Below are 144,179 nucleotides of genomic sequence, written 5' to 3'. Positions count from 1 at the left end.
TCTGCATGCCTATATTACATATATGGCAGTCCAATCAGGGCTCTGGTGATGATTTCAATAAAGGCTAAATGAGATGAGTAATTTTCAAACTTTTTATTTGTGAAATTGCACATATTCCCATTTGTTATTTAATTTTGTGCCATTTGGATACATTTTTTTGTGTATTTTGTTGGTGGCTTGGGCCATATGGACATGTTCTATTTGTGTAATAAGCACATCTTCATGATTTCTTAACATTTGCATTATGGAAACTGCATCCTATGCTTCAATTTTACTTAAAGCCGTCAATGATGCATTTATAAAGGTTAGTAATTGTATTATAACTCACAATAAGTATTTATAATGCAGCACAACACAACTATCAAGAACAATATAAAATAATTCACTTATTGGACATAGGAATAAATTTGCATTACTAATAAGTCATTAGAACTATAATATAATAAAATTACTAATTAAGACGTATAAATTGGTGTATAATGCATTATGAACATGGGCATTGAAGAAGTAAGTGTATCACTTATAAGTAATTATAACAATAATATAAATGTAGCTATAACTGTTATTGTAACAAAGTACAGGTCTTTATGTGTCGATATAAATGTGTCTATAGAGCAGTAATACTTGCTTATAAATAATTATAAATGGGGCTGTAATTCATTATAAGTATGGGCTTCATAGAAAGTGTTACTGACAATTTTTCACAGCCTTCTTTGCTCGTATTTCCCAAGGGTGCCAATATTAGTGGAGGGCATTGTATGTAATTATTCTTGCCATTTTTAAGCTTTATATTTATTATCACGTCTCTTGTACCCAGTGTATTGTATTTATTTACTTAATGGTTTCTTTGTTTTTTCCATATGTTGCATGTCGATCTTCACCAGAGCAAAACAAAAAGTATTTCTCTATACTGTGCATTAACACAGTTATGTCTCATATGTGCACACCTTCCTCATGTACTGCATATTTCTCTAAGAAAGATACTAAATGCTGAATAACATCTACATTTAAATTAAATTTATAATAGCAGAAATTGCAACTACAGTAATATTTATATCCATACTTTGGTTGATAGACACATTTATTATGTTTCATATTACAAATATTATTGTATTGGTATTCAGCTAGATGAAATGTATGCTAGAAAAAATATACTTAAAATAACACATAGACCTCTCCTATAAACTTGTGGGATCTAAATGAAATTGCTTGGATAGCGATCATCATATAACAAAGTTTAGGTAGAGCTTTTTATTGCAATTCTCATGTTAATTAGGCGTTCATCTTTATTTGTCCTCATTAAATCTAATATTTCAGTGTGCATATGTAAAATGATGTAACAATTTTTTTTTATTATTGTTTTTTTTTTTTGTTTTTTTTTTTTTACAAATTGCTCTGTGTATATAGTCACAATTCTCCATGAACACAGATGTGAATTTACACATTTCAAAGATAACAGGTGCATTATAATCTATAATACTTTATTTATTTTTCAGATAACATGGCAATCATGCTTTTTATACAACACCATCTAAAGACATTTAATATATATTTTTTTACATATAATATCTTACATTAGGTGCATGAAACAGTTAGAAATATACAAAACAATATTCTCTGACTAGACATATCATCTATAGTTTATTATATTCTTCTGCTTTTGTTATTGATATTCTTTTTTTTTTTTTACATTTCAGAAATACTATGTGCTTTAGTTTCTGAGAGTATTATTGCAGAAAACAGTAAATAATAAGAGTCTTTAACATTTAGACAAAACCTCAGTGGTCATATGGACATTCACAGATACTTTTACACAGTACAGGTTTACAGAGAGAAATCTGCTGAATGAGAACTTTGTACAAAACGTACGCAACGCAAACTGATTGCACGATTTTAGTTCGATATCTTTGCTGAGTCGTTTATCCACGTCCCTGTCACATGTAGCTGCCATAGAAGCAAACTAACTCTGTCCCTTTTTGAAAAACAAACGCTGGAGCTTGTGGTTTTAAAGCTTTGTGCTTTTAACCGGTGGAATTATAACAACAGGGGTTAAACCAGTCATACAGATAAAAGCATTCACATACACTTTATCTAATTACTTATTGCCAAGGCAGTTCTCCAAAAAAGACCAAATATGCAGACTATATAGCCTAGATATTTCAACATTTTAACTGACTACAACTAGGCTGTGATTTTTGCTGGTTTCTTTAAAGGTGCCTTTCCCAAAATGGCCTCACAAACTCTGGAGACACAATACGGCTTCTGCTCACAGTCTGATTATTTGCTGAAGGCCATTCACAGCTCTAATCCATTTGATTCGGGTAAGGAGGGAAAAAGAGTTAAATTTGGTCACTTCCACCATTGTTCCTGAGGAGTGGCATGCAAATGAACAGGATTGAACAGTGGAATCAGAGGCTATTACTGCCAAACATTATGCATTTTGTGTCTTTTTTATACCCTGCACTTTCTAGGACACAGTGTGACGCGAAACACTTTCATATGTAAATTATTTCCATGTGAAAGCGATTTTGGTCCTTCTCATGCTTACATAAAAAAACAGACTAAAAATGATTGAAAAAACATACAAAGTTATTTAGTTCTTAGAAAATAAAAAACTAACAGTCTCTCTTATGTGTAAGATGAATCTGCTTGTGTGACAGATAATTCATCGCTGTTTGTGACGTTTGTAAACTCAAATCCATACTGGTTTGTGCTTATTTTGGGACTGAAGGGTTACAGGGGTGTTGTAAACCCTTAAGCCCTATTATAGCTGGATATGTTTTACCTGTCATGTTTTTTTTTGTTTGTTTGTTTGTTTGTTTTTTGAGCAATTTGACTGGATTTGTACAAGAATTTCTATAATGTAGAGAATTTGTCACTTATGTAAACATCAGTATTGTGTAACATTGTATGCCTTGTCTTTTCCGTTAAAAGAGGTGTTACTGACTATTACCAGGTTTTGTTATTACATTACCATGAGTTCAGAAAGGACTACTTTCACAGAGAGAGCGCCATGTTTGCTGAAACATTTAAGCCTTTCTTGCTTCTGGAATTGTCATACGAGGAAAAAATGGATTTAGACTGAAATCAGATCATGGATCTTATTGGCATCATTTAAAAGCATTGTCAGCGATTTTGGTGGAAGCTGGCTAGAGCCAGCTGTTTCAAATCAAAATCCAAACAAGAAGAGTTATTTAAGATTTATCGCCAAAGCCACGCACCTACAACACATGCTAGAGTGCCTGAATGCACATGAAAGTGAGGGAGCTTTCGGACAACATGACTGACAGGAATGTAGAAACACCTCCTATCCTGATTGGCTGAATATTAATGGATACATTATCCTCCCCCTCCCCCCCCCCCCCCCCGTTTACAGATCAATGATAGCTGCTGGAATGTGACAAGAACTTTACCCAATATGACAAGTGTTCGGGTGTAAAAATCACTGACCACACCTTTAATTTACAGTACCCACCCAGGTAAAACTAATCCAGCTTGATTAGGCGTTTGGGATAATAAAAACAGTAGGAGTCTCTTTTCATAACCTTTTACACAGGCCATGAGGACCAGCTATATGCTCCCATAATGGCCACTGCTCGAAACTGGACATGATGCAGTTCATCATATTTGTCATATTTTTGCCAACTAACTTCATTCATTTTTTTTATATGTCTTCAAATACAATCAAATACAATTTGATTCTATTCTAAGATCTTTATACAATATCTTAACATAATTACATAAGGTAAATATATATCGAATTAGCACAGTAGTGTTCAATCACATTGGGATCCAAACAGTAATTGTTACAATGTTACATTTTGGAAAGACTAATATATTGCATATGCAATACGAACTAGCACTAGATCATCGCTGGATTGTTGTTGTTTTTTTTTTTTTTCATACACACATTAAAATTTTCAAACAGTTGTAATCTGGTTGGTTACATTTTTCCCCTGGAGGTAGGTGATTATATTTTAGACATAGAAGTCCCTGCTAGCGTTCAACCTTGATTACTTGGTTTCATTTTTGTTCCGTAGGGCCTGCAATGTCCAGGGTTTTAGATGTATGCCTCGTCGTTGACTGCGTTCACACTCTCGGGTTGCTGCTCAGGCCCATTCTCTTGGCTTTTGACCAGAACCGTAGGCTGAAGCATTATCCGGAGACGCTGGGAAATTCAAAGAAGTGGGGAAAAAGAAAATCATTTTTTTTTTCCTCCCTGCTGTGCAAATGCAGTTGTCAAAGGGGGAGGCTCAAAGCAGCAAAACTACAAAATCAACATGCTGATTGATTAGCCAATCAAGCTGTAATTGAAGCTAACTCCTGACTTTTCACCTCCCTGTGGTGATTTGCTGATTCAAGTGTGCCTATCTCACATGCTGCCACTATAAGCTCAGACCTGAACGCTTTGTTCATAATTGCTAGTTTTGAATGCCTATTTCCAGAAGCGTCTCGTTGCAAAAGCATGCAAAGCACCGCTTTGGTTTTCTTTGTGTAGACGCTTCATCTGAAATGTCTAATTTATCCAATCAGCCCTGCATTCACTGAGCGGAATGCAAATTATCTGTACTAGATCAGATTCCAGAAGAAAGCCAGCATTCTCATTTTCTCCAAATGTATGTCATGCGTACAGTTATCTACAGCTCACTTGCTGTATCTGCTGAGTAAATACACAACCATTTTAACCTTACCTCTTTGTAGGAGCCTTTTAACGTTAAGAACATGTAGCCCATGTAGCCAGGAATGAGGACCATAGAAGACAAGGCCATGCACCAGCCTACACCCTGTCCCCACTTTGGGAACACGTAATTATTCATGGTCAGGGGAACCATCTGGATCGCGCTGAACAGGAACACTCCCTAGAAATGCAAAAAGATAACAGCAGCAATAATTTACTTTTAAGCTAGGAAGGATTATCCATATTATTAGCATGTATTTTTGCTTTAACTACTTACAGCCACAATCAAAGGTGTAAACACCACCCAACACAATTTCCACCAAATGCAAGGTTTGTATCCAATCATCTCTTCAAGATTTCCATAGAACTTATTGACACCTTATAGATAGACAGAAAAAAGGTAGAGCGTTAGACCACAGTGTGCAATGGTGCATCACTTAGGATTACTGTTGTGCATACAATTGGGATGTCAGCCTATGCAAATAGCAAATAATGCAGCAGTTTGCATAATCAAGCCTACTATGCAAAACAATTAAGAAGGCACAGATTCATATGTAATGCTTTCAAATGTAGAAGTGAATCTGGCAGTGAGATTAGCATGAATTAAATGGATATTCTAGCGTAATGAGATGTGTCGTGTGAGGATTCTAAGATCACGGTGGACAATGAACTGAACCTGTCTACTGAGTTTTCATTATAAATTGTACGTAATAAAATCACAACTGCAATGTAAAAATATAGTTAGCATTTTCCTCAAAAATAAAAAATATACTCCAATTATCTATGCACATCGATTTCTCACCAGGTAACTGTTTCGGATTTTAATCCTGTTCTCCAAATACAAGCTATTCTAGACAATAAATTAACCAGAACTATATGATGCAAGATACACCATCAACCAATACCATACATCATCAAAAGGAAATTATTAAAATAAAAATACTACAAGGTGCAAATGATTAGAAATCTCTGAAGTTGCATAGTACTATAACATCCAGTTAGAACGGTGTTGGACGAGCAACAAAATGGATTTTATATGATAGAGAATTACCTAACTTCAGTGGTGCTGTACATATGTTTATAGTGTAATTATTCGGTCTTAAATGGACACTGTAGAATTTTTCAGCATTTCAGCAGGCTTATCATAAATAAGGAATTCTTGTAGATATATTTTATTTTCTGATAAGGTTCTATGACCTTTATGCATGCTCCTGTTGTGATATGTTTTATATTGTATTATATTAGCATAAAAGAGGTTTAATGTTCATTAAAAGAGGCAAAGCTGCTTTCATGCCCATAAAGGTGTTAACGCTCTGTGCTTGTGAATTGTGAATATATATATAAAAGTCCATGGCAAATTGATAACTATAAATCACTTTATTATGACATAAAGAGATGTTTACCGTAGAACCAGGATATGGAGATGCACTCAAAGAACACCAGGAAGAGCAGGCACATTCCACTGGCAGAGTAGTAATCAAAAAGCTTGAACACATAGAGGCCACCCTGTCATAAAAGAAAGACGGGTCTAAAATGTGGCTGAGAAAACATTCATATAAAACATAAACAGTACTGTGCAAAAGTCTTAGGCAAACTATTATTTTCAGTACAAACTTACAGGTATAGATTTTTATTTGATGATTTTTACATTATCGAGTCATACAACAACATTTGAGATTTCTCAACATTAATTTTCCAGCCCAAAAAAATAAAGTTACAGAAAAATGCTTGTAAAGAAAGCAGCATGTTATGTATGTTGCTGGGTTTTGCTGCAAAAATAAGAAACAAGTGCGACAGTCTAAAGGTGTGTTCGACTTCGGCTGCGGCTGGATGTAACCGATTGGTGAGAGTTGCCGCTTGCAGTCGGGGGAGGAGCTTAAAACAGCCGTCAATTCGGACACTTTCGACTTCCAGTAGTGACACTCGTGCGGTGTTTGCTTTCTTTATCGCAGATGAAGTGGATTAGATGTAATATTTCTCAGATAAACAGATGTATGCATTTTACATGTAGCAACCAGAAAACCTTTTCACTGAATAGGTTAAGTTAATACAGTGCCTGTATGTACAAGAAGAAAGTTCAACATACGCCTGTATTATTTACAAACCAATAAAGTGGGGTCTATTTTTTTTTTTTATCCGTTTTATTTTGATAAACGTGACACGATATAACATTAAGGTTGCATGAAAAGGGTTTTACTGTTATAAAACGTCGGATTTGTGAGCCTAAGCGGAACTGAATATGTCAGAATAAACATGAAAAGGATGTCATCGTTGTTGTCGGTGAGTCTGGCCAATCGTGAATAATAGCTGTGTCGTCATCAGAGCTTGTGCAGCCACTCTGGAGAAAGGGAGCCAGTTGCTCTCGTATTGATATTGAGGTACTTTGATGCCACTGACATATGTCTGTGTGTCGGACAAAAATTCTAACCGGCATGCACTGCTTCAAGTCAGCCACCGATCGGTCTGCGCAGCGCCGCATGAAGTCGAACACACCCACAGTCTCCAGAAGAACCGTGTCTGGTTCTGCTCAGTAAAACCTACAGCTCATTTCCTTATAAAACTGCACACACTGTACCTGAAACTACTATGTTTTTAAGCAAAGGGTCGACACACTAAATATTTACTTTGTTTTATTTATTACTGTTTACTCATTTTTATAGTATTTTTTTTTTTTTAATATAGAAACATTCATTTCATTATTTTTGAAGGCATGTTTACATGTTACAGCATTTCTTTGCATGCGCCTAAGACTTTTGCACAGTACTGTATATCACTATATGCTTTACCTGACGTACATGAGTTAGTGGTTTATACTAGAGATGCACTGATGTATCGTCCGATACCGATGAAGGCTATTATTCACGCTATCGACTGATTTAAAAACATCCGATGATCAGGGCCGATTATATCCTGTCAATCAAAAGAGGGCGGGAAAACACATGGATTTCGTGCTGTGTGTAAAGAAGATGTCTCTTGTGTGGAATGACGACAAAACTGCAGTTTGTAATCTCTGTCATCTCTGCACTGATAAAATTTTACACCGGACGCTGCAGCAGTGAAGCGGGAGTTTTGGCGTCGATTCAATTTTTTTTTTTGCCACGCTGCTCGAGCTGAATGAAAGCTCTGGTACACCGTTGAAAGATTTAAATGAAGACGAGTTGACAAAAAAGTATATATATTGCACAGAAAAATATATTTGTAGAGTAGTATATTTCACATCCAGTTAATGTTAATACATAAAAAAGTTGATATTATATATGACCAGTTTGATGTTTAATGATGAAGTAGAAATGCTTTTGTTTGTGGTGAGTGAATGTGAAGACTAACAGGAGTTTATTTTTTATATATATATATATATATATATATATATATATATATATATATATATATATATATATATATATATATATATAATTCAGTCAATTAATTCTGTTAATATGAATTAATAACATTCAATAAGTTAAGAAATCTTACTTTAATCTTCAGAATTGAGTTCATGTGTTCATGTTAATTAGAGTAATGTGTTTTGTGTTTATGAGACCAGTTACTGTGAAACAACGTGTTGAAATGGAGAGAATAAAGTTTTATTTGCATTTCTTTCAGAATTGTGGAATTAATTATTATTCATTTAAAAGAAGGTATAAAAGGCAGAACTGTCGGTATCGGTTATTGGACGATATCACTCTGAATAATCGGTTGTCGGTATCAACTGAGAAATTTAGCATCGGTGCATCTCTAGTTTATACTACTACAAATCACTAGTTAAAATATGGACAGTTATCTTGTGTAATATTCATTAATGGAGTCTGTGCAGTTTAATTTTAATTTGCTAAAAGAAGTAGGGGCTGAAGGAAGATCACATGCTGGAAGTGAAGTGTATCCAGTGCATGGACAGGAGCTATGCAATACATAATAGTCATTCAATATACAAGTATACAAGTACATTTTCTGGACAATAAGTCATTCAAACGTATATGACACACTCCCTAAATTCTGACTCTTCAGAGAATGTTAATGTTAATTATCGGATAGTGAATAGCAAATGGACAAACAACTTATTCTCCAGAAAACATGGTAAATGTGATTTATGGACAAGTGCTGTATATCAAATAAGAAGTTGAACCTTGGGAACTCATTAGTTCACCACTTCCTTTCAGACTTTCCTGTAAAACACAGATACTTGTGCTTGTTGGAAGTGATTACATCCTATTAACAGCAGTGTGATTTACTCACGAGGTATGCTATGGACCTTGGCAAACACATACAGTACACTCAACAATCAATGAGACAGCGACATACATCGCTAAACTGTGACTGTGTTTTCACAGTTTTATCATTTAGTCTTTCTGCACCTTCCTTTAGAGCCAGAAACATAACTGTTGATTATGTGAACTATGAATTAACAGCATACAATTTGCCTTCCCAAAAACTCAAAACAAAGACAATGAAATGAGCAATTTTTATTTCCTTAGTTTGATTTGAAGTATGCTTTGGTCACTGTATAGTAGCACACTGACTGGGTAGAGCACTATTTATTTAATTGACAGACGAGATGCGCATAGACAAGATCATTTATTCATTACTATGATGAACCAATTAATAGACCAATGGACTGACTCAGTTCCAGACTGAACGAAGCATGGTTTAAGCATGATGCAACTATTGTACAGCAAAGTGAATGTCTAATAAGTTCATAAAGATTAGAACAGAGCTTTACTGAACTGACAGGTAAGGAGGGTGTTAGTCATAGATGGCCATGGGTAGCTCTGAAGGCACTGGACTGATCCATAGTGCAAATGGAAGAAGTGTTCACAGGACAACCAGAGCCCAGACACCCCACAAATCTGGGCTTTATGAAATAGTGGCAAGTCATATGAAATCCTGTTTGGAGCTTGCCAAAGACATATTGGAGCCAATATGTAGAAAAAGGTTCTTTGGTCTGATGAGACCAAAATTGGCAGAAAGTGCTATGTTTGGCAGAGCTTTAGGTTTACCCAATTTGAAAACAACTAACTACTGTCTTTTTCATTCCATGTGACATTGTGAGCTACAATGATTACCAGGCTAGCTTACTATCTTGCAGGGGAAAATATTTCCTAGTGGTAGGATACAGACAATGAATCAAAATTAATATCTAAAATTGTTGTGCCTGCAATCCAGTCCTTTTAAATTCCTGCTCTTTTATTTGTGCATAGAGGAATATTCTTGCTAGCTATGAAGAGTAATGAGCCATGGTTCTCAACATTATTTTGTTCATAAAAAAAGAAATGCAACATTTATTTAAAGTTTTATGGGTTTTTTTTTTTTTTTTTTAAATCAAGTACACCGTAAAATATAACATACATAAAGCATACTTTCTTCATAAGTACCCAACAAACCAACATGCTAACTAGAGATCTGCAAATGATATTTAAGCCACCTACATATTCAGCCTTTTCTAGTCACACACCTTTATGTAATAGCTTGAGCATACTGTAATGTTGAACTGATAACACTACAAAGCCATTAGCTCTCTCAGGGAAAATATTCGCTTGAGATGTTTATGTCCTCCAAAGCACTTAACGCACAGTGATCCTACTTAATGCAGCCTCAAGGGCTTTCAATCTGCCTGTGAGGTATTTTTGCCTGGCATATGTTCAGCGGTATCATCCCAATCATCCTTCTGCCTTTATATAGAACATAATCCATAGGATGAGTGAAAAGAGCTACTATTCAGATAATTGGCAAATTCGCTGTGCACTTACCTGCGTGATGTTTGACAGTCCGATGATATAAGACACAACGCAGACGACAGCAATGAAAATTTCTCGTCGTCCTCGCAATAAGCGGGGAAACTCGTCCACCAACGCAGTGATGAAACCCTCTACTGTACAGAACTGTGGGAGTGAAATTCCATTATTAATCCTGTATGATTAGGAAAATAAAATGTCACTTCAAATTATCAGAACTGTCAGCATCATGGATATGCACAGCATGCAGTATAGCAGTTAATTAATGGAAAATGGATTATCCCAGATGTGCAGTCTAATATTTCTTAACTGACTTCACCTGACTGTCAATTCCAAGCATAAGCAGCATGGAAAAGAACAGAATTGCCCAAAGTGGTGAAACGGGCAGCTGAGTAACAGCCTCTGGGTAAGCTAAAAATGCCAAGCCTGGACCTGAAAGAGGAAAAACATACTGTTTTATTAATAAAAAAATAACTAGATGGAAAACATAGAAACCCGATAAATATTGGAACAAAATATTGTGAACAAAGCATCCCAATATTAAAAATGAACGGAGGAAATGGAAGTGAAAAGCATGGTGAGACCAAGCAGAGTGCATCATTTTCTGTTATTTGGGGTGCTTTGTTGGGCATTATCCTCATAAACCATGGATAAACAAAACACGAGAGTTTTTGAGATGCTGTATATGATTTTTTTTTTATTCATACCTGAATCATTTTTATTTCCTGTAACGTTCCAGACACCGTGCTCTTCACCAAGACGACTACCACTATATAATGGGTTGTTTATAATGATTGTTCTCTCCTTTATACATTCATTCCATCTCTGTCTTTAGAGCATCACTGATTCTTTGTTTTATTTAGAAGCATAAAACCTTAGACAGTTATTGACTGTGGTAGGTAAACAATGTTTTGAAGTGTTTAAAAAGTGGCACTAAGTATGGATCTGTGATTCTAAAGTCTGTCTGCACCTGACGCACAAGGTACTAAGCTGTAATCACTGGCTTATGAGGTTATAACATAGGCTCGATTTATAGACTCCTTCCTGTAGCCTATAAATCTTTTTTTTTTTTTTTTTTTTTTTGCTGCTTAAATCCATGTAATTCCTTTTTCTTTTTTGTCTAACATGACAGCAAAGCACTGTCTAACTCAAAGTATTATTTAGGCTAGTTATCATAGTTACAGTACACGAGGAACACTCTTTTAGAAGTTATCATATTTTATTGATCATATATTTTTGTGTAATCAACATTAGAGCATCATAATTTAAGAAAATAGCAAACACCTGTCAGCTAATCAGAAGCAGCTATTTATCATAGCCATGGTATAGTTCTTATTATTACATACTGAGTTAGATTATGCTATATAAGCCTTGCTTATATGCTAATTACTATCTAGTTGTCATCCAGCGTGACTGATTTTTGACCTCGTGCCAAATCCAAAGGCTAATTTAATTTCTGAAAATAATCCCCAGCACATGTGAGCAACCGATATAAATCCCAGTTACCTGATGCAGCTACATCGGCAATAGACCTCTTTGTGATATGAGCCATGAAGCCCACAATAGAGAAAATGACAAATCCAGCAAACATGCTGGTGAAGGAGTTGATGCAGCATACAATGATGGCGTCCCTGTAGAATACACAAAAGGATATTATCTAGGGTTATTATATTGATCTCTCATCCAAAAAACATTGACGAGTACTCATGCAGTCCATACTGTAAGTGCCAGTGGTGTTTCTGATCTGAAGGGTCAACCTCAAACATTGATGGTTATATTGCTTTATAGAGAAGGCTTTTTTTTTCTACTGAAAGGTCTGACAATTGAATGCCTGTTGTTAAGTCATGTAATTGCTCCATACTTGTAAACGTTGTTGTTGAAGGGGTTGTAGCTCCCAAGCGCGATCAGAGACCCGAGGCCGAGTCCGTAAGAGAAGAAAATCTGAGTGGCAGCATCAAGCCACACCTGAGAATCATGAGTGAGACACAGAAAAGTGTAAAATTATATTCTTGTCAGTATGCGTGTCTGTGTCAGTCCAGTATTATATGTGTAGCTTTTTTTTTATATTTAGAAACATTATTAAATGAATTTCCTTTGGCCTTGTGAATTTCTCTATCACTCTCTCCCTCTCTGATCTGTCAATCACTTTGAAGGAGCCATGCCCTCAGTGACTGTCAGTTTCTGTATGTCAGTCTGTCTGAAAGAGGTGTGGCCTCTGCATCTGTCATTCACTGAGGAGGTGTGGCCTCTGAATCTGTCAGTCACTCTGAAGGGGACATGACCTCTGTATCTGTTAGTCATTGTGAAGGGGGTACGGCCTCTGCATCTTTCTGTCACTGTGATAGAGGTGTGGCCTCAGAGCTCGTCAGTCCCAGTGTGGGGGCGTGGCCTCTGCATCTGTCCATCTCTGTGAAGCAGATGTGGCCTCAGCACTTGTCAGTCCCTATCAAGGAGACATGACCTCTTACTCCTCAAAGCTAACTATGTAATAAAAAAATCTATCTATCTATCCATCTATCTATCTATCTCTTTATTTGTCTGTCTATCTATCTATCTATCTATCTATCTATTCAAATTGCATGGGACATACTTCTGACTCCTTCAGCTTTTCAAAGTTAGGTGTGACATAGAACTGAATGCCCTCTCTAGCTCCAGGCAGTGTAACTCCACGGAAGAACAGGATAAGCAGCATGAAGTAAGGGTATGTGGCTGAAAAATAGACCACCTAAAAACAGACATACAGGGCATTAGAGAGGTTAAGAGCTACTTCTTTTTCAAGAGCTAGTTGTTTGTTGTCTGAGTGTTAATCAATAGCAAGCAGACAGAAGATGTTCATAACACAGATCAACATATTTCTAACATCCCAGAAATACTCACACATAAACCCCGTACTGACAAGATTCAAAAAATTGTTGTATTCTTACCTTTCCTGTCCAACCCACACCTTTCCAGATACAAAAGTAGACCAGGACCCATGCGATGGCCAGTGTTATTGCCAGTGGCACTCTGATCTCCCCTGGTTTTTCCAGACCATCCGTAAGCTGATGCACATTCCGTCTAAGGGCCACAGGAAAACATTATTACTGTTGAAAGCATCTGACCTCAGACAAACTGTTATTGATAGAAGCTATTCCACTTAGTCAAAACACTGCCTTCATTCTTGATGCCCGTCATGTCAGCAAGAGCTGTCCGACGGCCAAACGGACACAATTGTTGCATTTTTGTGCAAATAACACTGGTCCTTTTTAGAAAGCCGGGGACAAAAGGATGGCGTTTTAGCATGCAAACGAGAGTCCTGAATGCCAAAACAGCTCCAGTGAGTGCATGCCCTTACTCCCAAAACTCCACGACGGCGCTGGTCATGTTAGACGTGTTTGCCAAGCTGTAGTTGGAAAAGCATTGCTCTGTATTCCAGGGGTTGTTGCAGGATTTCCATGGGAGCTCCTGAAATAGGGCAATGTTTTATTTAATGAGCTAAGATTTCAGAAATATTAGGATGGCTGTCAATTTATTTCTATTATACATATTACACTATAAATAGATCATTGCATAATTTGAGGACATTTAATCAATAACAGGACTATAATTATAATCTGGATTTGTTTTCTTAATATTTCAGTTATTTAGTCAATAAGACTAAATAACATGGTTTTATTACACTTTATCATTTTAACACTTTATAAAAACATAAAACAGCTTTTTATTCAATACTGTACACTATAAGCCTATGTTCATTCAAATGGATAACATGTCAAAGTAAAATAACGTTGTTCTTCTGACACATTTAAATGCCAAATGAAAAAAACAACAACTATATAATAAACAAATAGATGTAACAAGATATTAACCAGTCTACTCTGTGTAGTGATCTTTAGCTTTGCCAGTGAAGCCAAATAATCTTAATTTTAAACAATGTTAAAACATTAATGATGATTTAGTGATTTTAATGCACCAGAGTCAATAAACATCTCACATTACCCAATTAGCTTTTTATTAGGTATATTACTAATTGAGCCCAAATGTCATGTACATTGTATGTAGTCTCTTGTTTGTACACAAGACTAAGTACAATATAGTTATTTGTTTGCTTTGGGGTTTTTTTTTGTGTAATGTCTCCATTGTATATTGATTTGCACCTGGGCTAGCTAAAACATTTCATTATACTGTACACCTGTGTATATTACACCTGTGTACGTCTAATGACGCAAATGTTGATTCATTGCGATATAATTATGCTACAGAACATCTGTGCTTACTGTAGTGAAGGAGTTGTATAGATAGTAAATGGCCCAGGAAATGATGACAATATAGTAGATGTTAAGCCAGAAGGATAGAACTGCTGCCGCCAGGCCGACACCTGTGAGCACAAACCAGAAATGTGGTATAATAAAAATATGAATTATAAATCTGCCGTCTAGCAGCACTCTGACTGTTACATTCTTTCCATGCTAAAATGGCAGGAATTTACTAATATTCTGTACAAACCAACAAACAAACAAAATGCTTCATTGATTTAGACAATGGGAGTTGATGAGGGTTTAGATCCGGCTTGTAGATTTGTCTCGTCATGATTACCTTTGAACATGGGAGCCAGTTTCCACACTCCAAGGCCACCGATGGAGGTGTACTGACCGAGAGAACACTCAAGGAGAAACAAGGGCATACCAGCGAATATGAGTGTCAAAAAATATGGAATCAAGAAGGCTCCTAAAGAAAACAATTTTAAAAAGATTAGAAATTTTTTTTCAATTACATTCTAAAATTACAAGGATATATTAATTAATCAAACTACTGATAAATAAATTAGATTAACCGTTAAAGGGCATCATTCAGATTAACTCATTATTCTGAACTGAAATTATTAAATTATTTAAATTTTTTAACCGATTTTTATATATATATATATATATATATATATATATATATATATATATATATATATATATATATAAAATCTTGATTAATAAGAAAAAAATACAATAAAAAAGAAAAAATACAAAAAGTACACAAAAAATGAGTGACAGTCTAATTATTAAATACACAATTAATCTATAAACATTGCTTACTTATTAATCATAAATATACAGAAAATAATTAAATAAAAAATTATAAACATAAAAACCAAAAAAGTCACAAATTAATCACGATTCAACCATTATTATTATTATTATTATTATTGTTGTTGTTGTTGTTGTTAAAGAGGTTAAAATGAGTGACAGTGACACACATTTCTTTAATCTATATACATTAGTGTAGTTATTATTAATAATAACAATTTTAAAAAGTCACAAATAATTCCAAAATTATACTTCTACTCGGCTACTACTACTACTAATAACAACAACAACAACAACAACAACAACAATAATAATTCTAATAATAATTTTTTTTTATTATGAAAAACTATAATAATAATAATAACAACAACAACAACAACAATAACAACAATAATAATAATAATAATATTGATAATAATAATTCTAATAATATTTTATGGAAAACTATCATAATAATAATAACAACAACAACAACAACAATAATAATAATATTGATAATAATAATTCTAATAATATTTTTTATGGAAAACTATAATAACAACAACAACAATATTAATAATAATAATTCTAATTATTTTTTATTATTTTTTATTTTTTATTATGAAAAACTATAATAATAATAATAATAATAATAATAATAATAATAATAATAATGATGATTGTTCTTGTTTTTCTTATTAAGACAGCTGCGGTGTTTACCTCCTCCGTTTTTGCCGCACAGATAAGGGAACCTCCAGACATTTCCGAGCCCGATGGCGTAACCGACGCACGAGAGCAGAAAGTCGAACTTGCCGCCCCATGTTTCCCGTTCCGGAAGCTCTTTTTTCTTCTGCACTTTGACCACCAGAGTCTTGGGCTTGTCGTTGGCCGCGGGCGCCGCGTTGACCTCTGTTAGGACGTGTCCGTCTGAGGCTTTCGCGCCGTTCGTGGCCATGTCGCGCGGCTTGGCGGAGCTCCTGGCGCCCGGACGCGAGACTTCGGCACCGCTCCACGCGGACAGCAGCTTCGCGGCTCCGTGCCCCCAAAAACAAACTAGACTCGGGCGGCGGAAATCTAGGACCAACACAATTTAATCAGCGACCCAATTTCTGAATACTGGAATTCATCTAAAGCTTCTATCTCCAAATAAACATCTCAAGTGCCTCATTAACGCGATTCCTTCCCGCCGCGCGCACTCGCCTGACGCTCGAGCGAGTGTGACGCGACGCCGTGTACTGTAGGTCCAGAGATACGCGGGCTGCGTGTCAAACGGGACTACTTTAATAGGCTAGTGGGTGAAATGTCTTACTAATCTGCCATAATGTGGAAACTTATAGCCTAGTCTCGTGTTATTTTGACACTATTTAGTAGCCTAGGGAAGAGCACGATTTGGGACGCAGCCTGGGATCCGCGCGCACTTTTACGGCACCTAGGTTTCAAGCGCACGCGCCACAAATGAGGCATGAACATACATGAACACTGGAAGAATTATGAAGAAAAAAAAATAGTTATGATAGGGTCCGATTTTTATAAGCATTGAATTTAATATTCCAGTAAAAGTGAAATGATAAATTCAGGTTAGTAAGATAAAGTATACGCACATAAAAGCAGAGTCATAAATGCAATTAAATTTTTTGCCATTTCTGGTTTAGCTTTAAAAGCTTTAAAATTAACTGGAGGTCATGATAATAAAAAATGCTGTCGCTCAAACCGTTTGTCTCGTTATAATAAATAAAATAATAATCCCTTATGGAAGTTGAATGGGAAAAGTTATAATAAAAACATGCATGCACCATTTTCTTATTTCCCCCCCTTAAATTCCTTTCATTATATTACTCACTACATGACAACTCAGGTTGCTCCGATTGCCTAAACAGTCCATAAATGAAGAGCTGAAGTAAAATCTGCTTACATTTAACCGGATTGTCCTTCCAGACCTTCCGTCAGATTATTCCTACTGAAGGTAAGCAAAGCCAAGTGTTTCCATAAAGCAAGAAGATCAAAAATGTGTTTATCCTGATGTACAAAATGAGAAAAAGCCCAGGCAGAGACGAATCCTGGAGCAGCAGCAACACCAACTAAAGCATCAGGCAGCAGAGAGGAGGAAGATGATGGTGATGCTGATCCTCCACCTTCATCCGCTGAGCTCCAATGAAAAAGTGAGGGTGAAATCTCGCCAAGTCCAACATCTCCAGCGCTGACATCATACTGGAGCATCTTCACAGTCCCCGGCTTTTTATACAGGCTGAAGATTGTGTGTGTGTGTGTGTGTGTGTGTGTGTGTGTGTCTATGTGTGTGTGGGGGGGGTTGTATAAAATGTGTGTTTGTTTTTTGCCATCAGTTGAAAGAGGGCCATTTGTTTCTATTCATCTGTTTCCTCTATTTTTATGAACACCTCAATGTTCAAGTGCAACAGTTTAACATTGGCTTAGTTATGTTGCTAAAGACAGAGAATTACCCACTTTAGATTACCTAACAGCCAGTTCAGTGTGTCAGAACAATTACTTTTCCCGGCTTGACATTATGCCCATCATTGTTTGTGCCAGCGCTTGTCTTTGCCCTCCCCCCAAACCAAAACTTGATAGCACAGTGCTTGCTAAAAAAAAAAACCCCGAATTTATTCTGGCTGAACCAACAAATGCCAAAGTGGCAGATTCGGAAGATGACGGCAATCGTGTGGCGGATTCTGCAAAGCAGTGATAAGGGGACAAGTCAATAAAAGTGAAGTCTGGGGGTGTGAGATAAACCAAAGACTAGGTTTATAATCTTCTTAGCTGGCTGCCTTCCAAAAATAAAATTCCCATTTGGAGAGAACCAAAAGAATATTTGCTCTCCAGTCTTCACCCCCCCACACTGTAAAATATTAGCGGTTTCCCGAGAAAGCACGGATGACGGATGAACAGCAAGCAACTGTATTGCTCTACAAATCGATGTGTTTATGACCTTCCATTATGCAGCATATGCAGAAATGTCCATATTAGAAGTTGGTTTCGTATGTTGTTATAACACACACATCAGTGGCCAACAGCAGTTATAGTTGTGTGCTAGTGGCCAGAATCCCATGCCAAACACTGAGTATCCTTAATCCTCAAAATCCTCATAGGTAATCTCATTTAACATTTTTCATTGTATTTCATATGTAATATGTCATAATTAAAGCTAGAAGTGCAGAAGCCCACATATCGCTACTTAGAAATACGACAGCTACCAACATTTGACAGTGAAGAGTAAGGCATGATTGCTCTAAGTGGCACAAAGCCAGCCATTGCATCATGACACTGATGTTCATGCAACATCAATGAAGAACTGGAACCTCATATTGCTCATGGCCCTCCCTGTATACATGAGCTATAGCATTTGCCTGCAAATGACTAGTGTTGCTCTGATTCTTTTCACCCATAAGGCTGGGTATTTACTTTGTCCTGGACTCACAGCCATTGACTCAAACTGACAATTTCGAAAACAATAGTATGAAACCTAGACAGTTGTACCACTTGGGAGATCTATGACACTTTTTTTTTTTATATACAAATTGGCATGTTTTCTTAAAAAATGGGATGGCAAGTGTGAATTCTGGGATAAAATCCATCCATCTACCGCTTACTCCTTTTCAGGGTCACAGGGAACCTGGAGCCTATCCCAGGGAGCATCGGGCACGAGGCGGGGTACACCCTGGACAGGGTGTCAGTTGGGATAAAATCATTGGGGAAAATAAATTCTCATGTCAATGGTTTCTCAGTGTTAGATGAAGATTCTTTGCATTGTGATTAATTATGCTTAACATTTTTAAGTCTTTAAACAAGCTTCAAGGTTCAGTGAGGTGCTTCCAGGAAAGCGTAGTACCATGGCCTGCCATGTCATTTTCAGGACAGCTCACCTGCCATTGGTCTCCACCTGGCACCAATTTCTCACCTTTGGCTCCAAGAAACTGTAGCATGCACAGTGGCCACACCCGGGCACACTGTTTTGGCAGGTGGGCTAAGCCAGGTGAGGGTAGCCAGCGGGTCTCAAACCTTTGAGGAGTATATGATATGCCTACCCCAGCATGCAAAGTCAGATCGTGGCACAATGGGTGAATGAGATTGACTGGTGATCCAACAGCCAGAGAGGCGGTCCTGCAACACTATGTGGGAAGCGCAAGGCACATAAGGTGTCAAGGTCATCCACTGCAAGTTTTCAGTTGTGACTAGTCTCTGTACCACTGGGATTATACTTTCAAGGCAAAGAGAGTGGAATTGCCCTGGTGCATTGGTTCTCCTACTTTAAATTCCATCACCTACAGGTAGCTGCACAGACACGTCATTCTAGAAACTTGAGAGACCACCATACATACTTTACTCTAGAAGTATACTGTGCCGAAGTTTTTTAAAAAGAAATGAATTTTTGTGAAATAATTTATTTCAGATTACAGTAAAGATGATAGTTATTACTTTTGGGTTACTTTTGAGTTACTGAGTTATTTCATTCCAGGTATGTTTTCACACTTAATTGCAATGAAATTCCATACACATATACCTGCACTGAGAGTGGAGGGAACAACCATTCAACCTATGAAAAAAACCACATTGTATTCTTCTGTAGACATGTTTATATGATATAATACAACATGGCAGTTGGAGCATCAACCTTGAAAAAGTACACGAGGGGTTGGATTATGAAAAGGCATTTGTTAAAAATCATTTGTTAGTTTATTAAAGTAAGTAGTTTTTATCAATTCATGCAAGATAAACATTAATCTTACACTCTTAACAGTTAGTGTCATGCCCACGCCTAAATCGGCGTCCAACGCATAACCACCCTCCCTCCCCCACTGTGGATCTTGATGGAGAACGTCGTTCAGCCTCCCTGCTCGTCTGAAGAGGCTGCTCAGCATCCCTGTTCAGCTGAGGACGCCGCTCAGTCTCCCTGTTCAGCTTAAGACGTTGCTTCACCTCCCGGTGCGGCCAAGAGCTCTGCTTTTCTTTCCTGCTCCGCCTCGGATGTCAATATGCCAGGCTCCGCTTCGGACATCGTTCCACCTCGCTACTCCACTGAAGACGTCCCTCCGCCTTCCTGCTTGTTTGAGGACATTGCTCTGCCTTCCTGCTTGGGTGAGGACATCTCTCTGTATTCCTGCTTGGCTGAAGACGTCTCTCTGCCTTCCTGCTCGGCTGAGGACGTCGCTCTGCCTCCATGCTCTGCTGAAGATGTCACTCCTTATCTTTGCTTCGCGCTGTATGTTGCTTCCCCTTCCTGCTCCATGGAGGACATCGCTTCCCCCTCACGCTTCACAGAGAGCATCGCTACTCCCCCTGGCTTCGCGAAGAACTTCGCTCCTCCCTCTAGCCTCACGGAGAACTACGCTCCATCCTCAGACCACTCAGTGAGCGTCACTCTCCCCTCTAGCTTCATGGGAACGTCACTTCCCCCTCAGGCTCAGCCTTGAGCTTCATTCTTAATGCTGGCTGCGCAGTAGCATCACTCCAAATTCAAGCCAGGCCGGGGATATCATGTCATCTCTCTGCAGTGTGGAAGAGACCACCCCACAGCTGAACCTCATAAAGCATGCCAAGTTCCTGTCTGAGGTCAAAGAGATGACCTTTCAAGCCGAGTTCCTGTATGAGGTTAACGAGACAGCCTCTCAAGCCAAGTTCCTTGTCCGAGGTCGATGAGCCAGCCTCTCAAGGCAAGTTTCTGTCCGAGGTCCATGAGATGGCCTTCTAAGTCAAGTTCCTGCTAGAGGACAAAGTTCCTGCTAGAGGACCTCCTATGCCCAGCTCCAGTCTGAGGTCGAAGAGACGGCCTCCCAAACCCTGTTCCTGTCTGAGGTCTATGTCACAACAACGTTATGCTTGCACCTGAGTCTGCTGACATGGCCAACCAAGTTCTGCTCACACCTGAGTCTGCTGACATGGCCAACCAAGTTCTGCCATCCGGTTCCGCTGAGGACATCGCTTTGCTATCCTGCTCCACTGAGGAGATCGCTCTGCCTTCCTGCTCCACTGAGGAGGTCGCTCTGCCTTCCTGCTCCACTGAGGAGGTCGCTCTGCCTTCCTGCTCCACTGAGGAGGTCGCTCTGCCTTCCTGCTCATTTGAGGACGTTGCTCTGCCATCCTGCTCCACTGAGGGCGTTGCTCTGCCTTCCTGCTCATTTGAGGACGTTGCTCTGCCATCCTGCTCCACTGAGGGCGTTGCTCTGCCTTCCTGCTCATTTGAGGACGTCGCTCTGCCTTCCTGCTCCACTGAGGACATCGCTCTGCCTTCCTGCTCGTTTGAGGACGTCGCTATGCCGTCCTGCTCGGCTGAGGACGTCAATCTGCCATCCCAGGTTAAGTAAATTTAAAGCTTGTAATAGCTAATTTCCTAATAGCAGCTTACTTTTACCCACAAACTAACATTAATGTAGTCTAATTTTAGACTAGAACATTCCCTAATAAGTTACGCTGGGCAGTGTATATACTAATACACTGAGTAGAACATAAAAACTTTTATTTGTTTGACCACTCTGAAAGCATCTACATTTCCCTGGAATGGTTCACCTAATTTACATAAAAATCTGTATTTTTGAGATTGTATTAATTTTATTTTATTTTATTTTATAGTAACCGATAATTTTGAATAATATGTTTTAAAAGGCAAAACCTTACCCCTAAGTTTAACATAAAGAAAATACATTATCAAAAATGAAAATGTATTAAATAAATGACAAAAAAGATATACATTAATATATTAATATACTTCAAGTATTCCAAATTCATGTTTGAGCTTCCGTATTCCTCATGTTGGTCCTTTGAGCAAGACCCTTTACACTAAGATGTCTAACTTGAATTGAATCATGCCTTACCTGTAATTTCCTTTGCCTAAAAGCATCTGCCAAATGAATACATTTGAATAAATCAAGTACAACAAACAAACACATACTATGCAGAAATGCAATGTTACATTTGTGGCAAATGTGCAGTGAGCCAAACACTACAGAAAATGTGCTGAGAAAAGTATAAAAGGCTACAAGGAATCATCTTATAGCTCTTCTAATTCAGTGGAATGAAATAGCTGAAAGGATGAGTATTATGATGCCAGATGGCCAGCCAATGAGGGGTGAACCAACCTACTGGTAATACTAAGTGAAATTTAGCATTTAGAACCCCATCTGGTTGATGTGCCCTCCAGGGATGAGGTGCTCAGCTTTACCCTGCACATTTAAAGACATGCACTGAGCTTTCAGGTGTCTGGCAACTGTTACCGGCACACTTGATTACTGAACTGTGCATTCGAGCTCATAATTGCAGAAGGCATTTAATCTCCCTTTCCTGGGCACCAACTAGAGAGCAATGACACAAGAATACTGACTATAGCTGATCATACAGCAGTGGCAGCCTTTTTTCTAATGCTGAATGATTGGAGGAAGAAAGTGTGACAGTGTAATTTTTTTATGTGTCTATGTCTGGAAGAGGAAGAGCAGGGATGGGGGAGGGGGGTGGTGTAATGGTTGACAGTAATTTAAGCAGGGAAAGATTTTATGACTCTTACATTGCATTTCTGTCCTGCTTACACTGTAGCTTCTAGGATCTTCTTTTCGGGTGATAGTTTTATCTTAAGATCTCAAGATTTTGTGTCACATGTGTCAACATGTGAAGCTGTCAGCAAAGATACATAAGGAGCTGGGTTCAGCCATCCTCAAAGTGACTGTATGTACATACCAAAGATTTCAGAATGTCAAGAAAACCATAATGAAAAAAAATGGCCAAAAAAGTGGCATGCAGAGACATGGTGTCTATTTTGGCTTAACGCAAAGTGAGCAAAATTCTATCTATCTATCTGTCTATCCAAATATATATAAATACACACAAAGTCCCAATCCCATTGCAGTGACATTGTTTTGAATGAAGATCGGAGACATTCCATGAGTTATTTTTTTTTTTTTTTAACTAGTTCATGGTCTCCCAGTGACATACCACCAACTCAGTGAACAATACTGCCATGTACACGCTTTGTATATCTGTATCTATATCTATCTATCTATCTATCTATATCTATATCTATATATATATATATATATATATATATATATATATATATATATATATATATATATATATATAAATATGGTGCTGTGAAATCTTCAACAGCATGAAGTTGGTTATAAGGTCCTACCCAGTAACACACTATGCCACAGTTGAGAGAAATTCCAGAAATGATGAGGAAGAAAGGAAGGTGGTTGAAAGAAATACATCAGTCTGGGAAGGGTTACAAAGCTATTTCAGATGCTCTGGGACTCCAAAGAACCACAGTGAGAGCCATTATCTCCAAATGGAAAAACCCGGCACAGTAGTGAACCTTCCCAGAAGGGGCCGACCTTCCAGAATTCCTCCAAGAGCACAGCAACTACTCATCCAGCAAGTCACAAAAGAGCCAAACACAACATCAAAAGAACTACAGGCCTCTCTTGCATCAATATAGGTCACTGTTCATGACTCCACATGACACTGGGCAAAAATGGCATCCATGGAAGTGTGGCAAAACAAAAACAACTGCTAATCCAGAAGAACACTAAGGTTTATCTGAATTTTGCCAAAACTCACCTTGATGATCCTCAAACCATTAGGAGAATGTTCTGTGGATTGTGAAAGTGGAACTGTTTGGAAGACAGGGGCCCCATTACATCTGGTGTAAATCAAACACAGAATTCCACAAAAAGAACATCATACGGTCAAGCATGGTGGTGGAAGTGTGATGGTGTGAGGATGCTTTGCTGCTTCAGGGAATGGGCAACTTGCAATAACTGAGGGAAACATGAATTCTGCTTTCTACCAGAAACTCCTAAAGGACAATGTCCATAGTTGAAACTCACGTGCAACTGGATTCTGCAGTGAGACAATGATCCAAAGCAGAGGTCGGGAACCTTTTCAACTGGCCCAGCCATAAAAGCAAAAAAAAAATAAATAAAATAATTTAAAGAGCCAGAGGAAAGTTAACATATTTTTTGATATGTATTCCTCTTATTATATTTATTACCTTTACTATTATTGCATAATTATAAAAAGTGGTAATGTAATAAAGGTCATTTCACATTTGCACTTCGTTTTACCAACTATGATTCATCAAATGGTAACCCAATGCAAGATGCAGTATGTAAGTAAAAGTAAATGGAACACTACTTACCATTAATGTGGTTTCCAAACATGCAGATTTGTCTGTTCATTCGAACTGGAAAGAATGATACTCTTCATCGTTTTTCTTTTACCTATTTTACCTTTTATGAATTCGAACGATTTATGAATTCGACCAGGAACTTACCACTCTGCACAAAGTCCAATGAAATTTGAGATTATTGGGCCACATCACGGTTGATTGGTGTATACATGACAAACGAATGGGCATCGATTATGAATTATGTAATTGTAACAAACTTCAAAATTGAGCATGGAGGAGGTGGGAACTGGCTGAACATAAACATAATGTTTAATAATAAACCAAACTCAAACACAACAGAAAATACACAAACGGAACTCAAACAGAAAGAACCACTGGACGTGGTCCGAACAGAGGGTGAAGGCCCGTCCCAGCAGATAGTATCAGAGGGTAAAGACCGCCCATTTGATTACTAGACACTCCTTCTCTATTGTGTTGTACTTAGTCTCCTGCACAGAGAGCTTGCGGTTGATGCACAGCACAGGGTGCTCCTCCCCCTCCACCACCTGAGACAACACGGCCCCCAACCCACTGTCTGATGCATCTGTCTGTAAAATAAAAGAGATAGAGAAGTCAGGAGAATGTAGGAGTGGTCCACCACCAGTGCGGCTTTTACCTGAGTGAAAGACTGCTGGCACAGCTGATCTGGCGCCCCCTTTTTAGTGAGATCAGTCAGCGGGCTGGTGACATCCGAATAATTAGGCACAAACCTACAATAATAGGCAGCCAGCCCCAGAAACTGTCTCAGCTCCTTTTTGGTCTTGGGTCTCGGGCAGGTCACAATTTCTGCTATCTTATCAATTTGGGGATGCACCTGCCCGTGACCCAAGTGGAAGCCCAGATATCCTACTTCCACTTGTCCAATCGTACATTTCTTTGCGATGGGCCCTGCACTCCTCAGTGATCTCAGAACAGCTTTCAGGTGTTGCATGTGCCACTGCCAATCATTACTGTAGATAATAATGTCATCTAAATAGACAGTGGAGGATGGAGGATTCTGTTCATGAGCCACTGGAACATCCCAAAAGAAATGGTTACGAATTGGTGTAACCCATACAGAGTGGAAAAGGCCATTTTCATGATATAATGGAGTCAAATTTAGAGTTTTATCAATTTACGCATTGAATTTAGACACCGCATTGTCCACACAAAACCGGATCGTCCTGACGAACTTGGGAACCAAAACCACCAGGCTGCTCCGGTTACTGTAGGATACCTCGATCATTTCCATGTTGAGCAAAGCCTTGAATTCATCCCGGACTAAATTTTTTTGTGTTCAGGCAGCCGATAGGGGCATCTGCATAGCACCACCCCTGGAGTTGTCTCAATATGGGGCTCTATGTGATTAGTGAGAGATTAGAGATTAGAGAGGCGCGAACTTATCAGAAAATTCCACCTGCAATTTAGTAACATCCATGATTTGGGACAGAGAGAGGTTGTCTCCATAAGGGACTGGGGTGGATTGAACCACCATTTTTAGATTCACCTCTGGCCCTAGCTCCTCCCTCTCGAGAACGATCGTCGCCAAAGCCACATAAGCCGCCTCCCTTCTTGGTTTGAGGAGATTAAGGTGGTAAACCTGCCATGCCCCACCTCTATCCATTTGCCTTACTTCATAGTCGACGTCCCCGACTCATCATGTGACCTCAAAGGGCCCTTGCCACTTGGTGAGTAAATAAGAGCTCAACGTGCGTAGCAAAACAAGCACTTTATCTCCCGGTGTGAACTCTCGTAGCCGAGTACCTCTGTTATCCAGCAAGGATTGATGTTCTTGCGCCTGTAGCAAATTCTTCTGTGTTATGTGGCTTAAGGTGTGGAGTTTTGCTCTCAGGGCAAGAATGTACTGAATTTAGTTTTTACTGTTTGAAGGTCCCTCCTCCCAATTTTCCTGAATGACATTGAGCATGCCATGTGACTTGCGTCCGTACAATAATTTGAACGCGGAGAACCCCATAGAGGCTTGCAGGACCTCTCATACTGCTAACAACAGGGGTCTAACCACTTATCCTAATTCCGCATATCATCATGAATGAACGTAAAAATAATGCTTTTAAGTGTTTGATTAAATCGTTCGACCAGCCTATCTGTCTGCAGATGATAAATGCTGGTGCAAATCGATTTATTCCCTTAGCAATTAGCCACAAATGCCTGGCCAATAAAAGTGGGCCATGAGATGATAAGTAAGTAATGCGGAGCAGATAAGTAATGCAGAGCCAAGCCATGTAGTGCCTTGTATGTCAACATCATGATCTTAAAATCAACAACCTGACTAGAAGCCAGTGTAAGGACTCCAAAACAGGAGTAATATATTCACATTTCCTGGTCCCCATCAGGATCCTGGTGGCAGAGTTTTGAACATATTGCAATTTGTTAATTGTGGATTTAGAAACTCCGGCTAAAACGGTGTTGCAGTAATCCAGCCAAGTAACAACAAATGAGTTAATCAGCTTTTCAGCTGTTTAGCATTGGGCGCAGTCTAGCTATATTTCTGAAGTGAAAAAAGGATGCCTTCACAGTGCTCTGAACAAAAAAAATCAAATGTGAGGCTGGTATCAAAAATTACTCCAAGGTTCCTCATTTTACTTTGGGTCTCTAGAACAGAGCCATCAACAAACAGAGACAGTGGACCAGCTTTGCGAATTTGATGACGGGAGCCTATAAGCATAACTTCGGTTTTCCCACTGTTCAGGCACAGAAGGTTATTGTTCATCCATGTTTTTATCTCAGAAATACAATCAGAAAGAAAACAAACATCAAGGTTTTCACCAGATTTTGAGTGAATGTAGATTCAGGGGTGGAGTGAAGAGGGGTGGAGTGCAGCTCACCCTGCTCTCAATGTCTTCCTGACATGGAGCTTATGCCGACGGCCCTGGCACCGCCTCCCCATCCAATGCTGCTCGAAACACTCGAAACCCCAAACAATTTGTCCCAAAAATTAGTGGATGGGTGAGGCGAGGACTAACCACCACCTCCACTCTGCTTCCTGCCCCGGATATGCCACCAGGACCCACTCTGCTGTCCCTTCCGGAAGTTGGGTGACAAACAGCTCCAACACCAAAAGGTCACTCACATTCTCTGCGCTGCGTTCCTCAGCCAGCAACCACCTTCGGCAGGTGTCCCAGAGCTTCTGGGCAAATGCAAATGGGCGGCTGAGCTTGCTGAAGGTCAGTGACTGGACACTGCAGTCCAGTCTGACAGTGCTGTCCTGGGGTTCGGCCGTCCCTCTACAAAATTGCCCATTTCAGGTGCGAGTACTCCAGCATGTTGGCAACTGGTAGCTGCTTGCCCATGAGCTGGGCTTTGCCAGACATGAGAGACAACAGGCGGGCCGCCCACTGACCCTCAGGCCAGCACCACGCCACCATGGAGCGCTCACACAGCTCCAAGAAGGCCTCTGGGTCCCATCTTGGTGAGGGTGACGTGGGGTATGGCCACAGTGGCTGCTGGGGCCGTGGCTGGAATACCAGCTTGTGCACCAGGCCCTGGAGCACCTACCAGTCCTCTGCATGGGCCTTGAGCAGGTCTTTGATCCGTTGCTCTTGGTCGCAACACAGCTGGAGCAGGGCCTGATGTTGGGTCTGATGGAGGTGGTGCCAGCGGTGAGGACTCCATGACAGTGTCTTCCTCCAAAAAAACTGGTTTCAGAATCAGTGTAATATTCTCCAGTTCGGCAGAAAGGAGGAGGCGGGAACCGGTTGAACATAAACATAATGTTTAATAATAAACAAAACTCAAACAACTCTAATTTTTTTTCCCTGCCATTGAGCCATAGGCAATCACTGAAAGAGCCATATTTTAACCAAATCTCTAAATTATGTTAATTCTTTTGAATTTAAAAAATCACAGAAGATGTATTCTTGTAATTTTAGGTAAGAAATATGGTTTATTAATTTAAAAAAAAGAAATTAATCGATGTAGGCACAAAAAAGTTTACTGTCTTTGTGGAGTTGTGCATGCTCTCCCTGTGTCTATATAGGTTTCCTCAGGGTTCTCTGGTTTCCACCCACATCCCAATAACATTCTGTGGGATTAGCTACTTTAAATTGCCCCTAGATATGATGTGTGTGTGTATGGTGCACCGCAATGGACTGGAGTTCCATCTGCCTTATTCCTAGTGAGATGCCTAGGCTCCAGATTCACCATGACCCTGACCAGCTCTCCTTCAGCTCTTACTGAAGATGAATGAATGAATAAGGATTCACACATACTAAAGAAATTGGAGAAGCCTTTCATAATAAGTGCTTTGCCTCTTTCAAGGTTTAAACACAATCCAGACATGTCCAGAATGCCAAAGACGTTCGCTCTTAGTTTCATTTACAGTAAACACGTACTTTCATACTTTCATGCCAAGCAGATCATGGGTAATTTGTCTATAGTTTCATTGAGCATGGTATTGAACTTGGCTGTGGGAATATGACACAAGTAAAGAAAAAGAGAGCCAAATCGTCCCATTATACCATCCAGGCAGAATAAACAAGACTCCATCATGTCACACCCATTTATGTGTAACACTGTGGTGGCCAGAATGCGGCCACTCTTCATTGGTAAAGCAGTCAGGTAGGCATTGAGCCCTCCGTGAGAGACCCACTGCTGGGTTTCCGCTTTCTCTCAAAGCCTCAGGACACGTTGATGTGTGTGTGTTGCTGGGTGATCAACAAAAGATACTCAGAGGCCATTTCGATGGAAGCAAAAACTCAATAGGCAAGAGCGAGAGCAAAACAAACAGGTTCTGATTCTCACAAAACAGAGCAGCGGATATCAGAGTAATGGTAAACACGAGGCCATGAGCTATGTATTTACTTAGGAACTGTCATAAGAGATAAAGACACATTGCACCAGATAAATTAAAGAACATACTGGATTACGCAATTAACTATACAGATATGTAATGCTGTGCATCATAATTAAGTAATATCACACAAGCAAGAGTGCTATTGTACTGAATATCAGCACAGCTGTGATTCGACCATAGCCTCAAGGCCACAGGCCAAGTACCACAGGTCATTTTAAATAAATAAAAAATTTAAAAGTACAGTAAATCATTTTTACAAAATTCACAGGTCCTCTAAGAAGTTTGGCATTCATTTTAATATAAGTAATGCAGTTATAAGTAGTGTTTTTGAATTGGTATTGGAGAGGCATTTACTTTGAGTTTATGATTTTGCAGCATGTAATTCACTAATACTATGAATTATTACAGGAATAAAAAATTTTAAAGGTATGTAATTATAAGCAATGTACATCTTAAATCAAGATAATTTCTGACACATTAGAAATATTTTTAGCAGAGCCATAATAATTTACATTACAATGACAGACCACAAATTTACATTACAAGACTTTTGACAGACCATTCTCATATTTGTGGAAAATGCAGTGGCAGCTCAGAGGTTAAGGTTTTGTGCTAGGGACCAGAAGGTTGTGAATTTAAATCTTAGGACTGCCAGAGAGCCAGTGTTGAGCCCTCGAGCAGGGCCCAAAATAGAATTTTATTTTTATACCTCTTTTATAGTTACGATTGTCTCAACAAGCTTCACAACCCCCAGTGAGCAAGCCAAGGGCGACAATGGCGAGGAAAAATTCTCCAAGAAGAAAGCTCTGGCTCAACATGCGAGCCAATTCTCATTTGACCAGTGCTTGGAATCATGAGTTATTTTTGCTTATACCATGTCCATGAAATTTCACATTTATGATTAGTTGGCTGGTGTTCATTATTTCTTTATATCATATTTTCTGTAAAAATGTAATTACAATTCTAAATCAATATTTCTCACCACATTGAAATGTTACCGTGACAACAGGTACAATATTTACACTTCACTATCACCTTTAAGAACAATAAGGAAAATCATGGAGGAGGATTTTGAAAAAAGACAATTGGATAAGTTGCTATTTTCATATCATTCCTTTATGAGGATGCACAGCTTGAAGTCTCTGTTTTTAATAAAGATTGGTAAGTAAGAATAGCAGAAAAATATGCATTACTTAAAACATTTTGTTAAATAATATAATACAAGTTGGTCATAGTTCATAAGTCTGTCCAGCTATTTGCTAGGATTGAATTCTGCCTCGCTTGTAAGTCACTTCGGATGAAGGCATCTGCCAAATGGTTAAATGAATGCAGTATTATTAAAGGCTCAAAACAGACCGGTATGGATGTTTGTTCCAGGTGATTTCAAATGTCAATGTGACATGAATTGATAATTGTTTTTTTCCCACAGATGAGAAGGTACCGATCCGATTGGTTGACAGCGAGCTCCCCTTGGGCGAGTCTTGCTGTTTCTCTATTCACAATAATGGAAGTGGACAGAAATGGATTCACCAGGCTGGGCTTTATATCACGAATTAATGACTTTTCCTGGATCCTGAGTCACCACCTGCCTAAAGAAAACAAGTGTGCAGTGCACAAAACACATCTCCTTTTCCGCTTTTCATCCTCTCATCCACTGTAATAAAGCTTGTAGCTGCTTGCACATTGACACATATATAAAGGCAGTTTAGATTCATAATTATGGCTGTCAGTGTTTAAATCAGTGACCAAGACAGCAACATAATGTCAGAATGATAACACATTTTAAACCAGCAAATGAACATATACATTTAGAGTGTAAGTAAAAAAAATATTTGAAAAGGTAATACAATACAGTTGCAATATTTAAATATTTGTTGCTAAGCAACAGGCCCCTTGACTCATGTCTGTAGGTCTGTCCGAATCAGAAGGCAGCTACCTTGATGCCTTTCTGCATATTCTGTTACTTATGTCACTCGTCTTATAGGGCAGCAGTTCAATAGCTATAAAGATACCTTTAAGGAAGGTGTCAACACGTTGGCAGGTTATTGTCATTAACCCAAGAAATTAATTATTGAAAGTGGAATAAAGTGTCATTGGGGAAAATAGAAAGAATATTCTGTGACTAGACAAGCAATTTCTTGCTTGAAACAAAAACTTTGAAATAAATTAATTTGAAATAACTTATCCATATCCACATCAAGTTTTATTGAAAAAAACTGGCAGACAAACCCACAATCTGCTCCCTTTCCCTGGTGTCGACAAGTTGGTTGAGACACAGAATTACAGTATTTGTAGGACAAATCATCCAGAAGAAGAAGATACCTCAGAAGATGGCATTCTATGCAAACAATTCAGACATGACATAGTGCCTTTCTGAATCCGAGTACAGCCTTAACTTTTAGACACACCCTATGTGTGTGAGGCGTCCAGTGAGTATTCTTTATCATCTGCTCAAGCTGGATTCATTCCATTTTATAGAATTTTAATCAAGAGTCTAGATTAGGCTTCAGAGGTTAATTAATTTAGCTGCATACCATTGACCAATTTTTTCATTAGACAATTAAATGATATTTCAGTATTAAATGGTATAACTTTATCTTTGTGTTTCAGTTGGCATGGATAGTATTGTAAAGCCTGACACTTAGTGGCCACTTCATTGTGCGGCTACCTTGAATCTATGCTTATAGACTAGTTTATCAGGTAAACCTTTTGGGACAGGTAGACGTGTATAAACTTTATTTATTTAAATTATTATGACAACCCATTTATTCTATATAACTTTTGTCAACGTTCGAAATATAGAGTGAGATTTAGCTGTAGTATTGCCATGCAGCGGAGTTGTAGATGGATGCAATTCCAGTTGAAAGTTTTATTGAAAAAACTGGCAGACAAATCCAAAATGTAGCAATATTGTAGAAAGGGACAGATAGAAAGTCAGGTGATAAGCAAACAGTAAATATTTGTATGCTGCGGTGCAGTCTGGGAACTGGAGTTCTTGGTGGATTCTGGCATTGGCACTCTGGGAGCTGAACTCTTCCTTGGTCTACCTCTGGGGCAAGCGGCTGGCCATTCAGGGTGCTTGGCATGGAATTCTTGGCAGATCAAGGGGTTGAGAACCTTATTGTGCTAGAATACAGCACTGCTCTTCGGGGCCCTCCCACTCAATAAGATACTCCAACTTCCCATTTGTGCAATGTGAATTTAGGATGCTTTTTTTTTTTTTTTTTTACCAGGTAAGAAGGCTGTCCTTGAATGTTGAGGGGTGCTGGTGGTGTAGTGGGGGGAACTTCAGATGCTAGTTGTCCAGGGGTGACAGACTTAAGATGTGAAAAATGGAATGAGGGTGAAAGTCGACTGTGAGTTGGTAGGTCTAGCTTGTACGTGACTTTGTTGATGAGACAGAAGATCTTGTAGAGGCTGATGTATTATGCATTGAACTTTTTAATACCTTGGGTGTTTCTCAGGTCTTATATGAGTAGCCATACTTGATCACCTGACTGGAATTGCTAGGTTTCCCCATGGTGTCGATCTGCAAACTCCTTGTTACATTGGGCCACTTGTTCTAGGTGCTAGTGTGTGTTCTCCTACACTTGCTCACTCCTCTTAAACCACTTGCCTACTGTGGGTGAGTCTGTGAGATTGGCATTCCAATGAAATAACGGTGGCTGATAACCTAGTATGCATTGGAAGGGAGTCAGTTGTGTGGCAGAGAGAGTTTTGCGAATATTCAGCCCATGGAAGAAACTGAGCCCAGTCTACTTGGTTCTCTGAGCAGAACGTTCACAGAAATTTGCTAATCTCCTAGTTAGCTCATCCAACTTGTCCATTGGGATGTGGGTGACAGCCTGATGTGAGGCTTGCTGTGACACCCAGCATCTCCATAAAGTTGGCCAAACTCTAGAACTGAATTGGGTGCCCCAATCACTTACTATGTCCTCTGGGAAATCAAAATAGTGAAACAAATGGTTAAATACTAATTCTGCAGTCTTGAAGGAGGTGAACAGACTGGGTAGGGAATCAGGTGTAGAAAATCTGTCTATATTGACCATAATTACAATGTTACCATCTCACTTGGGGAGATCGGTGATGAAATCTATGGAGAAGTTGGACCTGTGGTGTTGAGGTGTGGGTAAGGGCAGGAGCTTGCCAGCAGGCAGCGTACGTAGCACTTGAGTCTGTTCACAAACTGTGCATGAGGAGATGAACCGGTGAATATCTGTGATCAATACTTTGCCTTCAGCGGTAGATTTCCAATATCATAGTTAATTTCCATTGGAGACTGTTTCTTGGAGTAAAAGACTACTGGGTGGAGTTTTGGATTGTCCTTGAACCTTTGAATAAGCAACGCTCCAAACTATAAGGCATCCACTTCCACAATAAAGGGCTTGGACGGGTCGGGGTGCTTCAGGATTGCAGCATTGGGGAAAGCAGTTTTAAGCTTCTTGAAGGCTTAATCGGCTACAACATTCCAGACTTTTTTAATATGGATATGAGGGGAGCGGCGATGGAACTGAAGCCCCTTCTAAACTTGCTGTAGAAGCTGACGATACCCAGGAAAATTTTAAACTTCTTGTCTGTGGTGGGAGCAGGTCCTTCTGTGACTGCCACCTTGGCTGGGTCCATGGAGACCCCTTCAAGGCCAATGATATATCCCAGGAATGAGATTGTGGAAGCTTGCTTTTTTACTGCTTTGTACAACTGTACAACTAATTAGTAAGGAGATGAGACAGGTCTTGCTTGATGTGCTGAACATGGGTCTCAAGGAAGGGAGAGTAGATCAGAATGTTGTCTATGTATGCAAGCCTGCACTGGAATACTGAGGAGGTGCAAGAGAGCCCATCTGGCAACATACGCTATTCAAAATGACTAGAGGTGGTGCTAAATGCAGTTTTCCACTCGTCTCCCTCTCTTATCCAGATGAGATTATATGTGCTTCGAAGGTCAAGTTTTGTGAAAATCCTGGCTGGTCTGAGCTGCTCTAGTGTGGATGGGCCCAGAGAGAGAGTGGATAACGGTACTTCTTAATCTGATCAAGCTCCCAATAGTCTATGCATATACAGAGCTCTCATCCTTTAATTTCCACAAATAAGAGTCTTGTGGAAGCCAGAGAATTGGAGGGATGGATGTAGCCTTGTTGCAGTGCCTCCTGAACATAATCTTCCATAGCTTGTTGTTCTGTCATAGAGAGGGGGTAAATATGGCTATGTGACGGTGTTTTACCTAGTAACATTTCAATGGCACAGTCATAGGGCCTGTGAGGGGGTAAACCATGTACTTTCACTTTGCTGAAGATTTCTCAAAACTCATGATACTCTGTGGGGATGTCAATAGCGGACTAGGTTTCAGGGCTTTCCACCATGGTTGAAACAAGGACAAGACACAGAAGTTGCAGGCAGTAGGAGGACCACCTCATTATCTTCTTGTCGCTCCATGATATCTGACGGTCATGAAGGTGCATCCAGAGGAAGCCGAGGATAATTGGATGTTTGATGGTGACTGTGACAAGGAAGGAAATGTGTTCCTGATGGATAATACTGACTTGAAGCAGAAGGGTTTTTGTGCATAACATCACTGTTCCGTTTCCAATGGCCCCTCCATCTATGGCATGAATCTTGAGGGGATGTTGCAGAGGTTGAGTGGGTATGTAGAGTTTCAGAAAAGTCGTGATCCATGAAATTTACAGCTGCTCCAGAGTCAGTGCTGGGAGGACAGAAACATGGTCTGAGTGCTTGATCAGTACAATTAGCATGAATTATTGCAGAAAAATTAACTGAGATGGACTCACTGAGGTGGTGGGTGGCCTCTCAGTTGAATTGGGTTGGACCAGGGTCTTTCCATGGAACAGGCATCGAGACACAAAGTGAGCAGACTGACTTTAGTAGAAAGAGAGTCTCGCTTTTCTCATTCCACAATGCTTAAACAGGTCCTTCCAAGTTGCATGGGTTCAGGGTGGTCGACCTTGGATGTGGAACTCACATCCGAGATTTGAGAGCTGACACTTTCGCTCTGCTTCCCACAGGCAGAGTGTGAAATTCTAGGGCATACTCAATGGCATTTCTGTCCCCTTGAGTAACCATTGCCGATTTCCTTGCCCTTGGGATTATGATTGAAACTCACTGAAATAATTAAATGAAGCGGTCATATGAAGATAACATCTCTCCTCCTTGTTTCCAGACTACATTAGCCTACTTGAAGGCTTTGTCCATGAGCAAGCTGATGAATATCCTGTTGCTCCAAAATCCTATCTTGACCTGAGAGGTACAGTGAACACTGTAGCAGCAAGCCTTGGCACTGGGAAGTCTCTCCCGCATACTTGTCCAGGTGAGAGATGAGTAATCTGGAGTTATCAGCCAGGGTTCTGTAGGAGACAAAAGCAGAGGAGATAGTGCTGGTGAGAATGTTTAGTTTTGCATCCAGCTTGGCCAGGTGTTGTGAGTGTATCTGACCAGCTTTCCTTGGGCTGCTATGGCATTGCACTAGTTTGATTCTAAACAATTAACAAAACCTTGGTAAGTCAGGGTTAGACCCCTGTCTTCCAGAGAGTTCCACTTGCAACTCATCAATCCACGGAACATTCTCCATAAAGGTTTGAGAATCATCAAGGTGTGTTTTGGCAAAATACAGTCAAGCCTTAATGTTCTTCTGAGTTAGAAGTGATTTTCGCCTCGCCACTCTTCCATGGATGACATTTTTGCCCAGTGTCTTTCTGATAGTGATGTCATGAACAGTGACCTTCACTGATGCAAGAGAGGCCTGTAGCTCCAGTGATGTTGTCCTTGGCTCTTTTGTGACTTGCTGAATGAGTAGTTGCTGTGCTCATGGAGGAATTTTGGAAGGTCAGTCACTTCTGGGAAGGATCAAGTTTTTCCATTTGAGATACTGGCTCTCACTGTGGTTCTTTGGAGTCCCAGAGCCTTTGAAATAGCTTTGTAACCATTCCCAGATTGATGTATTTCAATCACCTTCTTCGTCATCATTTCTGGAAAAGGTTCTATTTAAGTGTTGATTTGATTGAACAGGGCTAACAGGCCTGGTTGCATCTAGTCCAGTTGAACCCCATTATGAATGCGGTTTCATAGATTTGGGGAATTAGTAACTATGGGGGCAAATAGATTTTCACATAATCCCAGTTGTTACTGGATAATTTATTTGCTTCAGTAAAGAACATTATCATTTACAAAACTGTATTTTGTATTCACTCAGGTTTCCTTTGTTTTATGTTTTATTTCGTTTGAAGATCTAAAACTATTTCGTATGAGATATACACAAAAACAGAAGAAATCGGGATGGGGCAAATAGTTTTTCTTAGCACTGTACTTTTTAAAATTACTTTCAGAATATTTTAATTTTATTAATATACATAACTCAAAATGAGAACATAGTGTGATGTAAGAGGATGTGATGTTCTTGCACCCAAATGCCTCATCAGATCCCATGTATATGACATTGTTATGTTTTACATTCAATAGCTAATTCATCACTTTGCTAATTCAACTGGACGTGTCATTCCATGTTTTATACATATGATGCACAACAACACACTCTGCAAATGTAGGTTGTAAAATCTAACCTAGCCATGTCTGACAAATTTGAAATGTTTAATGTGTTTGGTTCATTGCAGCAGCCTCTAGCTCAAAGCCCCTTGGATAGCAGTGAACACATAAGGATTCTGCAGTCTCTTCAGATCAGTGCAAGTAGGATGAGGCTAATCTTTTACTGCAGTGTGTCACACTTCACAGTGATCAACAAATATATTCTGTGCCAGGCTTGATTTGTGAGAGTCCATAGCTTAGAGATGCATCTGATAAAAAAGGAACTAGAATTTGTCCTAATGTGACCTAATTTTCTGTTCTGTCAGTCATGATAATTTACAAAATCATGCATGTACAACATGCATCATTCATTCATCTTCATTAATTCATCTGGTCAGGGTGAATCAAGAATCAGGGTGAATTGAGTCTCTTTCTGGTTGTAGAAGCGTGCACTTTGACACCAACAGTTGCAAGACTTACTAGCAGATCTTGTGATGAAATTTTGGGCTTATTCAAGACTTCTTTTTGCATCAGACGCACTATTCTTCGGCTGAATTTGCTGGCATGGCCAGTCCTGGTCAAATTGGCAGTCATTTGAAATCTCTGTCACTAGATGATTTTCCTTAGAATTATGTATTTCAGATTATTTGAAGATCTTTTTTAAATCTCTTGCCAGAGCCATAGGCATCAACAACTTTTTTTCTGAAGGCCTTGTACATCTCTTTAGATCTTGGCATGATGATACAACACACCTCTATAACAAAGGGAACACCAGACACTGGATGTGAGAGTTTTAAATAAAACAGGTTCCACCTGCACTCCCTAAGCAGGTTCTGATCACTGATCACTGGCAGCCAATCTTGAACACCTGATTAAAATTTTATGGATTGTGTGGTGATGTGATAAATGTAGGGGCGTCAAATATGTCAAAAAATCATAAGCACATGGGGAGTACTTATATATATTTATATGTATCAAACTGACATTAGCTAATACTGTTGCCCTGAAGGGGTGTACTTGGATGCAACAATGTTTAGCTAGGTGGTACATGTCAAAGATCATCCACATGAATGGCAGGAGCCAAGTCGTCCCAGCTAAACATTGTCTGCCTAGAGCATCACACTGCTTCTGCCAGCTTGCCTTCGTCCCATGGTGCATCCTGGTGCCATCTACTCCCCAGGAGTTACATACATGCACCCGGCTGTGCACACGATCTAAAAGAAAGCTCGATTTATAAGACCAATCCACCTTCTTTTATTGATCCATGGTCCATTTCTGATGCTCACATACCCATTGCAGGCGTTTTCTGTGGTGGAAAGGGGTCACCATAGGCACTCTGACTGGTCTGTGGCTATGCAGCCCCATATACAGCAAGTTGTGATGCACTGTGTGTTCTGATACCATTCTGGCATAGCAAGCATTAACTTTTTTATTTTAGCAATTTGTGCTACAGTAGCTCTTCTGTGGGATCGGGCCAGAGAGGCTAAATTTCTCTCCTCATGCAGAGCAGTGAGCCTTGGGTGCCCATGACCCTGTCACTGGCTCACTGATTATCCTTCCTTGGACCATTTTTGGCAAGTACTAACTACTGCCTATTGGGAACACCTCACAAGATCTGCCATTTTGGAGATGCTCTGACCCAGTCATCTAGAAATCACAATTTGGCCCTTGTCAAAGTCGCTCAGGTCCTTTTGCTTGCTCATTTTTCCTGCCTCCAACACATCCATCGTTACTATGTAATCAGAAAGCTTGGTTCTGGCTGCCTGTGGTGTCAGTAGAAGTACTGCTCTCTTGTCAGAAATAAATAGGAGGGAGTTACTCAGCATCCAGTGTCTGCTGTTCTTTGCACATTCCTCAAATTTATTAAGCTGGTGTCTGTCATCTGGCATTGCTGAATATAACTGTGCACACATAACTGTGCGCCATCAGCATAAGAGTTGAAAATAATACCATGATTATGAATAATTATAAACAGAGGTAGCATATTTAGAGAAAGGAGCAATGGACATAGAACACCAAATTTTACTTTATTATACATAGAGAACTCACAAACTGTTACAAACAGTCAAATATGACCTCAGCTAGGAGAGGGTAAATGGTCTGCACTTATATAGTGCTTTTTAACCTTAGCAGTTCTACAAAGCACTTTACACTGTTTCTCATTCACCCATTCACACTCACACACCAATGGCACCAGAGCTACCATGCTTGTCATTGGGAGCGCTAGCTTGTCATTGGGAGCAACTTGGCGTTCAGTGTCTCACCCAAGGCAGAGTCATTTGGATCAGGAATTGAACTGCCAACACTATGATTAATGGACAACCTGCTTTACCACATGAGCCACAGCCACTCCAAAAATATTTTCTAGTCTATCTAGAAGAATGCCATGATCTATGGTGTCAAAAGTTGCACTAAGGTCAAGCAACACAAACAAGGAGACACATCCCTGATTGGAGGCCAATAGTAGGTCATTTACCACTTAAATATTGCTATCTCTGTTCTGTGATGAGACCTACATCCTGATTTCAAGAATGTTATTCCTGTGCAAGTATGAGCATGCTGAGCTGCTAAGCTACAACTTTTTCTAGGATCTTAAAGACTATAGTGAGGTTGGACACTTACTTGTCTGTTGTTCTATCAGCTTTGCCTAAAGAATTGTGGGAGTACTTCCATTCTGCCATTGGTCACATAAATGCAGACCAAGTGGAAGCAGCCATTCAGAGAAGTTTCATTTGGAGATTCCTTGAATCTTTTAATTATATTGTACACTGTAGAAGTGAAATGGCCAAAATTCGAACGATTTGTCTTTGTGGAACGTTGTTCTCAAAATGTTAGATTATTCGCTGACACTTTTGTTGGCAAATTGGCGAGCCGTGACCCATCCTTGCTCTTGAAGGACTAGGCCTTTTTTGGAGGCTCCCTATATACTATGATTAGACGATTGCCTCACCTGTTTCACATCACCTTCTTATTTCAACTTCTCACATCGCTGTTAGTCCTAAATTGCCCCGTCCCAACTTTTTTGGAACGTGTTGCATGCATCAATTTCAAAATAAACATTTACCTTCAAAAAAAACTTTGCAGTTGATTAGGTAAAATATCAAATACCTTGTATTCATACATTTTTTTGTTTAAAAATAAGTTAAAGTACATTTATAAATCACCCCTCTTTGTTTTTATTAGCATTTTCCATACTGTCCCAACTTTTTCAGAATTGGGGTTGTAGATCATATTGCTTTTCTCTTGACTTTATCTACATATGTGACGACGTAATCCCAAAATAATCAGATTACTTTCATATTGTGATACTTGGACTACGTTACTGATTACATTTTAATGAAGTAATTTGTAACTGTAATGGAATACATTTTTAAACTAACCCTCCCCCACCCTGGCTACAACCAGTAGTGTGACAAAAATCAGATTTTTGTTACACTCCCATTATGTCTGAAGCAACTCAGTGGATATTATATGTATAACAACATCACTTACAGTCTTGTGAATAAATAAGTACACCCTATGGAATTTAGATTTTTTTTTTTTTTTTTTTTTTACATATTTGTTCAAGCAAACATTTGATCCTCTTTGAAACAGTTCCTATTAATAAAGATGATACACTCTACCAAATGGCACATAACATTGACATTTTTATTCATTTTCACAATTTAAATGACCTAAAAACCAGATCAGTAAGGAAAACCATCTACAAGTGATGCAGATTTCAAATGACTGCCAATTTCTCCAGGACTGGCTGTCCCAGCAAATTCAGCCCAAGAGTAAAAAGAAGTCTCCAAGAACCCCAAAATTTCATCACAGGATCTGCTAGGAAGTCTTGCAGTTGTTGGTGTCAAAGTGCATGCTTCTATGATCAAAATGAGATTGCACAAATTTGACCTGCATGGGAGGTGTGCCAGGAAAAAGCCTTTGCTGTCTAAAAAGAACATTAGAGCAGGATTACAGTTTGCCAATGAGCATACAGACAAAGACCAGGCCTTTTGGAATAATGTGCTCGGCACCGACAAATCAAAAATAGAGTTGTTGGGCCACAGTAACAACATGCATGTTTGGTGATGACCAAAGACAGCTTTTCAGAAGAAGCACCTCATGCCAACTGTGAAGCACGGTGGTGGAAATGTGGTTTATGTGGAAATTATGGTTTGTGGTGGCTTCATTGCCTCAGGGACTGGACAGCTTGCATTCATTGATTCAGCTATGAATTCTGCATCATATCAAAAAGTGCTTGAAGATAATGTGAAGCCATCTGTCCGAAAGTTGAAGCTGAACCAAAACACTAGCCAATCCACCAATAAATGGCTCAAAAAAGAAGAAATGGAGGGTTATGGAATGGTCTAGTCAAAGCCTGGATTTGAATTCTATTCAATTGTTGTGGGGGGATTTGAAACGGGCAGAACATGCAAGAAAACCCTCAAATATCTTGCAACTGAAGGAATATTGCATGCGGTCAAAAATTCCAGCAAGTTTGCTGGACAATTATGCAAAATGCTTACAAGAAGTTATTTCTGCTAAAGGGGGCAATACTAGCTTCTGAGGCCTATGGTGTACTTACTTTTTCCACAGAAGAACATCACATCTATTGATAGTTCTGTTGAGTAAATGGTTGAACAATCTTTTTTCCCTTGTGGTTTTGTTCAAGTATATCACCTTCATTAATAGGCACTGTTTCAGAGATGATCAATGTTTGCTTGTCCAAATATATCTGTAACAAATCAAGTCTTGGGGCGGATGCAAATGCAGTTTAGAGTTTTATTGGGAATAGACAATCCACAGGACAAGGCAAAAAGCATAAACGAAGACAGGCAAGGGTCAGGCGATTGGCAAACAGGCATAAGGCAGGCAAGACAAAGTGCACAAAGAGAAACAAGACACAGGATAAAAAACCGGAAACAAAAACACAGGATAAAGGCTTGGAAAGGTGAAAAACACGCACAATACTTCACGACAAAAGTAGACACACGAGGGGTTTAAATCCCAAACATAGTAACGTGTGTAACACAAAACAGCTGTGATTAATAAGGACACGTGAGGGAGACATCCAGTAATGTAACGGGAGTGGAGACGGGATACTTTGCGCGAGGGGAAATCGTAACAATGTCAAAAAAGCCAATAATTTCCATAGGGTGAACTTATTTTTTCACATTACTGTAGCTAATTAAGCTAAAGAGACTGGCAAAGGAATGTGGCAACTTTCACAACATTTTTTGTCTTTATTTTTAAACCCAGGGGACCTGCAGCCACTCGAACCTGCAGCCACATAAGAGTGTTTAAAAATGAAATCAAAAGCTCACTCATGCCAAATAAAAACACTGACTATTAAAATTAGACAACTCCTTTTAACATGCTCATGGTGCAGATAAGGGGCCCTTAATGAGCAAATGAGAATATGTGACTGGAGGGCAGAATTCACTTCGTCACTCCATTCACTCCTAACATTAAAAATTTTAACTTTACATAAAAGTATACTTCTGTGATGTCTTACAAAGTCTTACATATGGCACATGATTATTCAATTTATTGTTACTCTTATCAAAACAAAATTCATGCGTCCTTCAATTCAAGTACATGTACATTTGTAATATTCATTTTAGGTCTGTGGTTTTCCTTCAGGATTGGTATGACAGCCACAGGTGGATTTTTTTATTCCTTTTGGTTTGGCTTGAGGTATTTTCATAAATTACTGTAGATTAACTACATCTCTATATTAATACACTATATTTTATTTACCTAACTTCATCCCATTCTCAACATGAGCTTTATATACGTTCATTCATTCATCTTCAGTAACCACTTTCCTGTACTGAGTGCAAGGCACTTTGTATACATTACTCAAGTAATTTATTAATAATGCTCAACTCTTTCTTCAGGTGGTCAGTGAGAAGAGCTTTATTGATTTGCAGTGACAAAGCCACTGGTTTTCCTTTAATTTGACAAACATCTGTAAATTCTGTATGCAGAAGTTTGTGACACTGGCATATTTCATCAGTGAGGCATGCTGAGATTATACTAATCAACTGTTCCAGTTTTTACAGGGTCAAATACAGCTCTCTATCACTGATTGAGAAGCTTTGGTATGAGCAATTAAAGCCCGCAGTGGCAGAAGCCAGCAAGACCAGCTGCACTAATTATTCTGTACGATACTGAAAGGCGCTATCATCTCTATCCATCAACTGTCACATGCAACACTAAGTGTAGCATTCTTCAGCTTTCTGTGGTTATATAAGGTCAAATTCAATTAAATGCAGACTTCAATTGCAGATTTTATTTTATTTTTTTACTTAGAGAACAGTTATGCAGCAAGATTCATAACCGGTTGTTATTACCCAATATGGGCTAGAGTTAGGAAATTGTGTCAATGAAATTGTAAGTGTAAATGTAATATGTAAAGGAAAACTACACACACTAACCCCTTCCCTCAACCTTAACATTTATAACTTTTCATGCACGTGAATGCTTCAGAAATTTGTACTGGTTTGATTTTTTTTTTTTTTTTTTTTGCATGGTCATTTGTGCAATGGAACTAATATAACAACTCGATTGTTCCCAGAGCAATTTCAAATCTAACTTCTGATAATGAAAATGGAAATGTAACTTGACAACTTGGCAATGAAATGAGCAATGACATATTTCTATATACTATTTTATTTATTATCATTTTTGGTAAAATGAAGACATGGTGACTGTGCACTAGAAGTCCATTGAATGGACATGAAAACAAATATGCTACAAGTACACTTTATTTCTTTTTATGTCCAGTCAGTGGACTTCTAGTGCAGGGTCACCATGTCTTCATTTTGCCAATATACTGATACTAAAAGCATCAGTTAATGTTCAAACATCAGAATGGGGAAACATGTTGTCAACGACTTTGACTGTGGCATGGTTGTTGGTGCCAGACTAGCCGGTTTGAGCATTTTATAGTTTATTCAGAATGATGCAAAAAAAAACAAAAAAAAAAACAAATAAAAAAACATCGTTGAGCAGCTGTTCTGCAGACAGAGACACCTTGTTGATGAGAGAGGTCAGAGGAGAATGGCCTGAGAGAAGGCTATGGTAACTTAAGTAACCTGGAGCCAGATGGACTACAATATTACAAGAACACATCGGGTTCCACTTCCGTCAGCCAAGAACAGGAGTCTGGAGCTCCAGTGTGCACAAACTCACCAAAACTAGACAGTTGAAGATGCTTAGAAAAACCTTGCTTGGTTTGATGCTTACTGGATTTTGTTTGTTTGTTTGTTTTTCACATGAATCTATGAAATAGATCAATTTAAATATTGATCCACATTTTAGACACATGACTAAATAATTTATAGGATGACACATCTGTATGTAATGTGATGGTGTTGGCACATGCAAGGAAAAGAGAGTGCAGCTCTCTTTTTTATGTGTCATCTTGCCTTCATGAGACTGTGTTGGACTGTGAGAACATTCTATGCCTGAAATACTGGCATTCAAACTAACATGCTGTAAGATAAGTGTATTTGACACATGCTAATGGTCAAGGTCAGGGTGAAGGATGATGTCTGACTCACAATAATGTAAGTAATTATAAGGAACAATAACAATAAGTAAAATTGTACTTACCTGACAGACACTTTGAAGTGATTAGCATTTAAAAAAAAAAACAAAAAACCAACAACAAAAAACAACAGCATAATGATATTTTAACTCTACTTAAAATTAAGCTAAAAAATATTCCACAATCAATCCTGTAATACAGTGCCTTCCACTAATATCAGCACCTTTGGTAAATATGAGGGAAAAAAGGCTGTGAAAAACTGTCTTTATTTTTTAACCTTTTGAGCTTTTGTGCAAAAAAAAAAAAATCACAAAAATACTCTGCTCTCATGGATATCAAACAATTGCAAACAAAACACAGGTTTATCAAAAAATATCTTTCCCATAGATATTTTACATTTTTTAGTACACGTGGGTGACTAGGAACAGAAAATTGTTCAACCATGACTTCCTGTTTCACAGGGGTATAAATATGAGGTAACACCTAGGCCAAATTCCCTTAGTCATTCATAACAATGGGTAAGGCCAAGGAATATAGCTGGGATGTGCAGCAAAAGTTGTTGAGCTTCACACAATGGGAAGTGTCTATAAGAAAATAGCACAAGCCATCAGGGTAATAAATAAGAAGTTCCATTAATCTGGAAATGTTATGAATCAACCTGGCCGTGTGATTATATCGTCTCAACGCACTGTGAAGAGGATGGTTCGAGTGGCCAAAAAATCTCCAAGGATCACAGCTGGAGAATTACAGAAGTTAGTTGTGTCTTGGGGTCAGAAAGTCTCCAAAACTACAATCCGAAGTCACCTACATCACCACAAGCTGTTTGGAAGGGTTTCAAGAAAAAAGCCCACTTTCAGTTTCACAGGGGTATAAATATGAGGTAACACATAGGCCAAATTCCCTTAGTCATTCATTGCAATGGGTAAGACCAAGGAATATAGCTGTGATGTGCGGCAAAAGGTTGTTGAGCTTCACAAAATGGGAAGTGTCTATAAGAAGCATTGAAAATGTCCATTTCCACCATCAGGGCAATAATTAAGAAGTTCCAGTCAACTGGAAATGTTATGAATCAACCTGGAATTGGACGTGTGTCTATATCGTCTCAACGCACTGTGAAGAGGATGGTTTGAGTGGCCAAAAAATCTCCAAGGATCACAGCTGGAGAGTTACAGAAGTTAATTGCGTCTTGGGGTCAAAAAGTCTCCAAAACTACAATCCGAAGTCACCTACATCACCACGAGTTGTTTGGAAGGGTCTCAAGAAAAAAGCCTCTACTCTCATCCAAAAACAAACTCGAGCGTCTTCAGTTTGCCAGACACTACTGGAACTTCAAATGGGATCGGGTTCTATGGGCAGATGAAACCAAAATAGAGCTTTTTGGTAATAAACACCAGAGGTGGTTTTGGCACACAGAGAGGTAGCCATATGGAAAAGTATCTCATGCCCACGGGTAAAAATGGTGGTGGTCTTTAATGTTTTGGGGCTGTTTTTCTGCCAGAGGACCTGGACATTTTGTTAGGATACATGGCATCATGGACTCTATCAAATGTCAACAGATATTAAATGAAAACCTGACTGCCTCTGCCAGAAAGATTCAAATGGGCCATAGTTGGATCTTCCAGCAGGACAATGATCCAAAACATACATCAAAATCAACACAAAAATGGTTTACTGACCACAAAATCAAGCTCCTGCCATGGCCATCCCAGTCCCCTGACCTGAACCCCATAGAAAACCTGTGGGGTGAACTGAAGAGGAGAGTCCACCAGCGTGGACCTCGAAATGTAAATGATATGGAGAGATTCTGTATGGAGGAACGGTCTCAGATCCCTCACCATGTATTCTCCAACCTCATCAGGCATTATAGGAGAAGACTCAGAGCTGATATCTTGGCAAAGTGAGGTAGCACAAAGTATTGACTAAAAGAGTGCCAACAATTGTTTCACACCAATATTTAACAAAGATTTTTTAAATAAACCTGCATTTTGTTTGCAACTGTTTGATATCCATGAGAGCAGAGTATTTTTGTGAATTTTTTGAACAAAGGATCAAAAGGTTAAAGGTTAAACGATAAAGACATTTTTCAAAGCCTTTTCACAGCCTTCTTTGCTCATAGTTTCCAAGGGTGGCAATATCAGTGGAGGGCACTGTATATCTCATTTGCTCTGCAGCTCTGCTTCTGATTTAACTATGGGTAACTGTGATGTTTTTGTGGCATACACTAAGCAAATCCACCCTGCCTGATGGAAAGTCATCAGTTGACACTGTCACTGACTTGTCAACCCTGAGGCTCTGGACGTGTGAGGGCAATGACTGTGGCCTTGTGCTTGACTGACTGAGTATATAACCTTCAGATTCCAGAGATACAGCAACTGAAAAGAAACACTGATAATATTCTAACTATGTTCTACTATTTGGGATGATCTAGTGGATTAAAATGTCATATTAGCATGTGTTAATTATGCAATGACTTATAATAATATAAAGTCCCAAGATTACACAAGAGTTTAAAATGGATAGCTGGCTTTATGTAAGAGAACTGATAACAACAGAAAAGTGTTCACTGTATCGATGGGAGATTGATGATGCCACGGCCATCCGTGGATGGGAGTGCAAGACACCAAAATTAACTGCACTCTCATGGAGTGGAAGGGATCTCACCCCTGGCAATTAGTGCCACTCCCCCTCATAAACCCCAAATGACACTTTCCATTTGTCTGCTTTTGCCTCATCCTGGACTAAAGAAAACGTTTTTCATAGAGTTGAAGCCAGCACCTACATATCTACATAGGTAGATAGCCAGCACCCTTTATCACTTTTTATAGAAGAGCATCAATAATCAGTTTAAGCAAATACCCAAAAGACAAAATGACATTTGTCAACTGTTGGCACCCAACTTTGACCCAACTGAATGGTAATGCCAGTTTATCTAGGTACTATCTGGGTACTTCTGAAATGTCAAGACAATAATCGTAGCCCATTAGCTATTACCACTTGTGACAAAAAGCAACAGGCAATAATAATTTGTTTGATTTGCACATACAGTACTTCATACTTTGCATGCCCAGTTAGCTAACATTTGTTTGGTAAAATTTGTACTGACTAACAAGTAACAACCAACACATATATACTCTGTATATATACACATTTATACTCTCTATAATCTTACTCTAGTCCATATAAAGTTTGAACACATTCCAGGATACAGCTTTCTTGCTAAAATCTAAAACAAGGAATTGCTACAGCAAGTGATCATTTGAGTTTCAAGGACAAAGAAGTTAAGGCTATTTTTACCTAATTTAGCATATTTGAATCCAAAATTTCTAGTAAAAAAGAAACAAATAAACAAATATGCATGATTTAACGAATGGCTCTGGCAGGTTGCTTCTGTGGTTTGGTTCTCATATTGTAATTATGCTGCTGATATCTGCACATAACGAACGAAAGCCAGGTCTTTTTACTCTTCCATTATTTCAGACACTGCTGACACCTTAATAAGCAGTGCGTGTTCTTATATAGTCAGCAAAAAACATGCCTTGGAGTGAAAACCCTAACACAACCAGATGAAGCCAAAATCTAAATTGGACAAAAAGAATTCAGGAGATGTCAGTTCTTTGCTCTTTAGTATCTTAACATTTTATCATTGTTTAATATTATCAACAGGAACAATTATATGAAAAAGCTGATCTGTCGGAAAATAAAGGAATAAAGAGCTACGTAAAAAGAGCATAGCCTATTGTGCATTACAGGTCATTTTGGACAATAGCCAATGTAGCTCCTTATTCCAGCATTTTCTGCTGGTTTGGCTTGATCCTTTTCCCATCTATGCAAATGAAAATGAACAAATATTATCAATATTTAGCAGAATTATCCTCGTACCTACAGTGCAAAATAAGAGACATCAAACTATAGACATGTCTTGGCTGATTGACTCCGTTAAGAGTAATGAGGAAACATTTTTGCTTGAGCTATCACATTAAAGATTGCAGTTATCTGAAAACTTTCCTTACAGGAATCAACATGGTCAGTCTTCAAATGAGATGAATACATGAGTGAATGAGTCACTGGCCTCTGAATGACAAGATCTATTCGTGACAACGTATGCAGCGGGCGGCTGTGGTTCAGGTGGTAGAGCGGGTCGTCCACTAATCGTAGGGTTGGCGGTTTGATTCGCGGCCCGCATGACTCCACATACCGAAGTGTCCTCGGGCAAGACGCTGAACCCCAAGTTGCTCCCGATGGCAAGTTAGCAGCTTGCATGGCAGCTCTGCTACCATTGGTGTGTGAGTGTGTGTGTGTGAATGGGTGAATGAGACACAGTGTAAAGTGCTTTGGATAAATGGATATATAAGTGCTCCATTTACCATTTATGAGATGGTAGGCTTCTTTATTATGGTCTTTATTACGGTATTATAGGCTTCTTTATTATGGTCTGTGGCTTTTATTTTGTGGGTACTGGTTTTCAGTCTCTCTATATACAGTGGCATTGATTAATGATGCAGATGTAAACCGACACCTCTTTCAGCTTGTGCAAAGCGTCACCTGCAAACAAATGAAAGAGCTATTTGAGATTAAATGAGAAGGTGGATGCTGCTGTGAACATACCTGAACAGGTGCATCCTCCAAATTATGACTATGGTTAGAAGCCACAGTGCATGCGCTTTTGTGCAGTAGAATAAAGACTGATGTCATCATACTAATATCAATCATGTGATTCTTTTTAAGGGGAGTGTTACACCCGCTGTATCCCTGATTGAAGACATTTTATATTTTCATATTCTAATTATGGTTCATGCTTTTTTGTTGTTGTTGTTATTGGTGGGGTTTTTTTTTTGTTTTGTTTTGTTTTTTTGCTTAGCCTGTTTCAGATTACTTACATTTTATAATGCTAGTTTGTGTAATAATTTGCTTATTTTGTGTACAATATGTTCAATACATTCTATATTCTGATTACCCCAAAAATTACACAACATAATTTACTTTTATATCGTGTCACTAAATAATCAGACACAGAAAAAAATAAAAGCCTAAAAAATTGTGAGGGGGAATAAGCTCCATGAGTGTTTCAGCAACATAAACTTGCTATTCAAATGCAAAGAATATAGCAAATTATACCCAAGTGTCTCACATAGCAACGAACTAGCCCACTAATTCTGGATCTAGATTACAATATTGAGAATTATAAAAAATCACCTCTGGCTGCTTCCAGTGTGTGTGTCTTTATTAACCACTCCTTTTGTATTTTATTATCTATTCTGTTTTTGTTTGTTTGTTTGTTTGTTTTTTTGCTTTAACCTGTCAAAATGTTAGTCACAAGCCAGATAGTGTTAGCAAGCTAGCCAAAACACAGACCATTAAATATACACACCAAGGTGAGCAGATGCCCCAGGTGACTTAGTCTCACATGATATTGCAAAGTTTGAAATACAAAAATAGAGAGATACACACAAACACCTCTGCTTAGTTACTACCCAGTTTTTATGTTCTCTAAATAAACAACTTCACAACTGTGTAACTGTGTATAAATTTTACAACAAGGATAAACTGCCTGACTATCATTCACTAGCTTCCCACCAAATTAGAGAGCAAATAAAGGAGATATTAGAAAGCAATATGAGATTTTGGACTAACATTTTAGACTCTCCAGATCTCTTGTAAGAATGATGTTCACCCCTCCAGTACAGTTCCAGAGGCATATACACCAAGGTGCATTTAGGCTGTTCTGCTGGCTTTATTTTTTATTTTTTTCCTTTCACTTATCTGTATGTTGAAACACTTTGTATGTTGGGTTTTCTTGTAACCTGTCTGTATGTTGAAACACTTCACGTTTTAATTGTTGTTGTTGTTGTTTTGTTTGTTTGTTTGTTTGGTGGGGTTTTTTTTTTTTGGGGGGGGGGTAGTTCATGCATTGAGATGTAGCAACGCATGATTATATGATGATTGGAGATGCTAGGTGCTTTCATGTTTCATTGATTTTGGTTGGTTGACCCAGTTTCACAATGGTTAATTTGCAGTCATAAAACATGCAAAGTGTATTTTTCTTTTTCCTCTTTGATAAAAATGTTCTCTGCCTGCTCTAGTTATGAGCTAAAAGATTGATGACAGTAATCAGTCTTTTGATCTGCACTTCGTTTGGGGCAATGTGTTTCTTCCCAACTCTATTCATCTATTTATATCATTTAGATTTATTTCTCATTTCATCCATAAATATTATGGCATCTAGAGTATCCTGAAATTGGGAGAAAAGAGAGAAGGAATAGCAGTTGGGGAGGAAGAAGAAAACAAGTGCTAGTGGCTCATCCATTACATGTTCACATCACTGTGACGAGTTCTGACAACTCTGCCTGGCAAGCACAGGCACACACACACGCACACACACACACACACACACACACACACACACAGCTCCCTAAAAAACAGGACAGTAAATAGGACAAAACTGCTATTTGAGGTTGAATCACTGATGCCTATTCCTTGCTATTTAATGAGAAGTAGATGGTAGTGCAGTACATCATGAACATACATTAAAGTACATTCAGTGTAAGATGCTGAATAAAATCCTTATTATTAATTAATTATAACTGATTGCAGTTCTCTGTCATTTGCAGTCATAATCAGCCTGTGGGTATATGAGGCAGAATGGACTCCTCCAACATAAAATCTGTCCTGATACATAAAATCAGTGCATATATGATATGTATTATTTTTAACAGGCTTTCGGTATGTTATACTAAAATAATCTAAACTAGAAACTAGACTAGAATTCATTCGATATTTCATTTTTTACCCTTTTCAGTGACTTGAGTCTATTCATTTAAGTGATTCATTCAGATCTGTTCACTAGTTCATTCTGTTGCATGATTTCCTTTTCATTGCAAGTTACGGTATATCATTGTGTATGTGACAAATAAAATCTTGAATCTTGGCTCTTGATTTGCTGAAATGTGCAGCATGATCAAGCCATAAGCAGGCTTGGGGAGTAATGGAATACATGTAATTGCGTTACATACTCAGGATACAAAAAACTGGTAACTGTAATCTCTTATATTTACGTCAAAAAAACAAACAAACAAAGTAATCAGATTACAGGTTTTGTAAAATAACAAAATAACAAAATTACATTTTGTAAAAAAAAAAAAAAAAAAAAAAAAAAAAAGGGAATACTATAAGGATTATAATTTTTTCATTTAGACAAAAGTGTGAAATCAGGTTCATATATATATATATATATATATATATATATATATATATATATATATATATATATATATATATATGTGATACTAATAGTGTGTCTTTTTCAGTGTATTAAAGTCTGCATTCATAGTAGCACTTTTTTGAATGCTATTAAGACCCTCCTACCCACCCAAAAAAAAAAAAAAAAAAAAAGGTGTCCTCTTTTTTTGGAAAACCAGAATATGGTCACCCTAGCTTTTATGATGTAATGTTACCCACATTAGCGACAGTGATCTTTTATTTATTCATTTATTTATTTTATTAAAATTAATCTATCGTGTTTTTAAGCTCTGAATAAAAGTAGTTTAGATCATATTGCTTTTCTCTAAAAAAATCAGATTACACTACTTTCATATTGTGATACTTGGATTACATTACTGATTAAATTTTTTATGAAGTAATTTGTAACTGTAAGAGAACACATTTTTAAAGTAACCCTCCCAACCCTGACCATAAGGCATATCAGGCAGCAGACACATAGGTTGAGCAGTGTCCAATAACTAATAATTGTTTGTATTTAGTATTATTTTATAACAAGCTTGTATATCTGTGTATATCAGGCTCATGTTTCACACCCAGCCCACCACAGACTACTTTTGAATGCATTGGCATGCTGGAAATCTCCAGCTCTGACCAAATGGACCAAAGCGACACTCACTGAACTCAATGAACATTGTAAGAGTAATTTGAACATTCTCTGATTTAAACTCGGATCTGCTCCAAGGGAGAGGAACAAATCTTGGCCATGTCAAAAAGGATTCAAGTGACTCAAGGGGCATCATACAGTGCTTTGTGTAAGTATTCACTTGCTTGACTTTTCTACATTCTGTAGTAAAAACTTGAAATTGAAATGGACTTAATGGGAATTTGTATAATTTGAGGTAAATAATATGTTTAAAGGGGTCATATCATGATTTCTAAACATTTTTAAATGTTCATTATTTTGTTTATTGTATGTAATAAAATAGGTTGACATGCTTTAATGTTCAAAAACACATTATTTGTCACACACTGTACGTTATTGCAGTACCCCCATTCCCAGGCTGCCTGAAACACTCTGATTTCTCCAAAGCCCCTCCTTCCAAAAAGCCCAGAGTGCTCTGATTGGCCAGCTGACCCGTTGCATTGTGATTGGCCAAGAACCTCAAGCATGTGTCGGAAATCGAATGCCCCTTGGGTTAGCTTCAGCCTCCAAGGCTTCTAAAGCAATTCTAGGCTCCTAAGCAACATGTCGTCAGTTTTACAATTTGAGTATCAGTTTGAGCCCGAGTCAGATTCAGAAAAAGCGGATGATCAAGCGGAACTAATTTTGCAAACACGACTTGAGCAGAACATTTTTACAGTGGTAAGTTTTTATTTTGTAATTCTCTTAACTTTCAGGTACGATGTAAATTCCGACGCCCCACCGGCGGGCCGGCGCATTGTTAAGTGCAAAACTATACTATGGACACAGCTTCTATATGTACATACGTGCTCATGTGATGTATCTTTAGAAAGCTAAGATTCTTGTGATTCGATTGACATAAACCGTTTCAAGATACAGTCACAACAGCAGCTACAGTCAACGTCTCTGTCAGAACACAAACATACAAACAAACACTTAAAAAACTGAGGCAACTTAGCAAACTTTAGCTAGCACGTAAGCAGAGGCCTAGAACTGAGCCCTGGGCCACAACACAAACTCGGCATTTGAAGAGTCAATAGTAGATACTTCATAAAATATTCAAACATACTTACAGGTTCTTATTCAGGAGAAGATTGTCCGAGCAAAGTGGGAATCGCCCCATTTTTCAGGAGTAGCCCTTGTGTAGCCTGCCATGTACTCTCCCAGGTTCAGGAAGTTGTCTTTCGTAAAATGCGCTGTGCACAACCAAACTTTTGGGTTGTCCCGCTCAGGAACAGCGTTATAAATAAACAGTAACCACTGATTCCTAATTTCGTCGTTTTCAGTAGGCCAAACAAAGGGGTTTTGCTTTCGCACTGAAACACACAGTGTCTCCACGACATGGTGCCTGAATTCACTGAAACCTCAGCTTCTTTCTTTGTGGGTGTCTTTGGGTGGGATTATGCTAATACTACACGTAGTGACGTAGACGTTTGTGGAAGTAATATCTGGACTTTGAACGATGTGTTTTGGGCAGGTCTGGAGCAGTGTTCTCTGTTAGATAAAATAAACCCCTTTGGAGGAGACTATGAGCTTTGTGACTTTGCAGATCTTGTACATGCACAAACAGATAGATTACACACCCGAGATGGCCTGGTGTACAGCCAATATTCCAATTCATCCCAAATGTGTTCAGAGGAGTTAAAGTCAGGTTGGCATAGGTCCCTTCCGCTGAAGGGAAATCTAAAGCTATAGCATACAAAACATTTTATAGACAATTGTATGCTTTTAACTTTGTGGTCAGGTATCCACAAACATTTGGCCATAGAGTGTATATTGATTTTTCCCCCTGCAAAATATACAGTCTGATGTTTCTCTACTGTGTCTCACACAATTGAGCTGCTTGAATGGGGTATCTGTATTGTCTTGTTGTCCTGAAGATCTTCCTCTGTGCACAGCAGGTGACTTGATTTCCTTCACCCGGTGTATATCTGTATTACCAGAATTTTACACAAGCATTAAGAATAACTTTAATGATTTGTAATTTATCATGTCGTTGATTTTATGATACTGTCATGAAAACCTCTAGTGAAGCATACCATTATTTTACCTCTGACAGACCTAAGCCTAACCCTAACTAACCTTAGCCTCATACATGTGTCCAATGGAACTTGCCCTTAACTAATTCCAGGCCAAAGGCATGTGAACATACATGAAGAGTGTCTTTATTTAAGCTTATCTGCGAAACAAGATTGATATCTTATAGAAATGGTCAGATCACAGGCAGCCAGGTTCAACACAGACAAATCCATAATGAGCATTTACACACACAGTATCTATTTGAATTAAGGTCAGAAAATGTTAGACATTAACATGTAGAAGCAGTGGTACAAGAAATTTAAGAGACTAAACAAGGAGACTACAAGAAAAAACTTCACAAACAACACGGATAAACAAAGGCATAGATAAACATTAGCTGACAAGACATAATGACAGTCATGTTATGCTATAACACTGATCAGGTCAAGGTGTCGCCAAAACAGGAGTTACAACAGGGTTTGGTACACAAGAAAGATTCTGTGAAAAATGTAAAGATGAATGGCAAAAACCAACCAAACACATGTTTAATTTGACTAACAAGTGAGGGATTAACTGATAACTTCAAAAGATAATCAAACAGGCCTCTTCCAAAACTAAATGGGATGCCACATGCTTTTCAGCAATGCTCTCAGAAGTACTGTAATTGGCTATGGCCTGCCTCTCTTACATTATCCTCTTATCCCTCCAGGATGAAATATGCAAGAGATTAATAACATTTCACACTTGAGTAGGAGTGTCAGAGAGTGGAGCATTTCAAGATTAGAGTGGGTACCCACACCACAAGCTGTTTGGATTTGGATAAACAACCATCAGGTACTTTAAGACAGAGTTTTATCTCAGCATATCCTTGCAGAAGAAAAGAAAAAAAGAGCCATGCTTTTACCTTCCACACTTTCCACATTCCATATTTACAGCATTTAGCAGATGCCCTTCCCCAGACTGCTTTGTAGTCTCTATGAAATATATCCTCATGCTAGTTCAATAGTTCAGGGTGTAAGAATACCATCAAGCGAAAACTCATGGAGAAGGAAGTACAGCATGAAAAGAAAACACACAAGTGATAGACGTTTTATATGCTGAATACTACTTTAACCGCAAAACCCCCAGAACCTGTCTGCTGGTCAAGGCTTGGATTCCTCTGTCCTGAACTACACACCAGACTAGAATGGGAGAGAAGGTGAGTGTGATGTAGGAAAGGCTTTTATAGGTCACACACATGTAGACACTGTCAAAAGGTGACGGCTTTGCTATCTGTCTAGGAAATGAACACATTCACAGCTGTTCATTTTTCCATCACTTTGATCCAACGTGACATAAAAGATAGACACAATCCAATCCAAGCATAGAGCAGTTAACGGAGTACAAACATCTGACAACTGCTGGAGTAAATGCTACAAACCAGGCTCATTATATTTCATTATACTGTTATTATATATATCCAGTGTATTACCCCTCTTGCATTTGGCCTCTTACTGCACATGACAGAGAGAGATGGCAATATTATAAAGGTCAGACTCTAACGTGTGTATCGACTAGCCGAAGTGACACCCCAGATACAGGTCTGCAGACAGCTTTTAAAGATTGGATATGTCGGTGTGTGTGTGTGTGTGTGTGTGTGAGAGAGAGAGAGAGAGAGAGAGAGAGAGGGAGGTGAAGAGGCAGATAGAGGGAGAAGGAGTCGTCATAGGTCACGAGTAAATCAAAAGAAATTACACAGCTGCCAAAGCCTGTTACTTCAGCAGCAGCAAGGTAAATATGTTGCACTCTCATATCCCTCTGCTTGTGATTCAGGCACACAGATGCAGAGAGAAATGAGAATTTGCATTTGATTTACTAAAAGAGAGTACATATGCATATATCTTTACATTGTGTGTATTTGACCATAAAACATGTTTTGGTCATGTATTGAATTCGACATAAAGATAATATTACACTGAACCTATTAGACGTAAATACATAGATTTGTACCAATAGAATAAAACCTCTAAGATTTATCAACACAGTGACCTTTCATTGCCACATAGTGCACAACAAGAGATTGGATTTCTTTGTTCTCCACAAACTCCAACCTTCACCATCGATCAGCTGATGATTCCCTAAAGCAGAATCCCTACTAAATAGAGTAAAATCAGCGTAACCCTTTATTGAGTGGTAGAAACAGTCATTTAAAAGACCATTATTGGTGGAAACACTCATAATAAACTGGAAAATTGGATCATCTTCTTGAAAACTGTGGTCTGATCAGAAATCCAATATACAGACTAAAATCAGGAATAATTCACAACATAGCATTATTAGAGTTGTAGTTATTATAGTGCCATTCACCTTCACATAGTATTCTTTCAAACATAATTCTATTTCAGTCTGATTTCAAAGGTTGTGATGATTATATCAGTATATATGTATTATATAATGATAAGGAAATCTGATAATAAAAATGACCTTTAATGTTAATCCATACCAGTGTATATATGATAAATATCAGAGGATGCAGCATTATAAGGCATTTACATGATACATAATATTTTTTTATCATTACTATTTATTGTTATAGGTAATGTTTAGCTTCTCTATGACTTCAACCAATGGAACAGTATCTGTGATGTCTGGGTAGACCATCTCAGCAGGGGAAACAACATGGTCACCAGACCGGAAAATAATCTAATTCTGTTCATAGCTCTAAGTCATCATTTCAAATACTGTTTGTTTTTTTGTTGTTGTTTTTTTTTTGCCATTGTGAGGGTATCCATGAAATATTCAAGCAAAATGATTTAGATTTTTTTTTTTACACTTCACAATCATGCCACTGAAATAAAATAATGAATAATGTATAGGATATATAGCACATGTAATTTTTCAAATGAAAAGCAACATCAGCAGAATTACACCATCTGAGACATAACCAGAGCAACGATCATAAAATGTTATTCTGCGGATATGTTAGCAGGGTCATGGGATTGTTAACTAAATAAAATGACAGTGAATTTGCTATTTTCATTTTATGAGTAAAAACAAAAACATACACATATTTGAATTTTGTTTCAACTCTTAAACAGGTGCAGATTAAGCGAGAACATCCTGATTTCTTAACCAAAAATAAACTCTGCTTTGTCACATTCTTTGTTATTTTCTGATATTGGGAAGCTTTACTGGGAATGAGCCACATGTGAAAATGTGACACTGTACGCAAATACAATAATATATTTAACAAAAAGGGAATTTTATGTTATTTACAATACTGTTCATTTTTCATATCAATCTAGACCTTGTTTGCTGCACCATGATTGTGAGGAACTCAACAAAATGCAAGTGGACTGATTTGCATCCAAACTGCATGTGTATATGTTGATGAATGGTATGTATAATCTATATTATCTATTCGTTTCATTAACCTGATGGTGTTTATTATTTTTTTTTCCTCAGAGGTGCTCATGTGTTACATTTATCTAAGAAATGAATTCAGTTTTTGATATAAGCTTGTGCTTGCGTTTCATTCACTCATCAAATAATTTGAAAGTTAAATAAACTCACTGATGTCCTGATAGCAATGATGACAGTAAATTAAGCATATTATATATATATATATATATATATATATATATATATATATATATATATATATATATATATATGATATAATGGTATAACATATTACAAATCAAAATTATATCATTAGGCTTACATTATATCAGTATATGAATATTGTATATTTCATTGTATGAAAGAAAAAAGAGTATATTCCCTCAAATCTGCTATAAGATTTTAGAAATTACTGTTAGAGGTGGAAGTCAGAGAACGGAGTATTTTTAATGATATCGGATTGGATGGTTATCATACTATGAATCTATTATGCAATTCCAGCAGTAATAAGAGCCTAATTTCACATTCAGAAAGTGGAAGTGCTTGTCATGTCACTGTGATGGGTTTAAGGTCTTTGTTTTAGGGTTTGCACACAATGACTACTAACAGTTTTCTGAAATGAATAATATTATGGCAAATCTCAGAGAGTCATATTGCTCCAAGCACATGTGATTAATTTCACAGAATGATGTTCACTAATATATTATTAGTACTAGTGATCATCTAACATCTGTTTCTAAAATGTCATTTTATTTGTACATATTATTTCAATTATAATTATTTAATGCCGTGGCCATAGTAGATATTTTCTTATGTATTTCTGTTATGCCTTCTGTCATTGGTTGGATTTTCCTTTTATGCCTTTATCTTACATCCACAGTAGACATCTTAGTCAAGCTTTTTTTTTTTTTGCAACTGGTTTTCATATTCTATAGTCGTCTGAAGAAACTCTACCAATCCCCCATTTCCATTTGCTAAAAATAGGCCAACTCTGATATCAAATGACTGAAGGAGAAAAGGATGAAAAATGTGCCTAAAGGTCTTGTGCTCCTTTGAACCAAGAATTCAATGCTTACTGTACAGAAACATGTCATGTTATTGCATGAATATGAATGCATGTCATTCATATTGCACATTGCAGGCAGGATGTAGGAAAGTGAAAACACTGAAAAAATAAATAAATCCAGGGTCTAAGCATGATGTGATATTTCAAGCTAATAATAGATTATATTAATAGTGGTTAATAGAATAAAGTATTGTTTAAAATTGAAAACATGACCTGCTTGAAGTCATTTCTGTCTGTTGAAATGCATTCACTTTTCATGCTCAGTCTTGTACCAATAAAGTGATGGAAAAGGAATTATCCTAAACACCCTGATATTTCATACCATATGTATGCATATGGCCAGTGTGCTAGCGTTATGTCTTTTCAAACCACTAATATAAGAAATTATGATTTCCGCTCTCCTCTGGCTTTGTTCAGTTTCTATAGAAACCAGTGGTGACAAAGCTGTTCTTTTTGAGCTGAAATGATGCCAGACAGCTTGTGCAAAGACAAGCCATCCTAACGATGCCTAATGATGTAGTACAAAATTGCACTTTATCTTAACACAGTCAGATGCCTGGGAAGTGCAGGAGAGGTTCAGATCAGGCAAAATAAAAAAGAATAAACAAAAAGAATAAGAAGGCAAGTATTTCCCTGTCAGTATGAATAATTATATTATTATTATTATTATTATTATTATTATTATTATTATTATTAGATATTGCTTTCACAAATACTTACATTAACATTAATTGATTTGGTAGATGCTTTAGTCAAAGTGACTAAGAAATGAGGGTAGTGTCTACATTCCCCTGATTATCTATACAAATATTGCTCAGAATCCAAATATGATATAGTGGCTTATGAAATTCATTGTCAATTCCAGCAGTTCGAACATCAATAGGAGCACAGGGAGTCCTTAATGTACAAAATGAAATGTTCAAGATGTCCCTGGTATTAAAAAAAAAGAGTGTACTTTTCATATTTTGAGAGACTGCCACTGCTACCCCCTGCTGGTGCCTAATATAGAAATTAAAATATTGAAAAAAAATTGTTTGCCTGTCATTTATTTGGAGATTTATCTGTCAGAGGATGGAATTACATTTTAATTCTAGGACTGTATAGCAGAGCCACCTCGCATACACAGTTTATCTGGTCTACAAATCACAACTTGTGCTTTAATACTCTACATACCACATAAAAAGCGTATAGTGGCATAGTAGCAAATCAAAAGTCAAGTCAAGTTAGCTGGGTTTTTATTGTCATAACTCTATATAGCTTGCATACATTGGAATGAAATGCTTCTCCAGGACCATGGTGCAACACGGAACAGTATGGAAGACTACATAAAGTGCAATACACAACAGTGTGAGACAAGTGTAGGCGGGGCGGACTGGCAACAAAAAGCAGCCCGGGAATTTGCTGTCAAGCGGTCCCAATTAGATACACCAAATTTGACCTGACACAACATGTGTCTCGATCAACGAATCATTAATTAAAAAATACACACACACTGTTCATTTGTATTGTTTGTGTTAAGCTAATATGTAAAATGATTAAACTAATTTTTCCTAAAGGTTTTCCTCTCCATGTTTGTGTGTACAGAAAGCAAAAATTAAAGGTTGAATTAATGTAATGATCAACTGACACCTAATTTGACCTAACAGCCTGCTTTTATTATCGGAAGTATTTAAAATATGGCAAAACATACAGTAAAGGAAACTCTCAATTGGTTTCAGAGAAAAAAAATCAAGGTTAGAATGGCCCGTCAATCACCTGACTCGAATCCAACTGAACAAGATTTAAAGACAATACGTTTAGAAGAATGGACCAAAATCACACCTGAATACTGCGGAACATTAATTTCTTCATACAGGAAGCGTCTTGAAGCCGTCATTACAAACAAAGACTTCTCCACTAAGTATTAAATAAATTCAATACTTTTTTCCTGTGTCATTCCTCTTCATTACACATAACTTTATATATGGACTTTAATGTTTGGATTTCTTTATATGTGTGGATTTCTTGAGTTAATATCAAAGTCTGGTGAAAATTTCATGTAAATAGCCTCATTGGAAATATATTTACTGAAAAAAATGTTGACGCATTCAATTCTTATTTCCCCAACTGTATTTACAGCCAACTAAATTCACATAAAGAACACTATATTCACACTATATCATACAAAGCAAATATGCAGCTAAACTGAACTACTGAATATCTGTATAGAGGCTATATAATGCCGGGGTTGGGAGCAAAAAGACCGGAACTCAAAAGACCAGCCTACCGGGAAAATTCCCGAACTTCCCAATGGCCAGTCCGCACCCGTGTGTAGGACAATAAATACGCATGACAGTAAATACACAGAACATGTGCTGTAAACTGTAATCTATCTTGTAGTGCAGCAGTAATAAGTATACAAGCAATATTATCAGAAGGAACGAGTTCGATTATAAAAAGTGACTGATGCAAATCGTCCATAGTGTGTGAATGTGTGTGGGATTGTGCCCTGCCCCTATTCAGGGTGTCCCCCGCCTTGTACCCAAAGTCCCCTGGGATAGGCCCCAGGTTCCCCGTGACCCTGTGTATCTTAAGCGGTACAGAAAATGGATGGGTGGATGGAACTTCAGTACCGCCTCTATAGTTTAAAAATTAATTAGTTAACTAGAGATTTAACAGCTTTGTTAGTGATGCTAATGAACTGGTTAAATTACTGACACACAATAAACTTTTGTATGCTTTACATGTAAAAAGATGATCCCACGATAAAAGACACAAGTGTAAACAGTAGGTCCTATGGTGTGTTGCGTGTGTTACAACCTGGAGCTAAAATAGATCTAACTGTGATTTTTACAATTTCATTGTAAAATTAGCAAAATTAGCAGTATGCTTAAGGTCAGTGTCCACTCTCATCTTCTGTATTTTTGTCTCCATACAACTTGAACTCAACACAGTTCAGTCCCTATTGATGAAAAGCATCCCCACGATATGATCCTCCCACCATAATGATTATGCTTCATTGTGGGGATGTGAGGATGCAAGACTTTGTTCCAGGGACAAACAAGTATATTTTGGTCTCATCACACCAGAGAACCATTCCCACATGTTTTCTGGTTCTCCAATATGTCTTTGGTAAACCCCAAAAAGTCTATTGGACTTCTTCTCACCATTATAAACCATGAAGCCCAAGTTTCTACCATCTGAGCTGTGGATCTCTCTAGCTCCTGCAGCATTATCTTTGGTTTATTGGTTGATTCTCTAAATAAATGTGCTCCTTGACATTTTTGGACATCCTCCTTCTACTCTGATTTGCCTCTGTTCCACATTCTTTCCATTTATTTTTAACAGTGGATTTAATGGATATATCTGTGTGATATTCAAAGATAAGGATACTTTTATAGCCAAACCCTGATTGGTACTTTTCTAGAATTTTGCCCATGTTTTGATAGCAACTTTCTCTTCATGATGCTGTTTGTTTAGGTATGCCCTCTAACAGACTTTGGGACCTTCTAGGAACAGGTGTATTTATATTGAGATTACATGACATGTCAGTTGCACACAGATGGACTCCATTCAATCAGTTACAGTATGTAATATCTGATGGCAACTCTTTGCACCAGAACTAATTTTTATTTGTAAAAAAAAATTTTTTTACACACTTGACATATTGAATGAATATTTTAGAAACTTGATTCGTGAGATATAATCCCAAATAATTCCATTCAAGTTTCAGGTTTTAACACTACAAAATATTTAAAAGTTCAAGGGGGTGAATACTTATGCACAGTACAGAGTACTTACAGAGTGCACTGCATAGAATGATGCACTAACATTATTAGCCTGTAATTCTGAGCAAATTCGCCAAGGAGTTCGGGAGATATTGCAATAAGAGAGAATGAAATGGTGATTCATTCCCTATCCTTTGGCTAATGGCTCATCCTCTGCAGTTTGGTCTTTCATCTTATTTTTTTCTTTGTTATAGAGCTGACCTAATTTCTGAAGTGAACCAAATCTCCACTGTGTCAGGCATATAGCCTTAGTGCTGGAACACTAAGTGTAGGAGAGAATGAAAATCATATTGAAAATGTCACTGGTTAATTTGAAACAATCATTTTCTCAAGACTACAGACTACAAAATGTAGGCTTTCAAGCAAACAAAATGTTCACTGTGCCATCCATATAGCTTTAGTGCTGGAACACTAAGTGTCGACGAGAATCTTATTGAAAATCGTATATTTTTTGCGAGAACTGGGGCACAGTTGAGATGTTCATAATTAAGATTAAAATGTTAAACTGCCTTTAAAAATGATTTCTCAAAAATTCTGTTTTAAGTAATTAAAGATTAAATCTCTCCCACTGAATGCTCACCCACCTTTAGTTTTTTTTTATGTCTAGCATGTTACATTCTGTTTTTATTTACACACTGTAAGTCCACCTTATACAAACAAACATAATGCAATTGTTCATGCTGTGTAACTCAAATGTATCGCAGTGTTGTTCTTTGCATATTATAATGCCTGACATTTCACTGTGTGAAACATACAATGTTCAATGGTATCAGCGGCACAGGAAAAAAAAAATCCAGCGTGTGCTCATCTTTAATTACATAGTATGGTATAGAATAGCAAATAGAGTGTATGATTTTGAAACATCAACAACATCATCATTGTTAGGAATGCGAGGTGAATTTTTTCAAAATGAAATTCAGCATGAAGTTGCTCTCTCTCCCTCTCTCTCTCTCATATATATATATATATATATATATATATATATATATATATATATATATATATATATATATATATATATTCTTTATTCTAACATTTTGAATTACTGGATTTTTTAACTTCCATGAGTTGTAAGTCGTGATTATCAAGAGTAAAACAAAAAACGCTTGAAATATTTCACATTATGTGTAATGAATCTAGAATGTATGAATGTTTCACTTTTTGAATTAAATTATGGAAAAAAAATATCTTTTCCACAATATTCAAATTTTTTTAGATGCACCTGTACTTGTTGCTTAACCCTCCTATTATGTTATGGGTCAATTTGGCAAATTTCCACACTTGAGATGTCTGAAATACTAGTAATCTCCCTTTTTGTCTTTGAAATTCTTTGACTTTTCCTCATTTACGGTCATAAACTTATATGCAAATATTTCTTCCTTAAAGGTTTACTGTTTTAAGCTGTTCTTTGCTGTTTTTTGTGTGTATTTATACTGTGGAAGTCATTTTGACCCATAACATAATGGATGTAAGTCTTTTTTCCCCCAGCATAATAGGAACGTTAAGGTTTAAGCTGCTTGAATTACTTTAAATTATTTACAAAATTGAACTATATGCTCAGAAATTAAATGTGGTTGAAACATGCCATGGTTACTTTTAATGAAATTCACATGGGAATAGAAGTTAGAAAACAATTGAAGAAATTCAGTAGGAGTAAGTTATTGAAGGCAAACTTCCTTGGTCCTTATTGCTGACCATTTCCAATGACCCTGCTGAAACCCCTGTCTATCTTTAAGGTCACTTTTCAGCAACAGCCTCTCTGCTACGTCCTTCCTTTTCTTTCTTGGTGCTTTTCTTTTTCCTTTCCTCTGCCCTCTTTTCCTCTCTCATGCACTCTCCTCTCTCATCCCATCTTTTCCTCATCCTGTCCCCTTCACTTGCCAGTCTTTGACTAGCTCAAGGGCATTTTTGCTCTGACGCAATGTGCAGATGCAAGACTGCCTTCACTGCATTTTGGTCTTTCCACTGCTTCTGTTAGCTATCATTTGCATCCTATTACAGTAATTAGCCTACAGACTAACTACAGATAAAGCCTCATCATTTGCATTATACAGCTGGTATTATTGTAATAAATTCACAGCGTTTCCAAATCAAGCATACTCATAATGAAGAAACGGGTGGAAATTAGTGATTATCTCCAACCGGAGGCTGGACATGCTAGTTTGAAAGGTATCCATAATAATTATATATATATATATATATATATATATATATATATATATATATATATATATATATATATATTTATCCAAAAGAGACTTTCAGATTTGAGTCATAGCCAGCTGCAGACCTTTGCAAGTTTGACTGATGATGGGAAAGAGACATACCTTGTTGAAGATCTAAGCAAACCAGAACTGTATGACCTAATTGTCGACTATGTCAGACGTGAGAAGTTAAAAGCTACTGAAAATGAGGGAATGATGCAACTCCTTCTACTTTTTGACCTACTCAACGGCGTGCCATCTACCCCAGATGCCAGAACCACTGAACCTGTTAATGCTGCACCTGCCTTGATGGAACAGCCACCAATACACCCAACCACAATGGACAGAGACATATATGCACCCCTCACATCTGTACAAAGACACTCATTCCCTTCCATCATTCCAGAACAGAGACAATCATGCATGTACCAGAGGAATCACTTCATCAATGCAAGCTATATACAACTCAATTGCTGCTGCGCCCATGGGTAGGATACACACATCATCTAACCTTTCTGACCATGTTGTAAACTTTTCTGATGTTTCAGCCTTTATAACACGCACAGAATTTAGACTACATAGGGGTCAAATCTTTGATTCAGGTTCTGATATCTCTTACAACAGTTTGAGTAACCAGATTGAGGAAGGGTTACAGGAAGGTTTTAATGAGTCAGAAATTTTCAGCACTGTTCTTAAGATCACAAAACCTGGTACTTTCAGGGAGATCCTGAGTAATAAAGAAGATTTGACTGTAGACGGTTTAAAGAGGTTTCTCCAGTCACACATCAGAGACAAAAACATAACTGAACTTTTTCAGGATCTGACTAATGCTAGGCAACAAGACAAAGAGAGTCCACAGCAGTTTTTGTACAGAGATATACCAATGAGTTTTTTTTGAGTCCCAGCAACCGGGTGTATATTTTACACCAAAAGCTGATTCAGGGCACTTTCCTTCATACAATCAACCAGAGGTCGAATGAGAACAGCCATGTGAGATGTGATCTCAAACCTTTCCTTTCAGACATGCAGGTTACTGATGACTTTCTTTTAGAATAAATGACCAGATCTACCACTGAGGAAGAAGCACAGTTAAAACGACTGGGCACATTAGCTAAAACTAGGCCAGTGACTGTGAGTTCAGATAACATGACACAGGTGAACTAACTGACAAGACTAGACAGGCCAAAGTTGATTCTGAGTTACAGGCTAACCGTGTTGCTATTAAAGAACTGACAGCCCAAGTGTCCTTGTCAACTAAGCGTTTAGCATATCTGGCGACAACCACTGAGACTATGAAAAACATAGACACAAGCCCACCTACCACTCATCCCCAACCAGCAACTAAGACAAAAGGAAAATACCATGAGAAAAGGGCAACATGAGCTGTTCCCACTGTTATATTTGTGGGCAGGCTGGGCAGGGCGTTTGGCTGTCTTCAATGGAAGCTGTCAGGAAATGGGAAGTGGTTACTGAGAGGGGCAACCAAAAACCTCAAACAGCATGACACCCCAGGTAAAAGCCAATGCATCATAATCTCCTCAGCTAAAACCACTGTGTCAAGTGAACCCAAAAAGACAGCTCAACTTATTGGCAAGTATGTATGGTTTCTAGTTCAATCATTGGTGTACCCCTTCAGATGCTGTTGGATTCTGGTGCCCAGGTGACAATGGCAGGAAAAGCATGAATGGACAAAGAACTGCCTGGTGTCAAAATCCAGCAACTTTAATCTCTCTTTACCAAACAGTCTCTGGAAATATCGGCAGTTAATGGCACTGAGGTACCGCTCGATGGTTGGGCAGAAATTGACCTTCAGCTCTGTAGTCAGAATCATGGACATGTGTCTATTAGGGTCTCTCTTCTATCAAAAAGTGTAGCTGTCCTGTGTTAGGTAGCTATGTCATAGCAGAGATCATTAAAGAGAATGCTGATCAGGGTGAAAAAGTTGATGTTTCTTCTATACTGAAAGAAGCTTTGGTAGGAGCGCTGGTTCTGGCTCTCCAGAAAATGACTCCTGATGAGATGCCACAATGTAACATCCGCATTGGCAAGAAGTTTATAATTATTCCCCCTGGACAGATTCATGAAGTCAAGTGTCAGATTCTAGGGTGTCCAGGTGATGCTGTTTCAACCTACTGTGGAGAATGACTGCCCTGAGGGTTTAGAGCTATATTCAGCTTTGGTGGATGTTCAAGGTTCCTGCCCAGAATCTCACGAAATCCCACTATACGATATCTACCTCCCACAGAAAACAGTTCTTGGCACCTTTGAAGACATTATCGATCTCAACCCAATCCAACAGCCCATTGCGCATCCTGAGCCTATGCAACCAAGCATTGCTCAATCATACTCAGCTCAGTTGAGGACTGACAAACATACTCGCATAAATAAAGTAAAAAACAGACATAATCAATTGCACCCTCCAGTTGACTTGTCCCATTTGCAGGAGGATGAACAGAAAATGGTCAGAGAGATGTTATTTGATCAGTCTAAGGTGTTTACCAAGGATATGCAGATATTGCATGCAGATATTGGTTGCCTTCCTGACTTACAACTCAAAATCCACTTAAAAGATGATATACCAGTCCAAAAGTCCTACAATGCAATACCAAAGCCCTTGTATAGGGAGGTCAAGTACAATGCCAGTTGGGTGGGAGGAAGGTGATGGACAGTCTTAGATGGACTAGAACCTTGGATTGGAAACTGGCCTTGGGAACATGGAATGTTACTTCACTGGTGAGGAAAGAGCCTGAGTTAGTATGTGAGATGGGAAGGTATGGACTAGATATACAGTACTGTAATTGCCATTAAAGCCACACATGGCTCTGGTACCAATCCTCTTGATTAGAGGTGGTAAACCTAGGAAAGCCTTCCAGGTTGCTTGGGAGCATCTGGCAGAAGCTTCATTGATGGCTGAATTTAATTCACAGACCATGGAACAGTGGACCAGCGGACCAGCTCTTTACTCCTGCACAGCTTTGTGAGGGTCACAAGAGTTTGATAATCCAGTTTGCATGCACTTTATGGATTTGGAGAAGGCTTATAATAATGTCCCTTGACATTTTTTGTGGGAAGTTCCGCAGGAGTATAGTGTATCTGGGTCACTACTCCATGTGATCTGGCTTCTGTATGGGCACAATGAAAATTGTCTCTGTGTTCTTGGCATTACGTTGAATTTGTTTAAGGTGAGTGTCTAGAAGTATCATTCCTGTAATTTGTAGATGATGATGTTCTTTTGGCACAATCCAAACTTTACCTCAAACATGCAGGAATGAAGATGATGGGCTGAAAATCAGCACCTCCAAGTCAAAGGCCATGGTTTCTTCCAGAAAAGAGTGGGGTGCTCTCTTCATTTGTGGGAAGAGACCATGACTGTGACAGAGGTGTTTAAGTATCTTGGGAACTTATTCACAAGTGATGGATTTATAGAGCATGATATTAATAAATGGATTGGTGACAGCAGTGTTACAATCACCGTATTGCTCTGTAGTGGTTAAATAGGAGCTTACTTTGCAGAAGAAGCTCTCTGTTTACTGCTCTATGTCCTTGGGTTAGGGTTAGGGTTATTTATGTCCTTATGTGGTCATGTGGTCCTGAGCTGTAGGAAGTATCCAAAAATGTCCCAAGTACAGATCTCAGAAATGAGGTTACTCTGCAGGGCTGCTTGGCTTACTGACCGTGTTAGGGTGGGGGTTTGGGCACCATGCAAGGATACCCCCTGGCCAGCTCACGGTAGAGCTGTATCAGACACATCCAAATGGACAGAGACCCATTGAGCCAGACTCAGGAGATATTATATCTCACAATTCACTTGGAAACACCTAGGGATATGGTATCTGTGGCTGGGGATAGAGAAGTCTGCACTGTAAAACATGATAGCCCAGTTAATTTATGTGAACTTAATTCTTCTCTTTAACTATAGTTGTCATTGTCATACAATTGACAGGTTTTTGATATTGATCTCAAGTGTATAAGTTTTAAAAAATGAAACTTGACTACTTGCTGTCTTCATGTTGAGTTTACTCATGTTTTTAAAGCAGCAGGTAAACTTTCATTTCTAAGTTTAACCAACTTAAACCGTCTTACATTGTGGGCTGAACTTTTCAGCCTATTGAGACCATGACCCCACCAGGAAAAGCAAAAGAAAAATGACTGACTGGATGTTTGGAGGTAAATTTTTACCTAGCTGACATTTAAAGTAAGCTAATCATGGAGCAGAACCATTCATTGTTAAGTCAGTGACAATACAAGTGATACAGAAAATATATATTTTTATGAACACAGATACAACCATCCATGAGGTTCTCTACAAGACATCAAACAACAACCCCCCAAACCCCCCCCCCCCCCAAAAAAAAGGATATCTCTGTTCAATCTGTGCTCACACTGAAGGGGCTAATTCAAGAACCCTGAAGGTCATGAGACTTGAACTCACAATCTTCTGGTCATTAATGCAGAACTGTAATCACTCAGCTGGCACTACCTACAGGAACAGTGAACCCCTGACTGTTAGAAGCAACTTTTCAATGTTTCTTAAGTCCTAGGCAAGTCCCATTGTTCATGAAAAACAAGCATAGGAAGGAACTGAAAGCAGTGACAGTAGAAACATGAGACATTGAACACCCCCAACTTATGTCATACAGAGATTGAGCTAAGGTTTTATTCATTTTAAGTCTTTCTTCAGCACAGTACTAATAAAATTAACATTGTGTTCTCTGCATTTGTTCTTATGACGCTCTATCCCCTGCCACAGTTGGAGTTCTCCATTCAATAAAATGTTGTAATCTTGAGACACATAAAAATATTGTAGAAATTCATTCTCCAAAGAGAAATAAATTAGCTTAAATAATAAAACCCTAATGACGGCCCTTGATGTTTAAAACCTTTCAAAGATGAATCTAGGTCAGTGTTGTTTTAGGCAATATACAGTACTGGGCAGCATTGCCCTTTGGGTGGCACAGAGTACCAATATCAGATCTGTCCTGAAGTGATGCCTGTACACACTTGAATTTGAGTAAGCTGATGAACCATGCATCTGACTCCCAGCATGAGGCCATGTCAGCTTGACTGGAAAAAGCCAAAGGCCTACACACATACACACACACACACACACACACACACACACACAAAACACACATACACACAAAACACACACATACACATACACACACAAACAAGAAGACAAATAAAGGTTATTAAAATATTCATTATATATAAAGAATTTATCTGTAAAAAGGCCGAGAAACTCTGCAAAATTTGTAAGCGTTGCTGACCTTTTATGGCATTTTGTTACCAGAAGTTAAGGTAATACTTTATTTGAAGGCTAGCTATGCCCAGACTTTTGTGACATATTCATAAGCATTGCATAATCTTTTATAGTCTTTTAAAGTATTTTATAAAGCAGTGATGGAGATGAAAGTTCAGATTTGGATAAAAGATTTGACCAGGATGATGAGCCAAACATACTTCCAAGTCAGCACAGAAATTGTTAAAGAAACACAAAATCAGTGTTTTGCAATGACCATATTCTATGTTCCTACAGATAACATAACATAACATATATTTTTTTAAACTTAAAATATTATGCATGCAGTAGTGGACCAAGCTTACTGGTCTCCAATCTTGTTAGACTTTACTAATTGTAATTATGTGCTGCTCATTTTGAAATTAATGATTTGTATAAAAATTGTAATACCTAAAAATGGCCCTGTATGTTTACATGGCAGTGGTTGCAGTGAGTGATTGTTTACATCTATGTGTAGTTTATGACAGTTATTATGGCTATTTATGTCCTTTTATTTCTTTATTTATTTTAGTCCTCAGTAGGCGGTCAGATGGGACTTTTGTTTTTGTGCGTGTGGGCACTTGAGAGTGCCAAAAGGCATAGTGCTGAAAAGTGAGAATAAACAAAAGAGAAATAGCCCTGCTCTCTCCATCTCTTGCTTCCTGTGTCTTCTTTCCCCATCCTTTTGACCAGTGCTATCGAGTTTATAGCATGGTATCACTTATTATGAAAATCTCTCATAGCATGTGTTATTAATTTTTTATATAAACGTTTGCTCATTTTCATGGATTGCCAATAATTATGGAGGGCACTGGATACAATGTTCTCAGATTTTTGTGGTTTTATCAACAACAATGAACATTTTACTTCCCACTAATCTTGGAAAAGCCCAACTTCATGTGTATATGGAAAATCAGCAGCAAATAGACTTGCCAAAGGCTACTCCAATTCTAGTAACGCACCACTATATTTACAATATTTAATTCAGAATCTTCAAGTGGATGGTTGGGTTGGGCCCAAATTGCATTCCTCATTGGACTCATTGTTTTGGAGAACACTATTTACCCCTCTTAGTCTTTCTCTCATTTCTAATATGTGCCTGAGATTCAAGGTGATCGTGACATGTGTGTTCGTTTGCAGCTCTGCTCGATTGTGCTTTGGCAGGATTTATAGAATAAATGATCCATGGTAATGTTGATTACTACAACAATACACCATGATACATCAATTATGGAGATCATTTCTTAATGTTAAATGTTACGTTTATAAAAATGTTATGACAAAAATGGCAAAAGAGAAACATTTCTTTTAACGTTTATTTTTAAAAATGAGTAAGCAGATCATTCTTATGTCCTGTGAATACCAAAATCTGTGTAAACAGCACATATAACATTTGCATTATAATCTCTAAAACACCATGTTGAATGGCATATCAAAAGTCATCCAATAAACATATTTTCTTTTTTCTTTCTTTTTTTTTTTTTTTTTTTTGTTCATCTCAAGAAATAGTACACACAAAAAATACCCTAACCAAATGTAAAAATATACATCAATCTCAAAAGTTAGGCTATTAAAACAGTAAAACAGTTTACTTGCACAAACAGAGGTGACAGTGTCATGATGAATTAGACCATACCAAAGATCACATGCATGTGCACAGGGTTCACAGTGTATCCAAGACAACCGGACATCTACAGTATCAAAGTAGCTGGGTGCCCTGATGTAACACTCTTGTCAGTTCTCTTTCTTAATCAACACTTGGTTTAATCACATTAAATAATCACATTAAATAATCTAGCTAAATCGATCATCATAGTATTATAAATATATTTAGCATATTAGGTCAGTCTAATTGCAACTAGCAATTTAAGGGCACATTTCACTCTATAAATCAGGTGGTAAAAGTGATAATAGCAGCAAGTGTGTTAGCCAGTCCAAAACATAAGGACTCAATTAATCCCTTTTACTGCATATCCCTGTTAAATCCTACTTACCTTTAATCTTTTCCTATCTTAAGGGCCAATCTTACATAACACAGAACCAACAATTATAAGCCACATTTATCTATAATGGTATCCATATAGTGAATGTGCACTGCAAAAAAACCTGACCTTAATCTCGTACTTCTTCAAAAAACAAAACAAACAAACAAACAAACAAAAAAAAAACCTGAACAACTGCCCTTGGGCCATTACCAGTCTGTTGAGGCTATTTTTATAACACTGAGAGTGTGAAGTGCCTACTACAGCATTAGAGGTCAAGCTGGCTATCTAAAAAAAAAAAAAAAAGTTCAGAAAGCACAATAATGATGAATTGTGTTCAGTCTGTCACCTTGGATTAAACTCAGTTTAACCGTTGTGAAGTGGTATTGAGTCCATGCTGTATAAAATGACATGGACACTGTGTGTGCTAAGTCATGCTCGCCCTGCGAGGAGGCTAATGCCAGCCAAATGTACCATCATTTTTATCCATCAAATAAAGAATCCTCTACAAACATACCTGTAACATTTGGAATGGTCATAAAATGGTTCTTCTACACATTAGGAACATTCTGTAGAGAATAATGCCATTGCCAAGATTCAAAATGCAGAAACACTTTACAGCACATTTTTACCTTGGCTTCACTCTAGGTACGGTAATCACTAGTGTCACGAAAATACACAAAGTACAAGATCACCTTTAACAGTCTAGATTTTTTTATAAACTTGCGTATGAGACTTTTTTTATCGTGAAGTTAACTTGAAATGGATGTGTTAATTATTTGTGCAAAAAGGGCAAGACTATGAATGTGATAATCATTTTCTCTTCACCAAAAATCGAGGCAAGCTTTAAGTTCTTTTCCTTTCCAGTCTTGGTGGCTGTGACCGTGTCTCGGTAGGTACAGGTTTAGAAATGTGTCTCCTTCTCCGTAATGGTGGAGAGTTTGCCGTCCACCCTCATTTTAGCATCAGCATCATTGATGGCGTAGGGACTCTTTGCACTGAGGTGGCCTCTCATCCTCAGATCGGGGCTCGGGGTGGTCAGCTTCTTGATTCTCTAAAATTATTAATAGATCCAACACAGTAAGACAATTGGTTACCTCACCCTATGAGGATAAATGCTAGTAAGGTCATTTGTTGACTTTTTGCAGAGCTGGGTTTTGTATTAAGGGATCATTTATAAAGCTCAGCAGAAGTCATTATGATAGTCAATTCTAGCTCAAACCCAAAGAGTTAGTTCCTTTGGATACAGTGGTGCTTAAATGTCTGTGAACCCTTTAGAATTTTCCGCATAAATATAACCAAAAACATCAGATTTTCACACAATTCCTAAAAGTAGACAGAGACCTGCAAATAAGTAATAATTTATCAAAAAAGACAAAAATATTGTACTTGGCCATTTATTTAAGGAAAATGATCCAATATTACATATCTGCGAGTGGCAAAAGTACAGTATCTCACAAAAGTGAGTACACCCCTCACATTTTTGTAAATATTTAATTATATCTTTTCATGTGACAACACTGAAGAAATGACACTTTGCTACAATGTAAAGTAGTGAGTGTACAGCTTGTGGAACAGTGTAAATTTGCTGTCCCCTCAAAATAACTCAACACACAGCCACTAATGTCTAAACCGCTGGCAACAAAAGTGAGTACACCCCTAAGGGAAAATGTCCAAATTGAGCCCAAAGTGTCAATATTTTGTGTGGCCACCATTATTTTCCAGCACTGCCTTAACCCTCTTGGGCATGGAGTTCACCAGAGCTTCACAGGTTGCCACTGGAGTCCTCTTCCACTCCTCCATGATGACATCACGGAGCTGGTGGATGTTAGAGACCTTGTGCCCCTCCACCTTCCGTTTGAGGATGCACCACAGATGCTCAATAGGGTTTAGGTCTGGAGACATGCTTGGCCAGTCCGTCACCTTCACCCTCAGCTTCTTTAGCAAGGCAGTGGTCATCTTGGAGGTGTGTTTGGGGTCGTTATCATGCTGGAATACTGTATACTGATCATGCTCTGCTACAGTATGTCACAGTACATATTGGCATTCATGGTTCCCTCCGTGAACTGTAGCTCCCCAGTGCCAGCAGCACTCATGCAGCCCCAGACCATGACACTCCCACCACCATGCTTGACTGTAGGCAAGACACACTTGTCTTTGTACTCCTCAACTGGTTGCCGCCACACACGCTTGACACCATCTGAACCAAATAAGTTTATCTTGGTCTCATCAGACCACAGGACATGGTTCCAGTAATCCATGTCCTTAGTCTGCTTGTCTTCAGCAAACTGTTTGCGGGATTTTTTGTGCATCGTCTTTAGAAGAGGCTTCCTTCTGGGACGACAGCCATGCAGACCAATTTGATGCAGTGTGCGCTGTATGGTCTGAGCACTGACAGGCTGACCCCCCACCCCTTCAACCTCTGCAGCAATGCTGGCAGCACTCATACGTCTATTTCCCAAAGACAACCTCTGTATGGTCTTGGCCACCATGCTGCAGCTCAGTGTCAGGGTCTTGGCAATCTTCTTATAGCCTAGGCCATCTTTATGCAGAGCAACAATTCTTTTTTTCAGATCCTCAGAGAGTTCTTTGCCATGAGGTGCCATGTTGAACTTCCAGTGACCAGTATGAGGGAGAGTGAGAGCGATGACACAAAATTTAACACCCCTGAGACCTTGCAACACCAACAAGTCACATGACACTGGAGAGGGAAAATAGCTAATTGGGCCCAATTTGAACATTTTCACTTAGGGCTGTACTCACTTTTGTTGCCAGAGGTTTAGACATTAATGGCTGTGTGTTGAGTTATTTTGAGGGGACAGCAAATTTACACTGTTACACAAGCTGTACACTCACTACTTTACACTGTAGCAAAGTGTCATTTCTTCAGTGTTGTCACATGAAAAGTTATCAAATATTTACAAAAATGAGTTGTGTACTCACTTTTGTGAGATACTGTATGTGAACCTCTAGGATTAGCAGTTAATTTGAAGGTAATTTAGACTCAGGTGTTTTCAATCAATGGGATGACAATCAAGTGTGAGTGAGCGCCCTGTTTTATTTAAAGATCAAGGATCTATCAGAGTCTGATCTTCACAACACATGTTTGTGAAACCTCAGAAAAAGAGTTGTTGATGCTCATAAGGCAGCAAAAAGGTTTTTTTTTTTGTTTTTTTTATTTAAAAAAACATGTCTAAAGAGTTTGGACTCCACCAATCCACAGTCAGACATATGGATGTGTACAAATGGAGGAAATTCAAGACCACTGTTTCCCTCCTCAGGAGCGGTCAACCAACAAAGATCACTCCAAGAGCATACAAGATGTGTAATAGTCCATGAGGTCTCAAAGGAACCCAGGGTAACTTCTAAGCAACTAAAGACCTCTTTTAGATTGGCTAATGTTTATGTTCATGAGTCTACAATTAGAACACTGAACAACAAATGGTGTGCATGGTAGGAGAAAGGCACTGCTATCCAAAAAATAACATTGCTGCCCTTCTGCAGTCTGCTAACCATCACATGGACAAGCCAGAAGGCTATTGGGAAAATGTCATGGACAAATGTGACCAAAGAGAAAGGAAAATACTGCATACTTCGGAGAAAGGAAAATACTGCATCCCATCTGTGAAACATGGTGGTGGTAGTATCATGTTTTAGGCCTGTTTTGCTGCATCTGGGCCGGGACGGCTTGTCACCATTGATGGAACAGTGAATTCTGAAGTATACAAGTGAATTCTAAAGGAAAATATCAGGAAATCTGTCTGTGATTTGAATCTCAAGAGTAAGTGGGTCATCCAGCAAGATAAAGACCAAAAGCACACAAGTCAATCTGTCAAAGAATGGCTAAAAAATAATAATATTTTGGAATGGCAAAGTCAAAGTCCTGACCTTAATCCATAAAAAAGTTTGTGCAAGGACCTTAAGCAAGCAGTTCATGTAAGGAAACCCACCAACATCGCAGTTGAAGGTGTTCTGTACTAAGGAATGAGCTACAATTCCTCCAAGTCGATGTGCAGGACTGGTTAACAGTTACCGGATATGTTCAGTTGCAGTTATTGATGAAACGAATATTGAACTGTTTGGCCATAATGATCAGCTCCATGTATGGAGGAAGTAAGATGATGCTTTTAAATCGAAGAACACCATTCCAACTGTGAAACATTGGGGTGGCAGCATCATGTGTGGGTGTTTTACTGGAAAAGGGACTGGTGCACTTCAGAAAAACAATGGCATATTGAGGAAGGAAGAATATGTAGAAATACTCCTCAAGACCTGCACCTCAAGACCTGCAACCAGGTCGTGTCTTCCAGAAGGACAATGATTTTAAGCATACCTCCAAAGTTTTAACAAAATGCCACAGAATCCCATAGAAAATTGGTGGACTAAACTGAGAGTGTTTGTCCAAAGAGGCGCACAAAACATACTGAATTACAGTCATGGGAAAAAGAAAGTACAACCTCCTTCAATTCTACGTTTTTATTTATTTGGCCCTAAAGAACAATTGTGTGGTCCTCGCCAACTTCTATAGACAAATAAATAACCTCAGATGGCAACAAAAAAAACACAACACATTTCAATATTTTGTTCTTTCCAAAAAAGTAAATCAACTTTCAGAAACCAGGTGGGAAGAAGTAAGTACACCCATCCTACTTCCACAACCATTAAGAGAGTAATAAGCAACAAGGTACTGCAATACTAATGAAATGCTAAAGATTTTTATTAATAAATCACAAAACCAGAACTTTTGGCAGTTTTGTGTTCTGAACACGCAGGTGTGTGTCTACATCATGCCAAGAAGAAACTACATCAGCCACGATGTAGCAATGCATGCAATGATGCAGCCAGAGAAGCAATTGTTGCTGCTTGTCAATCTGGGAAGTGTAATAAGGCCATCTCCAAACAACTTGAAATCCACCATTCTACAGTGAGAAGAACTGTTTACAAATGGAGAGCCCTCAAGACAGTTGCCAGTCTTCCCAGGAGTGTCCCAGCAAATTCATTCCAAGGTCAGACCATTTAATGCTAAGAAATATAAAGAAAAACCCAAGAGCTACATCATGTGACCTACAGACCTCTGTAAGCACATTAAATGTCTATGTTCATGACAGTACAATCAATAAAAGACTGAACAAGCCTGGCTTTCCTGGAAGGGTGGCTAGGAAAAAGTCCTTCTCTCCAAAAAGAATATGGCAACACAAATTAGGTTTGCAAAACTGCATCTAAACAAATCAAAAAAGTCCCTTGGACTGATTAGACCAAGGTGGAGATGTTTGGTCATCATGCACAATGCCATGATTGGCAAAAACCAAACACAGGATATCACCACAAACATCTCATACTAACTACCAAACATGGATGTGGAGAGGTGATGATTAGGGCTTGTTTTGCAGCCACAGGAGGTGGGAAACTTGCAATAATTGAGACAATGATGAATGAGACAATGATGACTCCACCAGAATATTCTTGAGACAAATATGAGGTCATCTGTCCAGCAGCTTAAGTTGAGCCGAAATTGGGTCACGCAACAGGACAATGATCCCAAGGAGACCAGCAAATTGATATCTGAATGGCTAAAAAAGAGAAAAATATAAGGTGTTGGAATGGCCAAGGCAAAGTACAGACCCCATTGAGATGCTGTGGCAGGATCTTTAAGAGAGCTGTGCATAAACGAATGCCCTCAAACGTCAATGAAAATGAGCCATATTGTACCGGAGTGGACCAAAATTTCTCCAAAATGATGGGAAAGACTCCGACAGAAAACGTTACTGAATTATACGGTGTACTTATTTTTTCCCCACCTGGTTCATGAATGTTGGGAAAATGTTTACTATTGGTGGAAAAAAGTGACTACATATTGAAATCCGTTGTGTGTTTTTGTTGTCAGCTGAGGTTATCTGTTTGTTCATAGCAGTTGGTAAGGACCACACAATTGTTATTTAGGCCCTGATAAACAAAAACATAGAATTGAAGGAGTATGTACTTTTCTTTTTCCCATAACTGTACACCTGCTCTGTCAGGACGAATGGGCAAACATTCCATCAAAGTATTGTGAGAAGCTTATGGAAGGCTACCCAAATAGTTTGATTCAAGTTATGCAATTAAAAGGCAATGCCACCAAATACAAATAAAAAGTGTAAGTAAACTTCTGACCCACTGAAAATCTGAAATAGTAAATAAAAGTTTAAATAAATTTGTCTTAGCTATTATTTTGAAGATCACCTCTTATGGAAATAAAGTCGATGCTAAAACTCTAAGTAGACACTAAAAATCTTAATTTTTATGCTTAATGCTTAATTTTTGTTAGAATAATTGAAAATTGCAACATAATATTTCCCTGACTTTTTAAAAATAACAAACTCAGTGTGCTGTAAATCCCGTCTGCATTTAATTTCACAATCATAATTGTTTCTACATTGATGAAGCAAGATTAAATTAAATAAAATGACATTAAATTAAATGTAGACAAAATGTCTTGGGGTAAACGCCAAACAAATTCAGCCATGGCTAGCTGGCAAAATCCGAATTGCACATCTCAAACACAGTAAGCGACAACCAAGCTCATATGACATTTTGTAGCTCACTCTATCAATAAGATGTGACACAATGGGGTCAGACAAGGCCAAAGAGTTACACATGCAGCACGGCATCAAGTCTGCATCGTGCTCAGAATATCTTTCCAACCCTGCTGTTTGGAGCAAATTGCATGTTTGGCCTGTCAGGCCTAGTCAACTAAAAGTTTCTCAAAATAATTTATCTAAGAATCTGGACCTGTTATTGTTATGAGAAGTGCTGACAGTTCACATAGCGGAAGGTGAGTGAGCTTTCACAAAAAGGGCACAAAAAGGAAATCTTGATCTCAAACAAACTCAAACGAAAGACTATAATGCAAGTTTGAGACCCTTTTGAATATTTGTTTTCCAACACCCTGATCCTAAACTAAACCATAACACAGGATATATTATAAACAAAACTGAAATATACATACTGTTACAATTTTCCCCTGTGGTTTGAAACATACAGTTCATAATAGTGCTCTAAAATCACTTCTATACACAACTTTAGGCCTTAACAACTACTCCGTAATAACACTTCTGCTGTTCAACAGGTGAAGATTAAATGTGTTTAAATGGCATAAAAATAAGATTACAGGTACTGTTAACAATCTCCACCTTTATAAAAGCCTTCTATCTGTAGCTACAATATATCTATAGGTAATAACATTCTTAGCCAGGGTTGCCAGATTCTTCGCTCAGATACTAATTGCTGGGAAATTTTAATAACACAGTGCTGGAGAATAGATTTGAAAGTTTTTGAAAGTTACAGTTTAAGCAGAATTATATGCAACTATGTACATTTTTATTTTTATTTATTTTACATTTTTAGGGTAGGTATTGCAGTATTATAGTAAAGGTATTATTTAATGCATTTGTTGTTGAAACATAACATAACTGAATTAATATCGTAATATAATTCAACTTTTTCACCACTGTTTACACAGCTTTACGCGGTGACTTTTAAATTGAAGTGTTGAAACTCACCCGTGAAGCAGCATATCATATTTTTCATTTCGTTGGTTATACGATGGGCCAGTCATCGACACAATCAGTTGCAATAGGCTCGAGCTTTTCACAAAGGAAAGGGGGAAGGCACTTTCCTTCAGCACGGAATCTCATTGGCTATTGAAGGCTATGGACAGGACGTGGAAGATCCTATTGGTTCAAATGATTTGTCAATCGAAAGGGCAGGGTCCAATGGCCATTTTGAAATCTACCGATAAGTGTTATTCACGCACGAGCTGAAGTTAGAGAAAAACATGTGAAACGGAGAATATATGAAAAATTAGGCTTAACTGCCGGTAATTCGAGATGATCCAGTAAAAGTCCGTGCGTAGCTACTGATGTAAAATGTGTTTTGGACTAAATATTTTTACGTAATTATATTGTTTGGACCTTTGCCAGTATAAAAGATTATGTTATGGATCAGTGGACTTTTATGAGGCTTCATATGCGAGTCACCTCCATTTCGTCAATTTATCTTGAAACGATTTATATCAAGCGAAATCACAAGAATCTTAGCTTTCCAAATTTATATCGCATGAGTACCTGCATACACACAGAAGCTGTGTACATAACATAGTTTTGCTCACAATATGGCGACGACCTGCCGGGAAGGCAAGGGTCAAACTGAAAAATTACCTCCATGAAGGTTCCTTCTGTTTTCCAGATCTGAACTATAATGCCCAGAGGGATGCAGATCATCGAGGACATTGCCATCGTCCATCCAATGCCATAACCCCAGTCTGGATACGTATACACATTGTTGTATTTCAGGGGCTTGTACTTGATCAAGAAAAAGAGGAAAATTCCCTAAAAGAAAGAAATTAATTAATTATTTATTTTTTAAAAATTAATTTCAGACAATTTCTTTTTGCCAAACAGAGATCATTATTTGTATCGGTTCATATTCAAGGAATACAACACGACAGGACGTGCTGTTACAGGAAAAATAATCGTCCTATACCTAATTCTTCTTATACCTCAGCAGTTTGCCAGTGATTACATTTTGTAATTCATTTAAAAAGACACCTCATATTTATTATCTGTTTATACAGTTACATTTAAATTTGTGAAACGTCCTCAAAAACCAATCTGTTTCTATTATCACTTGTATTTACAGTGGCTATAAATGGTTGCTCTCTCACCAGCCTCTTTTTCTCTCTCTTTAAGTTAAAATAAAGTTATAAGGCAATAAAAAAAAAAAAAAAACACTCTTATAAAATCACAAACTTCTTTTGAAGACTTCCCTGTGGTGAAAAGTGTACTTACTGTTATTAAACTCTGATACTGGAGACTCCTTCTATAAATGTTAAATAAATGTCTCCTTCCAGATAACTCGTATTTGTTTAATAACGACACACTTTTTAATCCATTCCGATCTTAGATTATGTGGAGCGTGCGCCACACAAGTCCCTGTGAATTAGTTATTACTATAGAAATTAAACCATATTAGAATGAGTGCATTAATACTGTATAAACCTGCAATTTGCCTTCCAGCCAGAAATATTGTTCAAAGTGCTGGCATAGAAAATTAATCAACAACTTCTGACCCATCAGATTTGACAAATCACCTGTGCTGTGGTAAAATGAAGCAGAAGGTGTGCATACATTTCAAATGAATAACAGGGGGGGGGGGGGAATATAGAAGAAATATCATAATATGGAACAAATATGGATATCAGTGCTAAAAAATTATGTAAAACAACTTACTGAACAGATGCCAGGGGTGAGGATCATCCAGCACCACTTGATGAAAAATATGGGCTTATACCCAATCATGTCCTCAATGTTCAAATAAAACTTGTCACTGCCTGAAAATGGCATCAAAAGAACATGATGTAATCTGTCACCACTGTTCAGAATGATCACACACACTGCATACACAGCTAATGGTTTCTTGTATAATATGAAACTCTGGTTCGTTTATGAATACAGTCAAAGTTATGCAAAAATGTCTTAATATTTGCAATACATATCACATTCCAGCAGGTGTCAGGGCAGCTACACATATAAACCTCTCCTTCGACATACAATGTGCATTTGCTTTAAGGAGTGGCAGGGCATGGGTTTTTCATTGGGGCTTCCTGGGCCCCAACACAAATGTGCAGTGCGGCTATATTGTAAACATTGTGATTAGAGCACGGATTTAACCCAGTCAATCTCTATAGTGCCATGCCTCAAGACAAATGCTACATTCCTACTTCCTGTCAATATTAATCATTTATGGAAAAAGGGCATAAGAATACATAAGGCTCTTGCTTTTTTCAATGTGATGTGCATACAGTATGAAATATTAAATATGAAACATGAAATATTAAAGTGGAAGAAGTCTCTACCATAGACCCAGCCGATGCAGATGGACTCAAAGATGGCCACAAAAAGCAAACACATCCCACTGGCAGCATAGGAATCAAACAACTGGAACACATACATTCCACCCTGACAAGAGAAGAAAACAGAATACTGTTAAAATAAGATCAAATCAAATAAAATCACCGACATCATGCACTAGCCCTTTCTACAGATCACATCTATATGTTCAATTCTATGTGCATATACAGTTTATTTCCAGCAGCTTCTATACAAGAAAAATCAATGTTCTTTGACAAGCACGTGATGTACAGTACTATGCATCATTTTTTTTAGTACAACTTTGTTATAGATTTTTATTTTATGACTTCTACCCATCTGGGGATGGGTACCGAAACCCTTTATTAAACTGGCCCTGGTGCTAAATTATGAAAGACTTTAGTATCGACAAGCTCTGATGCTATGGGTTCTGCTTTCGCTACTGGAGAAATTAAGAAAATATATTTCCTATTTATTATTGCTAAATAAATGTTATCTTGCACATTTGATCTCACCAACCATTTCTAATTTGCGATAATATTAAGACGTTCGTTTGCATTTTCGTTATTCGGAATCCATAGTGAGATCCCTCGTGCGCGAAGGTTGTCACACACAACACGAAAGCTCCCGCTTAATATAGAGTGACAATGGCGGAGGGAACCAAACATTCAAAAGTGTGGTTACACTTCACTAGAGTCGATGCAGACAACCAGGGGCGTCGCAAGGGTTTCTGGGCCCCTGACTAATCTGTACTCCGGGCCCCAAGTCCCCACACTCCAATTATATTTTCTTATTACCACGTGTAAATACAATCATTATTAATAAGCATAACAATTATTGCATATTCAATAAGAGACTATAAATAACTAAATTTGAACAGTTTATTAAATTAACTGAAATCATGCATTTATAACTATATACAAATAACTATATATACACAGTACAAGTAATTAACACCATTGTACACTCTCTCTCTCTAATACACAGACACTACAGAAATCTGTCTGGATTTGTTTATAAGCTGTCGACTTGTAATTTCTTATTCCCCGAGTACCAAGAACAGTGAACTTTACTATTATTATTATTATTATTATTATTATTATTATTATTCACTGAGTGGATAACACCTCCAGGGTCGGGGGTTTGATTCCCACCGTGGCCCTGTGTGTGCGACGTTTGCATGTTCTCCCCGTGCTGCGGGGGTTTCCTCCGGGTACTCCGGTTTCCTCCCCCAGTCCAAAGACTTGCATGGTAGGCGGATTGGCGTGTCTAAAGTGTCCGTAGTGTATGAATGGGTGCGTAAATGTGTATGTGATTGTGTCCTGCGATGGACTAGCACCCTGTCCAGGGTGTACCCTGCCGTGTGCCCGATGCTCCCTGGGATAGGCTCCAGGTTCCCCCGTGACCCTGAAAAGGATAAAGCAGTATAGAAGATGGATGGATGGACTGAGTGGATAATAAGTTTCACACACCAGCAGCTCCAGAAAGAAATGTGGAAATGAGCTAAAACAGTGACAGGATCATTGAATCAGTGAGTTGAACTTGAGAATCAAATCGGTTCTATTCGTGAATGAATCATTCAGACTGGATTTATCATCAACGGGATTCTCCAATTCATTGAAATGAACCGACTCGAACAAACGATTCACTCGCGAATCGGACATCATTACAACTCTTCTCTCATAAACTCACTCGGGACAGTTAAAGCAGATTTATATGATTACATTCGATTCCGATCGATTCCTCACAGAAAGCTGTTGCTTTTATTGTCGCTTGGTGCTTTTCCATCCTTTTTGAAGCTCAATGTTCCATTACTATTTCTCGATTGCGTGGGAAAACATACGTTCTTGGAAATATTGTGTTCCAACTTCCAAGGATAAACATCTGGGTGAGCAACTGATAGAATTTCTATTTGATGTTCATTATAACAGCTTCATACGGGCTAGCTTCAGAATCGTAGCACAGAACCGGGAACATAAATCCCCTTATTTTTTTTTAAAAACTGGGTGATTAGCTGTCTTCCCCGTCTTGCTCTTTCCTCTTTTTCATGTTTTTCTTTCCTCTTTTGGTATCCCGATGTCTCCTGCCATGTACCTGGTGGATGTAACAACTCACGACTGTGAAGTGCCGCGTTTCTGAATAATCCACGATCGTCTTAAGGGGACACACACATGCACTTGGCACAGGCCGAGGGCATTCGTTATAGCTGACTTCTTAACCAAAATCATACAGGAACGTATGGACGCACCTGCAGACAACGCTCGTTGCCACAAGTGCAAGTAGATTTTTGCTTGTAAGGGCGGAATTGATTTAATTTGTGTGAAATGACGTCATGCATTCAACATATTTTCTTACTTGTTTTTAAAATCCCAAATAAAGAAATAAATCAGTATGTAAACATTTAGGCTATTAAATGCACATCACTTTCAGTTACTTTATAAATAGTCTACATATAAATCTTGAGTATTTTTTTCTGCAGTATATAAATCTTAAATGCAATAAAAATGCCTTCATACTGGTGCATTTACAAACAGATGTATAATAATAAACTATGCTTATTTAGAAATTATAGTGTAGAGCTCACCCAGAAATGAATTTGTAATGATGAAATGCACACACCTTTTTGTTCCAAACCTGTATAACTTTTAAGCCCACAGAGTTAACTAAATCATGTGAACACGGGTTCATGATCAAATGTAAAAATTAGCCATAGCTGATTCTTTAGCTGTATTTTTTTATAACTTTTTTCCGTTTCTTTTGTTTTGTCCACATTCAGAGACAGGTTGTTGGCTCTGCACCAGTCCATTAGCTGCTGCACCTCCTCTCTGTATGCGGACTCGTCATTCTTACTGATGAGACCCACCATGGTTGTGTCATCTGCAAACTTGATGATGTGATTCGAGCTGTGCATCGCTACACAGTCGTGAGTCAACAGAGTGAACAGCAGTGGACTGAGCACACAGCCCTGGGGGGCCCCCTTGTTCAGTGTGGTGGTGCTGGAGATGCTGTTCCCGATCCGGACTGACTGAGGTCTCCCAGTCAGGAAGTCTAGGATCCAGTTGCAGATGGAGGTGCTCAGGCCCAGTAGGTTCAGCTTTCCAATCAGGGGCTGAGGAATGACTGGGTTGAATGCTAAACTGAAATCTATGAACAGTATTCGAATGTATGTGTCCTTTTTGTCCAGATGGGTGAGGGCCAGATGTAGGGTGGTTGTGATGGCATCATCTGTTGAGTGGTTGGGACGATGCACGAATTGCAGGGGGTACAGTGAGGGGGGCAGCAGGGTCTTGATGTGCGTCATGACGAGCCTCTCGAAGCACTCCATGATGATGGGTGTGAGTGCATCGGGACAGTAGTCATTGAGGCAGGAAACTGAAGACTTCTTCAGCACGGGGACAATGGTGGTGGCCTTGAAGCACGTTCAAACGAGGTGCTGCTCAGGAAGATGTTGATGTCAGTGTGAACATCTGCCAGCTGGTTTGCATATCCTCTGAGCACTTTGGCAGGAATTTTTTCTGGTCCAACGGCTTTCCGTGGGTTGACTCTGTGTAGAGTTTTCCTCACATCAACCATGGTTAGACACAGCACCTGGTAGTTGGTAGGAGGGGTGGTCTTCCTTGCAATCACATACTTTTGCGCCTCAAACCGAGCGTAGAAGTTGTTCAGCGCATCTGGAAGGGAGGCATCACTGGTAGGTGATGTTCTATAGTTGCTGATGGCCTGAATGCCCTGCCACATGCGCAGTGTGTCGCCGCTGTCCATGAAGTGACCGTGGAATTTCTGGGCATGTATGCGCTTTGCCTCTCTGATGGCCCGGGACAGTTTGGGTTTCGTTGTTCTTAAGGCCGCTTTGTCACCTGCCCTGCAGGGGGAGTCTCGGGTCCTCAGCAGTGCATGCACCGCCACGGTCATCCACAGTTTTCTGTGTGTGGTGATGGTCTTGGAGACAGTGACATCATCCATGCACTTGCTGATGTAGCTGGTCACTGACACCGCATACGTTTGTGGAGTCACTGTCAGTTGCAGCCTCCATGAACATGTGCCAGTCAGTGTGCTCAAAACAGTCTTGAAGCGCAGAGATGGCTCCTGCAGGGTTTCACTTGCTTCAGAACCAGTTTGGAGAATCTAACGAGTAAATGAGGTGGGGGCGGGGCTCTGCCCGGTACGCACCAGAGATGTTTGTGTAAACAAGATCCAGTGTGTCACCCATCTCATTGCAAAGTCCACATGCTTATGGAATTTAGGGGGCACTGATTTAAGATTCACATGGTTGAAATCTCTGGCAATGATAAAGAGTCTATTGGGGTGTATGTTCTGCAGTTCGCTAATAGCCCCAGACAGCTCACAGAGAGCCTTCTTAGCATTGGCACTGGGGGAATGTATACTCAGATTATAAGAACAGTGGCGAAATCCCGTGTAAATAAAAAGGTCTGCATCTAACAGTTACAAACTCCACCAGTCATGAGCAGTAACAAGAGACTAGCACCGACTTCTTGCACCATTCAGTGCTGATGTAAACACACAAGCCACCACCGCGAGCCTTACTGCACAGAGCTGCATTTATGACGGCATGAAACAAGGCGAGCCCTTCTAGCTGAATGGCGGCGTATGGAACTCTGTTGCTGAGTCACGTCTCCATGAAAACAAATACGCAGCAGTCTCTAAACTCACATCGTGTTGCCTGCTGGAGTCGGATGTAGTCGGATTTACTGTCCAGAGAGCAGACATTGGAGAGCAGGATGGACGGGAGAGCCGGCCGACTAGGGTTTGTTTTTAGCCAAGCATGGACCTCGGCCCTTTTGCCGCGCTTCTGCTTCCTCGCAAACCGCTTACGATGTCCCCTCCCTTGGCCACCGGCATCAGCTGACGCCGTAGACTGGGGGCCTAGTCCACGCAACACTCCGAAATCTCGCAGCTTCTCCAGCAGATCACCATGCAGGTTGGTTGTTGTATGATTTCTGTATTTTAACAGTGTCTGGCGATAGTTGACATGAACACCAGTTGCTCCAATGTCCATGTGCTGTAAAAATCGAGCTAAGAGACAAAACTAGCATCATTTTGGATCTGGAGAGGCTGCAGCATGCTACTGCCACACCACTATCTTGGATCAGAATGACGTAACATTTTGGAACCAGGAAGTGGGATTTTATGGGGTGAACACAGACGGAGTGATACATAAACTTCAGCCCCTGTACATCACATGAGCTTGTCACATCCCTCACTAATCACCCTCACCTGTGTCTTGTTATGCCTTATTAACACCCTATTTAAGTTCTGCTGGCTTGTGTTTCTTTGTCTAGCTTTTGTCATTTGATGTTTGTCATGTGCCGAACATGTTATGGATTGTTTCTGGTCTAGAGTCCATGTAGTCTTGTTTTGGTTATTTGTTTTTGCTTCACTTAATTCAATAAAAAGAATTAACTTGCACCCATCTTCAACTATTACTAAATCCTGACATGCTTGGCCAATAAAATTAGTGGACTGGAACTAACTGGCATATAATATTGAACATTCAAGATATTGAACATTTTGTTTCTTTGTTTTAAATTTTCCAAAATTCTAACATGTTCTTCTCTTTCCAACTTTAAATGAAAAAAATTGTGAATGTGGTCTCAGACTTTTGAACCCCAGTGTATAAGCTGATGATATATACAACTATACTTATCAGATTTAGCAGCACAGTCACAAATATTGAAAATCAATAGAAACTTCCTTCGCATAAATTCCAATAAACCAGAAATCCTGGTCTGCTCACGATAAGGTCATAGATTACAAATAACAGAACCATAACCCTGAAGCTAACATTATATCCCATTATGTACAAAGTACCATACCATATGTATTACTAACACCTGCTTATGTTTCACGATTTTCTGTCAAGTATTTTGCAAATGCTTCCAAACACCTCTTTTGACCCTTTTGCCATTGACAGTGGCGATTTCCTCAATCACTGTCACACATGATTTGTCTCATCAAGTGACTGAATGATTATTTCATGAACCGTGTTATGTGTGGCAGAGCTTAACTGGATTAAAAAAACCACACAGTGTCCTGAAGGTTAAGTTTTCAGACATCACAATTGTGAAGCACAGACGTACAGTATTGTGAGAAAGTATATGCCCCATCCTGATTTCTTCTGTTTTTGTGCGTCTCTCATACTGGTTAGTTTTAGATCTTCAAACAAAATACAACATAAAACAAAGGCAACCTGAGTAAACACACAATACAGTTTTTACTTATTAATTTTTTTATTGAAGCAAAAACAAAAAACAAAAACGTTATCCAACACCTGTCACCAACTAACCAACCCTTAAACTTAAAATCTGGTTGTCCCACCTTCAGCAGCAATAATTGCAACGAAATGCTTCCGATAACTGCAGATCATTCTTTCACTTACTTCTAGGACTAGGACTTATTCCGATGCTTTGGATCATTGTCTTGCTGCATAATCCAGTTGTGCTTAAGTTTCAACTTACGGACATTTAATTAAGACCAGACATTCTCCTTTAGAATTTTGTGGTAGAGAGTAGAATTCATGTTTCCCTCAATTATTGCAAGTTGCCCAGGCCCTGAAGCAGCAAAGCATCCCCACACCATCACACTTCCACCACCATGCTTGACCGTAGGTATGATGATCTTTTTGTGGAATTCTGTGTTTGGTTTACACCAGATGTAACGGGACTCCTGTCTTCCAAACAGTTCCACTTTCAACTCATCAATCCATAGAATATTCTTCCAAAAGGTTTGAGGATCATCAAGGCGTCTTTTGGCAAAACTCTGATAAGCCTTAATGTTCTTCTGGGTTAGCAGTGGTTTTCACCTCGCCACACTTCCATGGATGCCATTTTCCCCCAGTGTCTTTCTGATAGTGGAGTCATGAACAGTGACCTTTATTGATGCAAGAGAGGCCTGTAGTTCCTTTAATGTTGCTCTTGGCTCTTTTGTGAATTTCTAGATGAGTAGTAGCTGTGCTCTTGGGGGAAGTTTGGAAGGTAGTTATTAGACCTGGTTGTGTTTAGTCCATCTGAACCCCATTATGAATGCAGTTTCATAGATTTGGGGAATTAGAGACTATGGGGGCAAATACATTTTCACACAGGCCTATTTGGCATTGGATAACTTTTTTGCTTCAATAAATAATATTATAATTTAAAAAACTGTATTTTTTGTGTATTTTTCTGAGTGTTTACTCAGGTTTCCTTTGTTTTCTCTTAGATTTTGTTTTCATTTCTGCAAGAAATTAGTAAGCGTAATACACAAAAACAGAAGAAATCACAGCACTGTAGATCTTATCTGCACATTACAGTTGTCTCTTTCCTGCTGTACAACCCCAACTGGGACAGTATGGAAAATGCAAAAAAAAAAAAAAAAAGAAAAGAAAAAAAAAAAGTCATTTGAAAATTCAATTCACTCTGTACAATATTGAAAACACATTATTTGATGTTTTACTTTGTGAATTTAACTTATTTTTGAAAATATATACTCATTTCTAATCTGATGACTGCAACACACTCCAAAAAAAGTTGGGACAGTCGACTGTTTACCACTGTGTGACATCACCTTTTCTTTTAATAACACGTATTAAGCGTTTGGGCGCTGAAGACACCAGTTGGTTAAGTTTAGCAAACGGAATTTCATTCATTATATATTTCTTCTGCTGCATTTTTGTTTCAATACACGTCAAAGTACATTTAAAAATCACTCCTCTTTTTATTTGCATTTTCTATAATGTCCCAACTTTTTTGGAATTGGGGTTGTACCTGTAGATGCTTTACTTCTGGTTACTTTTTTGTTTTAATGAATACACAATTTTGGGCAAACTAAGGGATTTTTTTCATATTTAAAATACTCAGTAAGAGAGTTACAATCTACAATTACATTATATTATTATAGATGATTTGCTAGTTGTAGGTTGTTTTGGTAACTGTGTCTTTATAGCTATGTATTTGCCAAAGTGTATGACCATCCATCCATTTTCTATACTGCTTATCCTTCAGGGTCATTGGGAACCTGGAGCCTATCCCAGGGAGCATCGGGCAATAGGCAGGGTACACATTCACACACCCATTGATACACTACAGACACTTTGGACATGCCAATTAGCCTACCACGCATGTCTTTGGGGGGTGAGGAAACTGGAGTACCCGGAGGAAACCCCCACAGCACGGGGAAAACATGCAAACTCCGTACACAGCGTGCAGCGGCGGGAATCAAAACCCCAACCCTGAACGTGCTAACCACTAAGCCACTGTGTGCCCGAGTGTATGACCAAATACTGTATATTAGAACTACAAGCACAATGAACAGATGTTTAAACATGACTTTAAATTTGTTTCACTACTTTGCACAACAGACACTGCATGCCATTTAAAAAGAATTTAGCACAATTTTTTAACACAATTTCTGTGAACAATGTTATGCCATTTGGACATGTGCACTTGTGTATGAGGAAGGGCTCAGAGTGGACATGGATTGAGAATCCACTGGTGCTCAAAATAGCATATACTGCACATTTCATAAAGTATACAAATGCATTGTTTTTCTATTTTTCTTACCTCTGTCAACATGGTTAGACCCAAAATAAAAGAAGCCACAGACATCCCTAGGATCAGGAGCTCTCGACGGAATCCCACTCTGAAGGTTTTGGGGTACATGTCCACCACGGCAGTCACAAGACTCTCTACACACACAAACTACACAACAATATAAATATTTAATGCCATTCTTCATTCGATTATAAGTATATGCATGCTTATGCAGTTACTAGATTTTTTGTTTTTAGCCAAAATCTGTGTCATTTAAATATTACTTTTGATAAGTAGCTTTTCCATGCTACAGTATCGTTTCATTTTTAATTAAAAAAAAAAAAAAAAAAAAAAATCAATGTGTTGTTTTGACCCAAATAGAACATAATGGTAGGAAATACAATACTGAAGGGAGATAATATAACTATGTTACCAATTATAAATACAATACATTATATATACAAAGCTAGATTATATTTATTATCTGATTTAATTTCATTTTAACTGGTGGAGAGTTTTATTACTTGACTGTCCAGGCCGAGGAAGATGAGCATCATGAAGAAGAGGCATGCCCACAGAGGAGACCATGGCATCATGGTCACGGCTTTTGGATATGCAATAAAAGCCAGACCTGGTCCTGAAATGGATGATAAGAAAATATGCGTGGTCCGTACTGAAATGGTCATGACTATGCCCTACCTTCTGCAAAGTCTGTGCCCTCCACAGTGAGAAGTGTATAGTGTAATTCTAAGCTAATAACAGTATTCAGCAACATCAGTATTTAATACGACCACAGAATTACTTTATGTACAGTATGAGCTGGATTTAAAGACTGTTTCATGAATTTGTCGACACATATAATCTTGACCATAAGTGTACTTTTGTCCAGAGATGTTCACTGTGGCCAGACATTATTAAATCCAATATTAAATCCAGTGCAGCTGTATGGCAATTTGTTGTACTCATGCTATTAACCCTGAATTTCATGTTTTGAGCAATGTAAATATATACAGAAACTATAAACTGCAGTGGTGGCTCTGTGGTTAGCCTCCGGTTTACTGATCAGAAGGTTGTGGTTCAAGCCACTATTGGTGCTTATTCAAGGCCATATCTGCTCTAGGGGCATTGTAAAGGTCTTTAACTCTACTGCATGTATACATGACATATAAAGACTTTCTTTCTTTCTTTTTTTAATTCCACATTTTCTACTCAATTTTTTTCTTGCTTTATCAGTCACATTTTTATTCTCCCCCTTTTAGACTTAAAAAGAAAGGAAGAAAAATCCACCCTGAAACAATATGTTTACATTGATATATCTGAGGTGCTTAGTAATGCTGGTGCTAATTTTTAGTTGATGCTGTAGTTAGCATGTTGTGTGACTCTGTAGCTTAAGTTACAGTGGTGTTTAATATGAGAATTTCATTCTCAAACAAACTAAAGTGATAATGGTCAGATTATGATAACCTTCACGATGGTGTTGATGACAGTATTAGAATGAAAGTCAAAGCTTTGAAAGCTGATCTGTTTGAGCAATATGTACAGATGATGAGGGCGGAGGACTGGACAGAGTAAAGGACTAAAGCGCTGCTGCGTTGCTCTGTTTAGGTAGAGATAAATTCCCACTGGTGCAAGTATCAACAGTTACTTGAAAGCATTGTGGTCCGAAAAGCAAAAGGAAACTAGAACAACTTGCTGATAAAAGGTTCAACTCCCAAAAAAATCAACTCTGAATTTAATCATAAAGTAGATCGATTATAAAGACTGATATGATAAGTCATTCTAGGTGGACTTTTGCTTTAACAAGTGCTTGTTATAAAAGGAGGTGGTGTAGACACTATATGTAGAGGCACAATATGTATACACTGCAAACTAAAAACAGCATGTATGTCCTAGAAGGCAACAACGGTACTCACATTTTATTTGGTGTTTACTGCACGAGTCCCTGGTAAACTAAGTATTGCTAAGATAAGAAATATAATGTCACTACATGATGCGGAAAAATGAGTTCATGCTTTCGTCACCTCTAAGTTGGATTATTATAATGTCTTACTGTCTGGATGTTCCAGTAGGAGCATAAAGAAACTCCAGTTAGTCCAGAATGGAACTGCAAGAGTCCTTACTAGAACCAGAACATTTGACCACATCACCCCGATCTTATCCACACTGCATAGGCTCCCAGTAAAATTTCACATTGATTATAAAATACTACTATTGACTTATAAAGCAATGAATAGCCACAGTACCTGAGCAAACTTTTGGTCTTTTATGATCCGCCACGCCTACTTCGATCAAAAGGTGCAGGCTATTTGTTGGTACCTTGAAAAGTGAAGACTACAGCAGGGGGAAGAGCTTTCTCTTACAAAACCCCACAGTTATGGAATAGCCTTCCAATTAGTGTTCGGGACTCAGACACAGTCTCAGTGTTTAAGTCCAGGCTGAAAACATATTTGTTTAGTTAAGCTTTTGGTGAATAGTTTTTTTCTTAGGTAAAGGAGCAGATCTAGAGGGCTCAGAGACATAAAGTGTTGTGGTGAACTGGGATGTTTGGATGCTGTTGTCCCCCCCCCCACTTCCACACTCACACACATTCACCCAGGTTTGTTGATGGTGGAGTGGCTATCTGCCTTATGTCCCAAGGCACCCTCATATCTGTGTTACCTTCTGGCTCTCCCTTTTAGTTATGCTATCATAGCTAGTCTTGCCAGAGTACCTGCTTGCACTCATGCATTGTCCTTAACCTTTATGGGACAATAAGCATACCTAATAATCTCTCCCTCTCTTTCCTTCTCTCTCCATCTCTCTTTCTGTTGAGCTACACATGATATTTCTGAGATACCAGTGATCCTCACCCCTTCTGCTCTTCAGACCTGCCTGATCCTGACGCAGTACTTCTAGTTGGAGTTCTCATAAATTGGAAGTCACATGCTGCTGCTGAGGATGACCCAACATGGTGCAGCCTAAAGATCACTGAGATTACTGAGGATGGCAGCACTTAAAAACCATAAGATGGCTTTGAACCTCAATTCATATGAACGGTTATGCTATGATAACTTTACGACTGCAATTGCCACAAACAGTTTTGCACTGTCTCCATCAGTGATCAGTGGAGAAGTTCAACAAAACAGGCTTCATGTAAAAACTGTAATGAATTTTTCTGGTTGCACAACTGCACTATTTGACCATGTATTATTAGCACATTTATAGAAGAGATTTACTTATGTATAATTGCACTATCTGTTGTTACCCATATGAGGATGGTTTCCCTTTTGAGTCTGGTTCCTCTCAAGGTTTCTTCCTCATATCGTCTCAGGGAGTTTTTCCTTGCCACAGTCGCCTCTGGCTTGCTCATTAGGGATAAATTCATAGGGATCAATTCATACATTTAAAATCTGAATATCCTGAATTTATATATTTCTGTAAAGCTGCTTTGAGACAATGTCCATTGTTAAATGCACTATACAAAAAACCTGAATTGAAATGAAGTAAACTGTATAATGCATCAGCGTGGGTCCAGTGAATAACTAAAAAGCTGGCCACATTGCATTTTTTGTCTGAACTGTCCCTTTAGCCTTAAAAGTTGTAGCTGTTGACAATTGTTAACTTTAGCTGGTGTTTGGTGGGTGTTCTGTTGCACTATGGTTACGTCGCATCATCCAGGTGGATGCTACACACTGGTGGTGTGGACATTTCCCCCCATACAATGTATTATTATTATTGCTGCTGTTGTTGTTGTTATTAATTAAATGACAGATACCAACAGATGTCTAACAACAGATGTACTATTACCCTATTTCCAGAATAATATGAACCTTACTATTAAATATTATTATGAAAATATAGCATAATAGGGTATATAGTACTAACAGAATAGTTATACTTGAAGTACACACACCCACTTCAGAATCCCTGCATAATTCATACACCCGTGACATTTTCCACATTCAGCTCACTTCAGTTTCATGAACCTGGGATCTATTTTTTAGTAAGGATGCAGCTATACCATTGTTTTTCCAGAATGAGTATGAGCACATGGTTTTTGGATGAATATGAATAACATTCTGAGTATTAATCAAGCAGGAGTGTCATGAAATGGAAAAAGAGATAGTAACATGCTTTCTAGATGATAAATATACTGTACATCCTACACACTACATCCACGATATGGCCAAAATTATGAGGACACCTGACCATCACACCCATATGTGGTTCTTCTCCAAACTGTTGCACCAAAGGTTGAAGCACACAGTTGTGTGGCCAAACAGGGCCAAACCTGTTCTAGCATAACAATGCCCCTGTGCACAAAACAAGCTCCATGAAGATATGGTTTGCCAATGTTAGAGTGGAAGAACTAGCTTGTACTGAGCCCTGACCTCAACCCCAGTGAACACCTTCGGGATGAACTGTAAAGCTCACTGCATGCTAGACCTCCTCAGTGCCTGACTTCACTAATGTTCTTGTGGCTCAATGGACAAATCACCACAACACCTCTCCAAAATCCAGACGTGCTGTTATGAGAGCGTCTCCAAATCTTTCAGGGGCAGAAACGGTTTTAATTTCGCAACCGATCTCAGATGAAAGAAACTGCCGTTTACAGCTGTACTGATTTGTTTCTCAAAATTTAGTGAAAAAACAAATTTAACCCCAAGATTTCTTACATGTGGTTGAACACTGGCCAAAACAGAGCCTAAATGGAGACCTGCAGGGGCCTAAAATCAGAATTTCACTTTTGCTTTCGTTTAATTGCAGAAAATTATTTGCCATGCAACATTTAATTTCCTCAAGACAGTCGCAAAGCACTTCCAAAGGATAACTACTGTCAGTTTTAACTGGTAGATAAAATTGTGTATCATCAGCATAGCAGTGGTAGGAGATCTTATATTTCTTAAAAATAGCACCCAAGGGGAGCATATAAAGTGAAAAAAGAAGAGGGCCTAAAATGGACCCTTGGTGCACACCGCATAATAGAGGAGCCGCCGAAGAAAAAAAACTTCCCAATGCTCACTGAGAAGGTTCTGTCTTTGAGGTAAGGGGCCAACCACTTCAGGCCGACACCCTGAATACCCACCACATTTTCCAACCGATGTAACAGAATACTATAATCAATTGTATCGAATACAGCGCTTAAATCCAACAACACAAGCACAACATGTGATCTAGTATCGAAAGCTTGCAACAGGTCATTACTGACCTGATGCAGTATAGATACTGTGAGCCAGTGTGGTCAAATATAGCCTAATCGATTAAATGTAGTCGTGTCTATTGGGGTTGCCAGACCATGTCTCCGAAGTAGAGTTTTGTTTTAATCCATCTGGGTTCAAATAATCTGGAAACAATTGACATTGTGCTGATATCATTTAGTTTGTTTAGTCCGCCACAGTTTAAGACAGTTTGTCGAGAGTCAATCTGGCAACCCTGATTTCATATAGTATCATCTCCACTAGTGCACATGTGCTTTAAACCACTCTTATTTGGTTTGACAGCATGTGGTGTCTTAAATATTAGTTGAATTATAATAAATGCAATTGTAATTGTTTTACCAGAGAGACAGCATTGCCTGACTTTCCCCTTAACTCAAGCCCTGTTTGCCTTAAAGCAAAACAGGTCTGAGGTGGCATTGGAATGATGGATCTTTGCTCCTGGCAGTCACACTCACCTGATTCAGCCACAGCTTCAATCGGCACGTTCTGTTCATAAGCCATGAAACCTAATACAGAGAAGATGGCGAATCCTGCCACAAAACTCGTGCCACTATTCAAGCAGCATAGCATGATACAGTCCCTGGAACACAAACACATTACTGTAACTTGAACCTAGTCTCATGCGAAATTCAAAGAATTGTTAGCATCAGGCAGAAGTGATTCAGAGGATGTGATTTTTTTCCCCCCATTTATGGCCTTTTTTAAACCAGTGGTAACTGATACTAAACTGGAGCCTCTAATCTTCCCTTGTGTGTTAGCTACATTCACTTCATATCTCTAGTAAAAAATCAAAAAGTTCACCACTTTTGAGATACATTTGAGGTTTTGGGGAAATTGTCAATTCATCAAATGTCAATTTCATCTATAGCCAAACTGTTAATTTAATTTTTATAATATTTAACCTGGCATTGCAACAGCTATGCAAGATTAGAATTATTCTTAATGAATATATTAAATATTTATTATGACTTCTCAAATTAGTTACACTGTATTTCATTGAATGTAAATTGAACAAGTATGTACCGTGCTGTGAAAAAATATTTGCCATACTAAATTGTTTTAGAAATCAAAACAAAATCTAAGATAAAAGAAAGGAAACCTGAGTAAACACAGAATAAAGTTTTTAAATAATAGTTACAGTGGGGGAAATAAGTAATAAACGCGTCAACATTTTTTTTTTTCAGTAAATATATTTCCAATGAGGTTATACACATGAAATTTTCACCAGACATCGGTATTAACTCAAGAAATCCGGAAATATAAAGAATTCACAACATTAAAGTCCATAAATAAAGTTATGTGTAATAAAGTGGAATGACACGGGAAAAAAGTATTGAACACGCTAAAAAAAAGCAGTTCTCCAAGGCAAGGTAAGGCAAGGAACCAGCTGAAATCCATAAGTAATTATCTATCTGTGCAAATGAATATCAGCTGGGTTAGTAAATTGATGGTCTATAGAAAGGCTTTTCGTTACCGAGGTGTCACACAAGAAACATTTCATGATGGGTAAAAGCAAAGAGCTCTCCCAAGACCTTGAATTTCTTGAGTTAATACCAAAATCTGGTGAACATTTCATGTGAATAGCCTCATTGAAAATGTATTTACTGAAAAAAAAAATTGACGTGTTCAATACTTATTTCCCCCACTGTATTTATTGAAGCAAAATTGACTGAAATACATCAGTCTGGGAAGGGTTACAAAGCTATTTCAAAGGCTATAGGACTCCAAAGAACCACAATGAGAGCAGTTATCTCCGAATGGAAAAACTCTGTACAGTAGTAAACCTTCCCAGAAGTGGCTGATCTTCAAAAATTCCTCCAAGAGCACAGGAAGAATAAAAAGTTATGCAACACCTATCACCAATATGAAAAACTAATTGCCCCCATAAGCTTAAAATCTGTTTGAGCCACATTTAGCAGCAATAACTGCATCCAAATGCTTCCAATAACTGGAGATCAACCTTTCACTTACTTCTAAGACTAGGACTTACTCTTATGCTATGGATCATTGTCTTGCTGCATAATCCAGTTGTGCTTGAGTTGCTTGTAGAGAGCAAAATTCAAGTTGCGCAGACCTGAAGCAGCAAAGCATCCCCACACCATCACACTGTCCCCACCATGCTTGACCGTAGGTATGATGTTCTTTTTGTGAAAGAACACAAATGAATCTGTATTTGGTGTACGCCAGATGCAACGGTACCCCTGTCTTCCAAACCGTTCACTTTGAACTCATCAATCCACAAAATATTCTCCCAAAAGGTTTGAGGATCATCAAGGTGTGTTTTGGCAAAATTCAGATGAGCCTTAATGTTCTTCTGGGTTAGCAGTGGTTTTCACCTCGCCACACTTCCATGGACGGCATTTTTGCCCAGTGTCTTTCTGATAGTGGAGTCATGAACCTTTCATGATGCAAGCAAGGCCTCTAGTTCCTTTGATGTTGTCCTTGGCTCTTTTGTGACTTGCTGAATAAGGAAGGGAAGGTTCACGACTCTGCCGAGTTTTTCCATTTGGTGATAATGGCTCTCACTGTGGTCCTTTGGAGTACCAGAGAATTAAATATTGCTTTGTATCCCTTCCCAGACTGATACACAGTACTGTGCAAAAGTCTTAGGCACATGCAAAGAAATACTATAGAGCAAAGATGACTTCAAAAATAATTAAATTAAATGATTCTCCATAAAAAATACTATAAAGAACAGTTAACATTAATAAATGAAACAAATGCAATATTTGGTTCTATAACCCTTTGCTTTAAAAAAGAAAAAAAAAAAAGAAAAAAAAAAGAAGGTAGAATGAGTGCAGTTTTATAATGAAATGAGCTGTAAGTGTTATTGAGCATCATGCAGAACCAGCCACGGTTCTTCTGGAGACTTTGACTGTCGTACTCGCTTCTTATTTTTGCAGCCAAACCCAGCAGCCTTCATTATGATTTTCGTCTGAAAAGTGTCTCTTACCTCTTAATATGCTGGTTTCATTACAGACATATAAATTTACTGACATTTTTCCATAACATTTAATTTTATGCTGGAAAACTAATGTTTGGAAATCTAAAATGTTTTTGTACTGACTCGATAATGTATAAGTCATAAATTTAAAAATCTAGAACAAAGTTTGTACTAAAAAAATGCACAGTACTGTATTTCAATCACATTCTTCATCATCATTTCTGGAATTTCTTTCAACTTTGGCATAGTGTGTTACTGGGTAAGACTTTTTAACAAAATTCATGCTGTTGTAAAAGTTCTATTTAAGTGTTGATGTGATTGAACAGGGTTTGCAGTAATCAGGCCTGGTTGTGTCTAGTCCAGCTGAACCCCATTATCAATGCAGTTTCATAGATTTGGGGAATTAGTAACTACGGGGGCAAATACATTTTCACACAGGCCCAGTTGGCATTGTATAACGTTTTTGCTTCAATAAATAACATTATCATTTAAATACTGTGTTTGTGTTTACTCTGGTTGCCTTTGTTTTATCTTAGGTTTTGTTTTAAATTTCTAAAACAATTTAGTATGAGATATACACACAAACAGAACATATCAGGATGGGGCGAATACTTTTTCACAGCACTGTATTGTGCAGCCCTACAATGAGGGGTCTTTGTTATTGTTGTTGTTTTTACAAATTGAAAGCTTACCTGTAACAGTTGTTATTATAACTGTTATAGCTCCCGAGAGCAGTCAGACATCCCAGACAGATGGCATATGAGAAGAAGATCTGAGTTCCAGCATCCACCCACACCTAAGGAAAGGATTACATTTACATTTAATAACATTTACATTTAATAACAGGAATAACACACGTTGGACTTCCCTGAATGGTGTTATTTTGCTTATACCACAGAAATTTGAAAAACCTATTAAATCTGTGAAATATGGACAGTTTACATTATAGTTCCATTTAATGTTATTGAAAATCCATGAGACAAGTTCCTGTTATAGCTTACATTATAACAGCTATAAGCAGTCATGTGCTCACCAGCCTCACTTTTTTTCCTTTCTCAAAGTTAGAGACCAAAAAAAAAAAAAAAAAAACCAGTAGCTTGTCATGTGACTAACAAACAAAAAATTGCAAACTTCTTTAGTCCTGTAGGAGACTCCTTCCATAAAGGTTAAATAAGTAAACCTCACAACAATAATTATAAGTTTTTCTTTGTTAAAGAGCAACACATTTCTGTTTATTATTATCCTTAGATTATGTAGTGTCTTCTACTTAATGAGCAGTTACTATGTGAATAATAACATATTACAACTACGGCATTAATTTAAACCTATAATTTATGCTAGAGCTAGAAGCACTGTCAGAGCTGTTTTGTTGTAGTCAGAGGCAAAGCAGTTGCTCTTTAAAATGTAATCGCTGGTAAACTGCTATTGTTTTATTTAGGAACAATATAGAAAAATAACTTCAGAGTGGTAAGAGACGCCAGTAACACCCACCCCATTGCTGATTACCTCTGTCCTGTCTTATTCCTTGCATCATACATGACTGCCTTTGATGGTTAAGATAATTAAGATCTACACATATGTATTTCCCGACAGAACCTGATACAGTTCTGCTTGCTATGCCATGAAATTTTAAAATACAGATGGCAAGTAGGTCTGCGGTACTTGTATTGCTGTTGGCCCCTTCAGCAGCTCTGGCCTGGATTCTGCCTCACTTGGATAAAAGTAACCAATCAGTTTTCCACTGACATGCACCTAAATTATTTTTAAAAGTGCCCCATACTTTTTATCTTATCTACAGACTTTATTGGGCCTGAATTGGAGTTATTCTCTTTCTATGTAAGGACGGTGTAAAAATTTGGCAATGGGATATGTGCATGGAAGGCAAATTAAGCCAGAGCCTCTTTTAAACTGCTCTCACATAACCATTGAGCCACTAATCTCCTTTACTGGGAAAACAATTGACAGCTTGCGGTATTCGTTTCCTCTGGCGAGTAACCACGGAAACTCATCTGACCTCACAAACTCAGAGCAGCTTCCCTCCAAGAACATCTATTCTGCACCCGTGGTCATTTACACCCTTTCAGTTTCCCACTAGGCCGCTGTGGATGTGCTAGAACGGCTTCGCCTAGACACGATGCTAAGTTATTTAATAGTTGCTTATTGGTGTTGTGGCTAATTTGGAGGTTTGTTTTGTCTTGTTTGGGTCAGCAGATGGTTGGCCTGGAATGAAAGAAAGTTTTTTCCCCCTTTCTGAATATAGAAATAAAGTTTTCTGAAAGCTGACTTTACTTTGTTTCATTTTTATAAATGCATGCAACAAGTCATACATTTTGGGAAAATTTAATTAAACAGACACATGTCCGTCGGATGATGTGTACAAATACATGTGTTCAGCTGAAGAAAAATTTAAGAAACAATTTCACTCCCTTACACCTTATGCCACTTTTACCAATGATTACTCGAAACGGATCAGTGAGTGTAAAGGAAAGTTCAGTAGAGTTATCTAACCTTCAGGTATCCTAACAGCAATTCAAAATTAATAACATGGCTGATGTGCTAAGAGTCGAAAGAGACATTTACAAGTGGCTAATGGAATTTGGGCTCATGCACATTTCATGCATTTCCAAAAATGGCATGAGCACACACAGAGTCTCGACAAATTGACACACGAACTGATACAGACAGACAATGACTATAGGATATTTCCTCATCTTAGAGTCTATTTCTCTATTCCATATTTCATATAGTCTTTATATAGGCTTAATATAATAAAAATTGTTTTACTGAGATAATGTACAATATTTCAGCATTTTATTTAATATAATAAATGTTGGGATAATGAACAGTGTTTAAGCCTGAAGATGCATGATGACCATAAGACGACTAATGGAGCTCAGGTTGCTGTCATTTTAAGAAAATCATATTAAATCAAGATCGTGACTTTTCCTTTTTTCAGTCTTTAGAGTGCACAAAATTAAAATAGAAAAGTAGATCACATACTGTAGGAATGCTAAAGGGCTACTGATTGGAATGTTGTAAGTTCAAATCCTGGCAAAACCTTTAGTAAAACCTTTAGCCCTCATCTCCTCAGCTGTATACTCTCTCATTTATAAGTCGCTTTGGATCAGCCAAATAGGCAAAATGTAAATGCAAATATAGTTTAGCTAGCTAGAATTGTTTCTGGTTTCTAGACCAAATTGCCTCTTTGTTATTCTGTACTATGTGTAGCAGTAGTTCTCTATCTGAATTCCTGTTCGGCACAGTATTTTCATTTTGTCATATCATTTCTCCATGCTCTGCACCAGCATGAAATATTACATCCTGTATGTGATATCTAAACGAAAAAAAAAAACACAAAAGGAGACCCTTGGGTGCATAGGATTGGGCAGCGTGGGTGATATACAACAGAGCACACAGAGTGGGAACAGACTACTTATTGTACAAACCGAAAGCTAATTAAACATGGGTGTCGGAGGCTCTCCCAGCCAAACAGCAGTCCTTTATTACCCTTATTTTTTCACCCAGCTTTTCTCTCCACTTCTCAATCCTTACACATTGCTCACTCTCCTTTCACCTCCCAAACTTAACCAGACTTTTAACGTTACCTCCCTAACCGAACAATGGTGATGGCAAACGTGAGACATTAACTTTATACATTAATAACCCAGACTTGGGTTATTAATCCCTCACCTCACCCTAACATTAACCGGCTATTACCTTTCATATAAGTTGGTCCATGCAATATGCAATCCTGAGATCTCAAAAGCTCCAAAAAAAAAAATTGTCCTGGTACATCAAATATTCATATTGAAATTTTCATGATGTTCATAGCAATTATCACCATTTATAGTGTTATCTTATCTTTAATTATGACATTCTTAATATTAATATCGTTTTCTACCAAATTCCCAGATAAAAAGTTATCTTCCTAACCCAAATGCAAACATTCTTCCACAATGGCGTACTGGACAAAAATTGCAAAATTATCATTTGTTATTATCATCAATTATCCTAGTTTTTGATCATCATCAGCAGCAGAGTTGGGTGTAACATGTTGCATTTTAAAGTGTAACTTTGTAACACATTACTGTAATCTAACTACTTTTTCTGATAACATAGTAATGTAACGCTTTACATTTTAAATTCATTTGATTACAATTACTGAGGTCAATAAAATAACGTTACTTGCATTACAAATTTATTGTTAAGAAAACAATATTAAGTACAAGTCATTTATAAAATAAATCATGTTTTGCCAGAAGAGTTTTAAAAAAAAATATTTATAGCCCTAAGAATATATACAGAATACTGACGACAAATTTACCCCACCTGAACGGTCAGAAAACTGACAGAGTAATTGGAAGACATTCACTAAGGGATCATAATCAAGAACATAAATCACTGCTGCTATATTGCATTAAATAGGGAGCAGTAAATTGCCAGACTGTCATACAACACAAGATTCAACAGAAAAATCATGGCTTATGCTTTTAATTTAACAATATGAACAACCTTATTTATCTATTATTTTTTTCATGCGACATTTAAGACCATTTATAACACATACTTAATGAAAATATATTATCCATTGTTGACTACTGAAATGTTTTGGTAGCGTGATGGAAAAAAAAGTCTGCACCACACCCTGCAGTCTTCCGTTAAGCTAAGATACAGCTTAACATGCCATCAGTTGTGACTAAAAATCATGCCACCACTGACAGACAGGTGGTGGTTAACAAAGTTTAGGTTGTTGTCTATAATATTTTTTTCAAGATTTACTTAAAATGGTGGCTAGATTTTCAAACCGGAGGTGGAAATCGCTACACAAATTGACTCTAGGTATGAATATCGCTAAGGATTTTTTCCCTATATTATATTTACTGTTACTGTTTAAATCCCAGCTTATAATCCAGCTATTTAAATTAAAATGTGTTATTCAGAAACTAATAATAAAAATACAGTATATAGTATGTGTATGTAGAGTGAGTGAGGTATGAATGTGTATGTAGAGTGTAGAGTATGTAAGATATGAAAGTCTTGACCTGCTGATAGGTCCTGCAACTTTAAGGGATTAGAAAGTTGTTTTATTTTGCCCTCGAGTTCTAGGGAAAACAGGATCTGCTGCATCAAATTAATGGGGATAAAAATGTCATTAAGTTATTAAAACGTTATTATTCTATGCAAGCAGGACAAGAAAACTTTCAGACTTAAAGATTAGCTGGAGAGCACCTACTGGACTTTGTAAGTCATGTCTGTATAAAAGAACACTGTTTTGTATATTTTTAATGAATTCATAAATAGTTAACAAGCTCAACTGGAAGAAAGGTGACATGGTGTAAAGAAAGGGGTTTTTACCTGGGGGTCTGAGAGCCGAGAGATGTCAGGGTAAAGGTAGAACTTGATTCCATCTGCTGCACCAGGAAGTGTGATCCCTCGAATGAGCAGGATCACCAACATGAAATAAGGGAAGGTTGCAGTGACGTATACAACCTGCAGGTAGAATAGTATTGTTAAAGTTTATGAAACTGATTGTGGCATTCATCATGCATTAGCTTTTTTTCCCCAACATTGATTTTGGAATTAGGAACAAGACCATGCTAGTTGTACCAATAAGACCACAAGATTTTGCTAGGCAACTAGCATGGCCATACCAGCTAAACCAGCACTACGCTAACACTAATTAGCATTAACTAGCCTGGACCAGCACACAATTCATGCTACTCCAAGCTGTTTTTTTTCAGTAGGCATATTGTCTAAAAGATGTCGACACTTAATGAGCTAAAGCAAGGATGAGACAAGGAAAAATGAATACAGGAGGAGGTTTTGTTTCACTAGTCTACCAAGTGTAAGTGAATGGTATTTGAGTGAATGAGGGAGGATGAGTGGTGGGAGCGACACTCTTGAGATGGTGAGAAGGGGTTAAGGAATGCTCTGAAGCATGCCAAGCAGGCAGGTTCAGCTCTCAAAAGTCTAATTGAGAGTCGGCTGAAAGACGGATTCTCAGGGGAAAGGACAAGGTTCAGCTCTGAGCCAGAGGTTTTGATGGAAAGAAGCACTTAGCACCATGTCTCACCCACAAAAAAGGACAAAAATAGAATACCCAAGAGGCTACCGGTTTGCGATTTGTCAGCAAAGTTGTTCACAGTCTAAACCATTATCAAGTCTCCAACAATAATGGGAAAGCGATTCGTCTCATGAGAGACAAGTGGATTTTGATTCTTCACTCCATCGTACAAGTTATGGCAGAACATCAGGCCACAGATTGCTCTCATACTTTAGAGGTTTCTTAGCTTGGGTGGCTAACACTATTTTTTTTTCAGAAACCTATTCAAGGTCCATAGAAATGAATTCCAGCATAGTGAAGTTCTTTCAGCTCCATGAACAAAACCGCACTTGGGGGGTGGCACTAGGTTCTTGTCGTTCTGGCGTTCAGTCAAGTCCATGCAAGGACAAGACAAGGTCTGGAAACAAAAGCTTTCTGCCCTGTTTCCCTCTAGAAGGAGCCCAACCGGGATGTGTTGGCAGTGTGGGAAAATGTGTGGCAAAGCAACGTACAATTGCCAATGCCTTCACTTTGACCTCAGCCATTTACTGTACTTAAGGTTACATTTACAGGACAACAAGCGTGACTTTATGGGGATTAACAGGTATCCTGTTCACATGGTTACATAATCAAGGCTGATTATGTATGTTCGCTTATAGCCAGTTCTTGCTCGCTTGTTAAAGATCTTTGTTGCACAAACAATTGGCTCTTCTGTTTATTTCGAGACACATTTCATTGAAGTGCGAGTTAGCATTTTCTCACCTGCACCAGATTCAAAAACAACAACTGAAGCTGTTGAGTCTGGAATAACAAACAAAAAGCTGTGAGCTTGTCACCTTAGCATATTTGAATCCCTCATGATGAGACCAGGAACACTTCCCAGTTCCTAATTTTTGTTATACTTTTCAATTAGTCTAACACTATGATTACATATACCAAACTGTGGGCACCACAGAAAGCAAATCCTCTGTTTGGCACTTAGATGCAAGTGCATGGTTTCTATGAACAATGCTCTGACTCGCCAGGAGTCTCGGAAACACACTGACTTTCTCCCAGCTCTCCCCGGGTGAACGTTTAAACCCTTGGATTCACAGGTCAGCCCCATGCCATAAATCTACTGCTGGCTTATGTGAGAATCACACCCGGCCACAAAAGGCCTGTGGAGAGCAGCATAGCAATAGCCCTGAATGCTCTGCTGTGTATAGCGTTCAAACAGGAGGGAAAAAGTGCCTCTCTAGCCGCCATAATTCCTCACAGAAGGGAAGAGGCGAGCTGAGGAACTCTGCATGCTCCTCATGAACGCTCTACTTTCCGTCAATGAATACAGAAATCAATCTTGGCCTGGCCACTAAAGCCTCGCCATGAAGGGACATTCTTCGCTGTTACTTCATGGCCAAACAAAAGCTACTTCAAGAGATACAGGGCCTCGCTGCCGAGTTCTTTTCTCCGGGACCTGTACAATGTGAACCCATTTGTTTTTCCCAACACTACCCTCTCCTTTCTCTCTTTTTCCCCTCACACATCCCTCTCCTTTTCTTCTTTCTGGCTCATTGAGTCTGTTCGGCGTTCTTAAAGACCGCTAAGCGAATCGCATCCAGAGGAAGGCTAGGCTAGCATCCGAGGATGAAAGTCCTCATCGGACTGGAGTAAAGTTCAAGACAACAGAATGCCAAATTTGTATCTTTCTTCCGGAAAATAAAAAACTTCCATGATCATTTTTGTAAGAAAAGTTAGTAGCTTGCTTGAATTTTTACATCATGTTACACTACAGATCTTGTTGATTTTTTATTTGTGTGTTTTTGTGTTTTTATGTTATCAATGGTCTTAAAACTAAACCTCTCTGGGAACATGGCCAGCTAAGCTGAAGGTCGAGCTGAAGGTCAAAGGATAGTATTTATATATTCTTGACAGCTGAACTGTTGTCTGTCCTTTTGAATACCTTCATGCAGATGAGGTCTCCCTTCCTTCCACAAGCTAAATTCGTTTTGACTGTAGTTCTAAATGTTCCAGATGTAGAGCACCATTAGCGATTTCTCTTTTATCCAAACGTTAAAAACTGTAATTGTAAATATGAGACTGACTACCCCAAGTTTTATATATGGAAGGGAAGGAAAGACAGCTGGAGCTGAATCGGTAGAATTCCATATTCATTCCTTTCTTTCTCCCATCCTTACACAAATACAGTATTTTACACACATACTTCCCTGCAAAGACAAAACTTCAATAACTATATTAACACAGATACTCCAACCATTCTACATGTTCCACCAAACATCTTGCAGGCTGATTTTTACAGTGCATTTTCTCCAAAACTGTGTAATTTTGAATCTGGTTACTTTAACATAAGATTTTATACATATTTGTTACATGCACACATATACATATTATATATACACACATTTTTATATTAAATAAATAAATATATATATATATATATAAGATTTTATACATATATATATATATATATATATATATATATATATACATATATATATATATATATATATATATATATATATATATATATATATACACACACACACACACACACAGTTTTATGCAAAAGTTTGGACACCCCTGATAATTATCATAATTTCAGTTTATAATCTGCTGGGCTTTCAATGCAGCAACTTCATTTAGATATAATTTATGCCTTATGGAAACAGTAACATTTCAGTTCGGAAATAACATTTATTGAATCAACAGAACCAACACAATGCGAGTCATAACAAAAACAGACAGGTGTTAAAATTTGGGCACCTCAATGGAATTATCACACTAATATTTAGAAGAGTCTCCTTTTGCTGAAATAGTAGCCTGCGGTTGCTTCTTATAGACACCGATAAGTCTTTTGGACCATTCTTCCTTGCAAAACTGTCTCCAGTTCAGTCAGGTTTGATGGTTTCCGAGCGTGGACAGCCCGCTTCAAATCATTCCACAGATGTTCAATGATGCTCAAGTCTGGGGACTGGGATGGCCATTCTAGAACATTGTATGTGTGAACTGTGCATGAATTCCTTGGTAGATTTGGACAATGCTTTGGATCATTGTCCTGCTGAAACAACCAACCCCAGCGTAACTTCAACCTCTTGACTGATTCTTGAACATTGTTCTTAAGAATCTGCTGATACTGGGTGGAATCCATGTGACCCTCAACTTTGACAAGGTTTGCAGTACCTGTGCTTGCCACACAGCCCCATAGCATGATGGACCCTCCACCAAATTTTACAGTAGGGAGCAGGTTCTTCTCCTGGAACGCTGTGTTCTTTTCCCGCCATAAAACACGCTTCTGGTTGTGACCAAATACCTCTATCTTAGTTTCATCTGTCCACAGCACATTATTCCAAAATAATTCTGGCTTTTTCTGCATCACCCTTCCATTGAGCTGTTCGTTGTGCAAAGTGCACTGGACTGTAGAACGATGTACGATGGCGCCATCAGCAGCAAGATGTTTTTGGAGCTCTTTGGAGGTGGTCTGTGGTTTGTCTGTGACCATTCTAACCATTATTCGCCTTTGCCTTTCAGATATTTTTCTCAGTTCTACCAAATCTTTCCTTCACAAGGACTGTTCCTGTGGCCCTCCATTTTCTAACTATATTTCTGACTGTGGAGACAGAGACCGTAAACCTTTGTGATAACTTTTTGTATCCTTCTCCTAATTCATATTGATGAATTCTCCTAGTTTTTAAGTCATTAAGGAGTTCGTCTGAGGTTCCCATGTTGCTACTTTCCAGTAGAGAATCAAAGATCAGCACAGCTAGCAATTAGCTACCTTGAATATCCTTTTTCATGATTGGTTGCACCGGTGTTTTCAGTCTAATGTTCATTGAGCCAATCAAATCAATTTTGTGTTGCAGTCAATCAGCATTAAGTGACTACATGTATTCAAAACACAACTGAAAGGGTGGTCAAACCTTTGCACATCCTATTTTTCACATTTGATTTTATTTCATACAACTCAATACTGCAACACTGAGAATTTTTGTCTGAAAAACATCACATTATCCAGCATATCACTACGATCTTTTCTTAAAAAGACTTATCTTGCAAATTATCGTGCAGCTTCAGAAGGGTTCCAAAACGTGTGCATAAAAATGTACATGTACGTTAAACAAAAATGTTTAATATTATATATATAGAAACCCTTGATTTTACCTTTCCAGTTGATTTAGGACCTTTCCATATGCAGAAATAACATATGACCCAAGCCACTGCAAGGCACAGAGCAAGTTCCCAGCGCAGCTTCCCAACCTGTTCAATTCCACCGGATATACTGAGGACACGACGCCTGAACCAAAAATAATTTCACTATGAAAACATGGCCATATTAAGAGAAGAAGTCCATATTAGTTCATATTTTCTGTTTATATATTATCCTACATTTGATCTAAACTGAACCCAGACCACACCATTTTACAGCGATTAAATAAGGTCTGATATATTACCTTCATGACCGTGAAGTTACCCTGAAACTGCCGTGAAATGTTGTACTTAAAATCACTCGTTCTTTCAGTTTAGCAGTTTTGCAGGACATGTTAGATATATAAAAGCCACAGTCCTGTCTCAGGCTCTCTGTCCTTCTGCCATTAATCATCTCTGACATGTTCCTGGACGAGGTCCAAGGTCCCAGTCGTAAGAACGATCTGACTGCTAAGGCCTAGCCTTGGCAAACATACAGAAAACCATCTGCGCCAAATTTGTGTCCATACCATTTCTAGCTGTGCGAGTGCCCTTTTGATGCTTGTTCACAACAGCAATGCGAAAAGAATGACAAATTATCAGTGAAAAAGGTTATGCAGTTCTGTGGAATAGTAAGCGGCGGCCCAATTGCTCCAATGTATGTGCTGTGCCAAAAGCTGTCTGGCAAGCGTGAGCATCACTGTGCTTTGTAACTTCCTTGGCTTTTATACTGATGACACCAGATATATCGTAAGTGGAAGTCACTTGAAATCTTGAAACTAGTTTCTCAATGAAATCTCTACAGACTGTTGTCTCATTAGAGTCTGACATAGGAAACTCTCATTTAAAGAACAGGGGTCTTTGAGTAAGTTTACATTATTAAAAATATCAATATAAGATTTTTTTTTTTTTTTACATAGTGTTTGATATTTAGTTACCATTTACATGACAAGGTTGTTAGCATATCATCTATCAAACAATTCGATGTTACAGTTAAATACTGTACAGAAAAAGTTTTACTTACTCCCAAAACTCTATTACTGGTGAGGTGGCATAAGGGTTGGTGAGGTTTTCCACACTGGCATTGTTGAAATCCACACAGTTTTCTAAAAAGAAAAATTGGAATTGGCATGTATTACATTGTGTTTATTCATTCAATCTTCAGCAACCACTTTATGCTTGTCAGGGTTGTGGTACACTGGACCAGTATATCACTGGGCAACATACACACACATTCACACCTAGGAGCAATTTGTCATGCAGATGCACCTACTGACAAGTTGTTTTGGATGGGACAAAGAAACTGGAGGTAACCCACATACACAGGGAAAACATATGAAACACCACACAGACAGGAACCTGAGCTCAGGATCAAACCAGTGACCCAAAAGATGAGATCTGGCAACACTAGTGATTAATTCCATTAATATTTCCATTAAAACAATATACATCAAATAGCCAGTTTCATCTACTTATACACAGTAGGATTGCAGGTCGTTATCTTTGTGTAGCTATGTAGCTCAGCAGTTAAAGCTTCATGCTAGTGACTGGAATATTGTGAGATCAAATTTCAGGATGAGCTACAAAGTAGGAAAATCCATAGACGCCCCCATTTGTTAGCAACAAGCTAGCCAGACATGAGTGATGTATAGGTACCTCCTGAAAACAGCTAAGTATATAGTTAATGTTATAGATTTAACAAGTGACTATATGTGTATGTTGATTGATCTCAAGCTAATACTTGTATATACATTATAAATTATTTACAGTAAAGTGCTACTTTGTTTACAGTTGACGCTGTGAGCAGTCATTCTTATTCGACATCATTTGCTGAATTTGGGGTTGAGGAGACCATGGCGAATTTATGAGAAGAAATTTCGAGTTGAAAGGGCGTTTCCTTTTTTTTTCCCATGTCAGAGGTCAGAAAATACGAGTTATGAATTTTAATTGAATGCAGCATTATTACTGCATCTAGTGGTTAAAAATGGGAACTACAACACCTGCTAATAGAGGATCATTGGGCAGGAATCACGCTGCCCCAGACACATGGTGTGGGAGGAGCAGCGGACAGCACAGTTGATGCCAGGACTGTCAGATTGGGCTAGTTTATATATATATATATATATATATATATATATATATATATATATATTCAGAAAAATTTAACAAGATTGTTTTGGCTTCTTATAATTCCTATCTCTCAGGTTTGTCAGGCTGCCATAATAACACTCCTGAACAGTGATGTAGAGATGAACACACCTGTATTCCAGTAATGGCCGCAGGAGGCCCAGGGCAGCTCGGTGGTGAAGCAGTTAAACAGGTAGAAGATTGCCCATGCCAAAATAATCACATAATACACGTTCAGATAGGCCTCGATGACCTGAGTTGCATAACCAATACCTTAAAAAGAAAGAATACAAGGATATAGATATATATCATACTCTGAGGCTCTATAAGATATTTGACTTCCAGCTGTGTATTACTTTCATAATCATAAGTACACACAGAGTAACTTCATATTTGTCATGAGTACCAATAATAAATGTCAAATAACACATCACAGAATACTTTTTTAAAACTGATGAATTGTTATGAAACTCACGTAGTTTATCAGAAACACTGATTTCTCTTACTCTCGCTTCTTTACAGAAGAATATTTAGAATATTATATATATCCGCATATTTGAGCGGTTAGGCAACCCTGGAATAATTTTATTGTACATCATCTAAATATAAAGGTTAGTGTAAAACTAACAGTAAAACTGTCTCAGATTTCCTTTTCATGCTACAGCATCAGCCCCGTTTGGTTTTAAGTGAAATCATGGGCATTTATTAAAGCTGATAAAATTGGACGATTTCAGGTTAGGTTTTCAGGCCTATCAGCGTTGGAAAATCACACCAATGAAAACAGAGAATAGTTTTACATGTACAGCAAATTCCGTTTAAGGTCTGTATTCAGGTTTCAGCAATATTCCGAATACAATGTTTATATGCGTACAGGAATCTGAATATTCCTGTATAAATGGTTGTTGACAATATGCCGATCTCCACATGCACTTTTCCTTTCCCACTGTTATTTCACTGGTGTTATTTCACAATTCCTTGTGGACTGAGCATGCACATGCATCTTCTTTCAGTGGACTTTCTGAATAAGGTGTGTACATGCAACACATTTCTGAATAAAACAGGCACGTTCCAGGGGTGGGAGTCAGAATTCCGGAAATCAGAATATTGGTTTAATCTGAATCGGGCAGTTGGACTGAGGTGTTTACGTGACTCAGGAGTAATTTGAATATTACCAAAGAAATACTGATGCGCATATAAACGCAGTCAGTGATAATATCTGAATTAAGATAACAATGTTATTTTGAACAACCACCAAACACGCGGTAGGTAACTGGGGGGCGCTAATTAGAGTCGAAATTCTATAGCATGATGAAACATTTTAAAAATCCATCATTTGATTCAGCATTGTGAGAGTACACATTATCGTCTTGTATTAAACTTAATATACACTATACTCGTCACCTTAGCATATGTTAATAGTATTTATCCTGTTATAAGTGATCTTTCTAGATCAGTCTTTCTGCTGTGTATCCACTGTAATTAATTCCCAGTCATATCGACAAAGCCCTTGGTGCAAAAAAAGAAAAAAAGGTGTTTAGAAATGATATTAGCTGACATTTTTGTTGAAAGGAATTTTAACTGTTACCTACCCTCGAAAAGTGGACACACTTTTCTCCAGCATGTGATTCCTCCTTCACTGGTAAACTGGCCTAGCGCTGTCTCCAGGAAGAACACAGGGATACCGCAGCACACAAAGAAGATGACATAAGGCACAAAGAAAGCACCTGCAAAACAGACCAGAGTGCTCATTCAGTCACAGAGCAAGTCCTGCGTTCACACTGTAAACAAACACGGAGTGTCGTAGTGGCTGCGTCATTTCATTAAAGCTGGCTAAAAGCATCAACAAGTAGCATTCTTTCCTCTGAGTGGGACGATTTTCTCCATTACAAGGACAGTGGCTACTTTGATCTTTTAGTCACCAGTACTTTCAAATAAATGAATCAATCCAGTACTTGTCAATATGATCTATTACATGAGACGACACAGAGAAGCGTAGGTTTTATGTAAAGTTTACATGTTTAATTTAAAGTTTATGTAAAGAATAATAATGGGACTATTACAAGAAAGCACAAAATTAGGCGTAGAAAAATTACAACTACTGACGACCATTTTGAATCCTAAATCAATTAGCTCGACTTAACCTAATAAATGCTACTACTTGGCAAATATTGTCATTTCAGGAGAGCATGCGATGATTTCATTCGCTTTGAATAATGCTAACTAGCTATTCATGAACTTAGCCTTGCTTGTGCTAGAAATGTTTATATAGGGTAGCAGGTTTGCAGACTCATTTTTAAGGTTACAGTTTTAGGAAATGTTGCTTCCTGGACTATCAGAATTTCATTTCAACTTATTTTTAGCACCCTAAAGGGTTTTTCAGGAATCCCTAATGTTCTGTGTAGAACTCAACATTGTGAAACAAACTGTTATCACGTCACATGGTTTAATAACATGGGATAAGTTATGTTTCTGTAATGTAAAACCTTTGTAGACTTAATCTTGTAAGCATAATCTTTGTATAACTTATTGGATATGTTACTGAAACTGTGTCTTCACTCTAGCGTGAACCTACCGAAGCTAAACCTGGACACCAAATAATAACTTGCTGGTTGGATTTAGTTCAGATAAATGGAAACTCTTTATGAAGAACAGGGTTGAATGAACTCATATGGTGTTCAGTTATAACCAGGTGGAGTTGTGTAAAATCTGTAAGTGTTGCTGTGGCTCTTTTGGATGCTTTTTCCCTAGTTTGATCCAAGCCTGGATAAACACAGCCCATCAACCTCCTCAGTGTTAACTTCACACTTAGTATTGACTTAAGTATTAAGTATTGACTTAACTGTACCTTTTGGTTTTTTTTTGTTCATATATAAGGAACATAGCACACTTCAGCATTCTTCAGTTTATCCCCTAAAACGTAAATTCAATCTTTTATTTATTTATTTTACTTTGGGTTTTCCCACTGAAATTCCAATTTAAACCAATACGCCCTAGTATTTAAGATGACTAGAAAGCTGTTACTGTTCCCAAAGCACTAGTGTGGACATGCGTCCAGAAGGGATGGCGAAAATAATTTCTCAAACCCTCTAAAAAAAAAGTATAGGGTCGGAAAAAGTTGAACACCTTCTGTGATCTACCTCTAACCCTTACACTAGCAGCTCCCAGAAGTAATGTTTTTAACGCCACAGAGCATGCTAGCACTGGGTATACTGTATGCCAGACTTCTGGATGTTTGTCCAGACCTCCAACTGGTCAACTTGCATTACATGGGTATGCAGACATCCAAAAACATATGACCTTCTCCAAAAGTTCTGCATGGAAAAGGTTCCAAGTGGAACCTCATTAGAATGGGATGGGAACATCACTCTTAACTCTCTAAAGCTTTCTTGATTAAGAGTAGATTAGACCGTGTAGACATTACTTCAGCACTAGTAACCTAGTAGGTGTTCATTGTGCTTATCAGTGCACCTTTAAGCGTTTTGGCATTAACAGACTATTTTGGAGAGATAATGCTGCATGGACGATCTTGAGCGTCTCACCTCCTCCGTTCTTGTAGCAGAGATATGGGAACCTCCACACGTTGCCGAGTCCGATGATCTCTCCGGCCACCGAGAGCACGAACTCCAACTTGCTGCCCCACTGGCCGCGCTCGTGCACGGGGCTCGCGTGCGGAGCCTCGGCGTCTTCCGCGTGCCTCCCGTTCACCATGGGCACGGGCTTGTCGGCTGTCATCACCTCCCAACAGCCTGCGAGCGATAAGAGGGTAAAACGCTGGGTCCGACCCGGAGCATGCGAGGAGAACACCGGACCCGACTCCGAAATGTCTCGCGACGAAACACTGACACACACGCACGCGCGTGCAGACACACACATACACGCACACACACGCGCGCGCGCGCGCACTGGCGCGGGCGCGCACGCACTCGCACACAAGGCGCAAAAGCGCATCAAAGCCGCACATTTAATTAACCAGCGTGTGACTATAATAGCATAGCACCAACACAGTGGACACATTTATCTCTGATCAAAAGAAACAAATAATAACAAACCCGATGGAGCTGGATCCGATTCAAATATTTTACTCACCAATATAAAGTCGTGCAGTAAATCCTTTTCTTGGCTGATCACCTGTTATCAGTCTCAACCCCAAAGGCTCAATTCAAGTCCCTTATACCAGAATAAAAGAAGGATAAATAGGAATAAAGGTCTGTGTGGTGGGAGACGGGTGTGTGTGTGTGTGTGTGTGTGTGTGTTTGTGTTTGTGTGTGTGGAAAGATCTCGGCTGGGTTTGTTGCAGAAAGATGGACGGATTTGCTGTTCTTGCTGCTGCTCAGCTCTGGTTGCTGTGTCTGATCTCGATACGTCTCTGGTTGGAAAAGAGCCATGTGGTAACGGGACTCGCATCCTCCTTAACACCACCACTCTCATTTAGCTCACACTTACTCTGGCCACACACTGCACACCGTGCAATATCAGTAGGGGGTTCTGCTTTGAGCTATGACATTTGGGGTGAAATTTGGGACACTGTGTCAAGCAGGTGGTTTTTATCCACATTCAAGCATCAATTAAATAGCCCCCCCATATGGCTTAACATTTATTGAGAGGACTCACTCAGCATGAGCACAAAGAATATTATGGAAGAATTAAGTCGTTTATAGGTGTTGGTCTCACAGGAGGTGAAAAAGCAGCTTTTAAATGGAAATTCTCTTCCAATGATTTGCAGTCTGCCGTTTAAGGCTTGACACATCTGTCAGAAAGTCTGCACGCATCAATCAAAAAGTTTTAAGCATCTCCAGTGCCAATATTCGAACCGAAATGAAAGTTGACTTGTCGCTTAAAAGATGCATTATAGCACTGAGATTTAGCAGAACTGAAATGTGGTCATAACAATAAATCATTCATCTTCCGTAACCACTTCATCCTGGTCAGGGTTGTGGCTCCGAAGCCTTTCTCTGGAACACTGTGTGGGAGACAGGAAGACACCCAGGATGCAGTCCACGGCAGGTCACCATAACAATGACGCTGAAGAAGTATGATTTCAATTGACGGGCAGAAATAAAACACAGAAAAACAAAACATATCTAAGCATATAAAACATCTTGACATGTCTTTGACACCAACATCATAATTAACGTCGTGGCTTCTCTCAGCATTGGCTCTTTCTTATCATAATAACATCATTTGATTTGTCAGTTGTGGCAGAAGCTGACTATGTATTATCACAATGAGTTGCTTTATTCTCACAGCCTTTTTCCTCATTCTGAAACAGACCACTAACTCTGGATAACAACCAGCTTCAAGTAGCGACTCGTCTCTCAGCAAGAAGAATTACATGGATTGCAGGAAACTGGGAGTTCCCTAAGTGTTCACTGTGCTATGGAAAAGACTGACCTGGTCACTATACAGCATTCAGTTAAGGGTCATTCGTCATTTGAACGCAAAAGAAGTAGGACACCGCATACAGAGAGTGGCCACCAAAGACGCTGGCAAATACTGCGCTCAGTGGAGTCCAACCAGGGTGACATCTGCATTTCTTCTGCTGAACACGAGTCTCCTAATATGAGCTTTGTACATACGAATAAATACGTTTAAAAAGCATGTTGATAACGTCCAAACAATGCAAAAGCATCAACATAGCACATCCAAACAATGCAAAAGCATTCATGGTCAAATAGTCCAAAAGTATCTTCAAACCACATAAAACTATCATCATACAACAGAAACCATACTCAAACATATTAAAGCTTTCTCAAATCATACTGAAGCATGCACAAACCGTGCAAAAAGTATTACTGTACTATACAAAGGCATTCTCAAACCATGTAGAACGTATGGGTAAAGTTGCTCAGTCATTGTAGATATTACAGCAATAGATTATATTTTATATGCCTGTTAAATAAGTTATGCACACTCTCAGTCTTTTTATTAGCATGAGTCCATATTATAAGCCAAAAACAGGTCAAAAGGCCTTCATTTCATTCATTTTCATTATTTAACCAGGTTAAATAACTCATTGAGATATTTTTTAAAAAGACTCTTTTACAAGAATGATCTAGCCAAGAGGACGACAACAAATAACAAATATTCAAATTTACATCATCAAAACAGAAAACAACACAATCAAGGTTCACAGCAACAACTGATCAGAGGATAAAACACAGTATCTGTTAGAAGTACTTTAAACTCATTCAGCGATGGAAGCATGGCCAGCTTTAAATTATGTTGTCGGTTATTCCAAGATTATTTTGCTGCTTGACCAGTGTTTGTGAGTCTGTAGGGAACTAACGCTATCTCTGCAGAGAGACTGGAGACAAGACGGGACGGAGAGGTTGCTAGGATACAAGGACATCACTTTATTTTCTACCTACCAAGCTGTCTTCTGTTGCCTTCCTTTCTTACGATTCTGATATCATCTGACTTCCTTTCTTACGATTCTGATATCATCTGATAAGCTAGTACATATGAAACTGTCGTGTGTACCGTTTGAGCAGGTGTGAATGACATAATGTTGATGTAGAACGCAACTTAACGGATTGAAGTATTTATAAAGATGGCACGTCCTTCAGGATGCGCTCTGAATTCAGCTCTCCGAACCACTCTCACACATGCAGTTCCAGTTCCCCAGCGAGAGACATTTTCACGCTTCTTGCACATGTATACAACGCACTGCTTACACAGTGAAGGAGCAGGAATAGTCTTGTGCTCGAACCCCAGTCGTTTTTGTTTATTTGATTACTAGCCTAGTTTTCAGTAGAACAAGTCCCATGGGACAGATAGTGTCCCAAATCCTTTCAGTGGACGAAAATAAGCAACCCACGTGTTTTTTTTTTTAGTTTTCCACACTACTTAAGCTATGTACCAGTTTAGACAAGGTACGTGCTGATAATCATTTATATAATACTATACAGTTGTACTTTTGAAGTGGAATGTTTATAGAATTGTCTCTATTTCTGCATAAATATGACCTACAACCTCATCGGATGTTCTTAAGTCCTAAAAGTGGATAAAGAGAACACAGTTAAACAAATGAGACAAAAATATTATACTTGGTCATTTGTTTATTGAGGAAAATTAATGATCCAATATTATTAATCTGTGAGTGGGAAAAGTATGTCAACCTTTGCTTTCAATATTTGGTGTGACCCCTTTGTGCAGCAATAATAGCAACTGAACATTCCTGGTAACTGTCGATCAGTCCTGCACATCAGCTTGGAGAAATTTTTAGCATTCCTCAGTACAGAACAGCTTCAATTCAAGGATGTTGGTGAGTTTCCTCACATGAACTGCTCGCTTCAGGTCCTTCCACAACATCTCTATTGGATTAAGGTCAGGACTTTGACTTGGCCATTCCAAAACATTAACTTTATTCTTCTTTAACCGTTCTTTGGTAGAACGACTTGTATGCTTTGTCTTGCTGCAGGATCCACTTTCTCTTGAGATTCACATCAGACACAGATGTCCTTTATAATTTGCTGGTATACTTCAGAATTCATTGTTCTATCAGTCATGGCAAGTCTTCCCAGCCCAGATACAGCAAAACAGGCCCATACCATGATACTACCACTATGATGTTTCACAGATGGGGTAAAGTTCTCCTTGCAAAATTGCCATGCACATCATTGTTGTTCAGTGTTCTCCTGATTCATGAACAGTGACATTAGTCAACGTGAGACAGGCCTTTAGTTGATTAGAGGTTACCCTGGGTTCCTTTATGAAAATATATACCCTTGGTAAATATGAGAAAAGAAGGCTGTGAATAATTGTCTTTATTGTTTAACCTTTTGATATTTTGTAAATAACAAAAATATTCTGCTCTCTTGGACATCAATTGCAAACACTGCACAGGCTTATCAAAAAAAATTTCTTTGTTAAATATAGGTGTGCAACAATTATTGGCACCCCTATGTGTTCATATGAGAAAAACATATTTGAAGAATATTCCCATTGATATTTAAAAAAATTTAATACACCTGGGTGACTAGGGACAGGAAATTGTTCAACCATGACTTCCTGTTTCACAGGGGTATAAATATGAGGTAATACATAGGCCAAATTCCCTTAGTCATTCATAGCAATGGGTAAGACCAAGGAATATAGCTGTGATGTGCAGCAAAAGGTTGTTGAGCTTCAAAAATGGGAAGTGTCTATAAGAAAATAGCACAAGCATTGAAAATGCCCATTTCCACCATCAGGGCAATAATTAAGAAATGTTATGAATCAACCTGGAAGAGTACTCGTGTCTATATCGTCTCAACGCACTGTGAAGAGGACGGTTCGAGTGGCCAAAAAATCTCCAAGGATCACAGCTGGAGAATTGCAGAAGTTATTAGTGTCTTGGGGTCAGAAAGTCTCCAAAACTACAATCCGAAGTCACCTACATCAGCACAAGTGGTTTGGAAGGGTTTCAAGAAAAAAGCCTCTACTCTCATCCAAAAACAAACTCAAGCGTCTTCAGTTTGCCAGACACTACTGGAACTTCAAATGGGATCGGGTTCTATGCTCAGATGAAACCAAAATAGAGCTTTTTGGTAATAAACACCAGAGGTGGTTTTGGCGCACACAGAGAGGTAGCCATATGGAAAAGTAACCTCATGCCCACGGTTAAATATAGTGGTGACTCTTTAATGTTTTGGGGGTTGTTATCTGTCTCCAACGGATTTTTAGACTGCAGGTAAACATTGCAATTGAATGCTGATCAGAACATTTATCACTGTTCTGACCCACTGCAACATCAATGAAACCATTCGTCACCACAACCATCTAATTTATCTATTATTTATTATCTATAGCTTGTGTGTGATTTGGGGTTTTGTGTCTATATTGTTTGATTAGTGTATTCTTCATAAAAAAGACACTGCTCTCACATGCATGTACAGGCAATCCAATCATACTCACCCACCAAGCCTCCAAGTTTCAAGGTTGAAACGGAGGTCAAATATTTCACACTCTTCCCTTCCACAGCTTAATTCTTAGAAAGCACACACATCACTGTGGACTGGTGTATAAAAGGTGGCCCCTTGCTAAGCATGCATTAAAAGGCACTGCAAAACACAAGGATGAAAACAAGGTCAAGCAATAGAAACACTATGTTTCCATGGCAATGCGAATTATAGGGAGGAGAATAACTAGCCCTTGTGTTTGTCTGTTCTCTTTAGCAATGCATGGGGCAATTAGGAGAAAAGGAGAGATAGGTTGGAAAAGTAAAGGCACACACTTTATTGGTGGGAGAAAAAGCACCAAAGCACCAAAAAAGAACGAACCCTTTCTACTTGATTGCCCAAGCACAAGCATATCTTGATTCGATTGTTATTTTTTAAAAAAATCAAGTTTGTTGATTTCCTGAAAACCTAGAAACATCGGAACTGAAAACATTATTAGAATAAGAACAAAATGTTATTGAAAAATTGATACATATACTATATACACATTGTCATTTTAATCTGTGTTGACAGTTAAGCCATTGAATTCAGGCAGGTAATGGTTGTCATGGGAATTGCATTGGATTTAATGGAAACTGTAATGGTCCCTGTAAGTCTCTACTGGTTTGGTGGCATGTTATGTCTAGTGGATACTATTAAGGACTAATAATGGTAATGGTTGTAATGGTTAGCTGATGGTTTGTAATGGTATTTGTAGTGGAGACCATTTCTGTGATGGTCTCTATTGTTGTTTTTTTCAGCAGGGATCTTAATTGCATTGACGTAGATGATTATGTTTATGCCAATGTCACTATTAATAGCACCCATATGAATATATGAAACATTTTATATAGTTTGACTTTCAATGACAAGAACATAAACATTTTATGGCTTAACAAACTTAAAACAAACTGTTGGTTTCTGAGTCTGGATCTGGAAAATCCTGGTATACAAATTCCTTCAGTCTATTCAATTGCATCCATTTAAATGCAAACAAAAAAAAACATAGAACCTCAAGCAATAAAATACAGTCCTCAAAGTGAGAGAGTTAAGATTATTGAATTTTTCAATATGATTAAGACAAATCTGTGCTGGTTTTGCACCTTTCTTTCCCAGGGTACGTTGGTAGCATCCATTATTTTCCCCATTCTCAATTCCATTACTGCAGACTCACACATTGGCATGTGTGATTTCTTGTAATTATTGTGTGTAAGTGGAGGTAAAATGCAAAGCAAAAAAATCTCAGTGGAAAAATGTGTAACTGCAATCAAAAATCTGTCATCTGTGGTTAATGATACTGTGTGAGTGTCTCCAATTTTCACCTTGTATTGCTAGGATATGATGTGACATTTTAAATACTCAATATTATAAAATACACTTAGTTGCTAATTTATTTAATATATCAAACTTACACCATGCATTCATTGTAAAAATATGGTAGACATACAGTGGGGGAAATAAGTATCGAATGCATCAACGTTGTTTTCAGTAAATATATTTCCAATGAGGCTATTCACATGAAATTTTCACCAGACTTTTGTATTAACTCAAGAAGTCCACACATATAAAGAAATTCAAACATTAAAGTCCACAAATGAAGTTATGTGTAATAAAGAGGAATGACACGGGAAAGAAGTATTGAACACGCTAACTGAAATGTATTTAGTACTTAGTGGAGAAGTCTTTGTGTGTAATGACCGCTTCAAGACGCTTCCTGTATGAAGAGATTAATGTTCCGCAGTATTCAGGTGTGATTTTGGTCCATTCTTCTAAACATATTGTTTTTAAATCTTGTTCAATTGGATTCGAGTCAGGTGATTGACAGGCCATTCTAACACCTTGATTTCCTTCCTCTGAAACCAATTGAGAGTGTCCTTTGCTGTATGTTTTGGATCGTTGTCCTGCTGGAAGCTCCACCCACGTCTCATCTTCATCATCCTGGTGGATGGCAGCAGATTCTTCTCAAGAATTTTCCAGTAAAGGGCTCCATTCATCGTTCCTTCAGTTATATGAAGTCTGCCAGTACCATGTGATGAAAAACAGCCCCACACCATGATGCTTCACCTCCAGACTTCACTGTTGGTGTAGTGTTTTTAGGGTGATGTGCAGTGCCATTTCTTCTCCAAACATGGTGTGTAGTATGACAGACAAAAAGTTCAATTTTGCTCTCGTCTGACCAGACTACACTCTCCCAGTATTTCATAGGCTTGTCCAAATGAGTTGTAGCAAACTTTAAACGAGCTTCGACATGCCTTTTCTTTAGTAATGGAGTCTTGCGGGGTGAGCATGAGCAGTGGAGTGCATTGCCTATTGTTTTCTCTGTCACGATGGCAGCTGCTGCCTCCAAGTGTTTCTGGAGCTCTTTCCGAGTGGTCCTTGGTTCTTGGGCTACTCTTCTGACTATTCTTATGACTCCTTGGTCAGAAATCTTGTGAGGAGCTCCTGTGCGTGGCCGGTTGATGACGGAGTGATGTTGCTTCCACTTGTGGATAATGGCCCCAATGGTGCTTACTGGAAGATTCAGAAGTGTTAAAATACGTCTGTATCCAATTCCATCAATATGTTTTGCAACAATAAGGTTGCAAAGGTCTTGGGAGAGCTCTTTGCTTTTACCCATCATGAGATGTTTCTTGTGTGACACCATGGTAACGAAAAGCCTTTTTATAGACCATCAATTTACTCACCCAGCTGATATTCATTTGCACAGATAGGAGGTATAATTACTTACCGATTTCAGCTGGTTCCTTGTGTTACCTTGCCATACCTTAGCATATTCGATCCTTTTTTCCCGTGTCATTCCACTTTATTACACATAACTTTATTTATGGACATTAATGTTGTGAATTCTTTATATTTCTAATAAAAAGAAAGAACAAACAAGGGAATGAAGGACAGTGTATTCCCATTTTTCTGTTTACTAAGATAAAAGAGAAGAGCAAATATAGATAGAGGGATGGATGAATGATGGGTAGGTGGAACAAAGGCAAAAGGAAACGGTAGAAAATACATAAAGTCGTGTGTATACAGAGATATGTAAGAGAGAGGAACACAAAGACAGATGGATAGGTGAATGGAAGGGTCAATGAATGGATGGATAGTAGGATGAAGATGTAAAAAAAAGGAGGAAATGCAGTCTGTCCATTTCTCTGTGTGCTGTGTGAGGTAAGAAGGAACAGCTTGAGCTCAGTAGGTGGCATCAGGACATCAGCTGTCCCGCAGCGTCCTGGATAAGGTGAAGGTTATTCATGCAATAATCAACACCTAATTACTCTCACTAAGGCGGTTCATTACTGTTTTTTGATACATACTGGTATATTTATAGATTACTTAAGAGTTAGCGATGTTTGTAACAAAACAAAGATGACATAATGTCTGTACACCACTTGTTATAATGAGTAGGAGTTTATGTAGTGAGTTAGTGGTTGTTGTATTTTAACTATTCGTTTAAATGCATGAGATAATTTAATAATGATTGTTATTTCTTCTCATATGAAAAAAAAAAATTATTGTAACACATTGCACAACAAATAGCGTATGAACTAAAAGAACAATCTACCCTGAACGACTTGAATGTTAATTTGTTATAATTATGTCCAATATTTATTCTGTAATGAAATTCTGAGTTGAATTTTAAGTTCAATTTCCTTTCATCAACATATTGGTTTATTTTCACTTTGGTTTCCTACATTACCCACAATATTATTCACCTACCTGCTGATAGTGGTGTCAGTGGGATTTAACCCTCATTTCATCTCTACCTAAAGAAATTGTTGCACCAGTGCTTTAGTCCTTTAGTCTGTCTAGCCCCGTCACCTCCTCAAAAGCTTCAACGTTCATACCGATACCACTGTCAACACCATCACACTCTTTATCTTGTAGATTGCTAACTAGCCATGCTGTCTCCACTACTTCTATGTTTGATTTCTCATTAATAGGACATTGAACGTTTGTGGAAAATGGTGAGTGAGAAAAGAAACTCTTGCTGTTTTGTTTTTAGAGCTATCAATGAAACCTGACTGTTCTCGCTTGTGTTTCTATCCTATTAAATCCTATTCAGTGCCATTTTAACTACACTAAAATGTCCTGCTGTGATGTCAGCATGGCACAAACTTCTCAAGGGAAATGAATAAAATGAATCACATACCAACAAATTAGGACCAGACTTGCTATGCGCACTACAAACATTTTAATATAAGCATACATAAGTACACCCCATGGAAATTGTTGGCTTTTTTTGACATATTTGGACAAGCAAACATTTGATCATCTTTGAAACAGTGCCTATTGATAAAGGGGATGTACTTGAACAAAACGACGAGGAAAAAAATAGCTTTTTCGACCGTTTATTCAACAGAAATATCAATAGATGTGATATTCTTCTGTGGAAAAAGTAAGTACACCTTTGGCCTCAGAAGCTAGTATTGCCCCCTTTAGCAGAAATAACTTCTTGTAGGCGTTTTGCATAATTGTCCACCAGTCTCTCACATCGGCTTGCTGGCATTTTTGACCACTCTTCCATGCAAAATTCTTTCAGTTGCTGAAAGAATGTTTGAGGGTTTTCTTGCATGTACTGCCCCCGTTTCAAATCCCCCCACAACATTTCAGTGGGATTCAAATCCGGGCTTTGACTCGGCCATTCCATAACCCTGCATTTCTTCTTTTTGAGCCGTTCCTTGGTGGATTTGCTCGTGTGCTTAGGATCATTAGCCCATTGAAAGGTGCCACTTTAGGTATAACTAGAACTTTCAGACAGATGGCTGCACATTATCTTCAAGCACTCTTTGATAAGATGCAGAATTCATAGTTGAATCAATGAATGCAAGCTGTCCAGTCCCTGTGGCAGCGAAGCAACCCCAAACCATAACATTTCCACCACCGTGCTTCACAGTTGGCATGAGATGCTTCTCCTGAAAAGCTGTCTTTGGTCTGCTGTTACTGTGGCCAAACAACTGTATCTTTGATTCATCTGTCCAGAGCACTTTATTCCAAAAGACCTGGTCTTTGCCTATATACTCATTGGAAACTGTACTCCTGCTCTAATGTTCTTTTTAGGCAGCAAAGGCTTTTTTCCCTGCATGCCTCCCATGCAGGTCAAATTTGTGCAATCTTTTTTCAGATTGTAAAGGCATGTCCTTTGATACCAACACTTGTAAGAATTACTAGCAGATCCTGTGATGAAATTTTGGGATTTTTGGAGACTTCTTTTTGCATCAGACGGTCTGCCCTTGGGCTGAATTTGCTGGGACGGCCGGTCCTGGACTAATTGGCAGTTGTTTGAAATCTGTGCCACTTGTAGATAGTTTTCCTTACAGTGAAATGATGTATTTCAAATAATTTGGAGATCTTTTAAAATCCCTTGCCAGACTCATAGGCATCCACAACCTTTTTTTTTCTGAACGCCTTACAGAACTCTTTAGATCTTGGCATGATGACACCACACACCTCAGTAACAAAGGGAACACCAGACACTAGATGAGAGGGGTATAAATAAGACCCGTTCCACCTGCACTCCCTAAGCAGGTTCTAATCACTGGTACGCAATCTTGAACACCTGATTCTAATTTTATGGATTTGAAGGAGTGATAAATGTAGGTGTGTACTTACTTTTTCCATGTGACTGAACTGTTGTTTTTTTGTTAATTTAAATTGTGAAAATTACTACAAAATGTCAATTTTATGTGTCATTCGATAAAGTGTGTCAACGTTATTAATAGGCGCTGTTTCAAAGAGGATCACATGTTTGCTTGTCCAAGTACATCAACAACAAAACAACAATTCGCATGGGGTGTACTTATTTTTTCACATGACTGTTTTTAATATGTTTCAAGATGCAGTTTTCCTTTAAGTAAACACTCTTACACAGCTCAGTACTGAAAGTTTATAATAATTCACATCAATACATTTGGATGAGGGTTGAGGCTTTTGCATTATTTATATAAAACTCAACTGCTCTAAAAGAAAAATTCTACAATACAAAATAAACAGTGTTGTATAAGCAGTTTAAACAACTTAAGGTTAAACAATCTTTATTTGATCTATGTGTAAACATACATGGTTATGGTGAAAACAAATGGTGTAGTCCCAACTATGACCTTTAACCATTATTTCACCCGTCACTATAACAGATTTTGGGGCATGCATGTTTTTAAGCCCATATTTAATATTTGAAGCACAATTTAAATTGCTAGCGAGTTCTCATGGAGACACTGAACATTTTTGGCATTTTCAATCACTCATCAAGCTTCAGTAGCCACTTTATCCTGGACAGGGTTGCAGTGGATCCAGAGTCAGGAGGTGGGAACACATACCAGACCATTGCTGGTCACCATGCACACACAAACTGGCACATATTCATACCTAGGGACAATTTTAGAGACTGCCGGCATGTTTTGGGGAAACAGGAGAAAACTAGAGAACCTGGAGGAAACCCACATGGACTGGACACCCTGGAGCTGTGAAGTAACGACGCTACCCACTGTGTTACCATGCAATCCATTTCAGGCATTTTTCTGCCTGTAAATATACATATAAACAAATGAATGGATTTATTTGCAAATAATCACATCTCATTAAGCAAATCTAATGGTGTTTATATTTTGTACCGATTAACCTTTTGCTTACAAGGAAGTAGATATTGGCAACTCCTAGCTAGACTAGTGTGCTTTTGACTCTAAGGCAAAAGCAAGCTCATGGCACAAGTTTCAAATGTTCTCCTAAAACAACCAGCAGCCACAACAATGAAATTAGTGAACAGGTCTGAACAGCGGAAGCTTTTTCTTAACTAAGACCCTCTTTTTTTGTGCTTGTGATGGTGTTGGTCATTGCGAGGTGAGGGGGGGAGGGTAGTTTGTTGGGCCATTTTCTTAGTTTCCCATGTCATTCCCACAAACGGGCCTCCCTAACAGGAACCGTAGGTACGCTGATCTCATTAGAACAATTACCAATGGCCTGCATTTTCCAGTCCGGCCTTTAAAGACCCCAAGGCAGAGTAATTTCAAAATCAATCCCCTTCCAAAAAAGTACCAGTGTTGGCGTTTTCTAAAGGACTGTCAATTACCTCTACCTCCATTGGGCCAAAAGGAAAGCAGCATGATTCAAACCAGGCCTCAATAAAGGTCCATTCTCTCAGGAAATCAGTCCGCGCATGGACTTGAATTCATTGGAGCCTTAATCTTGAGCCGCCTGTGGGAGCTCGCTAAATATTCCATGGCTGTGCCAGTGTGCATCTCTGCATGCAAATGGAGGATTCCTGACGTGGAAGATCTTTGCCTACTGGTCCTCTCTCTCTCTCTCGCTCGTCGGTTACTTTTCTTTATTTTTCCTTAATAGTGCAAAATATGGCTGAAACCACTACCACCCCATAGACTGTTATTTTTATAATATAAGAAGAGAAATCCTTAAATGTCTCATCGTTAAAAAGCTGTTTAACTAAGAGACAAACAGCACAGCATGACAAGAAGATTAATACCCTAAAGCCCAGCATTGAGACAAAGGCTTTGTTGGCAGTCTGGATTATTTGTATTTGGCTAATTTTTGCTGCCTAAATATAAAAAAGAAAGGAAAAGCAGGAGCTGTCCTCTTGCTGGGAGGCTGAATTTTCCCACAAAAAATAAGCCCTTTCCACAATGCAAGGTTTAAAGAGCTCCAAAATGCATTTAGGTTTGATGGAAAGCTAGTAACCACAGGAAGTCTCTGAGGATTCATTAGCATGGCCACATCTATGTCCTATGATTAATTACATCCAGTTATCACTCCATATCACCTGTCAAGTACAATCGATCACGTGTGGAGACAAAGAGCGGGTCAATGATTTTCTGAAACGAATCAGATGCATACAGGCAGGAGTGATTCGGAGTCTCATTCTGATTCAGAGCATAGTGTTTCTCACAAAGTGGGAGGCCCAGGCAGTCAGACTATTGGCTAAATATTTGTACTACAATCAGGAAGTCTATTTTATCTTTTCCTAAAAAAAAAAAAAAAAAAAAATAGTATTAAGCTTGAGCGACCTTACATAATGTAAGAAATCTCATACATTACATTTAAAAACTAAATGATTTTGCAACATAACTTGGCTCTATTCATAATAGAACCTCCACACTCTATCCACACAGAGAGAGAGAGAGAGAGAGAGAGAGAGAGAGAGAGAGAGAGAGAGAGAGACATGAGTTTATTGATGTTCTTGCAATCTTAAAGATGCCATTTATAAGTTACACTAGTTATACTGTAGCTACACTTGTTGGCATTTTTGCCAGTTAAGGCCCACCATATTGGTAATTTTGTAAGCATGCAATTACTAACTATTCTCTTGTCCCCCCTTATGACCGTTGTGCTTGGTTCCACAATAATCTGCCTTACAACAGTTGTTAAGCAAGGATTTAAACACAATATGATGTGTTATTATGGGAAAATAATCCAAGACATGGTGCTATGATGCAAAGGCACATCACACCAACCCACTGTGGATTATTTTCCTATAGCAGCACATCCTGAAGTGCTTTATTATTCTTACATCACAGCAATTTGCCGACTTTTACAATGTATTAATTAATAAAAATAATATCGTTTTTATTTATTAACGCACGGAACAAGTGCAGTCTTGTCTGTCCTGAAGACGTCCCTGTGTCCGAAAACTTACTGACTGCTACAAAGTGCTGACGCTGAAGACTCCTTCCGTAAATGATGAACAAAAAAAAGACTACTATATCAATACTCTATTTATACTGTACATTTTCTGTCTTAAATAACAACGCTTAGATTATGTGGACTGTCTGCCATAAAGGTCCCTGTGAATGAGCTGGTCTATAGAAATAATAATGTATTAGAACAAGTGTATTACTATAAACCTGTCGTTTATATTTCAGCTCTATATTTCAGAACTACTTACAGATCCATGCTGTTATAGAAAATTAATCAACACTTTCTGACTAATCAGATTTGAAGAGAATTGGGGTATAACAGCAGATATTAAACATTAAATTGTTTTGTTTTTTTGTTTTTTTTGGAGAAACAGGAAGGGCTTACCCTTGCTATTTATACCAGCTGCCCGTGTTAATCCATTACTGGACAGGAACCACTATAGGAGCACCACTGAGCAGAGACTATTTTGGGTGGTGGACCATTCTCAGCACAGTGGACTTCTGCTGTTGTAGCCCAATCCCCACAAGTTTCAAAATTTTTGTGCATTCTGCTCACCACAGTTGAAAAGAGTGGTTATTTGAGTTACCGTAGCCATCCTCCCAGCTAAAACCAGTACGGCCATTCTCCTATTACCTCTCTCATCAACTAGGCATTTTTGTCACTCACTGGATGTTTTTTTTGGTTGTTGTTTTTCGCACTATTCTGTGTAAAGTCTGTAGTCTATTGTGCATGAAGATCCCAGGAGATCAGCAGTTTCTAAAATATTCAAACCAGCCCATCTGGCAACAACAACTATGCTATGTTCAAAGTCCCTCAGATTCCCCATTCTGATGTTTGAACACAACACAGCCTGCAATACATTTGACCCGTTACTTAACAAAACAAAAAAAAAAACCTTGCACAATAACTTGAGTGCTGATACAGTAAGAACATGAATCGTTGATTGAGTCATTTGTTCATGTCCATTGATTGTAGTCTGAGATCATATTAAAAGCATGTTCATACAAATCTCCTATCAAGGTTTTCTTCCTCTTTATCACAAGCCCCAACTAGGCTTTCGCCCTTGTCTATGTAAGAGAAGTCAAAGAAGTATTTGCACTTAGAGGTGCATGTCAAAAAATTACAACATGATGGAAAAGTTCATTTTTTCCCCGTAATTTAATTCAAAAAGTGGAACTTTTCATATGTTCTAGATTCATTACCCAAAGTGAAATGTTTCAAGTCTTTCTTGATTTAATCTTGATGATTATGGCGTACAGCTCATGGAAATCAAAAATATAGTATCTCGGAATATTAGAATAAAGAATTTATAATACAGAAATGTCGACCTTCTGTTATGTACTCAATACTCGGTCAGCGCTTTAATCCTTTTGTATGAATTACTGCATCAATGCGGCGTGGCATGGAGGCGATGAGTCTGTGGCACTGCTGAGGTGTTCTGGAAGCCCAGGTTGCTTTCATAGCGGCCTTCAGCTCGTCTGTATTGTTGGGTCTGGTGTCTCTCATAGATTCTCTATGGGGTTCGGGTCAGGCGAGTCGGCTGAACAATCAAGCACAGTAATACCACGGTCAGTAAACCAGTTACTAGTAGTTTTGGCACTGTGGGCAGGTGCCAAGTCCTGCTGGAAAAGGAAATCAGCATCTCCATAAAGCTCGTCAGCAGATGGAAGCATGAAGTTCTCTAAAATCTCCTGGTAGACGCTGCATCGACTCTCGACTTGAGAAAACACACTGGACCAACACCAGCAGATGACATGGCAACCCAAATCATCACTGACTGTGGAAACTTCACACTGGACTTCAAGCAACTTGGATTCTGTTCCTCTCCACTCTTCCTCCAGACTCTGGAACCTTGATTTCCAAATTTAATACAAAATTTACTTTCATCTTCCCCATGATTGTGGTTGTGTACTGAACCAGACTGAGACTGAATAAAGTCTCAGGAAACCTTTGCAGGTGTTTTGAGTTAATTCACTGATTAGCGCTCTTCTCAGGTCCACATTTCTGTATTATAAATTCTTCATTCTAATATTTTAAGATACTGGACTTTTTGATTTCCATGAGCTGAAGCCACAATCATCAAGATTAAAACAAAAAAAGGCTTGAAATATCTCACTTTATGTGTAATGAATCTAGAATATATGAAAGTTCCACTTTTTGAATTAAATTATGGGGGAAAAAAAATTACTTTTCCACGATATTCAAATTGTTTGAGATTTTTAAAAACAGAGCCATTGGGGCGTTTGAAACACTTGGCTCCAAAGGTTTACATTTCTGTCTCCATGCCACCCTCTGGTGTTTAATTTAGTGAACAACTTTGTAATTGACTAAAATCAGCAATCTTTTTTTTGTGTGTGTGTGTCTTCAAAAAACTTCAGTTGTCTTGTCTACATGCTAACGAAGAGGGTGAAAAATGTAGTGTAGTTTCAAAAAATAAAATTGTGAAAGCTAACAGAAACAATGAGCAGGAATAATCTACCATATGTATGTGTGTTGAGATTAATTGTATTCAATATGAGAATACTTATTTTTCCCCCCCAACAAATAGTAGCTCGCACTTACACTTTTGGACTGTTGTTTAGGTTTAGATTTGGTTTGGTGATGAACAAAAAGCCCTCGACCTTGAAAATGTTCTCCGACCCTGCTCCATCCCTGATATGGAAGACGTGTTTCGATCTACCTTACACACGCACTACAAAAGTTAAGCCTATCCGTCTATTTGTATACTAATAGTGGATTGACACCATCATTTTTTAAACCATTTCATTCTACGTCTGTGACTAATGCTTTCTGCTCCAGTGATGATATTCATTGATGGTGTCTCCTTATAGTCTCCTTTTTTTTTTTTTTTGAGTCAATAGATCAGAGATAAAGGCTATGCCGTGCAGGAAGGCGATGTTTACTAGACAATTATTTAGAAGCTGGATTTATTTCGTCTCGGTTGAATACCCATGATGAACCAGTAGGTACACTGAACATTGTCATTTCATGACTCATTTGATCTTATAGGTTGAATAACAACAAAATTCAAATAATCAGGTGGATCAGACGAAACTAAATTCTAACCCAAGGTGCTATGTATATCTCAAAGACTGCAGCAGTACATTTTTGAATAATTACAATTTCCTTTGACTCCCTTGTACCTTTATGTGTAAGCAGCAAGCCAGTCAACCATGACTAAGTGTAGAAACATGTGATGTTAAAAATAACATCTAATGCGCATGTGAATAGTGTTATTAAACACTGTTCTAAACATGATGTATTTACCATCTTTGAGGTTATAAATGATTCAGGGAATATAACCAAATCTATGACCACCACGTCAGCGTAATATGAACCATTTATAACACTGATATGATTTTGGTTAATATATTGCAACCTTGAGTCTTCCTAATGGTCTACAACTAAAGCTTCTAAATGTCTTTAAATTAAACGAGCTAGGATAAAAACGACTAACTAAAGAGTGTAATCTGAGATAACAAACAAAAAAGGTAGCTATAAAAAAAATTTAAAAAAAATACAGATGTAGCTGACAGTCTGCTCACAAAGGATGTTCCTTTTGGTTATTGATATTATTTTTTTTTCATTAGATACATATCTAATGCAGAAGCATCACAGTTAAGAATCTTTCCCATAGCTCCAAATGATTTCACTTTAGTTGTTGTTCAAATCGAAACACGACTATCCCAGCAGTGACTTTACGCCTCACTAATTAACCCTCTTTCAAAGTTTTTTCTTAGAACTTAGCACTTTTCCTCTTGCCATCTTGATTCATGGAGATTAGCTTGGGCCTGCGCAGCATTTTGCTACATGCCACAGAGCACGTTAGGATGGGTGCGTCTCAATCAGCTCCCTAGTTCAGTAGATCAGGGAGTCGGCTGTTTTACAGTCTGTCTCAATTGCGAAATCCTTCCGGTGTACTGGAACGTTTGCTTCCTAAAACATCCCACAATGCACCGCAAAAACCAGGGAACATCCATAATCACTATGTTCCCTTACTGGAAATGACGTCATATTTTCTGAAGCCTCTCAGCACAAAAAAAATAAATAAATAAATAAAAAAAGCCACCTTCATCTACAAATATAAGCTGCTCGTTATCGTTGTTGTAGCTCTCTCAAATGATTACGTACTTTAGCGATTTATAATTTTATTTGACGTTCTACATGTGCTTTGTTCGAGTCGAACAACTTTTAAGTGTTTAATGATTTCAAAAAAAAACCCACTAGCAAGTGTACGATCCTGCTTGAATACCATGACAGAAATGTGTGCGATTAAGCTAACAAATTGATATGACATCATGTCAGAAAGATATCAGTCCTGCCTGTTGTTGATAAATGCCAGTGGTGACGTTTAACAACGCGAGTACGTAGTCATGTCTCCAGAAATTGAGCCACGAGTGTCCCAATGTGTAGTGAGCCAGGGTACCCAAACTCGTGTACACGATATACTGATTCACGACCTGGGAAGCCGATTGAGATACAACCCATGTTAATTATTTAATTGAATCATGCAATACACAAAAAAATTCAAAAAAAATTGAATCATGCAGGGTTATTGCTTTGCCACCGGTCTGCAGTTCCCAACTTTTAAACTCGCTATTATCACAAGTTTGTTTGCTCCTGTATACAGAACAGAGCAGCTGGTGCTCTTCCAAGCACATTCAGATGCCCACTGGCGTTACATGAGCATCAAGAACGTGCAAATGTAGTTTCCATGGGCCACTCTGACATATTTTGGTCCTTAAGCACCACCACGCTCCTATAGGGACACTAGATAGCTCCGCATAGCTGTTGGGCAATAGGTTAGTCTTGGATTGCATTCATTTTGATTTCTGTGTTGAAAACAAACTGTAACACACTCTCTCTCTCACACACACACACTTAGGAAAGCATCACACAAGACTCCAAAACTGTGGATTAGACACCGTTCTGGTTCATGCTGCTCTGGGAATTTATTAAGTGCTGTTTTTTTTCCTCTTTTTTTGTGTATTTGTTTTGAATTTTCCACTCACGCTGCTGTCTGGAGTTGTGGTGTGGACAGTCAAGCGGCAAGAGTCACAGTTCTTCACTTTTTTTCAGGCTAGAAAATCCATTTACATCACATCATTTAAGGACCTTTTTTTTTTTTTTTTTTTTTTTTTTTTTTGAGACCACAAACATTCCAGCGACACTCTCTACGGGGAGGTGGGTGACAATCAGAAAGCATGACGTTTTGCATAGTATTAAATGAACACGGACATTGAATTCTTTATTTACAATTATTGTATAGATTTTTAAAAAAAAAAAAAAGAAGAAAAAAAAAATCATAAAACAAGATGAATGAACACTTATCATTTACCCATAAATTTTCTAGAATGCCAAAAGTATCAGTGGCATGTTATCTTCTTTGTTCCACAAAATGCATGCTTGCTAAGTACAGTACATAGAAGCTGATGTATTGCAAGAAATATTATTCAGAATTATTAGAATGCTTAAAAACAGTTAATGGGACGGGGTGTGATTATTGAACTGTATTGTTGTCGGGTTGTTGTTGTTGTTGTTGTTGTTTTATTTGCAGGGCAATGGAATTGTTGTAATTCTAAAAATGGAGTCCAGTTCTCTCTGTATACAAAGTACTTACCATATTCATTCACATTCACCATTAGAAATGAAACTGTACCATAGAAAGGCTGACAGTTTTGGCAGAAGTTGCTCTGAAATAAACTACCGAATAACAGGGAGTTACAGGATTCTGATACGCATGCCTGAGCTAACGATTAAAGCTTATGCACCATCTCATGATGAGGAAACAAACTGATAGAACATTTAAAAAAAAATAAAAAATAAAAATAAAATCAGGTCAGGACCAGAGGAAAGTGAGATTAGCTTGCATATTAAGCATAAGATCATGCTTCCCCATAGTTCCAATTTAGGAGATAATAATATAAGGGAATTTTAGGGATCTTAGTTACATCAGTTTCCCCTGTAAATGTGCCTTCATTTCGTGTTGTCCTCTCTATAGCACAATAAATAATTATTAACAACTACTGAATACTGTTGAGATGCTAGAGTATATTTTTTACTGACTGCAGGAAGACAAGCTTTGATTTTTAACACACAGAAGCACATCTAAATTTACACCACAGAAATTCATTCATATCTGGATAGTGCAGAAAAATGATCATCATATATGTATTATCTTTTCTTCTTAGAAAAAATTCAAAAGCCACATTCCGTTTTTGTTTTTTTTTTGTTTTTTTTTTTTGTTTGTTTTTTGTTTTTTTTTTGTTCCTCTTAGTTTCGTTTCATTTTTCCGGTAGTTCAAAATGTCAACAGCTCTGCAGCCGGGTTCTGTCTTTCAAAGAAAGGAAATCTAGAAATGGAGGAAAAAAAAAAAAAAAAGAAAAAAGAAAAAAAAAAAAAAGAATCAACACAATATATCACAAGATTTTCAACACAACTTTGATTTCCATAGAGCCAAATAATAACTTAATTTACATCCTTTAGAACATGAAATCCAAAACAATCTGCAGCCTGTGATGGTCGCACACAAGTGAAAACATCTTTTTGTTGTTTTTTTTTCTGTATTAAATAAGCAGTGTTTCTAAACTATATCGTTAAATCCAACCTGAAATGGAGGCTTATATTCAAGACGGACCAAAAGGTTTCATTCCCAAGCAGTGAATGTAAAAAAATTCAAACGAGCGTGTATAGAAATTAAACCTTCATCTTAAAATCCAAGTTGGGGGCGGGATTAAGAAGGAGGGAACTGTTCATCCCGACAATCGTACAATACTAAGATGCCACGTTAATTATATAATCCCACTATATTTTGGTTTCTTTTATAATCTTCTAAAAATATCTACATTATATGACAAAATAGCAGGCAAGTCCAGCACACGGCTCGTAATAAAACACCTAGAGGAGTGTATTTGACAGCTTGAGCTTTTCCAACTATGTCTGCCATATGGTTTAAACCCTATTGTTCAAAAAAAAAAAAAAAAAAAAATTCAAAAAAGGACGCATCTATGGTTTTTTTGTAAACAAATTACATTCTCTTTAGGACATAAATAAGTTAAAGTAGTTAGAGTCATTGAAGCAGAAACAAGGCAACATGCCAACAAAGATAAACTCTGTATATATATTTATATATTTATGTATATTATATATAGTATTTTTACGAAATGCTATTTTCCATAGGTTCTTCTTTTTCCAACAGGTGCAAAATCTACTTGTGCAAGTCGAGCCCTGCAACCTCGATACACAATTTATTCATTAACCAAATAAATCTATACAGTTAGGTACATGCCACACACGATACTCAGAGATCAGTGAATCAGAGTCTTAAAAGTTGCAGCCCACGGCACTTCCCACCAAATCAAATCCAAGAATTTTAAATCAAATCGTTTTCAAAATAAAAACTCAGGTAATGTACATTCATGCAGGAGAAGCAGTTAGAGTAGCTGAATTCAATTTAAATAATTCTCACTGTGGTCCATCGCGTTCTCAGGAAAAGGGAGTGGTCCGTTTCTGTTTTTCAAGTCGATCCAGAAAACGTTCCAATTAAAATCTCGATCTCCTAAAAGCATCGGCGGAGAAGAAGGAACAAAAAAACATAACACGCTTTCGGACCACACGTTCAGTCAACCGCACATTTGTGCGTGTTGGCTCTATATCGTGTATCGTCCTGTGTGAGGATTATATCGGATTTTCCCGGGCGATCAGGGCTAGAGCGAAGTCTCCAGACTATGAAGGGGGCTCCCGGGACTGGATGAGGCAGCAGATTTACTTGTGTCGGTGGTGAGGTTTATGCCGCTGTCGATGGCATTGTTGTTCTTGTTGGGAGATGATGGCTGGCTTGAATTCTTCCTGGCCGCCTCGTCATCTATGTCAGTGTCGTCTATGAGGGGGATGTGGGGTGTCGAGTCCTCTATTCTAAACTCAGGATGGGTCATGAAGTTGTGGATGGAGGTTCGAGATTCGGGTTTTTCCAGGCCTTCGTAGAGCGAGCTACGGAACGCATTCACCACGCGGATCTGTGAAAGGACAGAGATCGAAATGAATGAGTCCCTTTTCATAGTGGGAAATGATATATGGGGAAGATAAGAAAAACGAGAGAATACCACAGGAACCGCCATAATCCACAGCTTCAAAAACTCGGAAAGGCATTCCCAAATTCACTACTCTACCGTGCACTGAGACATCGCTGCACCACGTTTGAAAAATCTATTCAAACGTTAGCTCAAATGAAAGGGTAAAAAGAACTGTAAGGAAATAAAATGGAAAAAAAAAAAAAAAGCCAGAGAAATGAATAAGCAGGGGTTCCTTTCTTTGCACAGCACAGAATACCGGTATACAGTGAGATCCGGTTTGTTGTATACCTAGAGACAATTTCTGTTAATTTTCAAAGGAAAAGAAAAACACATGCAGGTTTTTTTTTTTTTTTTTTAAATAGTAAAACATGGTAAGAGAAAAAGATAAGATTTCAGACCCAGGATGAGTTTAGAAGAAACACATCAAACGAGTCAACACAAGCTCAGGATACGATACGGAGAGACGGGTGAGATGAGAAAATGAGCCAGTGAGTTCTATGCTTCATGAAGCATAGAGTCACAACACGATGGCAATACATCAAGCAGTACAACAACACAATGAAAACATGCAGCTCAGGACAACACTATGTGAAGACATTTCGAACAAACACAGGCACACACACACACACACACACACACACACACGCACAATGTACACGGAGTAAGAAAAGACAGGAACAGACTGCAGTCTGTTCTCTTGACAACGCCATGCGTTTTTGTGTAAACACTCAAGTATAGGCCACAAAATTCTTGGTCATGTTTGCTAAGACAAACTGTCTTATTTCTGGACAAGACTGCAGCTATGCAGAAATGTACAATATCACAGTATACTCAATGACCTAACATAATAAGATCTTGATAGTATAGATTAGGGATGTACTATCTGTCTAATTTGAATATTCGCTAAATTTAATGAACAGACGGGGGGAAAGGCCTGATATTAATCAAGTATCATTTTTCCACTGCAATTATGCTTTCCTCGTAATGTACTGACATAATAACTAAAATATTAAATGTGCAGCAAAAGTCTTTATTGAATTTCAGCTCAATACTTGAGCAGTTCTGATTAACGAACTTTATGTGGTCACAGTGGAAAGGCATGTTTCTACTAATGTCAATGAATGTTAATCTTTTTTTTTTCCCCCCTCCCTTCCTACCAACCTGGGACTGAGCTCACAGACACCCATGATTGGCTAGTGTCACTGTGATTGACAGGGCAGAGAGAGTGTACCTGATTTGTGTCTATTCTAGTTGGAGTTGTTCTAAACATTATTGGTAATGTATTATCTCTCTTTTATCCCTCAAACGTCCTGCCTGACTGCCTGCTCCGGCTCACAACTGCCCACTTTCAACACACCTTTTTAGTTCAGATATACACCGATCAGCCATATCATTAAAACCACTTGCATAATATTGTGTAGGTCCCCCTTGTGCCACTAAAACAGCTTTGACACGTCGCCACATGGGCTCCACAAGACCTCTGAAGGTGTGCTGTGGTATCTGGCACTGAGACGTTCTGTAAGTTGCGAGGTGGGGCCTCTATAGTTTGGAATCGTTTGTCCAGCACATCCCATGACCCTGCCACAAAGTTCACCGGTTGTCCTTCCTTGGAACACTTTTGGTAGGTACTAACCACTGCTGTACCAGGAACACCCCAGAAGACCTGCCGTTTTGAAGATACATCGACCCAGTCATCTAGCTATAAGAATTTGGCCCTCAGATCCTCATGCTTGTCCCTCTTCCAACACATGAACATTGAGAACTGACTGTTCACTTGCTGCCTAATATATCCCACCCCTTTGACAGGTGCCACTGTAATGAGATAATCAATGTTATTCACGTCATCTGTCTGTGGTTTTAATGTTATGGCTGATCGGTGTACATGTCTAACTTGAATACCACCGTAGTGCTGCTCTTTGAAATAAATGCCTTTTCATTGTCATATTATTTGTGCTGAATTAATGTGGAGGTACAGCATAACAAATACTGGAATAGTGGTTTCAGTATTCCAATACTTGTGCCTCATATGGTTGACTGTGTATTCAAATATGTGTACAAATCCCCAATATAATGTTTTACAAATCTTTTGATAAACAAAATCAATAAACACTAGAGAATATAGTTACATATTTACATATTACATATATTATTCATCTATCCACGTCTTGTCTGTAATACAATCTTTGCATGACTTCTCTTTGATAAAACTCTTGCATGTTATTTAGACATGAATTAAAGCCTTGTTTGAGTGTATTTACAGTCCGAAACACATATTACAGTGGTCCGGTACTTAATATGGCTCCACACTTGAGGTGATATTCCTATATACTATGAGGTGATGCTGTACACTATAAGGACATGCCTCTGTTTCTGGCTCTTGCATAACTGTGCAACACAAGTCTGAACACGGCCCTTAGTTTGTCCAGGTCATATTGCTGTGCTTCCATACCGTCCTAAAGTGGGACTGTCTGTGTGATGTCTGCTGTAAATCCTCACTTTTCTATACCATACTTAAGTACGCTATAAAGACATGGTTATAAAAACTAAATCATGTGACCATGTGTGGTGTAGATATCTGGGTTAAGTTGTTAATTTCATGCTTATTCATAGCTTTCTAGATGTGAAAGAATTACCACAGAGGACATGCTGTCTATTCTTCTATTACAGAAATCACACTGATTTTTAAATAATACCATCCCAAAAGGAAAACTATAGTCTGTGTATTTCACTGTTGTTCTACAACTAAGTAGAGGACCATGAGAGTTCTTCTACAATGCGTTTATTTCCTAGTTGTGTATTATTAGCAAAGTCATTTGTATTCGCCTGCAATGCTTCATCTGCTTGCACCACTAGCGAGGCTACCTGGTCCTTCTACTGGTGGCATTGATTTTAGCCCTATGGTTTCCACAGCAGCCATTATTTATGCTCTTAAACCAGTTTGTAGAGATCTCTGCACTCCTGAATGCACATGGGAGCTCCTTTATGAAACTGCTACACTGTAGAATGGTCTAGGTTCTTGCCTTGGGCTTATATACATCATATTATGAGTCATGCATTTGATCAGTTGCATTCTGTTGAAAGGAGGATCAAGAACTACTTTTGCCAAAGGCCTTCATGCTGGCTTTCAGGACATTAACCGTTGACGTGCCGTGTTCTGGGCCCTATCCGTCAAAATGCTGTTTTGGTGGCCTCTCAGAAGGACAGGACACTCCTTCAAGGCAAGCTTAGAGAATGAGCTGTAGGAACTGAAAGTATATCAGAGTCTGTCTCTACATGTGAGTCACCTTCAACAAGCTGTGCTTTTCACTGTGCTGTTGCATTGCTACTAACAGCTCTTGCATTTGGCCCATGCCTTCTGCCTGTTCCTCTACTCCGAGTTCCAATGCAGTAAGGTCAAGTTAAAAAAAAAAATCCCTTCAAAGCAGTTGAGCAAAATCACTCTGGAAAAGTGTGTTTGCCAAATGCCCTAATGCCCTAATTTAAAGCCTAAGATCACAGAGACATGACTTTGCTAGTAGTACTTGGCTAGGAAACGCAGAAACTCCAATCGCTCTGGAAGTAAACTGCCCTGATGGGCTCAAACATAAGGAACTGAATCTCCAAAAGAAGCACTGGACTGGACTTAACCTTACTAAATTATAATAAAATGTAGTGCATGTTCTTCCATTAACCTTTCACTCGGTGCTAAAGAAAAAATATTGCTGCTAGCAAACTATCCAATTTGACCCTCATTTGATTCTCCTTACGTTTTTTCAGATAATAAGGGGGGGAAAAAAACTAGCAAGGGGCAATAAAGCCAACACACAGAAAAAAAAAAAAAATGAGAAAACGAATCACAGCGATGGGAAAACCGGCCTAAAGTTCAGCAAGACTTGACAGCGTGAAGCCACGAGACAGAATGGGCCTCGTCAGGCTCAGATTTACACACAGACTAGACAAGACAAGACTATGATGAATACCCAACACATTCTTCACGTCTTCAAAGCTGTGCAGAAAAAAAATAGTCACAATAATAATAATAATAATAATAATAAGCATAATAAAATATTCACAACTTAATCACAAAACACTGTTGTAAACAAATCTAGCTGAGGATATTGTTGGCTTATACTTGAATGTTTACGCAGCCTGGTGAGTTTGTTTTTTTTTGCGGGAGGTTATTAGTTCACATCGATTTAGCAACGGACAGCGGGTGGGGGGACTCACAACCTGAAATTCACGCCGTAGGCTGCACCCTCACTCCAAGGCGATTAGCACTCTGAGGGAGACAAACACATATTGGACATTGAGACAAGAAGTCCTCTGAGGAAGGGGTGGGTAAAGTGATTAATTCAGATACAGTTACAAGAAAGCTAGAAAAGGACTTCAGAAAATAGCAGAAAGAAGCAGATGGTCAAAGATGCCCTCTGATGACATGAGTAAATGCACTATTTATAGTAGAAATGACTTATTACTGAAAATCTGTTTTTAATATTAACCTTTAACCCTCTACTGCACGAATGAAGGGGAAAAAAAATGTTTCATCAATTCAAATGAGTTAAAAAAAAAAAAAACATTTGGGGTTGTATTTTGGAGTACGTTGCCATACTTGGACAAAAGACATGCAAACTATTATTATGAATGCTGCCTAAAACAAAAGTGGAAGAATACATAAAAGAAAAGTTAAATAATACATTTCTTCTTTCTAAAAATAACAGACCTCATTTAAATGAAGCAGAGTGCGACACACAACATTGTGGACAGGGATTCCTCCACCGCCAACGAGTGTAGTCCTTCATGTAATTCATTTGGATGCCTCAAATTCCCTTAAAATGTACTCCAAACAGGAAGGCAGGTATTAAAGAAAAACCGTTTCAGACCCTTTGACCACGCTGCGACCCTGACCGTTTTTGGATCAATTCCAAAATCTGCTGGTTACAAAGATAACGCCATATACGTTCAGCCGTTCGCTCTTAAGATGTTGCGCTAACGAGAATCTTGGAAGGATCCACGGAAAACCCGAAAACATAAACATAATGCCTGTACAACCTAGTGGCGGGGGCATAAACATGCCGATTATTAACGAATTGCTATAGAGTTCTTATGAGGGTAGCTCAGAATGATGCTCAATGGGCAAAAGAGAAAGACTGAGGGTGATGTAAATGTTGTGCGTCTTTGTCCAAGTAATTGTTTTTTTACCTTGTAAAAAAAAAAAAAATCAAGGTAAAAGGTATGTTGCCAGGTGGCAACAGCATGAAGTAGAGGATTAAATTTTGAGGATATTAAATGCGGATATTCATCGCATGGATACTGTTAATCTAGTATCTAGTGCAGAAATGTAACAGGATATTAAAGGGCTGTTTTCCCTTTCCCACTGCCAGAACACGTGTAATTCATTAAATGCATTGATCCAAGAGTGTGCGTCTACCACAAATAACTGTTTGCTATTCATCAGTTATAAAAATGTATACCATGATCTGTCAGAACACTCGATTCTGATTGGCTGGAAGATGTGCTTTCAAACCAGTGAATGCACCTTTAGTTCTAGTCAGTTTAATCACCGTTCTAAATTAATGCGCTGCCTATAATCAATCGTAACCATAGTAACATGCAGTTACAGTTGCATACAGAGTGAGACAGCTATTGAATGGGGAGAATTCCGTTATTTTTGAAGTAGTCCAACTCACAGCTTCATTATTAATGTCAGTGCTGACAGCTAACCGTGGTATACGTGGGATAATCCATGGCTAGGTGTGCATTACACAAGTTTAATGCATTCTGCAAAGGCAACCGCACTCCGCTTCATGTCAGGTGGTTCTCTGCCTCCACGTCGTGCATTAAAATCGTGTTATGCACACCGAGCCATGGATTATGCCTTACGAATAGAATCTTTCGTAATTCTTTATTAATATAAGTCACATATAATGTTATTATAAGGGACGATAATACATAACGCGTAACATATACTGGATATCAAGTGTTAAGTGTTAAGATACGATGACGATTAGCACAGTATGTATTAGCATAGAATAGTACTCACTGATGGTATTTGTGTTTCAACAATTTTGAAAAGTGAAGCAAATGATCATTTCTAAATAGGTTATTGGAGTGAAATGTAATATCAGTGGACTTTTGGACTCTAGTGTGTGTATATATACCTCCAGGGTTGAGGGTTCGAATCCCGCCACGGCCCTGTGTGTGCAGAGTTTGCATGTTCTCCCCGTGCTTCGGGGGTTTCCTCCGGGTACTCTGGTTTCCTCCCACGGTCCAAAGGCATGCATTGTAGGGTGATTGGCATTTCCAGAAAAGTGTCTATAGTGTATGAATGGGTGTGTGAATGTGCCCTGTGATGGATTGGCACCCCAACCAGCGTGTCCCCTGCCTTGTGCCCCATGCCCCCTGGGATAGGTTCAAGGTTCCCCACGACCCAGTAAGGATAAGCGGTACAGAAAATGGATGGATGGCATTTTGGTCTCCTCGCTGTTTAAATGTACTGTACTTGGTCTATTCTATATCTCTTGCTTTTTATTAAATTTCAAATTTCCCAGAGGGCATCTGAGACAAGCGCACACAGAAAGTAGTCACTCACGGCCAGCAGGAACAGCAGCAGTGCTGGTAGGAGAGGAAAGGGCATTGGACAAGGACATGTGACTAGGACTAGAAACATTGGTTACATCCTGATTCTGGCTGGTGGTGGAGGACTGGCGCCTCAGTGGCCCCTGAAAGGAAGTCCCACTCTTGAATGTGTTCACAACCTCGATCTGCAACAAGGGTACAGACAGTACATTCATCAAATAATCTACATTTCAGTATTGGTTTAGAGCATTAGGTTTGAAAGGCACAACGTTTCACACAAAGTCAGCTTTTACACAACATCGTTACAGATTTCAAAAAGCTGTTTCCAAAATAGAAATTGAAACGCTTTAAACAGAGCTGAAGTCCTTTGCTTTAAACTGCACTTTAAGTGAACAGTGTAATGATGCCCCTCAAAAAAAGTGCGTCCAAAGGTGTTCAGTACCTGCCATCTGAAGGAAGCGCTGCTAACATGAGGAATTAGTCAAAGCAGAACCAAATGCAAAGGCCATATCATGCAGAAGTTCACAAATATTCCATTCTTTTCAGTCATTTCATATACAATTTTGAACAAAGGGACTTTCTTTCTTTTAGTGACTTTTAATTCTTTGTATGCTTAAATAGCTGCTAAGCAGTTATTCTTATACTTCCAACAATGTGTGACATGTGTGAAAAACAGGGTTGCAATATCCAGCAAAAACACGTCTAAGGGAATCAGAAACCCTCCTCAAATTTACCCAAAATGAAATGTTCGATTAAAAGCATTTAGAGAAACATACCGTAAACCATAATATATGTAAACACTACGTCTATGTCTTTCTCTCTCTCTCTCTCTCTCACACACACACAAACGCACACACAGTTCTTTAAAAGATCCCTGTTACAACACTACAGTTATTGAGAAATGTTTTAGCTCTCTATATCCTGTCCACTATGCTTTAAAATATTAAATATGAATATTATAAAATATAATATAAATATGTTCTTGCCTGTTCTCATTCCA

At 38.4% G+C, this 144,179-nt stretch overlaps 3 protein-coding genes across 24 annotated transcripts in view; all 3 read right to left on the bottom strand.

Moving 5' to 3' along the window:
• Positions 1-3,995: 3,995 nt before the first annotated feature.
• slc6a1b (solute carrier family 6 member 1b) lies at positions 3,996-18,287 on the bottom strand. 2 transcript variants are annotated; one of them, XM_053652417.1, is made up of 15 exons: positions 17,356-18,287; positions 16,164-16,517; positions 14,983-15,114; positions 14,664-14,764; positions 13,742-13,851; positions 13,332-13,464; positions 12,998-13,132; positions 12,269-12,372; positions 11,914-12,038; positions 10,727-10,839; positions 10,423-10,554; positions 6,082-6,184; positions 4,956-5,056; positions 4,692-4,859; positions 3,996-4,168 (listed from the first exon to the last, which is right to left on the bottom strand). In XM_053652417.1, the coding sequence occupies exons 2-15, from the start codon at positions 16,396-16,398 to the stop codon at positions 4,061-4,063; spliced, it is 1,800 nt and encodes a 599-aa protein (XP_053508392.1). In that variant the 5' UTR covers positions 16,399-16,517; positions 17,356-18,287; the 3' UTR covers positions 3,996-4,060. The 2 variants fall into 2 exon arrangements, with proteins under 2 accessions (XP_053508392.1, XP_053508391.1); XM_053652416.1 differs by lacking the exon at positions 17,356-18,287 and having other exon boundaries at positions 16,164-16,891.
• Positions 18,288-70,501: 52,214 nt separating this feature from the next.
• Positions 70,502-114,936, bottom strand: slc6a11b (solute carrier family 6 member 11b). Its single transcript, XM_053652415.1, has 14 exons — positions 114,537-114,936; positions 112,587-112,721; positions 111,130-111,270; positions 109,895-109,976; positions 108,847-108,979; positions 104,004-104,138; positions 99,341-99,444; positions 96,160-96,284; positions 91,031-91,143; positions 90,537-90,674; positions 81,969-82,071; positions 81,343-81,443; positions 80,272-80,442; positions 70,502-73,130 (listed from the first exon to the last, which is right to left on the bottom strand). Exons 1-14 carry the CDS (start codon positions 114,868-114,870, stop codon positions 72,981-72,983), a joined length of 1,965 nt encoding a protein of 654 aa, XP_053508390.1. The 5' UTR covers positions 114,871-114,936; the 3' UTR covers positions 70,502-72,980.
• Positions 114,937-133,774: 18,838 nt separating this feature from the next.
• Positions 133,775-144,179, bottom strand: part of atp2b2 (ATPase plasma membrane Ca2+ transporting 2) — a 170,693-nt gene continuing 160,288 nt past the window's right edge. For 9 of the 21 annotated variants that reach the window (XM_053653369.1, XM_053653367.1, XM_053653366.1 and 6 more), the window contains one exon: positions 135,783-136,567. In XM_053653369.1, the coding sequence (XP_053509344.1) occupies positions 136,259-136,567 (309 nt within the window). In that variant the 3' untranslated portion in view covers positions 135,783-136,258. The other 12 variants (XM_053653382.1, XM_053653383.1, XR_008388899.1 and 9 more) reach the window with 11 other exon arrangements.

This window comes from Ictalurus furcatus, chromosome 21 (assembly GCF_023375685.1).
Source record: "Ictalurus furcatus strain D&B chromosome 21, Billie_1.0, whole genome shotgun sequence".
Lineage (NCBI taxonomy): Eukaryota > Metazoa > Chordata > Actinopteri > Siluriformes > Ictaluridae > Ictalurus > Ictalurus furcatus.
The sequence above is the reverse complement of the archived record's forward strand: the minus strand, read 5'-3'. Positions and strand labels throughout refer to the sequence as shown.

Excerpts from the sequence above, each read along its gene's own strand:
- slc6a1b (XM_053652417.1), bottom strand. The coding sequence starts at position 16,398 with ATGGCCACGAACGGCGCGAAAGCCTCAGACGGACACGTCCTAACAGAG. Across the intron at positions 13,852-14,663 it reads TATACAACTCCTTCACTACA|GAGCTCCCATGGAAATCCTG; the intron begins GTAAGCACAGAT and ends GCCCTATTTCAG. Across the intron at positions 10,840-11,913 it reads TGCCGATGTAGCTGCATCAG|GTCCAGGCTTGGCATTTTTA; the intron begins GTAACTGGGATT and ends TTCCTCTTTCAG.
- slc6a11b (XM_053652415.1), bottom strand. The coding sequence starts at position 114,870 with ATGTGTGTGTCTGCACGCGCGTGCGTGTGTGTCAGTGTTTCGTCGCGA. Across the intron at positions 96,285-99,340 it reads TATAATAACAACTGTTACAG|GGACTGTATCATGCTATGCT; the intron begins GTAAGCTTTCAA and ends TTTGTGTTCCAG. Across the intron at positions 90,675-91,030 it reads TCCTCGGCCTGGACAGTCAA|TTTGTGTGTGTAGAGAGTCT; the intron begins GTAATAAAACTC and ends ATTGTTGTGTAG.